Source organism: Salvelinus namaycush, unplaced genomic scaffold, assembly GCF_016432855.1.
Source record: "Salvelinus namaycush isolate Seneca unplaced genomic scaffold, SaNama_1.0 Scaffold124, whole genome shotgun sequence".
Classification (NCBI taxonomy): Eukaryota; Metazoa; Chordata; class Actinopteri; order Salmoniformes; family Salmonidae; genus Salvelinus; species Salvelinus namaycush.
This window is the reverse complement of record NW_024057942.1, coordinates 222,996-367,174: the sequence shown is the minus strand read 5'-3', so window position 1 is coordinate 367,174 and position 144,179 is coordinate 222,996. Positions and strand designations below refer to the sequence as shown.

The window sequence follows — 144,179 nt, the reverse complement described above, 5'->3', positions numbered from 1 at the left end:
TATGGAAACCACATGTTTGATTCCATTCCATCAATTCCATGACATCCATTACAATGAGCCCATCCTTCTATTGCTCCTCCGATTAGCCTCCTCTGGCATCAGGCACCACTTATATGTGGTGATATCTGGAATGATTGTGTCCTACAGGCATCGCTTCCTTGTTCGTCTCCTTTCTGGTGGGGATGTACTACAACACTATAATCGCCTGGGTGATGTGGTACTTCTTCAACTCCTTCCAGAACCCTCTGCCATGGAGTCAGTGTCCTGTAAATGCCAACCTGACAGGTATGTTCATATTCTGCATGGATTTAAAGTCACTGTTAACTACAAAATCAAATTTTCTCAAATGTTTTTAAGACCTCAAAAGGGGTCTAATGATGAAATGTTCAGGGTCCTTATCTTATGAGGCATCTAGCTGGATCTACAGAAGTCAATATCAGGCTAATGCTGCTGGACTGGCATTTGGGCTTGACAGTGTTTTTGCTGCCCCCTGTAGGTCTGGTCTCAGAATGCTGCTGGACTGGCCTTTGGGTTAAACAGTGTTTTTGCTGCCCTCTGTAGGTTTGGTCTCAGAATGCGCCCGGAGTTCCCCAGTGGATTATTTCTGGTACAGAGACACACTCAACACGTCCACATCCATTGGGGACTCTGGAGGACTGCAGTGGTGGATGGTGTTGTGTCTACTGTGTGCCTGGCTGCTGTTGTACGTCTGCTGCCTTCGTGGCATTGAGACCACTGGAAAGGTACGATACCCGGTCCCATTGAGACCACTGGAAAGGTATGATACCCGGTCCCATTGAGACTACTGGCAAGGTACAATACCCGGTCCCATTGAGACCACTGGCAAGGTACGATGCCCGGTCCCATTGAGACCACTGGAAAGGTACGTTACCCGGTCCCATTGAGACCACTGGCAAGGTACAATACCCGGTCCCATTGAGACCACTGGCAAGGTACAATACCCGGTCCCATTGAGACCACTGGCAAGGTACAATACCCGGTCCCATTGAGACCACTGGCAAGGTACGTTACCCGGTCCCATTGAGACCACTGGCAAGGTACGATACCCGGTCCCATTGAGACCACTGGCAAGGTACAATACCCGGTCCCATTGAGACCACTGGCAAGGTACGATACCCGGTCCCATTGAGACCACTGGCAAGGTACGTTACCCGGTCCCATTGAGACCACTGGCAAGGTACGATACCCGGTCCCATTGAGACCACTGGCAAGGTACAATACCCGGTCCCATTGAGACCACTGGCAAGGTACGATACCCGGTCCCATTGAGACCACTGGCAAGGTACGATACCCGGTCCCATTGAGACCACTGGCAAGGTACAATACCCGGTCCCATTGAGACCACTGGCAAGGTACGTTACCCGGTCCCATTGAGACCACTGGCAAGGTACAATACCCGGTCCCATTGAGACCACTGGCAAGGTACGTTACCCGGTCCCATTGAGACCACTGGCAAGGTACAATACCCGGTCCCATTGAGACCACTGGCAAGGTACAATACCCGGTCCCATTGAGACCACTGGCAAGGTACAATACACCATCTCTTCTGGTTCCGTTCAGACAGGATTCTAGACTTAGTTGGAAGCGTTTTCCACAAGATGGTATTTATTTTACATTTTAGTGTTATTTATTGGATAGGAAAGTAGTGCATAGTTCACCTCATCGATGACAAGGTGATTTTACCCTCTCTGTCATCACAGGCAGTGTACGTAACATCCACTCTGCCATATGTGGTCCTCACCATCTTCCTGATCAGAGGACTGACTCTCAAAGGTTCTCTGGATGGAATCAAGTTCCTCTTCACACCTGATGTACGTATTTCCTCTCAAAGTTACAGTTCAACCCCAAAATCAAAGTTTCTCAGATGTTTTCAGGTATGAGATCCCTTTGTTGTGTGGCAGTATACATTGATGATTGTCTTCTCATAGCTAAATGAGTTGATGAACCCGTCTACCTGGCTGGATGCAGGCGCCCAGGTGTTCTACTCTTTCTCCTTGGCCTTTGGAGGTCTCATCTCCTTCTCCAGCTACAACTCTGTACAGTAAGTGACCAAAGAGTTATCGACGACTTCGTTCCAAATGGGACCCTATTCCCTACTACATACAGCACTGCTTTTGGCCAGAACCCTATAAGACCTGGTCAAGAAGAGTTCACTATGTAGTAGGGAATAGGATCCCATTTGGGACGCAATCCTATATTTACACATAGTGATAGACACATCTATCTCGACTCTTCAATGGACTCCGCTCTTGTGTTTCTCCAGCAACAACTGTGAGCAGGATGCCGTGATCATCTCCTTCATCAATGGCTTCACATCAGTCTACGCTGCTACAGTCATCTACTCTATCATAGGCTTCAGGGCCACAGAGAGGTTCGACGACTGTCTGGAAGGGTACGTGTTTTCATTCAGGCTACGTTGGGGCTCTGAGCTTGCTGTTTTTAGGCCAGGACTAAGTTTTAGTCTGTGTCCGGAAAGAAACGGCACTGAATGGACGAACAGAACTGTCTCAAAACAATGATCATTTCGTTATGCTGTTTTGCTTGTCTTGATATTCTGCACTGTGCATTGCTAGCGAATTCTAGCACGTAGTGGCCTTGTGGTTTGGTGTATTATTGATTAGTGTTGTGTATTATTGTTGTTGTGTATTATTGATTATTGTTGTGTCGTGTATTATTGATTATTGTTGTGTCGTGTATTATTGATTATTGTTGTGTCGTGTATTATTGTTTGGGCAAATGGTTAAACCTGATAAACAGTTCGTACTCGACCTACCTCAATCTCAACCTTACTGTCTCTGTGTGTTGTCCCATACAGAAACATCTTGGCCCTGTTGAATACTTTCAACCTTACTGTCTCTGTGTGTTGTCCCGTACAGAAACATCTTGGCCCTGTTGAATACTTTCAACCTTACTGTCTCTGTGTGTTGTCCCATACAGAAACATCTTGGCCCTGTTGAATACTTTCAACCTTACTGTCTCTGTGTGTTGTCCCGTACAGAAACATCTTGGCCCTGTTGAATACTTTCAACCTTCCTGAGGGCAACATCACAGAAGGCAACTATGCAGAATCCCTGCAGAATCTAAATGGCACCTTCCCAGAGATCATCCAGAGTCTGGACCTCAAAACCTGCGACTTGCAAACTTTCCTCAGTCAGGTATTGAAATGTCAAACTTTCTCAGTGATGTATGGTCGGTCACCACAAATCAAAAGCCTTTCACCCCATTTCAATTGCCGACATGTTAGTCATGGCAACATGGAGAAAAGTATGCCAAACTCTTTACTGTTTATCTATGGATCTGTTTTTACTCATGTTTGCCCTGACGGTGAGTCATTGTCTTCCAATAGGGTGTGGAGGGAACTGGTCTGGCCTTTATCGTGTTCACAGAGGCCATCACCAAGATGCCTGTCTCTCCTCTCTGGTCCATCCTGTTCTTCATCATGCTCTTCTGTCTGGGACTGTCCACCATGTTTGGCAGCATAGAAGGAACGGTGGTGCCTCTTCAGGATCTCAACATCTTCCCTAAACGGTGGCCTAAGGAGGCGATCACTGGTAAATAACTTTGCTCGAATCAATTGAGACCCGGGATATCGATGGACGCATGGCGCAATATACATTTCCAATGAAGGGGTCTCCATCTCTTGTCCTGGTGAGCTTAGTGCTGGGCTGGAACAAACACCTGCACATGCAGTAGCTCTCCAGGACTAAAGATGAAGACCACTGGTCAAATGTTCCTTGAAGAAATAACTCAGCGTTTGTGTCTTCTGTTTCAGGTATTGTCTGTCTGGTGTCATTCATCATTGCCCTGATATTTGCTCAGAGTTCTGGTAACTACTGGCTGGCTCTGTTCGACAGCTTTGCCGGCTCCATCCCTCTCCTAGTCATCGCCTTCTGTGAGATGATAGCTGTGGTCTACATCTATGGCATAGACAGGTGAGTGTTCGCCTCCTCTTCCTCCCCGATCCACCACAACTTTTTGAGGCAATAGCCACCACAGAAATCAATCCAAGTAGCTGTGAATTTTGGCAACAGCTAACTAACTAATGTATGTCCATCTTAATGATGCCAAAGTTGGTAGCCTCATTAACCCAGCCTGATCTTGCAAGCTCATGTTCTGTTCCACTTCTCTTAAAACGTGAAGTGAAACAAATTGTGAGGTTCCAAGATAAGGCTGGTTTAACGAGGCTACAAAGTTGGCATGTAAATGTAGTAACCAAAGGTTAATGCTGCACCCAATTGCTTGTGTTCCTGATGAGCGTCAAACAGTGATCGGTTCAAGAGAGGTCGGAAACGGATGCGTACGTTTTGTCTCTCCTCGTCCCCCCTAAAGCCCCCCCCCAGCCTCTCCTCGTCCCCCCTAAAGCCCCCCCCCAGCCTCTCCTCGTCCCCCCTAAAGCCCCCCCCCAGCCTCTCCTCGTCCCCCCTAAAGCCCCCCCCAGCCTCTCCTCGTCCCCCCTAAAGCCCCCCCCAGCCTCTCCTCGTCCCCCCTAAAGCCCCCCCCCCAGCCTCTCCTCGTCCCCCCTAAAGCCCCCCCCCAGCCTCTCCTCGTCCCCCCTAAAGCCCCCCCAGCCTCTCCTCGTCCCCCCTAAAGCCCCCCCCCAGCCTCTCCTCGTCCCCCCTAAAGCCCCCCCCAGCCTCTCCTCGTCCCCCCTAAAGCCCCCCCAGCCTCTCCTCGTCCCCCCTAAAGCCCCCCCCCAGCCTCTCCTCGTCCCCCCTAAAGCCCCCCCCAGCCTCTCCTCGTCCCCCCCTAAAGCCCCCCCCCAGCCTCTCCTCGTCCCCCCTAAAGCCCCCCCCAGCCTCTCCTCGTCCCCCCTAAAGCCCCCCCCCCAGCCTCTCCTCGTCCCCCCTAAAGCCCCCCCCAGCATCTCCAACGTGTCTGCATTCGTCTGTATCAGAGGGGTTGAGTACAGCAGGAGACACATGTCCTTCCTCCATGAGTTAATGAAGTCTTCTTCTACAGGTTTAACAAGGACATACAGTTCATGATTGGTCACAAGCCCAACCTGTTCTGGCAGGTGACCTGGAGGTTCGTCAGCCCTTTAATCGTCTTAGTAATCTTCGTCTTCTACTTCGTCACCAAAGTCAGCTCCAACGTCACCTACATCGCCTGGAATCCAAGCTCGGTAATGTTTCTCCACTACGTTCAAATCTGTTTGCCGTATTGATACAGCGTCTCAGAGTAGGATTACTGATCTATGATCAGTTTTACCTTTTGAGATCACAACAAACACGATAACATGGACAGGAAGGAGCTGATCCTAGATCTGCACTCCAACTCTGAGACACTTAATGAATACGGACCCAAGTTCTAATCCCTCCCAGATGATAACCTATTGTGTAACTGAACACTAGGTGTTGCTAGACTACGCCACCCCCTTGGTTTGAAACAGGAGTCAAGGGGAACTAAACTTGTCACATATAGTAGTATATTTTTTCTTTCTCGATATTAATAATAATAACTGATAGCATTAATATAGTGCTTTTCCAGATGTCAAACCGCTGTAAGAGGAGAAACTCCCCTCATCCACCACCAACGTGTAGCATGCTAGAGCGTCCTTCTCACATACTTATTTCCCATCTCTGTGACCTGCAGGAGGACTTCCCCACTCTGGAGGTGCTGGAGTATCCTGCTTGGATTTACGTCATCATCTTTATCCTGGCAGGAATCCCCAGTCTGGTGGTGCCAGGCACGGCCCTATTCAAACTCATACAGAGACGTTGCTCCGACAAAAATGTCTACGGGGCAGAAGTCGACACGGTCTCTGCCAAAGTTCAGATGTATACTACGGAAATGTCGTAGAATTACCACACAGCCAACATCATATGGGACAACACTGGAGTTTAAAAAAGTAGAGTAAACATCCAAAATGATTGGTCCCCCAAAAAATGTTTGAGGTCAATTCCATTTTAATTAAGTCAATCCAGTAAATTTAAGAATTGAAAAAAAAAACTGTTTTATAAATGGGCACCTGAATTTACCGAATTGAAATGGGATCGACCGTAACCCTTTTAGGTTATGACGCAAAAGGATCCGTTTTAAGAACATCCAGGAATATACCGTGAAATTGTCTGCAATGTCTCTTGGTCATTCCACAAAGACCACACCAGTGCAATGACACTGTTAGTTGTATTTATCTATGTGATCATCTGTAATTTCACTGGTATTTCTGTAAGAGGGGTTTTGTTGTTTTGTTTTGGGTTTCGGGTGCAACGAAACACCCACATAACATCAGATAATGGTAGAATTGTCTTATTTTTGCTTTCTGGAATGACATGTTCTTATGAATTATGGTGCAGAATGTAAAAAATTAATTCATGTGAATATAGTGTTATTATAATAGATTATCAAAACATATTTAGAACAAATATTGGCACATTGTTTCTGTGTATGCTATTTTAACATATTAACCAATGATATCAGGCCACACCATGATTACAGACACCTTTGTGTGTCCTTTGACACTATATAAACTAGTCACCCTGCAGTGTTTGTCATTATACCCTGACGAAGACCACCTGTCTGCCAAAACGTTGGATATTAACTTATTAAATTATTGCATCTGAGCTCCTAGAGTGTGAGTCTCTCCTTTCATTTTGTTCAAGTGAAATGCATTGTTTGCCTATGCTTTGTTAGGTTCTAAAAATTAACCTATTAAAACTTACTTAAGCTCAAACCAAGTTTATTCCCCGAGTTGGATCGATACAGCTGCATAAGACAAAGAACATATTCACACAAGCACTGATATTTAACCCTTTCCCCTATGCTGAGCCCCTCCTTACACATCTGAACAGCCAATACACCTCTGTTGCTGTCCAGAAGATTAGTGATATATGTTCTCCCACAATTCATCTAACCTGACCTCTGTCCCAAATTCCTCACTCCTCCCCAACTCACGGCTGTCATGTTGACCCGTACCAGACTGTGTCTCTTCTCAGACTTCTTCTTCTTCAGACTGTGTCTCTTCTCCTCCCAGAGGATCCCTGATGGCTAACGATAACATATCCGGACAGAGTGTTATACATTCCCCTCTTTCCCTCAGTGACATGAAGAAGTATATTTCAAAGGATGTGTGAGAAAATCATTGAAGCAGTATGTTGCATTGGAGCAGTATATTGCATTGGAGCAGTATATTTCATTGGAGCAGTATATTGCATTGGAGCAGTATATTTCATTGGAGCATTATATTTCATTGGAGCAGTATATTTCATTGTAGCAGTATATTATATTGGAGCAGTATATTTCATTGGAGCAGTATATTTCATTGGAACAGTATATTATATTGGAACAGTATATTGCATTGGAGCAGTATATTGCATTGGAGCAGTATATTTCATTGGAGCAGTATATTTCATTGGAGCAGTATATTTCATTGTAGCAGTATATTTCATTGGAGCAGTATATTTCATTGGAGCAGTATATTATATTGGAGCAGTATATTTCATTGGAGCAGTATATTATATTGGAGCAGTATATTGCATTGGAGCAGTATATTTCATTGGAGCAGTATATTTCATTGGAGCAGTATATTGCATTGGAGCAGTATATTTCATTGGAGCATTATATTTCATTGGAGCAGTATATTATATTGGAGCAGTATATTATATTGGAGCAGTATATTTCATTGGAGCAGTATATTATATTGGATCAGTATATTATATTGGAGCAGTATATTTCATTGGAGCAGTATATTTCATTGTAGCAGTATATTTCATTGGAGCAGTATATTATATTGGAGCAGTATATTTCATTGGAGCAGTATATTTCATTGGAGCAGTATATTTCATTGTAGCAGTATATTTCATTGGAGCAGTATATTTCATTGTAGCAGTATATTGCACTGGAGCAGTATATTATATTGGAGCAGTATATTATATTGGAGCAGTATATTGCATCGGAGCAGTATATTTCATTGGAGCAGTATTTTGCATTGGAGCAGTATATTGCATTGGAGCAGTATATTTCATTGGAGCAGTATATTTCATTGGAGCAGTATATTTCATTGGAGCAGTATATTTCATTGGAGCAGTATATTTCATTGTAGCAGTATATTTCATTGTAGCAGTATATTTCATTGGAGCAGTATATTTCATTGGAGCAGTATATTTCAGTGGAGCAGTATATTTCATTGGAGCAGTATATTGCACTGGAGCAGTATATTGCACTGGAGCAGTATATTATATTGGAGCAGTATATTATATTGGAGCAGTATATTGCATCGGAGCAGTATATTTCATTGGAGCAGTATATTATATTGGAGCAGTATATTGCATGGCACACCACACAATACCAGTACATGTAATGGATACATTGTATCATCAACATATATACACTAGAACAGTGGTTCCCAACTCCAGTCCTCCAGCTACAGAACACAGGATATGTAACCAATAAAGCACGTCAGCCCTATGTTTTTCTGTTACACGTCAGCACTACGTCTTTCTGTTTATGGGAAGTGTTTAAAGTTACACATTAGCCCTACTTCTCTTGGTTTAAATCAAATCAAATCAAATTTAAATTGTCACACTTCGTAAACAACATGTGTAGACTAAAGAGCCCTTCCCAACAATACAGAAGACAATACAAAAATTACAATAATAATAAGGGGAAAAAATTGTAATACAAGGAAGAAATACATCTATGATAGCAATGAGTAATGATAGCTCGGCTATATACAGGAAGTACCAGTACTGAGTCGATGAGCAGGGGTACGAGGTAATAACATGGCTATATACAGGAAGTACCAGTACTGAGTCAATATGCAGGGGTACGAGGTATTAACATGGGTATATACAGGAAGTACCAGTACTGAGTCGATAGGCAGGGGTACGAGGTAATAACATGGCTATATACAGGAAGTACCAGTACTGAGTCGATATGCAGGGGTACGAGGTAATAACATGGCTATATACAGGAAGTACCAGTACTGAGTCGATAGGCAGGGGAACGAGGTAATTGAGGTAGATATGTACAGTGCCTTCAGAAAGTATTCATACCCCTTAACTTATTACACATGTTGCTGTGTTACAGCCTGAATTTGAAATGGATTCAAATATATTTTTCTCACCAACATTTACAGAACTATTCACACACCTGAATCAATACATGTTAGAATCACCTTTGGCAGCGATTACAGCTGTGAGTCTTTCTGGGTAAGTCTCTATTTGCATATTATTCTTTTCAAAACTCTTCAAGCTCTGTCATTGCTATTTTGTTAGCTATTGATTAGTCTTATTGCTTGGGGATAGAAGCTGTCCAAGAGCCTGTTGGTGTCAGACTTGATGCAGCACTACCGCTTGCCGTGCGGAAGCAGAGAGAATAGTCTATGGCTTGGGTGGTTGGAGTCTTTAATGATTTTCACACTGCATGATATAGAGGTTCTGAATGGCAAGGAGCTCAGTCCCAGTGATGTACTGGTCTGTCCGCACCATCCTCTGTAGCACCATGCGATCGAGGGCAGTGCTGTTGCCGTACCAAGCAGTGATGCTTGAGAGCAGTCAATATGCTCTCAATGGTACAGCTGTAGAACTTTGAGGATTTGAGGGCACCTGCCAAACTTTTTCAACCTCCTGAGAGGGAAGAGGCGCTGTCACACCTTCTTCACGACTGTGTGCGTGTGTTTGGACCCTCGGGCACCCGAGTGGCGCAGCGGTCTAAGGCACTGCATCTCAATCGTAGAGACGTCACTACAGACCTTGGTTCGATTCCAGGCTGTATCACAACCGGCCGTGATTGGGAGTCCCATAGTGCGGCGCACAATTGGCCCAGAGTCATCCGGTTTGGCCGGTGTAGGCCATCATTGTAAATAAGAATGTGTTCTTAACTGACTTGCCTGGTTAAATAAAATATATATATTTTTAAGTCTTTAGTGATTTTGACACTGAGGAACTTGATGCTCTTGACCTGCTCCACTACAGCCTCGTGAATGGGGGCGTGCCCGTTTCCTCTAGTCCACGATCAGCTCCTTGATCTTACTGACGTTGAGGGAGAGGTTGCTCTGGCACCACACTGCCCGGTTTAATGACCGCCTCCCTATAGGCTGACTCATCGTCACCGGTGATCAAGCCGTTGTGGTGTTGATGACGTGCATGGTCACACAATTGTGGGTGAATTTGGAGTACAGGAGGGGACTAAGCACACCCCCCTGTGGGGCCCCTTTGTTGAGGATCACCGTCGTGTTGGGCTGCAATTTCTGAGGCTGGTAACTCTAATGAACGTATCCTCTGCAGCAGAGGTAACTCTGGGTCTTCCTTTCCTGTGGCGGTCCTCATGAGAGCCAGTTTCATCATAGCGCTTGATAGTTTTTGCGACTGCACTTGAAGAAACTTTCAAAGTTCTTGAAATTTTCAGGATTGACTGACCTTCATGTCTTAAAGTAATGAAGGACTGTCGTTTCTCTTTGCACATTTGAGCTGTTCTTGCCATATTATGGACTTGGTCTTTTACCAAATATGGCTATCTTCTGTATACCCCCTACCTTGTCACAACACAACTGATTGGCTCAAACGCATTTAGACGGAAAGAAATTCCACAAATTAACTTTTAACAAGGCACACCTGTTAATTGAAATGCATTCCAGGTGACTACCTCATGAAGCTGGTTGAGAGAATGCCAATTGTGTGCAAAGCTGTAATCAAGACAAAAGTTACTTTGAAGTATCTCAAATATAAAATATATTTTATTTTGTTAAACACTTTTTTGGTTTCTACATGATTCCGTATGTGTTATGTCATAGTTTTTATGTCTTCACAATTATTCTACAATGTAGAAAATAGCAACAACAAAAAAACTCTTGAATGTGTCACACCCTGATCTGTTTCACCTGTCTTTGTGCTTGTCTCCACCCCCTCCAGGTGTCGCCCATCTTCCCCATTATCCCCTGTGTTCTCTGTTTGTCTGTTGCCAATTCGTTTTGTTTCGTGAAACCTACCAGCGTTTGTTCCCCTGCTCCTGTTGGTTCTTGCTCCTGTTCTCAAGTCCTCCCTGGTTTTGACCGTTCTGCCTGCACTGACCCTGAGCCTGCCTGCCGTTTTGTACCTTGCCTCACCTCACTGGATTACTGACCTCTGCCTGCCTTTGACCTGTCGTTTGCCTGCCTCTTTAGAAATAAACTTGTTTCGTCGACACTTTATGTTTTTATTATTATGTTAATTGGATCGACATACAGGTCAATAGACTCTTAAGCTTACTGGTAAGGGAGTTCCGCTAGTGGAACACTTGGCCTACAGCCAGTGAAATTGCAGGGCACCAAATTCAAACAACAGAAATCTCATAATTAAAATTCCTCAAACATAAAAGTATTAGACACCATTTTAAAGATAAACTTCTTGTTAATCCAACCACAGTGTCCAATTTCAAAAAGGCTTTACGACTAAAGCACACCATGCGATTATGTTAGGACAGCGCCTAGCCACAAAAACCATACAGCCATTTTCCAAAGAAGGAGAGGTGTCACAAAAGTCAGAAATAGCAATAAAATGTATCACTAACCTTTGATGATCTTCATCTGATGGCACTCCCAGGACTCCATGTTAGACAATAAATGTTTGTTTTGTTCGATAAAGTTCACATTCATGTCCAAATACCTCCTTTTTGTTCGCGCGTTTAGTCCAGTAATCCAAATGCACAAAGTCTAGACGAAAAGTCAAAAAAGTTCCATTTGAGTTCGTAGAAACATGTCAAACAATGTTTCTAATCAATCCTTAGGGTGTTTTTATCATAAATATTCAATAATGTTTCAACCGGACAATACTGTTTTCATTAGAAAGGAAAGGGAACGGAGCTCGCGCTCACGGCCACGCGCGTGACTAAACTCAAGGCTTTCAGCTGAGCCACTACTTTGACTGGTCTTATTCGCTCCCCTTTCACAATAGAAGCCTAAAACAACTTCTAAAGACTGTTGACATCTAGTGGAAGCATTAGGAAGTGCAATCTGACCCCACAGACACTGGATATTCGATAGGCATTCACTTGAAAACTACAAACTTCAGAATTCCCACTTCCTGGTTGGATTTTCCTCAGGTTTTCGCCTGCCATGTGAGTTTTGTTATACTCAGACATTATTTTAACAGTTTTGGAAACGTTAGAGTGTTTTCTATCCAAATCTACTAATTATATGCATATTCTAGCTTCTGCGCCTGAGTAACAGGCAGTTTCCTCTGGGCACGCTTTTCATCCAAACTTCCCAATGCTGCCCCCTATCCCTAAAAGGTTTTAAGGATTAAAGCATCAGGGGGCACTTCGTCATTTAAGATCCCAATGTCACACCTGCTTTATCAGGACAATAAAAAGCTAAAAGTCCCGTTTTAGTCTCAGAGATCATTACGCCTACAGATGTTATCTCTGGAACCAGGAAGTGTACTAGTGCACTCAGCTTTGTGTTGACCCTTAGTTAAGGCAATGTGTAGACCCTTAGGTAAGACAATGTGTAGACCCTTAGGTGAGACAATGTGTTGACCCTTAGGTAAGACAATGTGTAGACCCTTAGGTAAGACAATGTGTAGACCCTTAGGTAAGACAATGTGTAGACCCTTAGGTGAGACAATGTGTAGACCCTTAGGTAAGACAATGTGTAGACCCTTAGGTAAGACAATGTGTAGACCCTTAGGTGAGACAATGTGTAGACCCTTAGGTAAGACAATGTGTTGACCCTTAGTTAAGGCAATGTGTAGACCCTTAGGTAAGACAATGTGTTGACCCTTAGGTGAGACAATGTGTTAACCCTTAGGTGAGACAATGTGTAGACCCTTAGTTAAGGCAATGTGTTGACCCTTAGTTAAGACAATGTGTAGACCCTTAGGTGAGACAATGTGTTGACCCTTAGGTGAGACAATGTGTTGACCCTTAGGTGAGACAATGTGTTGACCCTTAGTTAAGGCAATGTGTTGACCCTTAGTTAAGACAATGTGTAGACCCTGAGGTAAGACAATGTGTAGACCCTTAGTTAAGGCAATGTGTAGACCCTTAGTTAAGACAATGTGTTGACCCTTAGTTAAGGCAATGTGTAGACCCTTAGTTAAGACAATGTGTTGACCCTTAGGTGAGACAATGTTTAGGTACTTAGGTCTTGTCCCCAAGTCAAATCTGACTTGGGGGCATGTATAATGCTGTACAGTCTTCAGATTTCTTTATTTTTATAGTGAACGTTAACTCCAAAATCTAGCCCCAGCTCAGTCATTAGGCAGACGTGTTCCATACTAGACTTGTAAGATACTAGACACGTGTTCAATACTGGACATGTGTTCCATACTAGACATGTGTACCGTACTAGACATGTGTTCCGTACTAGACATGTGTTCAATACTAGACACGTGTTCCATACTAGACATGTGTTCCATACTAGACATGTGTTCCATACTAGACACGTGTTCCATACTAGACACGTGTTCCATACTAGACATGTGTTCCATACTAGACATGTGTTCCATACTAGACATGTGTTCCATACTAGACACGTGTTCCATACTAGACACGTGTTCCATACTAGACACGTGTTCCATACTAGACATGTGTTCCTTACTAGACACGTGTTCCTTACTAGACACGTGTTCCATACTAGACACGTGTTCCATACTAGACACGTGTTCCTTACTAGACACGTGTTCCATACTAGACACGTGTTCCATACTAGACACGTGTTCCATACTAGACACGTGTTCCATACTAGACACGTGTTCCATACTAGACACGTGTTCCATACTAGACACGTGTTCCATACTAGACACGTGTTCCATACTAGACACGTGTTCCATACTAGACACGTGTTCCATACTAGACACGTGTTCCTTACTAGACACGTGTTCCTTACTAGACACGTGTTCCATACTAGACACGTGTTCCATACTAGACACGTGTTCCATACTAGACACGTGTTCCTTACTAGACACGTGTTCCATACTAGACATGTGTTCCATACTAGACACGTGTTCCATACTAGACACGTGTTCCATACTAGACACGTGTTCCATACTAGACACGTGTTCCATACTAGACACGTGTTCCATACTAGACACGTGTTCCTTACTAGACACGTGTTCCATACTAGACATGTGTTCCATACTAGACACGTGTTCCATACTAGACACGTGTTCCATACTAGACACGTGTTCCTTACTAGACACGTGTTCCTTACTAGACACGTGTTCCATACTAGACACGTGTTCCATACTAGACACGTGTTCCTTACTAGACACGTGTTCCATACTAGACACGTGTTCCATACTAGACACGTGTTCCTTACTAGACACGTGTTCCATACTAGACACGTGTTCCATACTAGACACGTGTTCCATACTAGACACGTGTTCCATACTAGACACGTGTTCCATACTAGACACGTGTTCCATACTAGACACGTGTTCCATACTAGACATGTGTTCCATACTAGACATTTGTTCCATACTAGATATGGAACAAGACCTAAGTACCTAGATATACTAGATACAATGAATGTTGTTGATATCATTGTGTGCGTCCCAAATGACGCCCTGTTCCCTTTGTAGTGCACTACTTTTGACCAGGTCAAATGGCAATCTGTTCCCTTTGTAGTGCACTACTTTTGACCAGGTCAAATGGCAACCTGTTCCCTTTGTAGTGCACTACTTTTGACCAGGTCAAATGGCACCCTGTTCCCTTTGTAGTGCACTACTTTTGACCAGGTCAAATGGCAACCTGTTCCCTTTGTAGTGCACTACTTTTGACCAGGTCAAATGGCAACCTGTTCCCGTTGTAGTGCACTACTTTTGACCAGGTCAAATGGCAACCTGTTCCCTTTGTAGTGCACTACTTTTGACCAGGTCAAATGGCACCCTGTTCCCTTTGTAGTGCACTACTTTTGACCAGGTCAAATGGCACCCTGTTCCCTTTGTAGTGCACCACTTTTGACCAGGGCCCAATAGGGATGCACACATTCACTTCTATGCATTTTCTCCTTATTCTAAGTAAAGATTACGTTCTCTTGTTGACGTTTAACCCATATGTTGCTCTAATGCGTCAACAACTCAGCTGAAAGATCTTTTTGAGGATTGCTATTGGTCTAAGTCTTCAACACTTTTTTAAAAGTGGTACCATGCGTCCAATCACAGCTGTTGTACTAAACCACTAGCAACTACATAGGTGACTAAGACGTTATTTTCCTAATTAATTATTAATCTCTCATGGACTGACTATGTAAACAGACATGGCACCGTAAATGTGTCATGATAAAACGAGATGCATGAGATATAGAGCAGTGTCGTTAGTTCCAGTGTTTGTCACTGGTTATTTGGATAAATCACGATTATGCAGGTGTTAGCATCTTTTGAATTTCAGAAGTGGGAGGGGAGATTTGGCCCATAGACGTGTCCGTAACTTGCAGAGAGAGAAGTTGGAGCTCTTCGTTCTGGTTCTCTTCTCTTTAACACAATATGGACCTAGAACTTAATTGAGCATCTGACCAATTACGCAAGACTTTAGTTCTGGTTTAACCGAGATGAATATATTATCAACAAATTAAAACACTGTTGAGGATAAACAAAATAAAGTAGAGTGAAGGTAGTTGTTTTGTTCTTGGGCCTGATTTCCTTCATCTCCCAGGTTCCACGAGGAGGTCCCTACCCTGACAGACCGTCAGTATGAATTTGTACATTAGGGAAAGAGGGGAATATCTAGTCAGTTACACAACTGAATGCATCACAACTGAAATGTTTTCTGCATTTTACCTAACCCCTCTGAATCAGCGGTCTGGGAGGATGCCTTAAATCAACATCATCGGGGGAGTTGTTGTTGGGGGTTAAGTGTCTTGCACAAGGGCAGAATGGCAGCTTTCTCTACCTTTACCAGCCTGGGGGATTTCAATGAGCAACCTTTCAGTTACTAGCCCAACACACTTAACCCCTGGGCTACTTTATTATTAAGTTATTTTATGTTGTATACAGTATGTTATTATTTTCAGTTTTGTAAGTGGTACAGAAACCTTTCTTTTAGTATATGGATTGAATGAATAGATCCAATATTTTTCAACATAGAATCTTTAGGTTTTAATGGAAAATGTTTACATATGAACAGTTTCTGTGTCTTTACGTGTATGCATTTAAATAAAACATTCAGATGTTGACGGATAGTATTTGTAACATGATCCTCCATTTTCTGTGTATTGTAATAATGTTAAAAAATAATCATATTGATCGATCACTATAATTATTTAAAATATTTATGCAAATGTTACAAAAATAACTGTGCACTAGCTCACTATTCTGTCCCTAAATTACCAGTACTTTTTGTTACATTTCTAAGCAACATGTATCTAGATTTGACTTGATGTAGCCTAGTGTATGTAGTGTTACCACACTGATAACCTTTACCTGACCATTGCACAATGATATGGGCTTTGTCCCGAAATGGCACCCTATTCCCTACATAGTGTACGACTTTTTACCAGGGCTGGTCAAAAGTAGTGCACTATAAAGGGAATAGGGTGCCACTTGGAACACTTATTTGCTATGCTACGGTAATGATTGTTAGATGCCTTACAGGTGTCAACAGCATAGCGCAACTAATTCAATAAACATATCCTGAAGAAAGGAATGGGCTTAAAACGTATTTATGAACAACTAAAATATTTCCAATTGTGATTGCATTTAGTGGATCGTGTCATTTTTTGGGGGGGGGACTTTGGATTTTTCATGCTACTACTTAAAATGTAATCCCATAGAATCAGAATGTGTAGAACAGAATGTCCTTGCAGGTCACACACAGATTTGATCAATGGAATCGGCCATTGTTACATGTTCAGAACCCTGAGAAAGGAACAGAATTCTGTGTGTTGCAGATAACTTCCAAAACGTTCCATCCAATATTCCATATGACCACTACACCACAGAGCCTTCTAAATAGCGGGCTCTGGGACATCAAATATGGCCACCGGTGTACCCAACAGGAAACACTGCATTCAAATGGAAATGGCAAATCTATTCAGTCTATTTCTACGTAAGTAAATTATATATTTACCTTCATGGTGACCTTTACAGCCACACACACACTAATGTATCCTATTCATTTACTTCCCACAGTGACAGTGAGACTGTGCAGTAGTGAGAGACAGGGCTGCAGCCTGCCCACCCATGCCACTCTCTGGGTGAGTACTACAACCAACCACCATGAGGTTCCCCAAGCTCCCCAACTCAGGTCTGGATGACCGGATCCCGTCCCACCAGGAGCTGGAGAGGATGGAGAAGGAGGAGAATAGGGACAGGCTAAATGGAACAGCAAGACCCAGTACATGCTGACCTGTATGGGGCTTCTGAACAACAAGACCCAGTACATGCTGACCTGTGTGGGGCTTCTGAACAACAAGACCCAGTACATGCTGACCTGTGTGGGGCTTCTGAACAACAAGACCCAGTACATGCTGACCTGTATGGGGCTTCTGAACAACAAGACCCAGTACATGCTGACCTGTATGGGGCTTCTGAACAACAAGACCCAGTACATGCTGACCTGTGTGGGGCTTCTGAACAACAAGACCCAGTACATGCTGACCTGTGTGGGGCTTCTGAACAACAAGACCCAGTACATGCTGACCTGTATGGGGCTTCTGAACAACAAGACCCAGTACATGCTGACCTGTGTGGGGCTTCTGAACAACAAGACCCAGTACATGCTGACCTGTGTGGGGCTTCTGAATCGGACTGGGCAATGTCTGACTGTTCCCTTACCTGTGTCAGAGCCATGGAGGAGATAGGGAGGGGAGTGGGTTCAACGGGAGGGGAATGGGGAGTGGGGAGGGGAGTGAGGAATGGGGAGTGGGTAGTGGGGAGTGGGGAGTGGGAGTGGGAGTGGGGAGTGGGGAGTGGGGAATGGGGAGTGGGGAGTGGGGAGTGGGGAGTGGGGAATGGGGAGTGGGGACAATGGAGGAGGTAGGGAGGGAGGGGAGAGTGGAGAAAATATTATAATGAGTGATTGATTTAAGATTGTATGACTGTAATTAAAAGTCCAGTGATTGGGATTGGCAAATGGATTCTGGTAGACTATATCACATGACTTCTGGTAGACTACATCACATGACTTCTGGTAGACTACATCACATGACTTCTGGTAGACTACATCACATGACTTCTGGTAGACTACATCACATGACTTCTGGTAGACTATATCACATGACTTCCGGTAGATTACATCACATGACTTCTGGTAGACTACATCACATGACTTCTGGTAGACTACATAAGACTCCTCTTAACAGCTCAATACTTCCTGAGAAGTAACCATTATTTACTATTTTACACTTGGGGTTACTGTACAAAACTTTAACCTCTACGGGATCGGAGTGCACAGGGCGGGGTCGAGACCCAGGGCCTCAAGCTTAATGATGAGCTTGGAGGGTACTATGGTGTTGAATGCTGAGCTGTAGTCAATGAAAAGCATTCTTACATACAGTTGAAGTCGGAAGTTTACATACACTTAGGTTGGAGTCATTAAAACGAATTGTTCAACCACTCCACAAATTTATTGTTAACAAACTATAGTTTTGGCAAGTCGGTTAGGACATCTACTTTGTGCATGACACAAGTCATTTTTCCAACAATTGTTTACAGACAGATTATTTCACTTATAATTCACTGTATCACAATTCCAGTGAATCAGAAGTTTACATACACTAAGTTGACTGTGCCTTTAAACAGCTTCGAAAATTCCAGAAAATGATGTCATGGCTTTAGAAGCTTCTGATAGACTAATTGACATCATTTGAGTCAATTTGAGGTTTACCTGTGGATGTATTTCAAGGCCTACCTTCAACCTAATTGCATCCTTGCTTGACATCATCGGAAAATCAAATGAAATAAGCCAAGACCTCCACAAGTCTGGTTCATCCTTGGGAGCAATTTCCAAATGCCTGAAGGTACCACATTCATCTGTAAAAACAATAGTATGCAAGTATAAACATCCTGCGACCACGCAGCTGTCATACCGCTCAGGAAGGAGACTTGTTCTGTCTCCTAGAGATGAACGTACTTTGGTGCGAAAAGTGCAATCAATCCCAGAACAACAGCAAAGGACCTTGTGAAGATGCTGGAGGAAACAGGTACAAAGTATCTATATCCACAGTAAAACAAGTCCTATATTGACATAACCTGAAAGGCCGCTCAGCAAGGAACAAATGTAAATGTAAATGTAAATGTAACAAGCCACTGCTTCAAAATCGCCATAAAAAAGCCAGACTACGGTTTGCAACTGCACATGGGGACAAAGATCGTACTTTTTGGAGAAATGTCCTCTGGTCTGATGAAACAAAAATAGAACTGTTTGGCCATAATGACCATCGTTATGTTTGGAGGAAAAAAGGGGGGGCTTGCAAGCCGAAGAACTCCATCCCAACCTTGAAGCACGGGGATGCAGCATCATGTTGTGAGGGTGCTTTGCTGCAGCAGGGACTCGTGCACTTCACAAAATAGATGGCATCATGAGGAATGAAAATTATGTGGATATATTGAAGCAACATCTCAAGACATCAATCAGGAAGTTAAAGCTTGGTCACAAATGGGTCTTCCAAATGAACAATGACCCCAAGCACACTTCCAAAGTTGTGGCAAAATGGCTTAAGGACAACAAAGTCATGGTATTGGGGTAACCATCACAAAGCCCTGACCTCAATCTTACAGAAACTGAAAACTGAAAACAGAACTGAAAAGGCGTGTGCGAGCAAGGAGGCCTACAAACCTGACTCAGTTACACCAGCTCTGTCAGGAGGAATGGGCTAAAATTCACCCAACTTTTTGTGGGAAGCTTGTGGAAGGCTACCCGAAACGTTTGACCCAAGTAAAAAATATAAAGGCAATGCTATCAAATACTAATTGAGAGTATGTAAACTTCTGACCCACTGGCAATGTGATGAAAGAAATAAAAGCTGAAATAAATCATTCTCTCTACTATTAGGACCCTGTCAGGAATTGTGAAAAACTGAGTTTAAATGTATTTGGCTAAGGTCTATGTAAACTTCCGACTTCAACTGTATTAGGCCATAACACAGTTACAGGAATAATCAGTTGTGTCCACTTCCCAGACAGGTGTATTTCTAATGGTGTCTAATTATCCAGATCACTAGTTTAATATATAATATATAGAGAGCACTAGTTTTGCTGACTATCCTGTAATGTATAATGGCCACACATGTTCTGGAAAATTCTCAATAAATGTCCTTCCTATAAGCGCGCTGAAAGTCTGTCAATTTGTTTACTGTAAGATAGCATTGTATCTGGTCAAACACAATTTTTTCCAAAACTTTACTAAGGGTTGGTAACAGGCTGATTGGTCGGCTTTTTGAGCCTTTCTAGCCCAGGGGTTCCGCTAGCGGAACACCCACAACATTCCGCTGAAAAGGCAGCACGCTAAATTCAAAAATATTTTTTTGAAATATTTAACTTTTACACATTAACAAGTCCAATACAGCAAATGAAAGACAAACATCTTGTTAATCTACCCATCGTGTCCGATTTTTAAAATGTTTTACAGCGAAAACACAACATATATTTATGTTAGATCACCACCAAATCCAAAAAACACACAGCCATTTTTCCAAGCCAAAGATAGTCACACAAAAGCAGAAATAGAGATAAAATTAATCACTAACCTTTGATAATCTTCATCAGATGACACTCATAGGACATCATGTTACACAATACATTTATGTTTTGTTCGATAATGTTCATATTTATATCCACAAATCTCGGTTTACATTGGCGCCATGTTCAGAAATGCCTCCAAAATATCCGGAGTAATTACAGAGAGCCACGTCAAATAACAGAAATACTCATCATAAACTTTGATGAAAGATACATGTTTTACATATAATTAAAGATACACTGGTTCTTAATGCAACCGCTGTGTCAGATTTTTTTTAAACTTTAGGAAAAAGCATACCATGCAATAATCTGAGACGGCGCTCAGAAATACACAACATTTCTCCGCCATGTTGGAGTCAACAGAAATACAAAATTACATCATAAATATTCCCTTACCTTTGATGATCTTTCATCAGAATGCAGTGCCAGGAATTCTATTTCCACAATAAATCGTTGTTTTGTTTGATAATGTCCATTACTAGTGTCCAATTAGCTACTTTTGCTAGCACTTTTAGTTCAAATGTCCAAACGCTGGCGCCGGTCCAGGTGAACTCGGACAAAAACTTCAAAAAGTTATATTCCAGGTCGAATAAACTGGTCAAATTAAGTAGAGAATCAATCTTCTGTCACGTTCTGACCCTAGTTATTGTGTTAATGGTTTGTTTTAGTGGGTCAGGACGTGAGTTGGGTGGGCATTCTATGTTTTGTGTCTGGTTTGTCTATTTCTGTGTTTGACCTGATATGGTTCTCAATCAGAGGCAGCTGTCAATCGTTGTCCCTGATTGAGAACCATATTAAGGTAGCCTGTTTGGTGTTGGGTTTTTGTGGGTGATTGTATTTCGTGTCAGTGTTCGTGCCTCACGGGACTGTCTTTCGGTTTGATTCTCTTTGTTATTTTGTTTTGTTAGTGTTCAGTTTATTTTGTTAATAAAACATGGACACTTTCCACTCTGCGTCTTGGTCCGATCCCTACACCTCCTCTTCAGACGAAGAGGAGGAAATCAGCCGTTACATCTTCAGGATGTTGTTATCATATATATCCAATAACGTTCCAACCGGATTATTTCTTCATGTCTGTATAAGTAATGGCACACATGGCCATTTCATGACTAGCGCGTGTGACCAGGAACTAGCATTCTGCCAGACCACTGACTCAAATAGCTGCCATCTGGCCCCACATCACACTAGAGGCTTCATTCCACGTTCTTCAGACTGTTGACATCTAGTGGAAGGCGTAGGAAGTACAAACAGATCCATATATTACAGGGAATAGAATAGGCGATGACTTTAACATCGACCCTTCTCAGAATTCTCACTTCCTGTTTGGAAGTTTGCCTGCCATATGAGTTCTGTTATACTCACAGACATAATTCAAACAGTTTTAGAAACTTCTAAAGTGTTTTCTATCCAATAGTAATAATAATATGCATATATTAGCATCTGGGACAGAGTAGGAGGCAGTTCACTATGGGAACGCGATTCATCCAAAGTAAAAATGCTGCCCTCTATCCCAAACAGGTTTTAAGGGGGCTTTACTATTGTTAGATAGAGGAATAACTGTTGCTTCCCTCCAGGCCTAAGGGCACACACTTTCTAGTAGGCTTAAATTTAAATGGCAAATAGGAGAGGCAATATCGTCCGCTATTATCCTCAGTAGTTTTCCATCCAAGTTGTTAGACCCCGGTGGCTTGTCACTGTTGATAGACAACAATTCTTTCACCTCTTCCACACTTACTTTACAGAATTCAAAATTACAATGCTTTTCTTTCATAATTTGGTCAGATGTACTTGGATGAGTAGTGTAAGTGTTTGTTTCTGGCATATCATGCCTAAGTTTGCTAATCTTGCCAATAAAAAAAGTATTAAAGTAGCTGACAATATCAGTGGGTTTTGCGGTGAATGAGCCACCTGGATCAATAAATAATGGAGCAGAGTTTGCATTTTGCATCAAATGTAATTTTTTTTAAATGACTATCATTCTTTGTCATTTATCTTTGTTTCATAGTGTAGTTTCATATTCTTTTTATTTAGTTTAGTCACATTATTTCTCTATTTGCCATCTCTTTTGCCTCATCCCTCTCAACCATACAATATTTCAATTCCTCATCAATCCACCGGAATTTAACAGGTTTTACAGTCATTTTCTTAATGGGTGCGTGCTTATTAGTAACTGGAGTAAGCAATTTCATAAACTTGTCAAGTGCAGCGTCTAGTTTCTCCTCATTACACACCATGGACCAACAAATATTCTTCACATCAACAACATAGGAATCACTACAAAACTTACTGTATGACCTCTTATACACTATGTTAGGCCCAGCCTTTGGAACTTTGTGTAATGAACACGAGGGGAAACAGAGAGCTGGTTTCAAGCGCAGGGTGCAGCAGGTGTTTATTTGTAAAGGACCACAGGAGGAGGCAGGTAGCTGGGTCCAGGGACAGGCAGAAGGTCATTCACAAGGGGTCCAAAAGGGCAACAGTACAGGCAGGGAAAAGGCTAGTAATGTAATCTGGGAGATCAGGCAATAGGTAGATAACAGGAAATCCAATAGGCTAAAGTACAGGCAGGGAATAGGCAAAAGGCGTCGTTAGTGAGGCAGACAAAAACTATCATACACGGGAGTAAATCACAGGAAAAACAAAAAAAGCTCCGAAAGACGTGTGTCACAAAACAAACAATACCTCACAGTGATGGGGTGCAAAGAACTGAACTAAACAGTGTGTGATAATGACATGCAGGTGTGTGAACAGGTGATTAGAATTCAGGTGATTGGGATCTGGAGAGTGAACTGCTAAGGGGATCTAGGTGTTTGAGAGTGTGAGCTGGAAGCAAACGTTACACTTTGGTTTTCCTAGATATGCCTACTATATTATGATCACTACATCCAATGGATTTCAAAACTGCTTTCAAACTAATTTCGGCAGCGTTAGTAGAGATATGATCAATACATGTTGATGATTTCATTCCTGTATTGTTTGTAACTACCTTGGTAGGTTGATTAATAACCTGAACCAGGTTGCAGGCACTTGTTTACGATTTGAAGTTTGTTCTTGAGTGGGCAGCTTGAAAGCCAGTCAATATTTAAATCACCCAGAAAATATACTTCTCTGATATCACATACATTATCAAGCATTTCACACATATTATCCAGATACTGACAGACAGAATACAGGGGCGGCAGGTAGCCTAGTGGTTAAAGCGTTGGACTTGTAACCGAAAGGTTGCAAGATTGAATCCCTGAGCTGACAAGGTAAAAATCTGTCGTTCTGCCCCTGAACAAGGCAGTTAACCCACTGTTCCTAGGCCGTCATTGAAAATAAGAATTTGTTCTTAACTGACTTGCCTAGTTAAAAACAGGTCAAATACAAAAGACGTCATGTGTTTGATTTATGCTGACGTGTGCATGCCCATATCTGGACATCCTGTTCCTGTTCTCACGCCTTAGAGTGAGTGTTAATTTATGCATATAGTGCATCTACTCCTTTGAAGCTGTCACGCTTTAGTAGCTGTTTATTTTAGAAGATAGTGCATCTGTATATGTTAAAGCGTGTGTATGCATTTGATCTATCCTGGGGTGTGTGTGTGTGTGTGTGTGTGTGTGTGTGTGTGTGTGTGTGTGTGTGTGTGTGTGTGTGTGTGTGTGTGTGTGTGTGTGTGTGTGTGTGTGTGTGTGTGTGTGTGTGTGTGTGTGTGCGTCTCTGCAGGGGTGTTTGAAACAATGTGTTTTTATCTAAACAATTCAACAATAGGAGGGCATATATACATAATGATGCCCAAACAACAGGGGATTTTCCTAGGTTGGGGATCAAATAAACAATAATAATAAAAAAAGGTTTATACCCCTTACACCCCAAAGGAGAGCTGCTCTCCAGGGTGGGGGCTGTCACAGTCAATCATGCCTCTTTTTGAAAGGGTAATTTGGTGGTCTTAAACAAATCTACTGTGAAACAAAAGTGTACACTTTACACACATGTTTATTGACTTTTTTTTTTTAAAGACCACAGTAACATGTCAGATATAGTAGAGATGCTACAAAATCTGCTAGTTCGTATGTATTTTCTAAAGCCTGTCTGGATGTGAACTACTTTGTGCCTGGAAAACTTACGGAGCGGGGCTTGTGTGGGATATCATGCGACCAAGAGAGCCTTGACGACGGTGAACTGGAAATGGCAGGATGTATAAACCTATAACCGGGCCCTTTATCTGTAAGAAAGGAATAGTAAAATTGTTTAATTAATTATAACATGTTTTAAGAGGTCTGTACTAAATATTTTGAATTAAATAAATGGTTTTAAAATTGTATCTCACCTTTTAACAAATGGGAATCGATCGTTTTCTTTCTCGCGGAGAAAGGCTTTTCAGGGAAAATGGGTCTGTGCATTTCAAAACAATGTATTATTTTATACGAATACAGTCCTTCCTACAACAGCCTGTTATAAACATAAATATTTAAAAGGTTATTAAAGTGTAGTACTGTGTGTGGTAATGATGTACAACTGTAGTCCAACAATGTTTATACATAAAACATTCGTGCATGTTTAAATATTGCGCAGTAAAATTGTTTAAATAATTATAACATGTTTTTAAAAAGGTTTGTACTAAAGATTTAGAATTAAATAAAGGAATTTAAAACAGTATCTCACCTTTTAACGAAAGGAATATGTCTTTTCGCGCTATCACCAAGTCCCTGAAAAAAAGGCTTTCGGGAAAGACGTACGTGTACGTGTGTACGTGTGTGCGTACGCGTGCGGGCGTGTATGTGTGCGTTTCAAAACAAAGGGATTTCGGGGGTGTGTCAGCATGGGGTGTTTGAAAACAGCTAGACACATTTTTGTGTCCTTAGCACAGAATCCTCTCAAATCAGAATGTATTTCCCCCCGAGGATGTGGGGGGCTCAAAAGTCAAACAGCCCAGACAGAATACAATATGTTGAGACAGCCCCCTAGGGTTTACAACAATGTTATTTCTAATCAGCACCGATACTAACGGTCCTCCCACCCCGGTCTGTGAATTTACATCAGACACCCCTCAAGCTGTTTTCCCCTGAGGTGCTATGAAGCATAAAGGCAATACAGCCAGACAGAATATTTCCCTCCTGTTGTTTTAAATCATTGTTTTGTTCTCTAAACAATACCGTTACTCACCCGAAAAACTTCACTCCGGGCTCTGTAAATTTACCCCACGTGACGCGTTAGGGACACGACCGCGGAACGAGGCTAGTGAAACAGACCGTATTCTAGCATTCTGTAAACCAGGCTTTAACGCAACTCCAAACCACTGCCAAAAGCCCAGAAGAGCGGAAGACCGGACAGCTAAAAAGATCATCTGTAAATCCATCCTAATGGAGCTTTTGGAAGGTGAGTTAGTGAAAATAATATAGTAATGTACAACAGATCTCATCCCATAAAATGAGGAAATAGCCATAGCCCGATCTCGCTGCTTTCTCTCCCGTACCCCCATCTAATCCATAAATTCTGTGCGTCCATGAATCCACGGAAGTCCACCGAATTGGGTACCTTTCATTGGAACATTCCGTTGCGATCGGGAGAGTGGGCCATCAGTTATTGGTTTATAGTTGTTACTGCGGAGAGCGGCTTGGAGCGCACATTTCAAATCTAACGTGTAATGTGATTGGGTCAATGATCAAGACTCTACGGATTATCACAGGCCAATTATGCCAAATGGTTAATATGTCATGTTACACATGAAGACAATTGAAAAGGGTGAAATATGAAACGGCATTGTTTGCGGAACTGAACGATTCCGACATCAAACTAATGTGTATTATAGACGGAATAACCGATCACTGTATGTATTATTCTTCTCATGATTATGGCAAATAGTTACAAGCATAAATGACTCAAGGATGATACCTATTGACTTCTTAATGAACAGGCATGTGGAATTCCCTAAGTATGTTAAACTTCTTATGGCTGGGGGCAGTATTGAGTAGCTTGGATGAATAAGGTGCCCAGAGTAAACTGCCTGCTACTCAGGCCCAGTTGCTAATATATGCATATCATTAGTAGATTTGGATAGAACATACTCTGAAGTTTCTAAAACTGTTTGAATGATGTCTGTGAGTATAACAGAACTCATATGGCAGGCAAAAACCTGAGAAAAAGATTTCCCAGGAAGTGGGAAATCTGAGGTTTGTAGATTTTAAACTCATTGCCTATCGAAGATACAGTGGGATATTGGTCATATTGCACTTCCTAAGGCTTCCACTAGATGTCAACAGTCTTTAGAACATTGTTTGATGCTTCTACTGTGAAGGAGGGGGGAATGAGGGCTCTTTGAGTCAGGGGTCTGGCAGAGTGCCATGAGCTGACAACTCGTGTTCACGTGAGAGTTAGACCTGCGTTCCATCGCATTTCTACAGACAAAGGAATTCTCCGGTTGGAACATTATTGAAGATTTATGTTAAAAACATCCGAAAGATTCATTCTATACTTCGTTTGACATGTTTCTACGAACTGTAATATGACTTTTCGTCTGAACTTTCGCATGGACTTGGCCGCGCGTCGTGAGTTTGGATTGTGTACTGAACACGCGAACAAAAAGGAGGTATTTGGACATAAATGATGGACTTTATGGAACAAATCAAACATTTATTGTGGAACTGGGATTCCTGGGAGTGCATTCTGATGAAGATCATCAATGGAAAGTGAATATTTATAATGCTATTCTGACATCTGTTGACTCCACAACATGGCGGATATCTTTATGGTTGTTTTGGGCTCTGAGCGCTGTACTCAGATTATAGCACGGTGTGCTTTTTCCGTAAAGTTTTTTTTAAATCTGACAGAGCGGTTGCATTAAGGAGAGGTTTATCTAAAGTTCCATGTATAACACTTGTATCTTTTATCAATGTTTATTATGAGTATTTTTGTAAATTGATGTGGCTCTCTGCAAAATCACCGGATGTTTGGAGGCAAAACATTACTGAACATAACGCGCAAATGTAAACTAAGATTTTTGGATATAAATATGAACTTTATCGAACAAAACATACATGTATTGTGTAACATGAAGTCCTATGAGTGTCATCGGATGAAGACCATCAAAGGTTAGTGATTCATTTTATCTCTATTTCTGCTTTTTGTGACTCCTCTCTTTGGCTGGAAAAATATCTGTGTTTTTCTGTGAATAGGTGCTGACCTAACATAATGATATGTTGTGCTTTCGTCGTAAAGCCTTTTTGAAATTGGACACTGAGGTGGGATTAACAACAAGTTTATCTTTAAAATGGTGTAAAATACTTGTATGTCTGAGGAATTTTAATTATGAGATTTCTGTTGTTTTGAATTTGGCACCCTGCACTTTCACTGGCTGTTGTCATATCGATCCCGTTAACGGGTTCCCAGCCATAAGAAGTCAATAATGATTGTTAATAATGAGTGTTATGATTTGATCTTTGTGATTATGAATTTGATAGGATACATGTTATTCTGTTTCATTTGTTAGGCCGCACAGACTATTCAGTAAATATACCACTTTATGGTTAAAGGAATTCAGGCCACACTCTCATCCATTCCTCTGGAACCTGTTCACCTTCACTGTACTACCTGTCCAGCTACCAACACAGATTCAACTAATCTTTCAATGATTTAAAACGTCTATAGGATACTCAGCTGAGACCGGGAATAATTGATTTGGAGGCATCCAACATTAACGGTTATAACTATTGAAGATGCAAAAAAGGGGTTTTCAGAAATAAATTTGGTTTGCAGATATGTATTATAATAAAAATAATATAACATTATTATCATAATCTTTATTATTATTATGTTACATTCGAGACATACCCAGAAATGTCAACGTAGACAACTTACAAGAATTGTCACGTTCGTCGTATGAATCGGACCAAGGTGCAGCATGGTATGCATACATTCTTCTTTCTTAAAGAAAGAACACTGAACAAGGCTCCGGACTGTGGACCGTCGTTGGAGGTTCCGGACTGTGGACCGTCGTTGGAGGTTCCGGACCGTGGACCGTCGTTGGAGGTTCCGGACCGTGGACCGTCGTTGGAGGTTCCGGACTGTGGACCGTCGTTGGAGGTTCCGGACCGTGGACCGTCGTTGGAGGTTCCGGATTGTGGCCCGTCGTTGGAGGTTCCGGACTGTGGCCCGTCGTTGGAGGTTCCGGACTGTGGCCTGTCGTTGGAGGTTCCGGACTGTGGCCTGTCGTTGGAGGTTCCGGACTGTGAAACGTCGCCGGAAGCTCTGGACTGGGAACTGTCGCCGGAAGCTCTGGACTGGGTACTGTCGCCGGAAGCTCTGGACTGGGTACTGTTTCCGGAAGCTCTGGACTGGGTACTGTTTCCGGAAGCTCTGGACTGGGTACTGTCGCCGGAAGCTCTGGACTGGGTACTGTCGCCGGAAGCTCTGGACTGGGTACTGTCGCCGGAAGCTCTGGACTGGGTACTGTCGCCGGAAGCTCTGGACTGTGGAAGCGCACTGGAAGCCTGATGCGTGGTGCCGGAACTGGTGGTACCGGGCTGAGGACACGCACCTCAGGGCGAGTGCGGAGAGGAGGCACAGGACGCACTGGGCTATGAATGCGTACTGGAGACCTGATGCGTGGGACAGGTGACACAGGGCTGATGACACGCACCTCAGGGCGAGTGCGGAGAGGAGGCACAGGACGCACTGGGCTATGAATGCGTACTGGAGACCTGATGCGTGGGACAGGTGACACAGGGCTGATGACACGCACCTCAGCACGCCCGCTCTGCAGCGCTCTCAATGCTAGCACCTCTCTCCGGAATCTTGCGTCGAACTCCTCATCCGACTCCCTGACCGGCTCTGGTTCGCTCCCCCTCCCCCCAAAAATGATTGGGGTTTCTGTGGCCTACCTCGTTGGTATAACTCCTCGTAATATCGCCGTTCTGCTTTCGCTGCCTCTATTTCCTCCTTCGGAAGGCGATACTTCCCAGCCTGCGTCCAGGGTCCTGCTCCATCCAAAATCTCCTCCCAGGTCCATTCCTCCTGAACATTCTGCTTGGTCCATTTTTGGTGGGTTCTTCTGTCACGTTCGTCGTATGAATCGGACCAAGGTGCAGCGTGGTATGCGTACATTCTTCTTTATTAAAGAAAGAACACTGAACAAACTAACAAAACAACAAAACTGTAACGCTCGTTTTCGGGTGAAAGGGGACCAAATCGCAGCGTGGTATGTTTCCATATTTATTGGAAACACTTCATAAACACGAACAAAACAATAAACAGAATGAAACCAACGACGCTACAGACCTGAACATGTGAACCTAGTGAAAACAAAGAACGCAATGAACAGGAACAATCACCCACAAACAAACAGTGAACACAGCCTACCTAAATATGGTTCCCTATCAGAGACAACGTAAAACACCTGCCTCTGATTGAGAACCATATCAGGCCAATCAGACACACCTAAACCAATGAGACACAAAACATAGAATATACCCACCCAGCTCACGTCCTGACCCACTAAACAAAGACTAAACAAAGGAAATAAGGTCAGGAACGTGACAAAAACAAACGAAAAGTGAAGCTATATGAAATAGTGCAGACAGGCAACTAAACTTAGAATAAGAACCCACAAACACCACAGGGGAAATGGCTACCTAAATATGATCCCCAATCAGAGACAACGATAAACAGCTGCCTCTGATTGGGAACCATATCAGGCCTCCATAAACATACAAATACCTAGACCTACAAACCCCTAGACAATACAAAAACTAGCGTAATCCACCCTAGTCACACCCTGACCTAACCAAAATATAAAGAAAACAGAGATATCTCAGGTCAGGGCGTGACAAGAGTGTGTTTACCAGGCGGTGATGAAAACATTTTAAAGGAGCTCTAATTCAAACATGCAAAGAGATATATTTGATACAATTACCCCCGTTTAAAAACGGTTGTTACAATATCACTTCTCATTGTGTACATTTCAAGCTTTCAACAACAATAAAACAACCATTTAAATAATGTTTCTCGGACTAACACACTGTTGAGTTTCCTATTTACTAAAGAACAATCACTAAGACAAAACACAACAAGTTGTAATATAATCTGTGTACATGTCATTCTATACTTAAAACAGGTACATTCTGAAAGATTAGGATGTTGATGTGATAACACATGTTTTATTCATCTCTCAATTTAGGATAATACTGTTTATTTTACTTAAATTGTATTATTTATCTTGTCTCATTCCAGGCTAATACATTACCAAGCCATGCAAACAGATGTGGAATTAACCCCGTAATAGGTGTGTGTCTTTTTGGGATCAATAATTGATCAAGAGTAACAATAGGCGTGATCAGATCCTCTTCCCTATTACGGTATCATATAATGCACAGTCATATGCAAAACCATAAAACTCAGACAATAAAACATTGAAAACCTTAGCAGGACTGCATTGTCATTATTTATGCAACCATCCATCAACGGTTGAATTGTGTTATTTTTGTTTGTACATGCACCGAGCTTCCAAGTGGCTGGAGCCAAGCAACAGGATAAATTAAAAAGACCCAAATAAAATGTATGTGAAAAGATGGGGTCAAATTACATTTTTGTTTTGTATTTGTTACAACCAACAGGTCTTCCTAACATTTGACATAACTAGTAAGCCTTACATCCTGAATGTATAGGGGCTCCCAAATAAGGACCGGGAAACACACGGGAGGGGTGGGACCACAAGCCCTTCTAAGTAATTGAGCCGAGAACACAATTGCTATATTGTAATTAAAATCATTGACCCATAAGAGAACACAGGATCACAGCAAAGCATGACCCATATAGAATTAAAACAACATTATTCTTAATGAGAAATATAATCTAATAAACAAATGTTTGCATAATGAAAGACATGAAAACTGTCTCCAACAATGTATTTAACTATGTATAAAAACGTTGATATTGTCAGTAAGATCATTGAGACTAACAATAGTTATTGTGGGAGGTTTAAGGGTTAAAACATATTGAAGGATCGTGAATGTTAGAGATTTGTTCACAGTGGAGATTCTGAAAGATGGGGGATTAGAACCCAAAGTAATAGTGGTAAGAAAAATCATAAAGATCATTTCATATTCCGGTTTTATTGTCGATGTTAACAACCGAGGGAGTTTACAGTAGGTCAAAGAGCTGTATAAAGGCAAAGAGAGCAACAAATTGACCTACGTGACCTCAAAGACGGACAACCTGCTTTATAATAGAGAATGCAGGGATGTGTACTGAACATGTACCCATTATTGAATGATCTGTTGTGTGCTATTGAGCAAGAGGCCTGACCCAGAAGCCACATTTTTTATATTTAGCTTCTTAATTAACTAACTCATAAATATGTTTTTTCAAAGTCAGCTTACCGTTTATACTAATACAACATACTAGGTACATACACTTCAATCATTAGAATAATTTTCATAACACTCGAGAAAACAACATATACTTAGTTTAACATGTATTCAATAATAATTTAAGATCAATAAAGACTTTATGCAAAATAATGAAAGCATAATGTAGTTCAGATAGAGCACGATCAGCAGGGCGGACGATAGAGTACACACCTGTATCATCGGCATGAATTTCTGACAAAATAATATTATTAATGTCTACAATATATTTGTTTCTTAGACATTTCAACATATAACACAATATTGAGATACAAAAAAAATGTATATGCAACATTTGAACAACTGTGAACACCCTCGGGTTATGATGTATGTAGACTTACAGCCTGTGATAGCTGGGCTGGGATTCAATCCATAGAGTGTTTATCTTCAGTTGGACCTTGTAGCAGTAAAGTTCTCGGCCATGTTCTTGAAAACAGCTATTTTGGGGCCTTGGTTCACAGGACTGAGTATGGTTGAATACATTCACATGTTGTTTTTCAAGCCTCCTCTGAACTGTTTCTGTCTCCGTAGGTTCAACTGGGAGTTCATGAAAGAACGTACACCTGTTCTGGAGGATCTGCTGGATGGTCATCAGCTGTCTGATGCTGTTGTTTGTGAAGGAGTTCCCACATATGCTGAGCACTTGTTGGCTGGGGTCCAACTCATCCCAAACCATCTCAATTGGGTTGAGGTCGGGGTGATTGTGGAGGCCAGGTCATCTGATTCAGCACTCATTCACTCTCCTTGGTCATTTAGCCCATACACAGCCTGGAGGTTTGTTTGGGATCATTGTCATGTTGAAAAACAAATGATAGTCCCACTAAGTGCTAACCAGATGGGATGGTGTATCGCTGCAGAATGCTGTGGTAGCCATGCTGGTTCAGTGTACCTTGAATTCTAAATAAATCACTGACAGTGTCACTTCCAAACCCCCCCCTCAACATCACACCTCCTCCTCCATGCATCACGGTGGGAACCACACATGCGGAGATCATCCGTTCACCTACTCTGCTTCTCACAAAGATATGGTGGTTGGAACCAAAAATCTCAAATTTGGACTCATCAGGACTGATTACCACCGGTCTAATGTCCATTGCTCATGTTTCTTGGCCCAAGCAAGTCTCTTCTTATTATTGGTGTCCTTTAGTAGTGGTTTCTTTGCAGCAATTCGACCATGAAGGCCTGATTCACACAGTCTCCTCTGAACAGTTGATGTTGAGATGTGTCTGTTACTTGAACTCTGTGAACCATTTATTTGGGCTGCAATCTGAGGTGCAGTTAACTCTAATGAATTTATCATCTGCAGCAGAGGTAACTCTGGGTCTTCCCTTCCTGTGGCGGTCCTCATGAGAGCCAGTTTCATCATAGCGCTTGATGGTTTTTACGACTGCACTTGAAGAAACTTTCAAAGTTCTTGAAATGTTCCATATTGACTGACCTTCATGTCTTAAAGTAATGATGGACTGTCGTTTCTCCTTGCTTATTTGAGCTGTTCTTGCCATAATATGGACTTGGTCTTTTACCAAATAGGGCTATATTTTGTATACCCCCCTACCTTGTCACAACACCACTGATTGGCTCAAACGCATTAAGTTCACTGCGCTACGGATCCCGTTAGCGGTATCATTTTCCTAAACAACCGCTGAATTGCAGAGCGCCAAATTCAAAAATATTACTACAAATATTTATAATCATGCAATCACAAGTGAAATATACCAAAACACAGCTTAGCTTGTTGTTAATCCACCTATTGTGTCAGATTTTGAAAATATGCTTTGCAGCGAAAGCAATCCAAGCTTTTGTGAGTGTATCAATCAATGCTACAACAGCTAGCCCTATATTAGCATGGTCACGAAAGTCAGAAAAGCAATAAAATTAATCGCTTACCTTTGATAATCTTTGGATGTTTGCACTCACGAGACTCCCAGTTACACAACTAATGTTCTTTTTGTTCGATAAATATTACTTTTATAACAAAAAAACGCCATTTGGTTTGTGCGTTATGTTCAGAAAACCAAAGCCTCGTTCCGTTCGACGAAAATTCCAAAAAGTATCCGTAATGTTCGTAGAAACATGTCAAAGGTTTTTTTATAATCAATCCTCAGGTTGTTTTTAACAAACGTAATCGATAATATTTCAACCGGACCGTAACCTATTCAATAAAAGAGAGAAAGAAAATGGAGAGCTACCCCTCTTGCGCGCAGGAACTAATTAGAGGACACCTGACTAGTTTTGAAAAATCGCGCTAATTTTTCTAAATAAAAGCCTGAAACTATGTCTAAAGCCTGGTCACAGCCTGAGGAAGCCATTGGAAAAGGAATCTGGTTGATACCCCTTAAATGGAAGAAAGACTGGCCAGGAAACACAGATTTAAAAATAAAAAAATCACTTACGGGTTAGATTTCCTCAGTTATACTCACAGACAATATTTTGACAGTTTTGGAAACTTTGGAGTGTTTTCTATCCTAATCTGTAAATTATATGCATATTCTACGATCTGGGCCTGAAAAAATGTCCGTTTACCTTGGGAACGTTATTTTAAGAAAATAAAAAATCTGACCCCTAGCGCTAAGAAGTTTTAAGAAGGAAAGAAATTCCACAAATGAACTTTTAAGAAGGCACACCTGGTAATTGAAATTCATTCCAGGTAACTACCTCATGAAGCTGGTTGAAAGGATGCCAAGAGTGTGTAAAGCTGTCATCAAGGCAAAGGATGGCTACATTGAAGAATATCAAATATCAAATATAGAATATCAAATATATATCAAATATAAAATATATACGGTATATATATAATATATTCCATATGTGTTATTTCATTGTTTGATGTCTTCACTATTATTTTACAATGTAGAAAGTAAAAAATAAAGAAAAACCCTTGAAGAAGTAGGTGTGTCCAAACCTTTGAGTGGTACTGTAAGTACTCAGACCCTTTGCTCTGAGACTGGAAATTGAGCTCAGGTGCATCCTGTTTCCATTGATCATCCTTGAGATGTTTCTACAACTTGATTGGAGTCCACCTGTGGTAAATTAAATTGATTGGATATGATTTGGAAAGGCACACACCTGTCTATATAAGGTCCCACAGTTGACAGTGCACGTCAGAGCAAAAACCAAACCATGAGGTCGAAGGAATTGTTCGTAGAGCTACGAGACAGGATTGTGCCGAGGCACAGATCTGGGGAAGGGTACCAAAACATTTCTGCAGCATTGAAGGTCTCCAAGAACACAGTGGCCTCCAACATTCTAAAATGGAAGAAGTGTTGACCTCCAAGACTCTTCCTAGAGCTGGCCATCTGGCCAAACTGACCAATCGGGGGAGAAGGGCCTTGGACAGGGAGGTGACCAAGAAACCCGATGGTCACTATGACAGAGCTCCAGAGTTCCATGTCTGCACCACTCCACCAATCAGACCTTTATGGTAGAGTGGCCAGAAGGAAGCCACTTCTCAGTAAAAGGCACATGACAGCCCGCTTGGAGCTTGCCGAAAGGCACCTAAAGGACTCTCAGACCATGAGAATCAAGATTCTCTGGTCTGATGAAACCAAGATTGAACTCTTTGGACTGAATGCCAAGCGTCACATCTGGAGGAAACCCGGCACCGTCCCTACGGTGAAGCATGGTGGCAGCATCATGCTGTGGGAATGTTTTTCAGCATCAGGGACTGGGAGACTAGTCAGGATCGAGGGAAAGATAAACGGAGCAAAGTACAGAGAGATCCTTGATGAAAACCTGCTCCAGAGCACTCAGGACCTCAGACTGGGGCGAAGGTTCACCTTCCAACAGGACAACGACCCTAAGCCCACAGCCAAGACAATGCAGGATTGACTTCGGGACAAGTCTTTGATTGCTCTTGAGTGGACTTGAACCCGATCGAACATCTCTGGAGAGACCTGAAAATAGCTGTGCAGTGATTCTCCCCATCCATCCTGACAAAGCTTGAGAGAATCTGCAGAGAAGAATGGGAGAAACTCCCCAAATACAGGTGTGCCAAGCTTGTTGTGTCATACCCAAGAAGACTCATGGCTGTAATCACTGCCAAAGGTGCTTCAACAAAGTACTGAGTAAAAGGTCTGAATACTTAAGTAAATGTGAAATTTCAGGGTTTAAAAAATATATAATTTTGCAAACCCTGTTTTTGCTTTGTCATTATGGGGTAGATTGATGAGGGGGGGAAACAATTTAATCAATTTTAGAATAAGGCTCTAACCTAACAAAATGTGGGAGAAGTCAAGGGGTCTAAGGGGTCTAAATACTTTCCGAAAGCGCTGTATATTTTATCTATTTAGTTTTAATGTATTTATTGAAGAAAAATACTGATTTTGTGTGATTCCGGTATTAAAAGTCTTCTGTTTGTTTATTTTTACAATTGGTGTGATGTTGAATACAATACAAAGCAACTGATGATTAGGCTACTGCAACTACTGTTGTTTTATGAGGACCAGTGAACGTTGGGTTCACCAATCTGTTAAATAAGAGCTGAGGACCAGTGGACGTTGGGTTGACCAACCTGTTACATAAGAGCTGAGGACCAGTGGACGTTGGGTTGACCAACCTGTTACATAAGAGCTGAGGACCAGTGGACGTTGGGTTGACCAACCTGTTACATAAGAGCTGAGGACCAGTGGATGTTGGGTTGACCAACCTGTTACATAAGAGCTGAGGACCAGTGGACGTTGGGTTGACCAACCTGTTACATAAGAGCTGAGGACCAGTGGATGTTGGGTTGACCAACCTGTTACATAAGAGCTGAGGACCAGTGGACGTTGGGTTGACCAACCTCTCTGTACAATAACAATGGCCTGAGTCATTACTATATCGTCATATAGTGTGACATTGCGTCTTTTATCACACAGAAAAGACATGAGAGAATATTGTCAGCTATTACTTCCTTGTTTCTTTCAGGAACTACCAGTTCTTAATGATTAACATTAATTTTACTAAGGAACTACCAGTTCTAAATGATTAACTTTATTTTACTAAGGAACTACCACTCTCACTCCTACATCATTAACATTCTCTAAGAGGCAATTGTAAGGTAAAACCTCGTCAACAGGAAAAACCCTTTTACTAACGCACAAAACATACATAAACAACGTTGTAAAAAATACTGGCATACATACTGTATTTATTCTATAGAAGCAAAGCATTTTGATGTTGTCTGTAAAACGAAAAGCTCCACTATCAATGTATTATCAATAGAATCTGAGAAAGTCTAAAACTTTAACCATCATTTTACTAACTGAATGACGTTCAGCTATTGCTTCCATAAATATTGGGGTCTAAGGGGCAACGAACCCCAAAAGTGATACAATCTCGGCCTCGTATCTCTCTTCACAATCTTTTCTGTTTTTCCACGACCTCTGAACTTTGCCTGGTTCTGTCTGTGTTCCCATCTGAAACTGATGCAAGATTCCATATAAAAAACCTAATATGGTTTGTAAATTGTTTACAGCCTGTGACCCCATGACCCCATCTCTGACAATGAAGTTGTTTTATTGACTGGTAGATAGGTTAAAGAGGTTGGGACGGTGGTTAGTTACCCTGAGGGATCGGCCTGTGCCGTGGCATCGTCACCAGGTTATCCATTAGACAGGAAGCTTTCTACAATCTGATTCTAAGCAAACAACAAAGAACGTTAAATGATGATGACAAATCACTCTCACACTCTCTTCCTCGTGCCTAGCTGGCTTTGCTCCCTCCCCCAAAAATATATACAAGTGACATCCCTGATACTGGCTCTTACATCTGAGGGGAAGCATCAGACAGACAGATAAGTCAATCCACTGAGGTGGAATCAGGGAGAAGATCATAGCACTGGATAGTGCAGGATAGGATATCATTGAAGGACCTCCACGGCAACCTGCAATGAGACAGAGAAGCGATTCAGATCACCACATTTAAAGAGCTACACTGAAGCAGCATCAAACCTGAGAGAGGATTTCAGATCAGACACTGGAGTAAAGATACCAACACCCAACCAGTGAATTTAAGTGGACAACAGAATAACTGTGCTCCCTCTACAGAATAAGCATTGGTTCAGAGTGCTAGAACTTCGGGCTAAAACACACTGGACTAAACTGAAAACCAGAGGTTGATCTACTACTGAGCTAAACTACTGTTGAGAGCTGAGCATGCCAGAGGAGGGTATGGAGGACAACAAGGGGAGAGAGGAGAGACCCAAGTGGAACAACAAGGCAGAGTACCTGCTGACCTGCATTGGCTTTGCAGTGGGGCTGGGCAACGTGTGGCGCTTCCCCTACCTCTGCCAGATTTACGGAGGGGGTATAGATGCCTTTTACATGTCTTTTCTTTTTTCCCTCCAACTTCGTTCATGTTTAAACAAGTCCTCTGGAGACCTGAGTGGTTGTATGTTTCGGTGAAATTCTATCATTTTAACTCAGTTTAACTCAGTTTAACTAAATTCCATTGTTTAACACTAATATGTTAGAAAAAAAAACGTAACACCATTATTCAAGCTAAAATTGAAACTCCATTTAACAATATCCTTATTTAACATGAACATTTTAACTCCAAATTAACAATTTAAAATTTGAACTCCATTCAACATGTTAACTTTATTTAATATTTAACAATTTTTTTGCTTTGTGTTTACTCGATTTTAACGTAATTTATATAACATTTTAACTCCATACACTTTTAGTGTATGTCCATTTTTTTTATTTTATTATTGTTCTGTTTCTATTTGAAAATATATCTGGTGTGGTTCTGTGAAGTATACATTGTAGTGGGCACTAATAGTAACTATGACACTTTGCAGACAATTTGTACAGTACTTTTCCCGACAGCAGTGATGACATCAGTATCTACGTCAGGTGCGCTCGGGCTGTTACAGTTGTATCATTTGAAAGGCGCGCATCACGATCAAAGTCATTTGTATCATTTTATCTCGCCTGTGAGGACCACAACCATTAGCACGAGCGAGTCTGGGTAGACTTAACCGTACCACAGCTTCTGCCATAGAAACAAACGGAACATGGTTTGGTGTCCGTGGTTGCACGTTTACTATGCAGAAAAACGCTCGTCTCTAGCCCAAAACCGTGAGAGAAAAAAATAAAGACATATTTTAGTCGAGCAAAAGACAATTCTTTCTAGAATGGATTCGCGGGACACTCTTAAAGTGGTACACACAAATTATCATCATGAGTAAACGACTATGAAAATAGTGCAAATAAACCCTATTTAATCTATAAAGAATGTTTGTCACAAAAAAATATATATATATATTATTTACAGCACGGATCAGATGAGACGGAGGTCATTAACCACTAAATAAATAATAGGTTCATTGTAGGTGTGCCACATAATTTTGTATCCCATTTTAATTGTGCCACAGTCCAAAAAAGGTTGGGAAGCACTGCCCTACAGTACTTCTACCTGTGACCTATTGAACTGCATATCTTACATTGTATTGGATCTGGGTCCGGTGTGTAAATCAGGGCTCCAGAATCAAACATTTCCCTGGTGACACTGGAGCTCTTAATAAAGTCTGAAATAGTAAACGTCCAATCCCAGGGATGCTACTAAAGCTCTATTTAAACTTGTGGCAGCCGGTGACCTTGTTCCGGGCCGGAGTTGTCGTATCAGGCACAAGGATACCCATGAATTACAAAATTAGGGTTAAGTTTAGGGTTAGGATTAGGGTTAAGGTTAGGGTTAGGATTAGGGTTAAGGTTAGGGTTAGGAAATGTTGTTGACAGTTAGTTGAACATTTACAAACCAAGCATATATTTAGGAAAATGTTACCATGATCACAGATCAAAGGCTCCTTTCCAAACGGTACCCTATTCCCTATGGGAAACGGTCAAAAGTAGTTTACTATATGGACACTTAAAAAAACCTAGGGGCAAAATCATTCTACTCTGACCTGATTCCACATTAATCATTGTTTGACCCGTGTCCCCTCTCTCTAGGTGCGTTTCTGATCCCCTACCTGATAGCCCTGGTGTTTCAGGGTCTGCCTCTGCTCTACTTGGAGCTGGCTATAGGACAGAGGCTCCGCATGGGCAGCATCGGAGTCTGGAGCTCCATATCACCCTACCTGGGAGGAGTAGGTAGGTGATGAAACCCTGATGAAGACAGTTTAGCTGTTGAAACGTTGGTATAAATCAATTATTTCATTGGAGTAATTAAATTGTGCAGTTTCTTCTTCTTCTCAGGAGTAGGTGGGTGGCCAAAACTAAACACCCAGACAGGGAACATCCTCTACTAGCTGCTGTTTTGGTGTTTCTGATCTACTATCCCATGTCCATCAGGTGTAGCCTCAATGGTGGTGTCCTTCTGTGTGAGTCTGTTCTACAACACTATCGTGGCCTGGGTCCTCTGGTACCTCTTCAACTCCTTCCAGGACCCCCTGCCCTGGAGCCAATGTCCCCTCAACCACAACAACACAGGTATGAAGCGCTTTGAGTACAACAGTTGGTAGAAAAGCGCTACAGTTGAAGTCCGGAAGTTTACATACACTTAGGTTGGAGTCGTGAAAACAAATTTTTCAACCACTCCACAAATTTATTGTTAACAAACTATAGTTTTGGCAAGTCGGTTAGGACATCTGCTTTGTGCGTGACACAAGTAATTTTTCCAACAATTGTTTACAGACAGATTATTTCACTTATAATTCACTGTATCACAATTCCAGTGGATCAGAAGTTAACATACACTAAGTTGACTGTGCCTTTAAACAGCTTGGAAAATTCCAGAAAATTATGTCATGGCTTTAGAAGCTTCTGATGGGCTAATTGACATCATTTGAGTCAATTGGAGGTGTACCTGTGGATATATTTCAAGGCCTACCTTCAAACTCAGTGCCTCTTTGCTTGACATCATGGGAAAATCAAATGAAATCAGCCAAGACCTCAGAAGAAAAAAAATTGGTAGACCTCCACAAATCTGGTTCATCCTTGGGAGCAATTTCCACACACCTGAAGGTACCACGTTGTCACGGCCGTCGTTGAAGGAAGACCAAAGCGCAGCGTGGTGAGCGTACATTTCTCTATAATTTAAAATGTCGCAAACAAAACAACAAACGAAAAACAACCGTAAAGCTTACAGAGCTAAGTGCCACTAACAAAGATAACTTCCCACACTGAAAGGAGGGAAAAGGGATACCTAAGTATGGTTCCCAATCAGAGACAACGATAGACAGCTGTCCCTGATTGAGAACCATACCCGGCCAAAACATAGAAATAAAGAAACATAGAAAACAAAACATAGAATGCCCACCCCAAATCACACCAGGGCGTGACACACATTCATCTGTACAAACAATAGTACGTAAGTATAAACACAATGGGACCACGCAGCCGTCATACCGCTCAGGAAGAAGACGCGTTCTGTCTCTTAGAGATGAACGTACTTTGGTGCGAAAAGTGCAAATCAATCCCAGAACAACAGCAAAGGATCTTGTGAAGATGCTGGAGAAAACTGGTACAAAAGTATCTATATCCACAGGTAAACGAGTCCTATATCGACATTACCTGAAAGGCCGCTCAGCAAGGAAGAAGCCACTGCTCCAAAACCGCCATAAAAAAGCCAGACTACAGTTTGCAACTGCACATGGGGACAAAGATCGTACTTTTTGGAGAAATGTCCTTTGGTCTGATGAAACAAAAATAGAACTGTTTAGGCATAATGACCATCGTTATCTTTGGAGGAAAAAGGGGAGGCTTGCAAGCCAAAGAACACCATCCCAACCGTGAAGCAGAGGGGTGGCAGCATCATGTTGTGGGGGTGCTTTGCTGCAGGAGGGACTGATGCACTTCACAAAATAGATGGCATCATGAGGAATGAAAATGATGTGGATATATTGAAGCAACATCTCAAGACATCAGTCAGGAAGTTAAAGCTTGGTCGCCAATGAGTCTTCCAAATGGACAATGACCCCAAGCATACTTCCAAAGTGGTGGCAAAATGGCTTAAGGACAACAAAGTCAAGGTATTGGAGTGGCCATCACAAAGCCCTGACCTCAATCCTAAAGAACTTGTGGGCAGAACTGAAAAGCGTGTGCGAGCAAGGAGGCCTACAAACCTGATTCAGTTACACCAGCTCTGTCAGGAGGAATGGGCCAAAATTCACCCAACTTTTTGTGGGAAGCTTGAGGAAGGCTACCCAAAACGTTTGACCCAAGTTAAACAATTTAAAGGCAATGCTACCAAATACTAAGTGAGTGTATGTAAACTTCTGACCCACTGGGAATGTGATGAAAGAAATAAAAGCTGAAATAAATCATTCTCTCTTCTATTATTCTGACATTATACATTCTTAAAATAAAGTGTTGATCCTAACTGACCTAAAACAGGGAATTTTTAGTAGGATTAAATGTCAGGAATTGTTGAACAGTGAGTTTAAATGTATTTGGCTAAGGTGCATGTAAACTTCCGACTTCAACTGTATATAAATCCAATCAATTCTTATTATTGTTATTGTTGTTATTATTAGTTTATTCAAGCTATTTGTTCATTTGTCAGGGACCATGTTTGTAGATTTGACCATAGTTGAAGAATGAACAGCAAGTGTACATTATGTAATTTGACCAAAGTAAGTGATCATTTGAACCAGGGTACGTGAAGGAGTGTGTAGAAAGCACGCCGGTCAACTACTTCTGGTACCGTCAGACCCTGAACATCACTCCTAACATGGAGACCAGTGGCTCTCTACAATGGTGGCTGGTGGTCAGCTTAGCTACCGCCTGGTCTATCGTTTACATCTGTTTCATCAGGGGCATCGAGACCATCGGCAAGGTGAGAGGCAGACAGTGTGCTGCATTTTACCTCTGGGGGGGGGGGGTAAAGTTAGGACTGGGGGGGAAAGTGCTACTCGGATCTGTGCCAGTATTTTAGAGGAAAAAAATGTAAATATTATTAAACGGTTGTGCTTGATAATTCATAAAGGCAATAAGATTGTTTTGGCCTTTGTTTTGGGCATTGTGCTATGGCAGACTGGCTTTAAATAAAATAAAATTACTTCGGCCAACTTTGTAATTATGATATTTCTGGGATTTTTTTTGTTGCGGCTCAAAACAACATGCCCTTTAATTTCTTGTCTTCCTACAGGCTGTGTACGTCACAGCAACGTTCCCCTACCTGGTACTAACCATCTTTCTGGTGAGAGCCCTGACCCTTCCTGGATCATCTGAAGGTCTAATCTACCTGTTCACACCTGACGTGAGTCCTCTCTCTCTCTCTCTCTCTCTCTCTCTCTCTCTCTCTCTCTCTCTCTCTCTCTCTCTCTCTCTCTGTCTGTCTGTCTGTCTGTCTGTCTGTCTGTCTGTCTGTCTGTCTGTCTGTCTGTCTGTTAGAGAGACAGAGAGAGCGAGGGAGAGACAGATGGAAAGTGACATGTCTTGACAATCCACCTCATTTGTAATGATGTAACAAATATATTCCAACCTACAATATGTGTTTCTGTCTGTGCGTCACATCAGTGGGAGATCCTGAAGAACCCCCAGGTATGGCTGGATGCTGCTACTCAGATCTTCTTCTCTCTGTCAGTGGCCTTTGGTGGACTCATCTCATTCTCCAGTTACAACAGCCAGAAGTAAGCCCAATGGTCAATCATTATGAGTAACATCAACCTTTATGGGTCCAGCATGTCATTCGTCCCCCAAGGCTTTTAATTTGCCATATCGTTCACCTCCCTTGACAAGCCTCCCTCGCTGTTCCACCATTGACCAATCATTTGCATTCACTTTGTTTCTTGTCTGTGTGTTTGGTCAGGAATAACTGTGAAAGGGATGCTGTTTTAGTGGGGGTTATAAACAGTGCTACATCTATCTATGCCTCCATCCCCATCTTTGCCATCCTGGGATTCAAGGCCCACACCAACTATGTCACCTGTCTGAATGGGTAGGTGTGATAAAATGGACGTTTATTTGGCAACATTTGCTAAATCATGAAACTAGTTTGCAGTCAAGTTGTTAAACCTTTATATTCTACCTTGTGTGTTTCATATCCTCTGGAAAAAGCAGATGCAAACTCAACCAAAACAAATGACCAATATGTTTCTCTTGTAACTTACAGTAACATCTTAGCTCTGACCAATGAGTTTGATATTAGCGACATGAACATAACGGTTGAAAACTACGAGCAGTGGTTTGACTCTTTAAATGGGACACATCCATCTAGAGTATCCGATCTCAACCTGAAGACATGCGACCTGCAAACCTTCTTGGATCAGGTACTATAGTCAGGAGTTTAACGACCTCAGGACAAACATGGGTTGAGTCAAGTTTTCTTGTTATTCAACCTACCCTCGCTGCATAACATAATCTAATTGGTTGTCTTGTTTCTCTCTCCATCCTCCCTCCAGAGTGCGTCTGGTACTGGGTTAGCGTTCATCGTGTTCACAGAAGCGGTGATATCGATGCCTGGCTCTCAGGTATGGGCTAACTCTTTGTTTTATTTTTTTATTACTTCTTTTAAAAAACTACAGTTCAAATACAGAGACTCTGTGTTTAACCCAGTTAAATACATCTGTATCTGATGTGAGTCCTGTCTGATTGACCAGGTGTGGGCTGTTGTTGATGTGATTCCTGTCTGTTTGACCAGGTGTGGGCTGTTGTTGATGTGATTCCTGTCTGTTTAACCAGGTGTGGGCTGTGCTCTTCTTCATCATGCTGTTCAGTCTGGGTCTGTCCTCCATGTTTGGTAATCTGGAGGGCGTCCTCACGCCCCTTCATGACCTCAAACTGGTGCCCAAGTGGATGCCCAATGAGCTCTTCACAGGTAAAAGCCAAAAAGGAAATGATCAGATTTTTGAATGTTTCGATATTGAATAATGTAGGTCAGACTGCAGCCCTGGCTTACCCCTTGACAATGTGTGACGAGTAACTGTTCTTTTGGGAATGATCTTAACACCATAGTTGTTTTCTCCGTCCCCTCTCTTCCCACTTTCTCTCTCTTCCCCCCCTCCCCCTCCCCCCCTCGTTTGCTCTTTCTCTCTGCAGCATTGATCTGCCTGGTATCGTTCCTGGTGGCTCTGATATTCACTATGGGATCAGGGAACTACTGGTTGGAGGTCTTTAACAGTTACGTGGGCTCTGTACCTCTCCTCATCATCGCCTTCTTTGAGATCATCGCTGTGGCATACATCTACGGAATAGGACGGTAAGAGCCTCATAATACTATAGTTGTCCTGGTTTGAACTGTAATGAGCGTCTTCCCACTGGGCACACACACTTGTTGAATGAATTTGAACCAACGTGGAATAGGCGTTGAATTGACGTCTGTGCCCAGTGTCTTGTCTTTAGAATTGGGCAGATTGCTAGGAACCTCTCAGAGGAACATGTCTGTTGTTGGTCTGTTAAACCTTTAAATATAGCAGTTGTTCACCTAATCTTTGGGTTCAGCATTTTCCACAACTTGAGCAAATGTATGATTCCCGACACAATCCACTTGTGACCGATTGGGTATTAACCCTGGATCATCTGCAAGTCCTTGATCCCGGGTCATCTGCAAGTCCTTGATCCCGGGTCACCTGCAAGCCCTTGATCCTGGGTCACCTGCAAGCCCTTGATCCCGGGTCATCTGCAAGTCCTTGATCCCAGGACACCTGCAAGTCCTTGATCCTGGGTCACCTGCAAGCCCTTGATCCCGGGACATCTGCAAGTCCTTGATCCCGGGTCACCTGCAGATGTCCTGGGATCAAGGACCTGCAGATGTCCCGGGATCAAGGACTTGCAGATGTCCCGGGATCAAGGACTTGCAGATGTCCTGGGATCAAGGACTTGCAGGTGACCCGGGATCAAGGACCTGCAGATGTCCTGGGATCAAGGACTTGCAGATGACCCTGGATCAAAATCCAATCGGTCACAAGTGGATTGTGTCGGGAATTGTAAATTTGCTAAAGTTGTGGAAAATGCTGAACCCAAAGATAAGGTGAACTGCTATATTTAAAGGTTTAATATACCAACAACAAACATATGGGGAGACAGATGCCTGTCTACTCTTTCATCTGATCCTCTTCCATCTCTTCTCCTCTCTTCTGTCTGAGCCTGTAATGACGTGTTATTTTTAAAGCCTCTTCTGACTCTACACGTTTCTGTCTCCGTAGGTTCAGTGATGACTTGGAGTTCATGACAGGACATAGACCCAACATCTTTTGGAAAGGCTGCTGGTTGGTCATCAGCCCTCTGATGCTGTTCGTGGTGTTGGTGGCGTACGTTGCCGTCCAGGCCCAGACACATCCCACCTACCCAGCATGGAATCCTGACTATGTAAGACCAATGACTGGCAGATAGCTACATCTAGGAGTGCAAAAATCCAGTAACTTTCCCACATTTCCCAAGTTTTCAAGAAATCCTGGTTGAAGTATTCCGGATTCCCTGCTTATTCCCTCTTGATTCAGGGAATCTTCCAACAGGGATTTCTGGTAAACATGGGAGTTTTGGGAATATCTATCAGGAACATGTATGCTGTATTAGTGTGGAGCATTTGAAGTATTCTGCTCAGATCAGCTAGGCTGTAGGTGTCATTTCAGAGGCTCAATAGTAGTGCGTGATAATTGTTCATACTAGTAAGCGGGACTAGGGTTTCAGTTGAGAGACAGCCACAGTCAGATGACTACATAGTACTCACCTAATAAGCAGTGCACTACAGCCTACAGGGAATAGGTGTCATTTGCGATTTTCCCTGTGAGATGTCATTTGTTGCAAGGCAATTACATTTTCTGATTCTAATTCTGTCTGTGCAGGTGAACTTCCCCGACACAGAGGTTCTGCCGTATCCAGACTGGGTGTTTGCCATCTGTGTCCTGCTGTCTTCAGTACCAGTTATCTCCATCCCCCTGGTGGCCATCTACAGACTCATCTGCTGCATGTCAGGAAGACACTCTAAAGGCAGTCTCCACAACGATCCGAATATTTATGCCAACGAAGGCTACGTTGTAGAGAGTTAGACCCTGAAGACACTCTAAAGGCAGTCTCCACAACGATCCGAATCCTTATGTCAACGAAGGCTACGTTGTAGAGAGTTAGACCCTGAAGACACTCTAAAGGCAGTCTCCACAACGATCCGAATCCTTATGCCAACGAAGGCTACGTTGTAGAGAGTTAGACCCTGAAGACACTCTAAAGGCAGTCTCCACAACGATCCGAATATTTATGTCAACGAAGGCTACGTTGTAGAGAGTTAGACCCTGAAGACACTCTAAAGGCAGTCTCCACAACGATCCGAATATTTATGTCAACGAAGGCTACGTTGTAGAGAGTTAGACCCTGAAGACACTCTAAAGGCAGTCTCCACAACGATCCGAATATTTATGTCAACGAAGGCTACGTTGTAGAGAGTTAGACCCTGAAGACACTCTAAAGGCAGTCTCCACAACGATCCGAATATTTATGTCAACGAAGGCTACGTTGTAGAGAGTTAGACCCTGAAGACACTCTATTTCGATCTAGCCTCATCTGAGCAACACTGTAAAACAACGCTGAGGTGAAATAATTGCCTCACATCAACTGACCTTGACATTCCTTACACTCATGAATCAAAAGGGTGTTTATTTGTTTTTATTTCGTAATAATGAAGGACGGACGATCGGTTGCACTCGAATTAGACAGTGATTTTTTTTTTATGTCTCCAGGAGTAGTTTTTTTGTTGTCTTTTGGGTGACACAAAGAAGATTGAAGAGCTGAGAATCGGTGAATGTTTGGGTTTACCAATTTTGACCAACTAAAAATGGATTTGTTGGTCAAATTATAGATTTTTTTGTATTTGTTTTCTCACACAGAACATAAAGATTAGAGCTAATGTAAACAGCATAGATCTTTCAGTGTGAAGATAGTGTTTATGTCATTATGTTTTCTACTGGAAATGAAATTACATCTGTGATATCAAATGTATTTCCTTATTTCTTTCATAGAACCTACCACTCCTAAACCATAAACGTTAGAGATAATACAGCAATTAGATGGAGAATTAACCTAGGCGTTGAAACCACAGTATGACAGCATGAAAATATACTTTTAGTTTTACTAAAGCACAAAACATAAATAACTTTGTATTACATATTGGTATTGTGCTATATTACTTATATAAATATATACTTTATTTCAGTCACACATCACTGACACATAGCCTAGTAGACCGATCTGTTTGCACTTTAGCTAGCTAACTCCTCTGTCCTGTCCGTTGTCATGGCACTTTAGCTAGCCAACTCCTCTGTCCTGTCCGTTGTCATGGCACTTTAGCTAGCTAACTCCTCTGTCCTGTCTGTTGTCATGGCACTTTAGCTAGCTAACTCCTCTGTCCTGTCTGTTGTCATGGCACTTTAGCTAGCTAACTCCTCTGTCCTGTCCGTTGTCATGGCACTTTAGCTAGCTAACTCCTCTGTCCTGTCTGTTGTCATGGCACTTTAGCTAGCTAACTCCTCTGTCCTGTCCGTTGTCATGGCACTTTAGCTAGCTAACTCCTCTGTCCTGTCCGTTGTCATGGCACTTTAGCTGGCTAACTCCTCTGTCCTGTCTGTTGTCATGGCACTTTAGCTAGCTAACTCCTCTGTCCTGTCTGTTGTCATGGCACTTTAGCTAGCTAACTCCTCTGTCCTGTCCGTTGTCATGGCAAATGCTAGAAAGAACGAAATATGACACACTTTGATGCGATGAATCAACAGGACAAAGTCCAAAGATAGAGATGGGAGGAGGTTTTTGTCTTGTTGACTTCACATTCAATCTTTATAGATTTTTTACATGGCATGTTAAAGAGAGACTTTTATGATCCTTATCGCTCTACTGTTTTATATCAATTTAATGATGTTTTGCTCTCTCTTTCTCTCATGATCTTGTGAAAGAGATGTGTTTTAATCAGGTTGTTTGTGCCAAGTTAAGGATCTGCCAAACCTCAGCCCGCATCATCACTGTATCCCTAGTTAGACCTGGGATGGTCAAATAAACCAACCACGACCACTCTACGAATATAAATTACACCTGGTACTATTTCCACTTGCTTTAAAAGTACATTGGTATCAAAAATAAGGTAGATATGTCAATATATAAACAGATGCAACGAGGCTCCTTCCTACCTGTGCTGTTCTTTGCAGAAACCCTAATACACTGCAGTGGTTATTGGCCGTGAAGGAGGGGGCTGAGATTCTCGACTAGGCCCGGATGGCCTTGAAGTCCTCAGGTGTTTTTGGGTGTGGCAGCCTGTCTGACTCGTGCTAGTCTGAAACCACCCAGCTAGTCTGAAACCACGCTGCTTATGAGAGCTAGAATGAACTATGGGGTTTTTGCTTTCTAATAACAAAGTCAAGTTTAACCATTAACCCCAATTTGTGTGCTAAACGAATAATAAACATTAACTTTGCTCTCACATCAATGCTGATATTGCCACTGTTGTCATTTGTAACATGCCTATTTATTGTCTACCAAGCGGGCCTCTCACCTGTAAAGACAATACTACACTGCACCACTTCGATACAGCTATGACCGGAGGTGACTTTTTGTAGCAGGTTAGGAGAGCGTTTTCGCTAACCCTAACCCTTTCCCTAACAACCTAATTCTCTTAACCAGCTATGTTAATTATCCTAACCTGCTGCATAAGTTCTCCTAACCTGCTACGAAAACAAAAAGTCACTTCCGGTCGTAGCTCTATCGAAGCGGTGGTTTTAAGTTTTCTTCATACTACACACCACGAAAGGGTCTGACAAGGAGGTTACTGGAAAACTACAGGGACATGGGAAAACACTGGAGACTTTTTAAGAGTTCCCTCACACATTGACCATTAACCCAAATTAGCTACTGTGACTTTACACTCTCGTCAGATCTGATATTTGCACTTTTGACTTGGACCCTGTGACCCTATGCAACTGTGTTGCTTCTGTCTCTCTCCTTGCCCCAAGCTGGGCTCAACCAGGGACCATATGAACACCCACGAAGCATCTTTAACCGTCACTCCACAAAAGCAGAGCAAGGGAAACGACTACTTCTAGGTCTTCTAGAACGGGTGACATCACAGATTTAACCTTACTAGTGCACTGCTAACTAGGTAGCCATTTCACATCGGCTGCACCTACCGAACACCACTTTACTGGAAAACTACAGTGGACACTGGAAAAACACAGGAGACTCGTAGAGCGCCCTTCACACATTAACCATGTGTTTCAGATCAGACACTGGAGTAAAGATACCAACACCCAACCAGTGAATTCAAGTGGACAACAGAATAACTGTGCTCCCTCTACAGAATAAGCATTGGTTCAGAGTGCTAGAACTTCGGGCTAAAACACACTGGACTAAACTGAAAACCAGAGGTTGATCTACTACTGAGCTAAACTACTGTTGAGAGCTGAGCATGCCAGAGGAGGGTATGGAGGACAACAAGGGGAGAGAGGAGAGACCCAAGTGGAACAACAAGGCAGAGTACCTGCTGACCTGCATTGGCTTCGCTGTTGGAGTGGGGAACGTGTGGCGCTTCCCCTACCTCTGCCAGATTTACGGAGGGGGTATAGATGCCTTTTACATGTCTTTTCTTTCATTTTTCCCCCTACAACTTTGTTAATGTTTCTCTCAATTTAACATTTTAACTCTGAAGATGTTTTTATAATGGTATGAGAGATAACTCCTAACATCTTGGACATTCATCTCTTAGATAAAACCTTCAAGCCTCAATCTTGTGATTTCTGTCCATGTTGTATCAATATGTAGTGCACAGACCAACTAGATCATGTTTGAGGAAACAGAGGAATGACAGTAGTTAAACATTATCTACTCGGTTTATATATCTGAATACGTAATGAACAGAAACGGCATGATTGTGGCTTAGAAGTGTTATCTAAGATATGCCATCCTACAACACCAGGCTTCTATTCTCATAGGCTCTCCTACAACACCAGGCTTCTATTCTCATAGGCTCTCCTACAACACCAGGCTTCTATTCTCATAGGCTCTCCTACAACACCAGGCTTCTATTCTCATGGGCTCTCCTACAACACCAGGCTTCTATTCTCATAGGCTCTCCTATAACACCAGGCTTCTATTCTCATAGGCTCTCCTACAACACCAGGCTTCTATTCTCATAGGCTCTCCTACAACATCAGGCTTCTATTCTCATGGGCTCTCCTACAACACCAGGCTTCTATTCTCATAGGCTCTCCTATAACACCAGGCTTCTATTCTCATAGGCTCTCCTACAACACCAGGCTTCTATTCTCATAGGCTCTCCTACAACACCAGGCGTCTATTCTCATAGGCTCTCCTATAACACCAGGCTTCTATTCTCATAGGCTCTCCTACAACATCAGGCTTCTATTCTCATAGGCTCTCCTACAACACCAGGCTTCTATTCTCATAGGCTCTCCTATAACACCAGGCTTCTATTCTCATAGGCTCTCCTATAACATCAGGCTTCTATTCTCATAGGCTCTCCACAACACCAGGCTTCTATTCTCATAGGCTCTCCTACAACACCAGGCTTCTATTCTCATAGGCTCTCCTATAACATCAGGCTTCTATTCTCATAGGCTCTCCTATAACATCAGGCTTCTAACTGGTTTGATACATTCACCTCTGAAGGTTAAATAATGTACTTACATTCAGTAATCTTGCTCTGATTTGTCATCCTGACAGTCCCAGAGATAAAATGCAGTATAATTCCCTGTCTTAGGTCAGTTAGGATTACCACTTTATTTTAAGAATGTGAAATGTCAGAATAATAGTAGAGAGAATGATTTATTTAAGTTTTTATTTCTTTCATCACATTTGGGTCAGAAGTTTACATACACTCAATTAGTGTTTGGTAGCGTTGCCTTTAAATTGTTTAACTTGGGTCAAATGTTTCAGGTAGCATTCCACAAGCTTCCCACAATAAATTGGGTGAATTTTGACCCATTCCTCCTGACAGGGCTAGTGTAACTGAGTCAGGTTTGTAGGCCTCCTTGCTCCCACACACTTTTTCAGTTCTGCCCACAAATCTTCTATAGGATTGAGGTCAAGGCTTTGTGATGGTTACTCCAATACCTTGACTTTGTTGTCCTTAAGCCATTTTGCCACAACTTTGGAAGTATGCTTGGGTCATTGTACATTTGGAAGACCCATTTGCGACCAAGCTTTAACTTCCTGACTGATGTCTTGAGATGTTACTTCAATATATCCAGGTAATTTTCCTTTCTCGTGATGCCATCTGTTTTGTGAAGTGCACGAGTCCCTCCTGCAGCAAAGTACCCCCACAACATGATGCTGCCACCCCAGTGCTTCACGGTTGGGATGTTGTTCTTCGGCTTGCAAGCCTCCCCCTTTTTCCTCCAAACATAACGTTGGTCATTATGGCCAAACAGTTGTATTTGTTTTTCATCAGACCAGAGGACATTTCTCCAAAAAGTACGATCTTTGTCCCCATGTGCAGTTGCAAACCGTAGTCTGGCTTTTTTTATGGCGGTTTTGGAGCAGTGGCTTCTTCCTTGCTGAGTGGCCTTTCAGGTTATGTCGATATAGAACTCGTTTTACTGTGGATATAGATACTTTTGTACCTGTTTCCTCCAGAATCTTCACAAGGTCCTTTGCTGTTCTGGGATTGATTTGCATCTCTAGGAGACAGAACGCGTCTCCTTCCTGAGCGGAATGATGGCTGCGTGGTCCCATGGTGTTTATACTTGCGTACTATTGTTTGTACAGATGAACGTGGTACCTTCAGGCGTTTGGAATTTGCTCCCAAGGATGAACCAAACTTTTATTTCTTTAGATTTTTCCATGATGTCAAGAAAAGAGGCACTGAGTTTGAAGGTAGGCCTTGAAATACATCCACAGGTACACCTCCAATTGACTCAAATTATGTCAATTAGCCTATCAGAAGCTTCTAAAGCCATGACATCATTTCATGGAATTTTCCAAGCTGTTTAAAGGCACAGTCAACTTCGTGTATGTAAACTTCTCACCCACTGGAATTGTGATACATTGAATTATAAGTGAAATAATCTGTCTGTAAACAATTGTTGGAAAAATGACTTGTGTCATGCACAAAGTAGATGTCCTAACCGACTTGCCAAAACTATAGTTTGTTGTCAAGAAATTTGTGGAGTGGTTGAAAAACGAGATTTAATGACTCCAACCTAAGTTAATGACTCCAACCTGACTCCAACCTAACGACTTCAACTGTAAGTGTCTTATGTCGGCTGAAAGCTTAAATTCTTGTAAATATAATTGCACTCTCCAATTTACAGTAGCTTTTACTGCTAAGAAATGCCATGCTATTGTTTGAGGAGAGCTCCTAACAACAGAACAATTTTTTCACCGCGATAGGTTTGATAAATTCCCCTCTGAAGGTGAAATGTGTACTTACATTTTGAAATCATTTTGAAGGGTCCCAGAGGTAACATGAAGTGTTGTTTTGTTAGATAAAATCCTTTTTCATATCTATAAAAAGGTCCATATAACATGCACAATCAATTTTATATTTCCACTCGTTCAATTTGCAAAGAAAGGAATCTGTGAAAATCTAACCCTAAACATTGTTTCAACCAGTCAAATTACATTCCTATTTACTCCTCAGAGATCCTAGAACGTAACTAGACTTCACTATATCATTAGGAGTGTAGTATATGTGTAGTAGGACACATATCTTATAGGACACCAAATTTGGTCAGAGAGCGACTCCTTCATGGCGCGCCGATGACACGGGCAGTCTTCACTTGATTGACTGTAACTTTGTCAAATAAGCACCAATCGGGATCAAACGAAGCTAGCTAGATAGCCAATGAGCTGGGCTTTACGGGGGTATGAAATCCCATATCTGTCACACAATTTTGCTGCTAACCTTGTGCGACAGCAAACCTTTTCCTTTTGGACAAAAATTGCAAGAATATGGAAAGTTATGAAGTTATGAAAACTGGGTGTTTTGCAAATGTTGAACTTACAATGATTTACCCAAATGTACCTGGTTGACTTCACACTAAATGTCATGTAGCTTGCTCATACTTCAAGTTATCCGTCTGAAACGTTGCATGTACACTGTTGCCCTCTTGTGAACATCATCGGAATTACAACCAGAGTGATTGCTATGTGTGGGACCTTTGTTGCATTTCAAAGATGGTGGTAGAAAGAAAATACCCCAAAAATTGGTTGTTTTTTTCTTTGTATTTTCTTTTGCCATATCTATTGTGTTATGTTCTCCTACATTCAATTCAGATTTCCACAAACTTAAAAGTGTTTCCTTTCAAAAGGTACCAAGAATATGCATATCCTTGCTGAGCTACAAACAGTTAGATTCAGGAAAATTGAAAAAAGGGGCTAATCCTTATTAATTTATTCAGACCTGATCCAAATCCATTACAATGTAAAATGCTATGGAGACCAATATATCACATAAGAAAGAAATGTGTACATTTAATTCGAATTTGTACGGTGTTCATGAGAAAAGTAAGTAACTAGCCTATAAGGTTCCAGGGTTTAAGTTTAGGGTTAATGGATAATTAGATTGTTGACAGTTAGTTGAACATCTATTGAACATCTCCTTCCCCAGGTGTGTTCCTGATCCCCTACCTGATAGCCCTGGTGTTTGACCCGTGTCCCCTCTCTCCAGGTGCGTTTCTGATCCCCTACCTGATAGCCCTGGTGTTTCAGGGTCTGCCTCTGCTCTACTTGGAGCTGGCTATAGGACAGAGGCTCCGTATGGGCAGCATCGGAGTCTGGAACTCCATATCACCCTACCTGGGAGGAGTAGGTAGGTGATGAAACCCTGATGAAGACAGCGTAGCTGTTGAAACGTTGGTTAACCTCTCTTGGATATGTGGGACGTTAGCGCCCCACCTCTTCAACAGCCAGTGATACTGCTGGGCGCCAAATTCAAATACAGAAATACTCATTATAAAAATTCAGAAAACAAAACATATTTTTACATAGGTTTAAAGATGAACGTCTTGTGAAACAAACCACGGTGTCAGATTTAAAAAATGCTTTACGGCGAAAGCATACCTTACGATTATTTGAGAACATAGCCCACTAGACAATTCATTACAAACAGTAACCAGCCAAGTAGAACAGAGTCAGAAATAGAGATAAAATGAATCCCTTACCTTTGATGATCTTCATATGGTTGACTCAGCAGACATTCATTTACTCAATAAATGTTTATTTTGTTCGATAAAGTCTCTTTATATACAAAAACCTCCGTTTTGTTCGCGCGTTTTCTTCAGTAATCCACAGGCTCAAACGCAGTCAAAACAAGAAGACAAAAAAATCCAAATTGTATCCGTAAAGTTCATGGAAACGTGTCAAACGATGTTTATAGTCAATCCTCAGGTTGTTTTTAGCCTAAATAATCGATAATATTTCAACTGGACAATAACGTAGTAAATTTTAAAGGTAAACAAGAATTGCTCTCTCTCTGTCGAGCGCATGAAAAAGCTCTGCGACACTTTATCGTCCAGTCATTCCGAATGCTCTTATTCCCTCATTTTTCAGAATACAAGCCTGAAACTATTTCTAAAGACTGTTGACATCTAGTGGAAGGCATAGAAACTGCAGTTTGAGTCCTAAGTCAATGGATACTGTTATGGCATTTAATAGAAAACTTAAAAAAATAAAAAATAAAAAAACTACTTCCTGAATGGATTTTTCTCAGGTTTTCGCCTGCCACATCAGTTCGGTTATACTCACTGACACTATTTTAACAGTTTTTGGAAACTTTAGAGTGTTTTCTGTCCAAGTGTACCAGTTATATGCATCTCATATCTTCTGGGCCCGAGAAGCAGGCAGTTTAATTTGGCCATGCATTTCATCCAAAATTCCGAATGCTGCCCCTACCCTAGTGAAGTTAAATCAATTATGTCATTGGAGTAATTAAATTGTGCAGTTTCTTCTTCTTCTCAGGAGTAGGTGGGTGGCCAAAACTAAACACCCAGACAGGGAACATCCTCTACTAGCTGCTGTTTGGTGTTTCTGATCTACTATCCCATGTCCATCAGGTGTAGCCTCAATGGTAGTGTCCTTCTGTGTGAGTCTGTTCTACAACACTATCGTGGCCTGGGTCCTCTGGTACCTCTTCAACTCCTTCCAGGACCCCCTGCCCTGGAGCCAATGTCCCCTCAACCACAACAACACAGGTATGAAGCGCTTTGAGTACAACAGTTGGTAAAAAATCGCTATTTTCTGTCAATTCAATTAATTATTATTATTATTATTAGTTCATTCTAGCTATTTGTTCATTTGTCAGGAACCATGCACAGTTTGTAGGTTGGACCATAGTTGAAGAATGAACAGCAAGTGTACATTATGTAATTTGACCAAAGTAAGTGATCATTTGAACCAGGGTACGTGAAGGAGTGTGTAGAAAGCACGCCGGTCAACTACTTCTGGTACCGTCAGACCCTGAACATCACTCCTAACATGGAGACCAGTGGCTCTCTACAATGGTGGCTGGTAGTCAGCTTAGCTACCGCCTGGTCTATCATTTACATCTGTTTCATCAGGGGGATCGAGACCATCGGCAAGGTGAGAGGCAGACAGTGTGCTGCATTTTTAAGCTCGGAACAGCCAAAAGGATTTCATGCAATTTTAGAACAAAGTTTGCTCCATCTGAACGCTCTAGTTTTAGAACGTCTCATATCGACTGCTGGAGTTACCGAGATTTAAATCTTAAGCTCTAGACTTGAGACGAGATGGATCTGTTTAGCCAGAGAACAGTGTGTTGACGTTCTGTGTTTAGCCAAGCAGACAGCTAGCTAGCTATTTTACTGCAGTTAGGTTGCCCTAGCTTGCTGATAATTCTCTGACAAATCAAACAAAAGTGTTCCCCATTTCTGATGCATGTATTTCATGATACAAGTTTGCTTCAACCAAGTGGCAACTTTGTTTCAAAGGTTCATCACATGATTGTAAAGCGGCACCGAAACCATGGAAAAGGTCTCAGCTCTAAGCCACGTCTTTTAGATCTGAATGCCCTGTCAGCTGTTCTACAACACAATATTCTAAAAGTAGCCAACATCTGCCAACTTTAGAATGTTGATCTTTGTTGGAGTTTGTTGTGGCAGTGTGCAAGCGGCTTAAAACAATATATATGCCTTTTCATCACCTGTCTTATTACAGGCTGTGTACGTCACAGCAACGTTCCCCTACCTGGTACTAACCATCTTTCTGGTGAGAGCCCTGACCCTTCCTGGATCATCTGAAGGTCTAATCTACCTGTTCACACCTGACGTGAGTCCTCTGTCTGTCTGCCTGCCTGCCTGCCTGCCTGCCTGCCTGCCTGCCTCTGTCTGTGTGTCCGTGTGTCCGTGAGGTTGGCTAAATCTCAACACTGATCACTCGGACACTCGAGTCAATCTCAAACGCTAGTTTCTCCACCGCGTCTTTTTTTTTTTGCATAGGAGGTCTTAGTCACGCGATTCTACATCATACATTAGGAATTTAGTGTATTTTTGAAGTTTGATCATGTACACAAAAAAACGTGTCCATTAGCTTGCTAAGCCTGAGCCAGCCACTTTATATGAAACAAAAGAGAAGCTTACCAGCTAGTGGAACACTAAATGACGATGTTCCTTCTATTAGCTAGCAAGCTAATGTAGTAACATTATTTCATCACAATGAACGTTAATGAAGCAGCAAACGGCCTGCTCTGCCCCGAGTCAGTACAATACAGAGTCTGCTCTGCTGTTGCGCTGCGCGTTTAGCTGACCCAACGTTACAATGTAGCGATTGTATGCTCCGCAAACATGCTGAAGTATGAAATGACTGCTTAGTCAGCAAGCTGTCATACTATCGTAAATAAGTAACAAACCACATGCTGTTTATCAGTGCCAAACATCCTTAGCTAAATTTACATTGCTTTTTTTTGTGTCAGAGAAGCTAGCTAGCTAGCAAGCAGGCTACAGCCACTGAGCCTATAAGGCTACAATAAGCTAAATCAGCTGATGAAAACACTAGGGACCGAAACACTTGCAAATATTTTGTGCAGGAGTAGAGATGTCATTTTGCTTTTACAAATGTTTCACTTTCTATCTGTGTGAGAGCCTATGTTTCATATGGAGTCATGCTACTTTCTACCTATCTGTGTCTGCCCGAGGGCCTATGTTTCATATCTAGTCAAGAAATTTCGGAATATTGACAAATAGCAGTTGGGACGTTGAGTGCGGCAACGTCTCAACTCACATTTTGCCCAAAAACACTTGCAGACTTGAGCTTACTATCAAACACATCGGCAAGTGGCCATTCAAATCTTATTTATTTTGTCACATGCTTTTGTACACAACAGGTGTAGACTAACATTAAAATGCTTACTTACAGGCTCTTCCCAACAATGTAGAGAGAAATAATAGAAAGACTATAACACAAGGAATAAATACTGTTGATTAACAATTACTTGGCTATAAACACGAGGCACCAGTACTGAGTCGATATGTACGAGTTAATTACACTATACAGTACGACTACAGTCGTGGCCAAAAGTTCTGAGAATGACACAAATATTAATTTTAACAAAGTCTGCTGCCTCAGTTTGTATGATGGCAATTTGCATAAAATCCAGAGTGTTATGAAGAGTGATCAGATGAATTGGCATGCAAATGTACTGAATCCCCCAAAAACATTTCCACTGCATTTCAGCCCTGCCACAAAAGGACCAGCTGACATTATGTCAGTGATTCTCTCGTTAACACAGGTGTGAGTGTTGACGAGGACAAGGCTGGAGATCACTCTGTCATGCTGATTGAGTTCGAATAACAGACTGGAAGCTTCAAAAGGAGGGTGGTGCTTGGAATCATTGTTCTTCCTCTGTCAACGATGGTTACCTGCAAGGAAACATGTGCCGTCATCATTGCTTTGCACAAAAAGGGCTTCACAGGCAAGGATATTGCTGCCAGAAAGATTGCACCTAAATCAACCATTTATCGGATCATCAAGAGCGGTTCAATTGTTGTGAAGAAGGCTTCAGGGTGCCGAAGAAAGTCCAGCAAGCGCCAGGACCGTCTCCTAAAGTTGATTCAGATGCGGGATCGGGGCACCACCAGTACAGAGCTTGCTCAGGAATGGCAGCAGGCAGGTGTGAGTGCATCTGCATGCACAGTAAGGCGAAGACTTTTGGAGGATGGCCTGGTGTCAAGAAGGGCAGCAAAGAAGCCCCTTCTCTCCAGGAAAACATCAGGGACAGACTGATATTCTGCAAAAAGTACAGGGATTGGACTGCTGAGGACTGGGGTAAAGTCATTTTCTCTGATGAATCCCCTTTCCGATTGTTTGGCGCATCCGGAAAAAAGCTTGTCCAGAGGAGACAAGGTGAGCGCTACCATCAGTCCTGTGTCATGCCAACAGTAAAGCATCCTGAGACCATTCATGTATGGGGTTGCTTCTCAGCCAAGGGAGTGGGCTCACTCACAATTTTGCCTTTTCACAATTTTGCCTAAGAACACAGCCATGAATAAAGAATGGTACCAACACATCCTCCGAGAGCAACTTCTCCCAACCATCCAGGAACAGTTTGGTGATGAACAATGGCTTTTCCAGCATTATGGAGCACCTTGCAATAAGGCAAAAGTGATAACTAAGTGGCTCGGGAAACAAACATTGATATTTTGAGTCAATGGCCAGGAAACTCCCCAGACCTTAATCTCATTGAGAACTTGTGGTCAATACTCAAGAGGCGGGTGGACAAACAAAACCCCACAAATTCTGACAATCTCCAAGCATTGATTATGCAAGAATGGGCTGCCATCAGTCAGGATGTGGCCCAGAAGTTAATTGACAGCATGCCAGGGCGGATTGCAGAGGTCTTGAAAAAGAAGGGTCAACACTGCAAATATTGACTCTTTGCATCAACTTCATGTAATTGTCAATAAAAGCCTTTGAAACTTATTAAATGCTTGTAATTATACTTCAGTACTCCATAGTAACATCTGACAAAAAAGTATCTAAAGACATTGAAGCAGCAAACTTTGTGGAAATTAATATTTGTGTCATTCTCCAAACTTTTGGCCACGACTGTACACTGAACCGAAATATAAATGCAATGGAACAGTTCGTATAAGGAAATTAGTCAATTGAAAAATATAATTAGGTCCTAATCTGTTATGCTGGTGAATGAGGACCCAAAAGCGACGTAATAGTAACAGAGTCTTTATTCCAGTAATAAACAAATAATGATTCTCCTGGATATTATCAATGGTCAATCCAAAACAGGAACTGAAATCCTCTCGTCAATAGAGAGGAACGACTGGAGACGCGACCACAGACTGCAGGTCGCTTCAGGAAGGCACTGGCCGTAGCTGACATAGACACCTGCTCACACGCAGCATCTGAAGAAGGCAAAGAACACGACAGGGCGGAACAAGGACACAGGAACAGCAAACATCAAACAAGAATCCGACAAGGACAGAAGCGGAAAACAGAGGGAGAAATAGGGACTCTAATCAGAGGGCAAAATAGGGGACAGGTGTGAAAGAGTAAATGAGGTCGTTAGGAGAATGAGAAACAGCTGGGAGCAGGAACGGAACGATAGAGAGAGAGAAAGAGGGAAAGAACCTAATAAGACCAGCAGAGGGAAGCACAGGGACAAGACATGATGAAAGACAAAACATGACACTAATCTATGGATTTCGCGACTGAGAATACAGATATGCATCTGTAGGTTTAAAATAAAGGTAGGGGCATGGATCAGAAAACCAGTCAGTATCTGTTGTGACCACCATTTGCCTCATGCAGCACGAGACCTTCGTTTAGAGTTGATCAGGCTGTTGATTGTGGCCTGTGGAATGTTGTCTCACTCCTCTTCAATGGCTGTGCGAAGTTGCTGGATATTGGCGGGAACTGGAACACGCTGTCATACACGTCGATCCAGAGCATCCCAAACATGCTCAATGGGTGACATGTCTGGTGAGTGTGTGGGCGATTGAAGAACTGGGACATTTTCAGCTTCCAGGAATTGTGTGCAGATCCTTGCGACATGGGGCTGTGCATTATCATGCTGAAACATGAGGTGATGACGGTGGATGAATGGCACGACAATGGGCCTCAGGATTTCATCATGGTATCTCTGTGCGTTCAAGTTGCCATCGATAAAATCCAATTGTGTTCGTTGTCTTTCACTTCTGCCTGCCCATACCATAACCCAACCCCCACCATGGGGTGCTCTGTCCACAACATTGACATCAGCAAACCGCTCGCCCACACTGCCATCAGCCCGGTACAGTTTAGCACACTTCTCCAGCATACCAGTGGCCATCGAAGGTGAGCCTTTGCCCACTGAAGTTGGTTACGATGCCGTACTGCAGTAACGTCAAGACCCTGGTCAGTACTTTGTTGAGGCACCTTTGGTAGCGATTACAGCCTCGATTCTTCTTGGGTATGACGCTACAAGCTTGGCACACATGTATTTGGGGACTTTCTCCCATTCTTCTCTGCAGATCCTCTCAAGCTTTGTCCGGTTGGATGGGGAGCATCACTGCACAGCTACAGTACCAGTCAACAGTTCGGACACACCTACTCATTCAAGGGTTTTTGTAGAATAATAGTGAAGACATCAAAAGTATTAAACAAACTTGTTGGCTGCTTTTCCTTCACTCTGCGGTCCAACTCATCCCAATCCATCTCAATTGGGTTGAGGTCAGGGGATTGTGGAGGCCAGGTCATCTGATGCAGCACTCCATCACTCTCCTTCTTGGTCAAATATCCTTTACATAGCCTGGAGGTGTGTTAGGTCATTGCCCTGTTGAAAAACAAATGATAGTCCCACTGAGCGCAGAATGCGGATGGTGTATCGCTGCAGAATGCTGTGGTAGCCATGCTGGTTAAGTGTGCTTTTAACTCTAAATAAATCACAGACAGTGTCGCCAGCAAAGCACCCCCACACCATCACACCTCCTCCTCCATGCTTCACGGTGGGACCCACACATGCAGATATCATCCGTTCACCTACTCTGCGTCTCAGAAGACACGGCGGTTGGAAGCAAAAATCTCACATTTGGACTCATCAGGACAGATTACCACCGGTCTAATGTCCATTGCTCATGTTTCTTGGCCCAAGCAAGTCTCTTCCTATTATTGGTGTCCTTTAGTAGTGGTTTCTTCGCAGTAATTCAACCATGAAGGACTGATTCACGCAGTCTCCTCTGAACAGTTGATGTTGAGATGTGTCTGTTACTTGAACTCTGTGAAGCATTTATTTGGGCTGCAATTTCTGAGGCTGGTATCTCTAATGAACTTATCCTCTGCAGCAGAGGTAACTCTTGGTCTTCCTTTCATGTGGCGGGCTTCATGAGAGCCAGTTTCATCATAGCGCTTAATTGTTTTTGCAATTGCACTTGAAGAAACTTTAAAAGTTCTTGACATTTTCAGGATTGACTGACCTTCATGTCTTAAAGTAAAGATGGACTGTTGTTTCTCTTTGCTTATTTGAGCTGTTCTTGCCAAAATATTGACTTTGTCTTTTACCAAATAGGGCTATTTTCTGTATACCAACCCTAACTTGTCACAACGCAACTGATTGGCTCAAACGCATTAAGGAAAGAAATGCCACATATTAACTTTTAACAAGGCACACCTGTTAATTGAAATTTATTGCAGGTGACAACCTAATGAAGCTGGTTGAGAGAATGCCAAGAGTGTGCAAAGCTGTCATTAAGGCAAAGGGTGGTTACTTTGAAGAATTAACACATTTTTGGTTACTACATGATTCCAAATGTGTTATTTCTTATCTTTGATGTCTTTACTATTATTGTACAATGAGGAAAATAGTAAAAATGAAGAAAACTCCAGAGATGTTCGATCAGGTTCAAGTCCAGGCTCTGGCTGGGCCACTCAAGGACATTCAGACGCTTGTCCCGAAGCCACTCCTGCATTGTCTTGGCTCTGTGCTTAGGGTCGTTGTCCTGTTGGAAGGTGAACCTTGACCCCAGTCTGAGGTCCTGAGATCCTGTCTGCTTTATCAAGGATCTCTCTGTACTTTGCTACCCTCCTCTTTCCCTCGATTCTGACTAGTCTCACAGTCCCTGCTGCTGAAAAACATCACCACAGCATGATGCTGCCACCACCACCATTGTAGATTGATGAGATTCTTTTAAATGTTTTATCCATTTTAGGATAATGCTGTAAGGTAACAAAATGTGGAAAAAGTGAAGGAGTCTGAATGCACTGTTTATTATCCAAGCATTTCGCTACACCTGCAATAACATCTGCTAAACATGTGACCAATAAAATCTGATTTGATGTCCTTGTTCAGCCACGACTCTGAAAAACATAGGATATTACAGTTCTTCAGGTCCTGTTGATAGGATAGTCTCCAACAGAGCTCATCCAGTTTATTCTCCAGTGATTAGTACGTTCACCAATAGAACGGAGGGTAGAGGCGGTTTATCACCGACGTTTTATCAAGGGTTGCAGATCGTTTGCCTCTCTTGCCCCGTCTCTTCCTCTTTCGAGTCCCGAGGTTTAGGGCCTGGTCCGGAATGAGCAGGACATCCACAGCTGCCGACTCGTTGAAGTAGAACTCTTCATCCAAATCAAGATTTTGTATTCCTCTTCTGATGTCCAAAAGTTGTTTCTGGTCAGGAAATGCTGGTGCAAATATTATGTACAAAAACCAGTTAAGATCAGCGTATAAAAGGGTGATAAAGGGCTCAGGGGCTTCAGTTTGTGTGTGAGAGAGACCGAAAGAAAAAGAGACCGAGAGAGAGACAGATGGAAAGTGACATGTCTTGACAATCCACCTCATTTGTAATAATGTAAAAATATATTCCAACCTATAATATGTGTTTCTGTCTGTGCGTCACATCAGTGGGAGATCCTGAAGAACCCCCAGGTATGGCTGGATGCTGCTACTCAGATCTTCTTCTCTCTGTCAGTGGCCTTTGGTGGACTCATCTCATTCTCCAGTTACAACAGCCAGAAGTAAGCCCAATGGTCAATCATTATGAGTAACATCAACCTTTATGGGTCCAGCATATCATTCGTCCCCCAAGACTTTTAATTTGACATATCGTTCACCTCCCTTGACAAGCCTCCTTCGCTGTTCCACCATTGACCAATCATTTGCATTCACTTTGTTTCTTGTCTGTGTGTTTGGTCAGGAATAACTGTGAAAGGGATGCTGTTTTAGTGGGGGTTATAAACAGTGCTACATCTATCTATGCCTCCATCCCCATCTTTGCCATCCTGGGATTCAAGGCCCACACCAACTATGTCACCTGTCTGAATGGGTAGGTGTGATAAAATGGATGTTTATTTGGCAACATTTGCTAAATCATGAAACTAGTTTGCAGTCAAGTTGTTAAACCTTTATATTCTACCTTGTGTGTTTGATATCCTCTGGAAAAACAGATGCAAACTCAACCAAAACAAATGACCAATATGTTTCTCTTGTAACTTACAGTAACATCTTAGCTCTGACCAATGAGTTTGATATTAGCGACATGAACATAACGGTTGAAAACTACGAGCAGTGGTTTGACTCTTTAAATGGGACACATCCATCTAGAGTATCCGATCTCAACCTGAAGACATGCGACCTGCAAACCTTCTTGGATCAGGTACTATAGTCAGGAGTTTAACTACCTCAGGGCAAACATGGGTTGAGTCAAGTTTTCTTGTTATTCAACCTACCCTCGCTGCATAACATAATCTAATTGGTTGTCTTGTTTCTCTCTCCATCCTCCCTCCAGAGTGCGTCTGGTACTGGGTTAGCGTTCATCGTGTTCACAGAAGCGGTGATATCGATGCCTGGCTCTCAGGTATGGGCTGACTCTTTCTTTTATTTTTTTATTACTTCTTTAAAAAAACTACAGTTCTAATACAGAGACTCTGTGTTGAACCCAGTTAAATACATCAGGATTTGATTAGATTCCTGTCTGATTAACCAGGTGTGGGCTTTTGTTGATGTGATTCCTGTCTGATTGACCAGGTGTGGGCTGTTGTTGATGTGAGTCCTGTCTGATTGACCAGGTGTGGGCTGTTGTTGATGTGAGTCCTGTCTGATTGACCAGGTGTGGGCTGTTGTTGATGTGATTCCTGTCTGGTTGACCAGGTGTGGGCTGTTGTTGATGTGATTCCTGTCTGATTGACCAGGTGTGGGCTGTGTTGTTGATGTGATTCCTGTCTGTTTGACCAGGTGTGGGCTGTGTTGTTGATGTGATTCCTGTCTGATTGACCAGGTGTGGGCTGTGTTGTTGATGTGATTCCTGTCTGATTGACCAGGTGTGGGCTGTGTTGTTGATGTGATTCCTGTCTGATTGACCAGGTGTGGGCTGTTGTTGATGTGATTCCTGTCTGTTTGACCAGGTGTGGGCTGTGTTGTTGATGTGAGTCCTGTCTGATTGACCAGGTGTGGGCTGTGTTGTTGATGTGAGTCCTGTCTGATTGACCAGGTGTGGGCTGTGCTGATGTGATTCCTGTCTGATTGACCAGGTGTGGGCTGTTGTTGATGTGATTCCTGTCTGTTTGACCAGGTGTGGGCTGTGCTGATGTGAGTCCTGTCTGATTGACCAGGTGTGGGCTGTGCTGATGTGATTCCTGTCTGATTGACCAGGTGTGGGCTGTTGTTGATGTGATTCCTGTCTGATTGACCAGGTGTGGGCTGTGCTGATGTGATTCCTGTCTGATTGACCAGGTGTGGGCTGTTGTTGATGTGATTCCTGTCTGATTGACCAGGTGTGGGCTGTGTTGTTGATGTGATTCCTGTCTGATTGACCAGGTGTGGGCTGTTGATGATGTGATTCCTGTCTGTTTGACCAGGTGTGGGCTGTGCTCTTCTTCATCATGCTGTTCAGTCTGGGTCTGTCCTCCATGTTTGGTAATCTGGAGGGCATCCTCACGCCCCTTCATGACCTCAAACTGGTGCCCAAGTGGATGCCCAATGAGCTCTTCACAGGTAAAAGCCAAAAAGGAAACGATCAGATTTCCGTATCTTTCAACATTGCCAATGTGTGACGAAAAACTGTTCTTTTGGGAACGATCTTAACGCCGTCTTTTGTTTTCTCTTGTCTCGCTCTCCCTCCATCACTCCCCACTTTTTTTCCCTCCAGCAATAATCTGTCTGGTATTGTTCCTGATGGCTCTGATATTCTGTCTGGGATCAGGGAACTACTGGTTGGAGATCTTTAACAGTTACGTGGGCTCCGTTCCTTTTCTCATCATCGCCTTCTTTGAGATCATCGCTGTGGCATACATCTACGGAATAGGACGGTAAGAGCCTCATAATACTATAGTTGTCCTGGTTTGAACTGTAATGAGCGTCTTCCCACTGGGCACAAACACTTGTTGAATGACTTTGAACCAACGTGGAGTAGACGTTGAATTGACGTCTGTGCCCAGTGTCTTGTCTTTAGAATTGGGCAGATTGCTAGGAACCTCTCAGAGGAACATGTCTGTCTCCCCATATGTCTGTTGTTGGTCTGTTAAACCTTTAAATATAGCAGTTGTTCACCTAATCTTTTGGTTCAGCATTTTACGATTCCCGACACAATCCACTTGTGACCGATTTAAGTTTTAATCCTGGATCATCTACATGTTACAGAACCTGCGTAGGGTTGCAAAATTCCAGTAACTTTTCCCAATTCCAAGATTAAAAAAAAAAAATCTGATTAGAGGACTCTGGATTTCCTGCTTACTCCCTTCTGAATCAGGGAACCTTACAAACGGGGTTTCTGGGAATTTAGGGAAAGTTACCTGAATTTTGCAACCCTAAACCTGAGTCATCTGCAGTTCTTAGGCATTCGTTCCGCTTTCATCTGTTCCTCTTCCATCTCTTTCTCCTTTCTTCTGTCTGAGCCTGTAATGACAGTCTCAGACAGGGCTGTAGTGGCTTGGGGGGGCTCGATGGGGCTGTAGTGGAGCAGGTTGAGAGCTTCAAGTTCCTTGGTGTCCACATCACCAACAGACTATCATGGTTCAAACACACCAAGACAGTTGTGAAGAGGGCAAGAAAGCCTATTCCCCCTCAGGAGACTGAAAAGATTTGGCATAGATCCTCAAAACAGCTGCACCATCGAGAGCATCCTGACTGTTTGCATCACTGCCTGGTATGGCAACTGCTCGGCCCCCGACACTACAGAGGGTAGTGCGTACGGCCCAGTACATCACTGGGGCCAAGCTTCCTGCCATCCAGGACCTCTATACCAGGCGGTGTCAGAGGAAGGCCTTAAAAATTCAACCACCCTAATTCAACCACTCCAACCACCCTAGTCATAGACTGTTCTCTCTGCTACTGCAGGTCAAGCGGTACCGGAGCGCCAAGTCTAGGTCCAAAAGGCTTCTAAACAGCTTCTACCCCCAAGCCATAAGATTCCTGAACATCTAATCAAATGGCTACCCAGACTATTTGCATCGTTCCCCCCCACCCCCTCTTTTACACTGCTGCTACTGTTTATTATCTATGCATAGTCACTGTAATTCAAACTACATTTACATATTACCTCAACTAACCGGGGCTTCCACACATTGACTCTGTACCGTAACACCCTGTATATAGCCTCCACATTGACTCTGTACCGTAACACCCTGTATATAGCCTCCACATTGACTCTGTACCGTAATACCCTGTATATAGCCTCCACATTGACTCTGTACCGTAACACCCTGTATATCACCTCCACATTGACTCTGTACCGTAACACCCTGTATATAGCCTCCACATTGACTCTGTACCGTAACACCCTGTATATAGCCTCCACATTGACTCTGTACCGTAACACCCTGTATATAGCCTCCACATTGACTCTGTACTCATACCCCCTGTATATAGCCTCCACATTGACTCTGTACCGGTACCCCCTGTATATAGCCTCCACATTGACTCTGTACCGGTACCCATTGTATATAGCCTCCACATTGACTCTGTACCGGTACCCCCTGTATATAGCCTCCACATTGACTCTGTACTCATACCCCCTGTATATAGCCTCCACATTGACTCTGTACTGGTACCCCCTGTATATAGCCTCCACATTGACTCTGTACCGTAACACCCTGTATATAGCCTCCACATTGACTCTGTACCGTAACACCCTGTATATAGCCTCCACATTGACTCTGTACTCATACCCCCTGTATATAGCCTCCACATTGACTCTGTACCGGTACCCCCTGTATATAGCCTCCACATTGACTCTGTACCGTAACACCCTGTATATAGCCTCCACATTGACTCTGTACCGGTACCCCCTGTATATAGCCTCCACATTGACTCTGTACCGTAACACCCTGTATATCTCCCGGGTGGCGCAGTGGTCTAGGGCACTGCATCGCAGTGCTAGCTGCGCCACCAGAGTCTCTGGGTTTACGCCCAGGCTCTGTCGCAGCCGGCCGCAACCGGGAGGTCCGTGGGGCGACGCACAATTGGCATAGCGTCGTCCGGGTTAGGGGTTAGGGAGGGATTGGCCGGTAGGGATATCCTTGTCTCAGTATGTAAAAAATGTAATAAAATGTATGCACTCTACTGTAAGTCGCTCTGGATAAGAGCGTCTGCTAAATGACTAAAATGTAAAATGTAAATGTATATAGCCTCCACATTGACTCTGTACCGTAACACCCTGTATATAGCCTCCACATTGACTCTGTACCGTAACACCCTGTATATAGCCTCCACATTGACTCTGTACCGTAACACCCTGTATATAGCCTCCACACATTGACTCTGTACCGTAACACCCTGTATATCACCTCCACATTGACTCTGTACCGTAACACCCTGTATATAGCCTCCACATTGACTCTGTACAGTAACACCCTGTATATAGCCTCCACATTGACTCTGTACCGTAACACCCTGTATATAGCCTCCACATTGACTCTGTACTCATACCCCCTGTATATAGCCTCCACATTGACTCTGTACCGGTACCCCCTGTATATAGCCTCCACATTGACTCTGTACCGTAACACCCTGTATATAGCCTCCACATTGACTCTGTACCGTAACACCCTGTATATAGCCTCCACATTGACTCTGTACCGTAACACCCTGTATATAGCCTCGCTTGTTATTTTACTGCTGTTATCTATTTTTATTTTTTACGTAACACTTATTTTTCTTAAAACTGCATTGTTAGTTAAGGGCTTGTAAGTAAGCATTTCACTGTAAGGTCTACTGTACTCAGTGCATGTGACAAATATAATTTGATTTAAAACCTCTTCCTGTCTCCATAGGTTCAGTGATGACTTGGAGTTCATGACAGGACATAGACCCAACATCTTCTGGAAGGTTTGCTGGTTGGTCATCAGCCCTCTGATGCTGTTCGTGGTGTTGGTGGCGTACGTTGCCGTCCAGGCCCAGACACATCCCACCTACGCAGCATGGAATCCTGACTATGTAAGAGCCACCACTGCTAACGCAGCCTTTTCAAACCTCTCCTCGGGGACCCCCCCAGAGTTGCACCCCCCATTTTGCCCTCAGAACAGCCTACATTCAGATCAGCTTTACCATTGCAGGTTGAAGCAACCATCAATGGAATTGGCTGCATCATTTCCAATCCCCTATACAGACATAACTCACCCCCTAGATTCAGTCTGATGTAGAAACATTTGAAATGTTTTTATTTTTTAAATTTGATAGAAGTAGAGACTCGGAGCTACAAAATGCTATTTCATACACTATATTTGAGGAACAATAGGAAAGTAATTCTGACACACACATACACAGTACCAGTCAAAAGTTTGGACACACCTACTCATTCAAATGGTTTTTCTTTATTTGTACTATTTTCTACATTGTACAAATAATAGTGAATACATCAAAACTATGAAATAACACCTATGGAATCATGAAGTAACCCCCCAAAAAAGTGTTAAAAAATAAATACAAATATGGAGATTCTTCGAAGTAGCCACCCTTTGCCTTGATGATCGCTTTGGACACTCTTGGCATTCTCTCAACCAGCTTCACGAGGAATGTACAATGTAAAATAAATCAAATAAAAACCCTGGAAAGAGTAAAAGAGTAGGTGTGTCCAAACTTTTGACAACACACACACCAAAGGGTTTCTATTTTATTAAAGTATTTTCTACATTGTAGAATAATGACCGTCTGTGGCTTAAATCTCTGGTGTAATGTTTTTAATTATTATATTTATATAGACAGGAGTAATTATATAATTTTGACAAGTTGAATTAATTCAACTTGAGGGAAAGCTTAGTCTATTGGAAACGCGCCACCTACGGTTGAAATCAGATGTGATAGATGAGATACATTGAACGGCTGGCAGTCCTCGAGGACAGGTTTGGAAGAAGAAACCCTGCGGTAGATAGAATGTTCCTGAAAAAATATTGAACTGTGTGTCGTGATACTTCCATATTTTTTCAGCAACATTTCTGTACGTAGTGCGAAGCGTTTCTCTGCTCAGATCAGCTGTAGGTGTCATTTAGGAGGTTCAATAGTCTTAGGCCAGTTGAGAACAAGTTCTCATTTACAACTGTGACCTGGACAAGATAAAGCAACGTAGCGCGACAAAAACACAGTTACACATGGGATAACACAATAGAAAAAGCTGTATACAGTGTGTGCAAATGTAGTAAGATTAGGGAGGTATGGCAATAAATAGGCCAAAGTGGCAAAATAATTACAATTTAGCATTAACTCTGGAGTGATAGATGTGCAGAAGATGATGTGCTAGTAGAGATACTGGGGTGCGAAAGAGCAAAAATAAATAACAATATGGGGATGAGGTAGTTGGGTGGGCTATTTACAGATGGGCTGTGTACAGGTGCAATGATCGGTAAGCTGCTCTGACAGTTGATGCTTAAAGTTAGAGAGGGAGATATAAGACTCCAGCTTCAGTGATTTTTGCTGTTCGTTCCAGTCATTGGCAGCAGAGAACTGGAAGGAAAGGTGGCCAAAGGAGGAGTTGGTTTTGGGGGTGACCAGTGAAATATACCTGCTGGAGCGCGTGCTATGGGTGGGTGCTGCTATGGTGACAAGTGAGCTGAGATAAGGCAAGGCTTTACCTAGCAAACACTTATAGATGACCTGGAGCCAGTGGGTTTGGTGACAAATATGAAGCGAGGGCCAGCCAACGAGAGCACACAGGTCGCAGTAGTGGGTTGTATATGGGGCTTTGGTGAGAAAACGGATGGCACTGTGATAGACTGCATCCAATTTTCTGAGTAGTGTTGGAGGCTATTTTGTAAATGACATCGCCGAAGTCAAAGATCGGTAGGATAGTCAGTTTTACGAGGGTATGTTTGGCAGCATGAGTGAAGGATGCTGTGTTGCGAAATAGGAAGCCAATTCTAGATTTAATTTTGGATTGGAGATGCTTAATGTGAGTCTAACCAGACACCTAGAACTGTCCAGAGTAGTGATGCTAGTCGGGCGGGCGGATGAGGGCAGTGATCGGTTGAAGAGCATGCATTTAGTTTTACTAGCAGTTAAGAGCATTTGGAGGCCACGGAAGGAGTGTTGTATGGCATTGAAGCTCGTCTGGAGGTCAGTTAACACAGTGTCCAAAGAAGGGCCAGAAGTATACAGAATGGTGTCGTCTGTGTAGAGGTGGATCAGAGACTCACCAGCAGCAAGAGACATCATTGATATATACAATAGTAGTGCATGATAAGTGGGACTAGGGTTTGAGAGACAACCAGTCAGATGACTACATAGTACTCACCTAATAAGCAGTGCACTACAGCCTACAGGGAATAGGGTGTCAATTGCGATTTGCCCTGTGGGATGTCATTTGTTGCAAGGCAATTACGTTTTCTGATTCTAATTCTGTCTGTGCAGGTGAACTTCCCCGACACAGAGGTTCTGCCGTATCCAGACTGGGTGTTTGCCATCTGTGTCCTGCTGTCTTCAGTACCAGTTATCTCCATCCCCCTGGTGGCCATCTACAGACTCATCTGCTGCATGTCAGGAAGACACTCTAAAGGCAGTCTCCACAACGATCCGAATCCTTATGCCAACGAAGGCTACGTTGTAGAGAGTTAGACCCTGAAGACACTCTAAAGGCAGTCTCCACAACGATCCGAATCCTTATGCCAACGAAGGCTACGTTGTAGAGAGTTAGACCCTGAAGACACTCTAAAGGCAGTCTCCACAACGATCCGAATATTTATGCCAACGAAGGCTACGTTGTAGAGAGTTAGACCCTGAAGACACTCTAAAGGCAGTCTCCACAACGATCCGAATATTTATGCCAACGAAGGCTACGTTGTAGAGAGTTAGACCCTGAAGACACTCTAAAGGCAGTCTCCACAACGATCCGAATATTTATGCCAACGAAGGCTACGTTGTAGAGAGTTAGACCCTGAAGACACTCTAAAGGCAGTCTCCACAACGATCCGAATATTTATGCCAACGAAGGCTACGTTGTAGAGAGTTAGACCCTGAAGACACTCTAAAGGCAGTCTCCACAACGATCCGAATATTTATGCCAACGAAGGCTACGTTGTAGAGAGTTAGACCCTGAAGACACTCTAAAGGCAGTCTCCACAACGATCCGAATATTTATGCCAACGAAGGCTACGTTGTAGAGAGTTAGACCCTGAAGACACTCTAAAGGCAGTCTCCACAACGATCCGAATATTTATGTCAACGAAGGCTACGTTGTAGAGAGTTAGACCCTGAAGACACTCTATTTCGATCTATCCTCATCTGAGCAACACTGTAAAACAACGCTGAGGTGAAATAATTGCCTCACATCAACTGACCTTGACATTCCTTACACTCATGAATCAAAAGGGTGTTTATTTGTTTTTATTTCGTAATAATGAAGGACGGACGATCGGTTGCACTCGAATTAGACAGTGATTTTTTTTTTATGTCTCCAGGAGTAGTTTTTTTGTTGTCTTTTGGGTGACACAAAGAAGATTGAAGAGCTGAGAATCGGTGAATGTTTGGGTTTACCAATTTTGACCAACTAAAAATGGATTTGTTGGTCAAATTATAGATTTTTTTGTATTTGTTTTCTCACACAGAACATAAAGATTAGAGCTAATGTAAACAGCATAGATCTTTCAGTGTGAAGATAGTGTTTATGTCATTATGTTTTCTACTGGAAATGAAATTACATCTGTGATATCAAATGTATTTCCTTATTTCTTTCATAGAACCTACCACTCCTAAACCATAAACGTTAGAGATAATACAGCAATTAGATGGAGAATTAACCTAGGCGTTGAAACCACAGTATGACAGCATGAAAATATACTTTTAGTTTTACTAAAGCACAAAACATAAATAACTTTGTATTACATATTGGTATTGTGCTATATTACTTATATAAATATATACTTTATTTCAGTCACACATCACTGACACATAGCCTAGTAGACCGATCTGTTTGCACTTTAGCTAGCTAACTCCTCTGTCCTGTCCGTTGTCATGGCACTTTAGCTAGCCAACTCCTCTGTCCTGTCCGTTGTCATGGCACTTTAGCTAGCTAACTCCTCTGTCCTGTCTGTTGTCATGGCACTTTAGCTAGCTAACTCCTCTGTCCTGTCTGTTGTCATGGCACTTTAGCTAGCTAACTCCTCTGTCCTGTCCGTTGTCATGGCACTTTAGCTAGCTAACTCCTCTGTCCTGTCTGTTGTCATGGCACTTTAGCTAGCTAACTCCTCTGTCCTGTCCGTTGTCATGGCACTTTAGCTAGCTAACTCCTCTGTCCTGTCCGTTGTCATGGCACTTTAGCTGGCTAACTCCTCTGTCCTGTCTGTTGTCATGGCACTTTAGCTAGCTAACTCCTCTGTCCTGTCTGTTGTCATGGCACTTTAGCTAGCTAACTCCTCTGTCCTGTCCGTTGTCATGGCAAATGCTAGAAAGAACGAAATATGACACACTTTGATGCGATGAATCAACAGGACAAAGTCCAAAGATAGAGATGGGAGGAGGTTTTTGTCTTGTTGACTTCACATTCAATCTTTATAGATTTTTTACATGGCATGTTAAAGAGAGACTTTTATGATCCTTATCGCTCTACTGTTTTATATCAATTTAATGATGTTTTGCTCTCTCTTTCTCTCATGATCTTGTGAAAGAGATGTGTTTTAATCAGGTTGTTTGTGCCAAGTTAAGGATCTGCCAAACCTCAGCCCGCATCATCACTGTATCCCTAGTTAGACCTGGGATGGTCAAATAAACCAACCACGACCACTCTACGAATATAAATTACACCTGGTACTATTTCCACTTGCTTTAAAAGTACATTGGTATCAAAAATAAGGTAGATATGTCAATATATAAACAGATGCAACGAGGCTCCTTCCTACCTGTGCTGTTCTTTGCAGAAACCCTAATACACTGCAGTGGTTATTGGCCGTGAAGGAGGGGGCTGAGATTCTCGACTAGGCCCGGATGGCCTTGAAGTCCTCAGGTGTTTTTGGGTGTGGCAGCCTGTCTGACTCGTGCTAGTCTGAAACCACCCAGCTAGTCTGAAACCACGCTGCTTATGAGAGCTAGAATGAACTATGGGGTTTTTGCTTTCTAATAACAAAGTCAAGTTTAACCATTAACCCCAATTTGTGTGCTAAACGAATAATAAACATTAACTTTGCTCTCACATCAATGCTGATATTGCCACTGTTGTCATTTGTAACATGCCTATTTATTGTCTACCAAGCGGGCCTCTCACCTGTAAAGACAATACTACACTGCACCACTTCGATACAGCTATGACCGGAGGTGACTTTTTGTAGCAGGTTAGGAGAGCGTTTTCGCTAACCCTAACCCTTTCCCTAACAACCTAATTCTCTTAACCAGCTATGTTAATTATCCTAACCTGCTGCATAAGTTCTCCTAACCTGCTACGAAAACAAAAAGTCACTTCCGGTCGTAGCTCTATCGAAGCGGTGGTTTTAAGTTTTCTTCATACTACACACCACGAAAGGGTCTGACAAGGAGGTTACTGGAAAACTACAGGGACATGGGAAAACACTGGAGACTTTTTAAGAGTTCCCTCACACATTGACCATTAACCCAAATTAGCTACTGTGACTTTACACTCTCGTCAGATCTGATATTTGCACTTTTGACTTGGACCCTGTGACCCTATGCAACTGTGTTGCTTCTGTCTCTCTCCTTGCCCCAAGCTGGGCTCAACCAGGGACCATATGAACACCCACGAAGCATCTTTAACCGTCACTCCACAAAAGCAGAGCAAGGGAAACGACTACTTCTAGGTCTTCTAGAACGGGTGACATCACAGATTTAACCTTACTAGTGCACTGCTAACTAGGTAGCCATTTCACATCGGCTGCACCTACCGAACACCACTTTACTGGAAAACTACAGTGGACACTGGAAAAACACAGGAGACTCGTAGAGCGCCCTTCACACATTAACCATGTGTTTCAGATCAGACACTGGAGTAAAGATACCAACACCCAACCAGTGAATTCAAGTGGACAACAGAATAACTGTGCTCCCTCTACAGAATAAGCATTGGTTCAGAGTGCTAGAACTTCGGGCTAAAACACACTGGACTAAACTGAAAACCAGAGGTTGATCTACTACTGAGCTAAACTACTGTTGAGAGCTGAGCATGCCAGAGGAGGGTATGGAGGACAACAAGGGGAGAGAGGAGAGACCCAAGTGGAACAACAAGGCAGAGTACCTGCTGACCTGCATTGGCTTCGCTGTTGGAGTGGGGAACGTGTGGCGCTTCCCCTACCTCTGCCAGATTTACGGAGGGGGTATAGATGCCTTTTACATGTCTTTTCTTTCATTTTTCCCCCTACAACTTTGTTAATGTTTCTCTCAATTTAACATTTTAACTCTGAAGATGTTTTTATAATGGTATGAGAGATAACTCCTAACATCTTGGACATTCATCTCTTAGATAAAACCTTCAAGCCTCAATCTTGTGATTTCTGTCCATGTTGTATCAATATGTAGTGCACAGACCAACTAGATCATGTTTGAGGAAACAGAGGAATGACAGTAGTTAAACATTATCTACTCGGTTTATATATCTGAATACGTAATGAACAGAAACGGCATGATTGTGGCTTAGAAGTGTTATCTAAGATATGCCATCCTACAACACCAGGCTTCTATTCTCATAGGCTCTCCTACAACACCAGGCTTCTATTCTCATAGGCTCTCCTACAACACCAGGCTTCTATTCTCATAGGCTCTCCTACAACACCAGGCTTCTATTCTCATAGGCTCTCCTACAACACCAGGCTTCTATTCTCATGGGCTCTCCTACAACACCAGGCTTCTATTCTCATAGGCTCTCCTATAACACCAGGCTTCTATTCTCATAGGCTCTCCTACAACACCAGGCTTCTATTCTCATAGGCTCTCCTACAACACCAGGCGTCTATTCTCATAGGCTCTCCTATAACACCAGGCTTCTATTCTCATAGGCTCTCCTACAACATCAGGCTTCTATTCTCATAGGCTCTCCTACAACACCAGGCTTCTATTCTCATAGGCTCTCCTATAACACCAGGCTTCTATTCTCATAGGCTCTCCTATAACATCAGGCTTCTATTCTCATAGGCTCTCCACAACACCAGGCTTCTATTCTCATAGGCTCTCCTACAACACCAGGCTTCTATTCTCATAGGCTCTCCTATAACATCAGGCTTCTATTCTCATAGGCTCTCCTATAACATCAGGCTTCTAACTGGTTTGATACATTCACCTCTGAAGGTTAAATAATGTACTTACATTCAGTAATCTTGCTCTGATTTGTCATCCTGACAGTCCCAGAGATAAAATGCAGTATAATTCCCTGTCTTAGGTCAGTTAGGATTACCACTTTATTTTAAGAATGTGAAATGTCAGAATAATAGTAGAGAGAATGATTTATTTAAGTTTTTATTTCTTTCATCACATTTGGGTCAGAAGTTTACATACACTCAATTAGTGTTTGGTAGCGTTGCCTTTAAATTGTTTAACTTGGGTCAAATGTTTCAGGTAGCATTCCACAAGCTTCCCACAATAAATTGGGTGAATTTTGACCCATTCCTCCTGACAGGGCTAGTGTAACTGAGTCAGGTTTGTAGGCCTCCTTGCTCCCACACACTTTTTCAGTTCTGCCCACAAATCTTCTATAGGATTGAGGTCAAGGCTTTGTGATGGTTACTCCAATACCTTGACTTTGTTGTCCTTAAGCCATTTTGCCACAACTTTGGAAGTATGCTTGGGTCATTGTACATTTGGAAGACCCATTTGCGACCAAGCTTTAACTTCCTGACTGATGTCTTGAGATGTTACTTCAATATATCCAGGTAATTTTCCTTTCTCGTGATGCCATCTGTTTTGTGAAGTGCACGAGTCCCTCCTGCAGCAAAGTACCCCCACAACATGATGCTGCCACCCCAGTGCTTCACGGTTGGGATGTTGTTCTTCGGCTTGCAAGCCTCCCCCTTTTTCCTCCAAACATAACGTTGGTCATTATGGCCAAACAGTTGTATTTGTTTTTCATCAGACCAGAGGACATTTCTCCAAAAAGTACGATCTTTGTCCCCATGTGCAGTTGCAAACCGTAGTCTGGCTTTTTTTATGGCGGTTTTGGAGCAGTGGCTTCTTCCTTGCTGAGTGGCCTTTCAGGTTATGTCGATATAGAACTCGTTTTACTGTGGATATAGATACTTTTGTACCTGTTTCCTCCAGAATCTTCACAAGGTCCTTTGCTGTTCTGGGATTGATTTGCATCTCTAGGAGACAGAACGCGTCTCCTTCCTGAGCGGAATGATGGCTGCGTGGTCCCATGGTGTTTATACTTGCGTACTATTGTTTGTACAGATGAACGTGGTACCTTCAGGCGTTTGGAATTTGCTCCCAAGGATGAACCAAACTTTTATTTCTTTAGATTTTTCCATGATGTCAAGAAAAGAGGCACTGAGTTTGAAGGTAGGCCTTGAAATACATCCACAGGTACACCTCCAATTGACTCAAATTATGTCAATTAGCCTATCAGAAGCTTCTAAAGCCATGACATCATTTCATGGAATTTTCCAAGCTGTTTAAAGGCACAGTCAACTTCGTGTATGTAAACTTCTCACCCACTGGAATTGTGATACATTGAATTATAAGTGAAATAATCTGTCTGTAAACAATTGTTGGAAAAATGACTTGTGTCATGCACAAAGTAGATGTCCTAACCGACTTGCCAAAACTATAGTTTGTTGTCAAGAAATTTGTGGAGTGGTTGAAAAACGAGATTTAATGACTCCAACCTAAGTTAATGACTCCAACCTGACTCCAACCTAACGACTTCAACTGTAAGTGTCTTATGTCGGCTGAAAGCTTAAATTCTTGTAAATATAATTGCACTCTCCAATTTACAGTAGCTTTTACTGCTAAGAAATGCCATGCTATTGTTTGAGGAGAGCTCCTAACAACAGAACAATTTTTTCACCGCGATAGGTTTGATAAATTCCCCTCTGAAGGTGAAATGTGTACTTACATTTTGAAATCATTTTGAAGGGTCCCAGAGGTAACATGAAGTGTTGTTTTGTTAGATAAAATCCTTTTTCATATCTATAAAAAGGTCCATATAACATGCACAATCAATTTTATATTTCCACTCGTTCAATTTGCAAAGAAAGGAATCTGTGAAAATCTAACCCTAAACATTGTTTCAACCAGTCAAATTACATTCCTATTTACTCCTCAGAGATCCTAGAACGTAACTAGACTTCACTATATCATTAGGAGTGTAGTATATGTGTAGTAGGACACATATCTTATAGGACACCAAATTTGGTCAGAGAGCGACTCCTTCATGGCGCGCCGATGACACGGGCAGTCTTCACTTGATTGACTGTAACTTTGTCAAATAAGCACCAATCGGGATCAAACGAAGCTAGCTAGATAGCCAATGAGCTGGGCTTTACGGGGGTATGAAATCCCATATCTGTCACACAATTTTGCTGCTAACCTTGTGCGACAGCAAACCTTTTCCTTTTGGACAAAAATTGCAAGAATATGGAAAGTTATGAAGTTATGAAAACTGGGTGTTTTGCAAATGTTGAACTTACAATGATTTACCCAAATGTACCTGGTTGACTTCACACTAAATGTCATGTAGCTTGCTCATACTTCAAGTTATCCGTCTGAAACGTTGCATGTACACTGTTGCCCTCTTGTGAACATCATCGGAATTACAACCAGAGTGATTGCTATGTGTGGGACCTTTGTTGCATTTCAAAGATGGTGGTAGAAAGAAAATACCCCAAAAATTGGTTGTTTTTTTCTTTGTATTTTCTTTTGCCATATCTATTGTGTTATGTTCTCCTACATTCAATTCAGATTTCCACAAACTTAAAAGTGTTTCCTTTCAAAAGGTACCAAGAATATGCATATCCTTGCTGAGCTACAAACAGTTAGATTCAGGAAAATTGAAAAAAGGGGCTAATCCTTATTAATTTATTCAGACCTGATCCAAATCCATTACAATGTAAAATGCTATGGAGACCAATATATCACATAAGAAAGAAATGTGTACATTTAATTCGAATTTGTACGGTGTTCATGAGAAAAGTAAGTAACTAGCCTATAAGGTTCCAGGGTTTAAGTTTAGGGTTAATGGATAATTAGATTGTTGACAGTTAGTTGAACATCTATTGAACATCTCCTTCCCCAGGTGTGTTCCTGATCCCCTACCTGATAGCCCTGGTGTTTGACCCGTGTCCCCTCTCTCCAGGTGCGTTTCTGATCCCCTACCTGATAGCCCTGGTGTTTCAGGGTCTGCCTCTGCTCTACTTGGAGCTGGCTATAGGACAGAGGCTCCGTATGGGCAGCATCGGAGTCTGGAACTCCATATCACCCTACCTGGGAGGAGTAGGTAGGTGATGAAACCCTGATGAAGACAGCGTAGCTGTTGAAACGTTGGTTAACCTCTCTTGGATATGTGGGACGTTAGCGCCCCACCTCTTCAACAGCCAGTGATACTGCTGGGCGCCAAATTCAAATACAGAAATACTCATTATAAAAATTCAGAAAACAAAACATATTTTTACATAGGTTTAAAGATGAACGTCTTGTGAAACAAACCACGGTGTCAGATTTAAAAAATGCTTTACGGCGAAAGCATACCTTACGATTATTTGAGAACATAGCCCACTAGACAATTCATTACAAACAGTAACCAGCCAAGTAGAACAGAGTCAGAAATAGAGATAAAATGAATCCCTTACCTTTGATGATCTTCATATGGTTGACTCAGCAGACATTCATTTACTCAATAAATGTTTATTTTGTTCGATAAAGTCTCTTTATATACAAAAACCTCCGTTTTGTTTGCGCGTTTTCTTCAGTAATCCACAGGCTCAAACGCAGTCAAAACAAGAAGACAAAAAAATCCAAATTGTATCCGTAAAGTTCATGGAAACGTGTCAAACGATGTTTATAGTCAATCCTCAGGTTGTTTTTAGCCTAAATAATCGATAATATTTCAACTGGACAATAACGTAGTAAATTTTAAAGGTAAACAAGAATTGCTCTCTCTCTGTCGAGCGCATGAAAAAGCTCTGCGACACTTTATCGTCCAGTCATTCCGAATGCTCTTATTCCCTCATTTTTCAGAATACAAGCCTGAAACTATTTCTAAAGACTGTTGACATCTAGTGGAAGGCATAGAAACTGCAGTTTGAGTCCTAAGTCAATGGATACTGTTATGGCATTTAATAGAAAACTTAAAAAAATAAAAAATAAAAAAACTACTTCCTGAATGGATTTTTCTCAGGTTTTCGCCTGCCACATCAGTTCGGTTATACTCACTGACACTATTTTAACAGTTTTTGGAAACTTTAGAGTGTTTTCTGTCCAAGTGTACCAGTTATATGCATCTCATATCTTCTGGGCCCGAGAAGCAGGCAGTTTAATTTGGCCATGCATTTCATCCAAAATTCCGAATGCTGCCCCTACCCTAGTGAAGTTAAATCAATTATGTCATTGGAGTAATTAAATTGTGCAGTTTCTTCTTCTTCTCAGGAGTAGGTGGGTGGCCAAAACTAAACACCCAGACAGGGAACATCCTCTACTAGCTGCTGTTTGGTGTTTCTGATCTACTATCCCATGTCCATCAGGTGTAGCCTCAATGGTAGTGTCCTTCTGTGTGAGTCTGTTCTACAACACTATCGTGGCCTGGGTCCTCTGGTACCTCTTCAACTCCTTCCAGGACCCCCTGCCCTGGAGCCAATGTCCCCTCAACCACAACAACACAGGTATGAAGCGCTTTGAGTACAACAGTTGGTAAAAAATCGCTATTTTCTGTCAATTCAATTAATTATTATTATTAGTTCATTCTAGCTATTTGTTCATTTGTCAGGAACCATGCACAGTTTGTAGGTTGGACCATAGTTGAAGAATGAACAGCAAGTGTACATTATGTAATTTGACCAAAGTAAGTGATCATTTGAACCAGGGTACGTGAAGGAGTGTGTAGAAAGCACGCCGGTCAACTACTTCTGGTACCGTCAGACCCTGAACATCACTCCTAACATGGAGACCAGTGGCTCTCTACAATGGTGGCTGGTAGTCAGCTTAGCTACCGCCTGGTCTATCATTTACATCTGTTTCATCAGGGGGATCGAGACCATCGGCAAGGTGAGAGGCAGACAGTGTGCTGCATTTTTAAGCTCGGAACAGCCAAAAGGATTTCATGCAATTTTAGAACAAAGTTTGCTCCATCTGAACGCTCTAGTTTTAGAACGTCTCATATCGACTGCTGGAGTTACCGAGATTTAAATCTTAAGCTCTAGACTTGAGACGAGATGGATCTGTTTAGCCAGAGAACAGTGTGTTGACGTTCTGTGTTTAGCCAAGCAGACAGCTAGCTAGCTATTTTACTGCAGTTAGGTTGCCCTAGCTTGCTGATAATTCTCTGACAAATCAAACAAAAGTGTTCCCCATTTCTGATGCATGTATTTCATGATACAAGTTTGCTTCAACCAAGTGGCAACTTTGTTTCAAAGGTTCATCACATGATTGTAAAGCGGCACCGAAACCATGGAAAAGGTCTCAGCTCTAAGCCACGTCTTTTAGATCTGAATGCCCTGTCAGCTGTTCTACAACACAATATTCTAAAAGTAGCCAACATCTGCCAACTTTAGAATGTTGATCTTTGTTGGAGTTTGTTGTGGCAGTGTGCAAGCGGCTTAAAACAATATATATGCCTTTTCATCACCTGTCTTATTACAGGCTGTGTACGTCACAGCAACGTTCCCCTACCTGGTACTAACCATCTTTCTGGTGAGAGCCCTGACCCTTCCTGGATCATCTGAAGGTCTAATCTACCTGTTCACACCTGACGTGAGTCCTCTGTCTGTCTGCCTGCCTGCCTGCCTGCCTGCCTGCCTGCCTGCCTGCCTGCCTGCCTGCCTGCCTGCCTGCCTCTGTCTGTGTGTCCGTGTGTCCGTGAGGTTGGCTAAATCTCAACACTGATCACTCGGACACTCGAGTCAATCTCAAACGCTAGTTTCTCCACCGCGTCTTTTTTTTTTTGCATAGGAGGTCTTAGTCACGCGATTGTACATCATACATTAGGAATTTAGTGTATTTTTGAAGTTTGATCATGTACACAAAAAAACGTGTCCATTAGCTTGCTAAGCCTGAGCCAGCCACTTTATATGAAACAAAAGAGAAGCTTACCAGCTAGTGGAACACTAAATGACGATGTTCCTTCTATTAGCTAGCAAGCTAATGTAGTAACATTATTTCATCACAATGAACGTTAATGAAGCAGCAAACGGCCTGCTCTGCCCCGAGTCAGTACAATACAGAGTCTGCTCTGCTGTTGCGCTGCGCGTTTAGCTGACCCAACGTTACAATGTAGCGATTGTATGCTCCGCAAACATGCTGAAGTATGAAATGACTGCTTAGTCAGCAAGCTGTCATACTATCGTAAATAAGTAACAAACCACATGCTGTTTATCAGTGCCAAACATCCTTAGCTAAATTTACATTGCTTTTTTTTGTGTCAGAGAAGCTAGCTAGCTAGCAAGCAGGCTACAGCCACTGAGCCTATAAGGCTACAATAAGCTAAATCAGCTGATGAAAACACTAGGGACCGAAACACTTGCAAATATTTTGTGCAGGAGTAGAGATGTCATTTTGCTTTTACAAATGTTTCACTTTCTATCTGTGTGAGAGCCTATGTTTCATATGGAGTCATGCTACTTTCTACCTATCTGTGTCTGCCCGAGGGCCTATGTTTCATATCTAGTCAAGAAATTTCGGAATATTGACAAATAGCAGTTGGGACGTTGAGTGCGGCAACGTCTCAACTCACATTTTGCCCAAAAACACTTGCAGACTTGAGCTTACTATCAAACACATCGGCAAGTGGCCATTCAAATCTTATTTATTTTGTCACATGCTTTTGTACACAACAGGTGTAGACTAACATTAAAATGCTTACTTACAGGCTCTTCCCAACAATGTAGAGAGAAATAATAGAAAGACTATAACACAAGGAATAAATACTGTTGATTAACAATTACTTGGCTATAAACACGAGGCACCAGTACTGAGTCGATATGTACGAGTTAATTACACTATACAGTACGACTACAGTCGTGGCCAAAAGTTCTGAGAATGACACAAATATTAATTTTAACAAAGTCTGCTGCCTCAGTTTGTATGATGGCAATTTGCATAAAATCCAGAGTGTTATGAAGAGTGATCAGATGAATTGGCATGCAAATGTACTGAATCCCCCAAAAACATTTCCACTGCATTTCAGCCCTGCCACAAAAGGACCAGCTGACATTATGTCAGTGATTCTCTCGTTAACACAGGTGTGAGTGTTGACGAGGACAAGGCTGGAGATCACTCTGTCATGCTGATTGAGTTCGAATAACAGACTGGAAGCTTCAAAAGGAGGGTGGTGCTTGGAATCATTGTTCTTCCTCTGTCAACGATGGTTACCTGCAAGGAAACATGTGCCGTCATCATTGCTTTGCACAAAAAGGGCTTCACAGGCAAGGATATTGCTGCCAGAAAGATTGCACCTAAATCAACCATTTATCGGATCATCAAGAGCGGTTCAATTGTTGTGAAGAAGGCTTCAGGGTGCCGAAGAAAGTCCAGCAAGCGCCAGGACCGTCTCCTAAAGTTGATTCAGATGCGGGATCGGGGCACCACCAGTACAGAGCTTGCTCAGGAATGGCAGCAGGCAGGTGTGAGTGCATCTGCATGCACAGTGAGGCGAAGACTTTTGGAGGATGGCCTGGTGTCAAGAAGGGCAGCAAAGAAGCCCCTTCTCTCCAGGAAAACATCAGGGACAGACTGATATTCTGCAAAAAGTACAGGGATTGGACTGCTGAGGACTGGGGTAAAGTCATTTTCTCTGATGAATCCCCTTTCCGATTGTTTGGCGCATCCGGAAAAAAGCTTGTCCAGAGGAGACAAGGTGAGCGCTACCATCAGTCCTGTGTCATGCCAACAGTAAAGCATCCTGAGACCATTCATGTATGGGGTTGCTTCTCAGCCAAGGGAGTGGGCTCACTCACAATTTTGCCTTTTCACAATTTTGCCTAAGAACACAGCCATGAATAAAGAATGGTACCAACACATCCTCCGAGAGCAACTTCTCCCAACCATCCAGGAACAGTTTGGTGATGAACAATGGCTTTTCCAGCATTATGGAGCACCTTGCAATAAGGCAAAAGTGATAACTAAGTGGCTCGGGAAACAAACATTGATATTTTGAGTCAATGTGTTGTGCTGCAGAATGAGGACCCAAAAGCGACGTAATAGTAACAGAGTCTTTATTCCAGAATAAAACAAATAATGATTCTCCTGGATACTATCCTCTCGTCAACAGAGAGGAACGACTGGAGACGCGACCACAGACTGCAGGTCGCTTCAGGAAGGCACTGGCCGTAGCTGACATTGACACCTGCTCACACGCAGCATCTGAAGAAGGCAAAGAACACGACAGGGCGGAACAAGGACACAGGAACAGCAAACGTCAAACAAGAATCCGACAAGGACAGAAGCGGAAAACAGAGGGAGAAATAGGGACTCTAATCAGAGGGCAAAATAGGGGACAGGTGTGAAAGAGTAAATGAGGTCGTTAGGAGAATGAGAAACAGCTGGGAGCAGGAACGGAACGATAGAGAGAGAGAAAGAGGGAAAGAACCTAATAAGACCAGCAGAGGGAAGCACAGGGACAAGACATGATGAAAGACAAAACATGACACAATGGCCAGGAAACTCCCCAGACCTTAATCTCATTGAGAACTTGTGGTCAATACTCAAGAGGCGGGTAGACAAACAAAACCCCACAAATTCTGACAATCTCCAAGCATTGATTATGCAAGAATGGGCTGCCATCAGTCAGGATGTGGCCCAGAAGTTAATTGACAGCATGCCAGGGCGGATTGCAGAGGTCTTGAAAAAGAAGGGTCAACACTGCAAATATTGACTCTTTGCATCAACTTCATGTAATTGTCAATAAAAGCCTTTGACACTTATTAAATGCTTGTAATTATACTTCAGTATTCCATAGTAACATCTGACAAAAAAGTATCTAAAGACATTGAAGCAGCAAACTTTGTGGAAATTAATATTTGTGTCATTCTCCAAACTTTTGGCCACGACTGTACACTGAACCGAAATATAAATGCAATGGAACAGTTCGTATAAGGAAATTAGTCAATTGAAAAATATAATTAGGTCCTAATCTATGGATTTCGCGACTGAGAATACAGATATGCATCTGTAGGTTTAAAATAAAGGTAGGGGCATGGATCAGAAAACCAGTCAGTATCTGTTGTGACCACCATTTGCCTCATGCAGCACGAGACCTTCGTTTAGAGTTGATCAGGCTGTTGATTGTGGCCTGTGGAATGTTGTCTCACTCCTCTTCAATGGCTGTGCGAAGTTGCTGGATATTGGCGGGAACTGGAACACGCTGTCATACACGTCGATCCAGAGCATCCCAAACATGCTCAATGGGTGACATGTCTGGTGAGTGTGTGGGCGATTGAAGAACTGGGACATTTTCAGCTTCCAGGAATTGTGTGCAGATCCTTGCGACATGGGGCTGTGCATTATCATGCTGAAACATGAGGTGATGACGGTGGATGAATGGCACGACAATGGGCCTCAGGATTTCATCATGGTATCTCTGTGCGTTCAAGTTGCCATCGATAAAATCCAATTGTGTTCGTTGTCTTTCACTTCTGCCTGCCCATACCATAACCCAACCCCCACCATGGGGTGCTCTGTCCACAACATTGACATCAGCAAACCGCTCGCCCACACTGCCATCAGCCCGGTACAGTTTAGCACACTTCTCCAGCATACCAGTGGCCATCGAAGGTGAGCCTTTGCCCACTGAAGTTGGTTACGATGCCGTACTGCAGTAACGTCAAGACCCTGGTCAGTACTTTGTTGAGGCACCTTTGGTAGCGATTACAGCCTCGATTCTTCTTGGGTATGACGCTACAAGCTTGGCACACATGTATTTGGGGACTTTCTCCCATTCTTCTCTGCAGATCCTCTCAAGCTTTGTCCGGTTGGATGGGGAGCATCACTGCACAGCTACAGTACCAGTCAACAGTTCGGACACACCTACTCATTCAAGGGTTTTTGTAGAATAATAGTGAAGACATCAAAAGTATTAAACAAACTTGTTGGCTGCTTTTCCTTCACTCTGCGGTCCAACTCATCCCAATCCATCTCAATTGGGTTGAGGTCAGGGGATTGTGGAGGCCAGGTCATCTGATGCAGCACTCCATCACTCTCCTTCTTGGTCAAATATCCTTTACATAGCCTGGAGGTGTGTTAGGTCATTGCCCTGTTGAAAAACAAATGATAGTCCCACTGAGCGCAGAATGCGGATGGTGTATCGCTGCAGAATGCTGTGGTAGCCATGCTGGTTAAGTGTGCTTTTAACTCTAAATAAATCACAGACAGTGTCGCCAGCAAAGCACCCCCACACCATCACACCTCCTCCTCCATGCTTCACGGTGGGACCCACACATGCAGATATCATCCGTTCACCTACTCTGCGTCTCAGAAGACACGGCGGTTGGAAGCAAAAATCTCACATTTGGACTCATCAGGACAGATTACCACCGGTCTAATGTCCATTGCTCATGTTTCTTGGCCCAAGCAAGTCTCTTCCTATTATTGGTGTCCTTTAGTAGTGGTTTCTTCGCAGTAATTCAACCATGAAGGACTGATTCACGCAGTCTCCTCTGAACAGTTGATGTTGAGATGTGTCTGTTACTTGAACTCTGTGAAGCATTTATTTGGGCTGCAATTTCTGAGGCTGGTATCTCTAATGAACTTATCCTCTGCAGCAGAGGTAACTCTTGGTCTTCCTTTCATGTGGCGGGCTTCATGAGAGCCAGTTTCATCATAGCGCTTAATTGTTTTTGCAATTGCACTTGAAGAAACTTTAAAAGTTCTTGACATTTTCAGGATTGACTGACCTTCATGTCTTAAAGTAAAGATGGACTGTTGTTTCTCTTTGCTTATTTGAGCTGTTCTTGCCAAAATATTGACTTTGTCTTTTACCAAATAGGGCTATTTTCTGTATACCAACCCTAACTTGTCACAACGCAACTGATTGGCTCAAACGCATTAAGGAAAGAAATGCCACATATTAACTTTTAACAAGGCACACCTGTTAATTGAAATTTATTGCAGGTGACAACCTAATGAAGCTGGTTGAGAGAATGCCAAGAGTGTGCAAAGCTGTCATTAAGGCAAAGGGTGGTTACTTTGAAGAATTAACACATTTTTGGTTACTACATGATTCCAAATGTGTTATTTCTTATCTTTGATGTCTTTACTATTATTGTACAATGAGGAAAATAGTAAAAATGAAGAAAACTCCAGAGATGTTCGATCAGGTTCAAGTCCAGGCTCTGGCTGGGCCACTCAAGGACATTCAGACGCTTGTCCCGAAGCCACTCCTGCATTGTCTTGGCTCTGTGCTTAGGGTCGTTGTCCTGTTGGAAGGTGAACCTTGACCCCAGTCTGAGGTCCTGAGATCCTGTCTGCTTTATCAAGGATCTCTCTGTACTTTGCTACCCTCCTCTTTCCCTCGATTCTGACTAGTCTCACAGTCCCTGCTGCTGAAAAACATCACCACAGCATGATGCTGCCACCACCACCATTGTAGATTGATGAGATTCTTTTAAATGTTTTATCCATTTTAGGATAATGCTGTAAGGTAACAAAATGTGGAAAAAGTGAAGGAGTCTGAATGCACTGTTTATTATCCAAGCATTTCGCTACACCTGCAATAACATCTGCTAAACATGTGACCAATAAAATCTGATTTGATGTCCTTGTTCAGCCACGACTCTGAAAAACATAGGATATTACAGTTCTTCAGGTCCTGTTGATAGGATAGTCTCCAACAGAGCTCATCCAGTTTATTCTCCAGTGATTAGTACGTTCACCAATAGAACGGAGGGTAGAGGCGGTTTATCACCGACGTTTTATCAAGGGTTGCAGATCGTTTGCCTCTCTTGCCCCGTCTCTTCCTCTTTCGAGTCCCGAGGTTTAGGGCCTGGTCCGGAATGAGCAGGACATCCACAGCTGCCGACTCGTTGAAGTAGAACTCTTCATCCAAATCAAGATTTTGTATTCCTCTTCTGATGTCCAAAAGTTGTTTCTGGTCAGGAAATGCTGGTGCAAATATTATGTACAAAAACCAGTTAAGATCAGCGTATAAAAGGGTGATAAAGGGCTCAGGGGCTTCAGTTTGTGTGTGAGAGAGACCGAAAGAAAAAGAGACCGAGAGAGAGACAGATGGAAAGTGACATGTCTTGACAATCCACCTCATTTGTAATAATGTAAAAATATATTCCAACCTATAATATGTGTTTCTGTCTGTGCGTCACATCAGTGGGAGATCCTGAAGAACCCCCAGGTATGGCTGGATGCTGCTACTCAGATCTTCTTCTCTCTGTCAGTGGCCTTTGGTGGACTCATCTCATTCTCCAGTTACAACAGCCAGAAGTAAGCCCAATGGTCAATCATTATGAGTAACATCAACCTTTATGGGTCCAGCATATCATTCGTCCCCCAAGACTTTTAATTTGACATATCGTTCACCTCCCTTGACAAGCCTCCTTCGCTGTTCCACCATTGACCAATCATTTGCATTCACTTTGTTTCTTGTCTGTGTGTTTGGTCAGGAATAACTGTGAAAGGGATGCTGTTTTAGTGGGGGTTATAAACAGTGCTACATCTATCTATGCCTCCATCCCCATCTTTGCCATCCTGGGATTCAAGGCCCACACCAACTATGTCACCTGTCTGAATGGGTAGGTGTGATAAAATGGATGTTTATTTGGCAACATTTGCTAAATCATGAAACTAGTTTGCAGTCAAGTTGTTAAACCTTTATATTCTACCTTGTGTGTTTGATATCCTCTGGAAAAACAGATGCAAACTCAACCAAAACAAATGACCAATATGTTTCTCTTGTAACTTACAGTAACATCTTAGCTCTGACCAATGAGTTTGATATTAGCGACATGAACATAACGGTTGAAAACTACGAGCAGTGGTTTGACTCTTTAAATGGGACACATCCATCTAGAGTATCCGATCTCAACCTGAAGACATGCGACCTGCAAACCTTCTTGGATCAGGTACTATAGTCAGGAGTTTAACTACCTCAGGGCAAACATGGGTTGAGTCAAGTTTTCTTGTTATTCAACCTACCCTCGCTGCATAACATAATCTAATTGGTTGTCTTGTTTCTCTCTCCATCCTCCCTCCAGAGTGCGTCTGGTACTGGGTTAGCGTTCATCGTGTTCACAGAAGCGGTGATATCGATGCCTGGCTCTCAGGTATGGGCTGACTCTTTCTTTTATTTTTTTATTACTTCTTTAAAAAAACTACAGTTCTAATACAGAGACTCTGTGTTGAACCCAGTTAAATACATCAGGATTTGATTAGATTCCTGTCTGATTAACCAGGTGTGGGCTTTTGTTGATGTGATTCCTGTCTGATTGACCAGGTGTGGGCTGTTGTTGATGTGAGTCCTGTCTGATTGACCAGGTGTGGGCTGTTGTTGATGTGAGTCCTGTCTGATTGACCAGGTGTGGGCTGTTGTTGATGTGATTCCTGTCTGGTTGACCAGGTGTGGGCTGTTGTTGATGTGATTCCTGTCTGGTTGACCAGGTGTGGGCTGTTGTTGATGTGATTCCTGTCTGATTGACCAGGTGTGGGCTGTGTTGTTGATGTGATTCCTGTCTGTTTGACCAGGTGTGGGCTGTGTTGTTGATGTGATTCCTGTCTGATTGACCAGGTGTGGGCTGTGTTGTTGATGTGATTCCTGTCTGATTGACCAGGTGTGGGCTGTGTTGTTGATGTGATTCCTGTCTGATTGACCAGGTGTGGGCTGTTGTTGATGTGATTCCTGTCTGTTTGACCAGGTGTGGGCTGTGTTGTTGATGTGAGTCCTGTCTGATTGACCAGGTGTGGGCTGTGTTGTTGATGTGAGTCCTGTCTGATTGACCAGGTGTGGGCTGTGCTGATGTGATTCCTGTCTGATTGACCAGGTGTGGGCTGTTGTTGATGTGATTCCTGTCTGTTTGACCAGGTGTGGGCTGTGCTGATGTGAGTCCTGTCTGATTGACCAGGTGTGGGCTGTGCTGATGTGATTCCTGTCTGATTGACCAGGTGTGGGCTGTTGTTGATGTGATTCCTGTCTGATTGACCAGGTGTGGGCTGTGCTGATGTGATTCCTGTCTGATTGACCAGGTGTGGGCTGTTGTTGATGTGATTCCTGTCTGATTGACCAGGTGTGGGCTGTGTTGTTGATGTGATTCCTGTCTGATTGACCAGGTGTGGGCTGTTGATGATGTGATTCCTGTCTGTTTGACCAGGTGTGGGCTGTGCTCTTCTTCATCATGCTGTTCAGTCTGGGTCTGTCCTCCATGTTTGGTAATCTGGAGGGCATCCTCACGCCCCTTCATGACCTCAAACTGGTGCCCAAGTGGATGCCCAATGAGCTCTTCACAGGTAAAAGCCAAAAAGGAAACGATCAGATTTCCGTATCTTTCAACATTGCCAATGTGTGACGAAAAACTGTTCTTTTGGGAACGATCTTAACGCCGTCTTTTGTTTTCTCTTGTCTCGCTCTCCCTCCATCACTCCCCACTTTTTTTCCCTCCAGCAATAATCTGTCTGGTATTGTTCCTGATGGCTCTGATATTCTGTCTGGGATCAGGGAACTACTGGTTGGAGATCTTTAACAGTTACGTGGGCTCCGTTCCTTTTCTCATCATCGCCTTCTTTGAGATCATCGCTGTGGCATACATCTACGGAATAGGACGGTAAGAGCCTCATAATACTATAGTTGTCCTGGTTTGAACTGTAATGAGCGTCTTCCCACTGGGCACAAACACTTGTTGAATGACTTTGAACCAACGTGGAGTAGACGTTGAATTGACGTCTGTGCCCAGTGTCTTGTCTTTAGAATTGGGCAGATTGCTAGGAACCTCTCAGAGGAACATGTCTGTCTCCCCATATGTCTGTTGTTGGTCTGTTAAACCTTTAAATATAGCAGTTGTTCACCTAATCTTTTGGTTCAGCATTTTACGATTCCCGACACAATCCACTTGTGACCGATTTAAGTTTTAATCCTGGATCATCTACATGTTACAGAACCTGCATAGGGTTGCAAAATTCCAGTAACTTTTCCCAATTCCAAGATAAAAAAAAAAAAATCTGATTAGAGGACTCTGGATTTCCTGCTTACTCCCTTCTGAATCAGGGAACCTTACAAACGGGGTTTCTGGGAATTTAGGGAAAGTTACCTGAATTTTGCAACCCTAAACCTGAGTCATCTGCAGTTCTTAGGCATTCGTTCCGCTTTCATCTGTTCCTCTTCCATCTCTTTCTCCTTTCTTCTGTCTGAGCCTGTAATGACAGTCTCAGACAGGGCTGTAGTGGCTTGGGGGGGCTCGATGGGGCTGTAGTGGAGCAGGTTGAGAGCTTCAAGTTCCTTGGTGTCCACATCACCAACAGACTATCATGGTTCAAACACACCAAGACAGTTGTGAAGAGGGCAAGAAAGCCTATTCCCCCTCAGGAGACTGAAAAGATTTGGCATAGATCCTCAAAACAGCTGCACCATCGAGAGCATCCTGACTGTTTGCATCACTGCCTGGTATGGCAACTGCTCGGCCCCCGACACTACAGAGGGTAGTGCGTACGGCCCAGTACATCACTGGGGCCAAGCTTCCTGCCATCCAGGACCTCTATACCAGGCGGTGTCAGAGGAAGGCCTTAAAAATTCAACCACCCTAATTCAACCACTCCAACCACCCTAGTCATAGACTGTTCTCTCTGCTACTGCAGGTCAAGCGGTACCGGAGCGCCAAGTCTAGGTCCAAAAGGCTTCTAAACAGCTTCTACCCCCAAGCCATAAGATTCCTGAACATCTAATCAAATGGCTACCCAGACTATTTGCATCGTTCCCCCCCACCCCCTCTTTTACACTGCTGCTACTGTTTATTATCTATGCATAGTCACTGTAATTCAAACTACATTTACATATTACCTCAACTAACCGGGGCTTCCACACATTGACTCTGTACCGTAACACCCTGTATATAGCCTCCACATTGACTCTGTACCGTAACACCCTGTATATAGCCTCCACATTGACTCTGTACCGTAATACCCTGTATATAGCCTCCACATTGACTCTGTACCGTAACACCCTGTATATCACCTCCACATTGACTCTGTACCGTAACACCCTGTATATAGCCTCCACATTGACTCTGTACCGTAACACCCTGTATATAGCCTCCACATTGACTCTGTACCGTAACACCCTGTATATAGCCTCCACATTGACTCTGTACTCATACCCCCTGTATATAGCCTCCACATTGACTCTGTACTGGTACCCCCTGTATATAGCCTCCACATTGACTCTGTACCGTAACACCCTGTATATAGCCTCCACATTGACTCTGTACCGTAACACCCTGTATATAGCCTCCACATTGACTCTGTACTCATACCCCCTGTATATAGCCTCCACATTGACTCTGTACCGGTACCCCCTGTATATAGCCTCCACATTGACTCTGTACCGTAACACCCTGTATATAGCCTCCACATTGACTCTGTACCGGTACCCCCTGTATATAGCCTCCACATTGACTCTGTACCGTAACACCCTGTATATCTCCCGGGTGGCGCAGTGGTCTAGGGCACTGCATCGCAGTGCTAGCTGCGCCACCAGAGTCTCTGGGTTCACGCCCAGGCTCTGTCGCAGCTGGCCGCAACCGGGAGGTCCGTGGGGCGACGCACAATTGGCATAGCGTCGTCTGGGTTAGGGGTTAGGGAGGGATTGGCCGGTAGGGATATCCTTGTCTCAGTATGTAAAAAATGTAATAAAATGTATGCACTCTACTGTAAGTCGCTCTGGATAAGAGCGTCTGCTAAATGACTAAAATGTAAAAGTATATAGCCTCCACATTGACTCTGTACCGTAACACCCTGTATATAGCCTCCACATTGACTCTGTACCGTAACACCCTGTATATAGCCTCCACATTGACTCTGTACCGTAACACCCTGTATATAGCCTCCACACATTGACTCTGTACCGTAACACCCTGTATATCACCTCCACATTGACTCTGTACCGTAACACCCTGTATATAGCCTCCACATTGACTCTGTACCGTAACACCCTGTATATAGCCTCCACATTGACTCTGTACCGTAACACCCTGTATATAGCCTCCACATTGACTCTGTACTCATACCCCCTGTATATAGCCTCCACATTGACTCTGTACCGGTACCCCCTGTATATAGCCTCCACATTGACTCTGTACCGTAACACCCTGTATATAGCCTCCACATTGACTCTGTACCGTAACACCCTGTATATAGCCTCGCTTGTTATTTTACTGCTGTTATCTATTTTTATTTTTTACGTAACACTTATTTTTCTTAAAACTGCATTGTTAGTTAAGGGCTTGTAAGTAAGCATTTCACTGTAAGGTCTACTGTACTCAGTGCATGTGACAAATATAATTTGATTTAAAACCTCTTCCTGTCTCCATAGGTTCAGTGATGACTTGGAGTTCATGACAGGACATAGACCCAACATCTTCTGGAAGGTTTGCTGGTTGGTCATCAGCCCTCTGATGCTGTTCGTGGTGTTGGTGGCGTACGTTGCCGTCCAGGCCCAGACACATCCCACCTACGCAGCATGGAATCCTGACTATGTAAGAGCCACCACTGCTAACGCAGCCTTTTCAAACCTCTCCTCGGGGACCCCCCCAGAGTTGCACCCCCCATTTTGCCCTCAGAACAGCCTACATTCAGATCAGCTTTACCATTGCAGGTTGAAGCAACCATCAATGGAATTGGCTGCATCATTTCCAATCCCCTATACAGACATAACTCACCCCCTAGATTCAGTCTGATGTAGAAACATTTGAAATGTTTTTATTTTTTAAATTTGATAGAAGTAGAGACTCGGAGCTACAAAATGCTATTTCATACACTATATTTGAGGAACAATAGGAAAGTAATTCTGACACACACATACACAGTACCAGTCAAAAGTTTGGACACACCTACTCATTCAAATGGTTTTTCTTTATTTGTACTATTTTCTACATTGTACAAATAATAGTGAATACATCAAAACTATGAAATAACACCTATGGAATCATGAAGTAACCCCCCAAAAAAGTGTTAAAAAATAAATACAAATATGGAGATTCTTCGAAGTAGCCACCCTTTGCCTTGATGATCGCTTTGGACACTCTTGGCATTCTCTCAGCCAGCTTCACGAGGAATGTACAATGTAAAATAAATCAAATAAAAACCCTGGAAAGAGTAAAAGAGTAGGTGTGTCCAAACTTTTGACAACACACACACCAAAGGGTTTCTATTTTATTAAAGTATTTTCTACATTGTAGAATAATGACCGTCTGTGGCTTAAATCTCTGGTGTAATGTTTTTAATTATTATATTTATATAGACAGGAGTAATTATATCATTTTGACAAGTTGAATTCAATTCAACTTGAGGGAAAGCTTAGTCTATTGGAAACGCGCCACCTACGGTTGAAATCAGATGTGATAGATGAGATACATTGAACGGCTGGCAGTCCTCGAGGACAGGTTTGGAAGAAGAAACCCTGCGGTAGATAGAATGTTCCTGAAAAAATATTGAACTGTGTGTCGTGATACTTCCATATTTTTTCAGCACCATTTCTGTACGTAGTGTGAAGCGTTTCTCTGCTCAGATCAGCTGTAGGTGTCATTTAGGAGGTTCAATAGTCTTAGGCCAGTTGAGAACAAGTTCTCATTTACAACTGTGACCTGGACAAGATAAAGCAACGTAGCGCGACAAAAACACAGTTACACATGGGATAACACAATAGAAAAAGCTGTATACAGTGTGTGCAAATGTAGTAAGATTAGGGAGGTATGGCAATAAATAGGCCAAAGTGGCAAAATAATTACAATTTAGCATTGACACTGGAGTGATAGATGTGCAGAAGATGATGTGCTAGTAGAGATACTGGGGTGCGAAAGAGCAAAAATAAATAACAATATGAGGATGAGGTAGTTGGGTGGGCTATTTACAGATGGGCTGTGTACAGGTGCAATGATCGGTAAGCTGCTCTGACAGTTGATGCTTAAAGTTAGAGAGGGAGATATAAGACTCCAGCTTCAGTGATTTTTGCAGTTCGTTCCAGTCATTGGCAGCAGAGAACTGTAAGGAAAGGCAGCCAAAGGAGGAGTTGGTTTTGGGGGTGACCAGTGAAATATACCTGCTGGAGCGCGTGCTATGGGTGGGTGTTGCTATGGTGACAAGTGAGCTGAGATAAGGCGGGGCTTTACCTAGCAAACACTTATAGATGACCTGGAGCCAGTGGGTTTGGCGACAAATATGAAGCGAGGGCCAGCCAACGAGAGCATACAGGTCGCAGTAGTGGGTTGTATATGGGGCTTTGGTGAGAAAACGGATGGCACTGTGATAGACTGCATCCAATTTTCTGAGTAGTGTTGGAGGCTATTTTGTAAATGACATCGCCGAAGTCAAAGATCGGTAGGATAGTCAGTTTTACGAGGGTATGTTTGGCAGCATGAGTGAAGGATGCTGTGTTGCGAAATAGGAAGCCGTTTCTAGATTTAATTTTGGATTGGAGATGTTTAATGTGAGTCTAACCAGACAGTCTAACCAGACAGTCTAACCAGACACCTAGAACTGTCCAGAGTAGTGATGCTAGTCGGGCGGGCGGATGAGGGCAGTGATCGGTTGAAGAGCATGCATTTAGTTTTACTAGCAGTTAAGAGCATATGGAGGCCACGGAAGGAGTGTTGTATGGCATTGAAGCTCGTCTGGAGGTCAGTTAACACAGTGTCCAAAGAAGGGCCAGAAGTATACAGAATGGTGTCGTCTGTGTAGAGGTGGATCAGAGACTCACCAGCAGCAAGAGACATCATTGATATATACAATAGTAGTGCATGATAAGTGGGACTAGGGTTTGAGAGACAACCAGTCAGATGACTACATAGTACTCACCTAATAAGCAGTGCACTACAGCCTACAGGGAATAGGGTGTCAATTGCGATTTGCCCTGTGGGATGTCATTTGTTGCAAGGCAATTACGTTTTCTGATTCTAATTCTGTCTGTGCAGGTGAACTTCCCCGACACAGAGGTTCTGCCGTATCCAGACTGGGTGTTTGCCATCTGTGTCCTGCTGTCTTCAGTACCAGTTATCTCCATCCCCCTGGTGGCCATCTACAGACTCATCTGCTGCATGTCAGGAAGACACTCTAAAGGCAGTCTCCACAACGATCCGAATCCTTATGTCAACGAAGGCTACGTTGTAGAGAGTTAGACCCTGAAGACACTCTAAAGGCAGTCTCCACAACGATCCGAATCCTTATGTCAACGAAGGCTACGTTGTAGAGAGTTAGACCCTGAAGACACTCTAAAGGCAGTCTCCACAACGATCCGAATATTTATGCCAACGAAGGCTACGTTGTAGAGAGTTAGACCCTGAAGACACTCTAAAGGCAGTCTCCACAACGATCCGAATATTTATGCCAACGAAGGCTACGTTGTAGAGAGTTAGACCCTGAAGACACTCTAAAGGCAGTCTCCACAACGATCCGAATATTTATGTCAACGAAGGCTACGTTGTAGAGAGTTAGACCCTGAAGACACTCTAAAGGCAGTCTCCACAACGATCCGAATCCTTATGTCAACGAAGGCTACGTTGTAGAGAGTTAGACCCTGAAGACACTCTAAAGGCAGTCTCCACAACGATCCGAATATTTATGTCAACGAAGGCTACGTTGTAGAGAGTTAGACCCTGAAGACACTCTATTTCGATCTATCCTCATCTGAGCAACACTGTAAAACAACGCTGAGGTGAAATAATTGCCTCACATCAACTGACCTTGACATTCCTTACACTCATGAATCAAAAGGGTGTTTATTTGTTTTTATTTCGTAATAATGAAGGACGGACGATCGGTTGCACTCGAATTAGACAGTGATTTTTTTTTTATGTCTCCAGGAGTAGTTTTTTTGTTGTCTTTTGGGTGACACAAAGAAGATTGAAGAGCTGAGAATCGGTGAATGTTTGGGTTTACCAATTTTGACCAACTAAAAATGGATTTGTTGGTCAAATTATAGATTTTTTTGTATTTGTTTTCTCACACAGAACATAAAGATTAGAGCTAATGTAAACAGCATAGATCTTTCAGTGTGAAGATAGTGTTTATGTCATTATGTTTTCTACTGGAAATGAAATTACATCTGTGATATCAAATGTATTTCCTTATTTCTTTCATAGAACCTACCACTCCTAAACCATAAACGTTAGAGATAATACAGCAATTAGATGGAGAATTAACCTAGGCGTTGAAACCACAGTATGACAGCATGAAAATATACTTTTAGTTTTACTAAAGCACAAAACATAAATAACTTTGTATTACATATTGGTATTGTGCTATATTACTTATATAAATATATACTTTATTTCAGTCACACATCACTGACACATAGCCTAGTAGACCGATCTGTTTGCACTTTAGCTAGCTAACTCCTCTGTCCTGTCCGTTGTCATGGCACTTTAGCTAGCTAACTCCTCTGTCCTGTCCGTTGTCATGGCACTTTAGCTAGCTAACTCCTCTGTCCTGTCTGTTGTCATGGCACTTTAGCTAGCTAACTCCTCTGTCCTGTCTGTTGTCATGGCACTTTAGCTAGCTAACTCCTCTGTCCTGTCCGTTGTCATGGCACTTTAGCTAGCTAACTCCTCTGTCCTGTCTGTTGTCATGGCACTTTAGCTAGCTAACTCCTCTGTCCTGTCCGTTGTCATGGCACTTTAGCTAGCTAACTCCTCTGTCCTGTCCGTTGTCATGGCACTTTAGCTGGCTAACTCCTCTGTCCTGTCTGTTGTCATGGCACTTTAGCTAGCTAACTCCTCTGTCCTGTCTGTTGTCATGGCACTTTAGCTAGCTAACTCCTCTGTCCTGTCCGTTGTCATGGCAAATGCTAGAAAGAACGAAATATGACACACTTTGATGCGATGAATCAACAGGACAAAGTCCAAAGATAGAGATGGGAGGAGGTTTTTGTCTTGTTGACTTCACATTCAATCTTTATAGATTTTTTACATGGCATGTTAAAGAGAGACTTTTATGATCCTTATCGCTCTACTGTTTTATATCAATTTAATGATGTTTTGCTCTCTCTTTCTCTCATGATCTTGTGAAAGAGATGTGTTTTAATCAGGTTGTTTGTGCCAAGTTAAGGATCTGCCAAACCTCAGCCCGCATCATCACTGTATCCCTAGTTAGACCTGGGATGGTCAAATAAACCAACCACGACCACTCTACGAATATAAATTACACCTGGTACTATTTCCACTTGCTTTAAAAGTACATTGGTATCAAAAATAAGGTAGATATGTCAATATATAAACAGATGCAACGAGGCTCCTTCCTACCTGTGCTGTTCTTTGCAGAAACCCTAATACACTGCAGTGGTTATTGGCCGTGAAGGAGGGGGCTGAGATTCTCGACTAGGCCCGGATGGCCTTGAAGTCCTCAGGTGTTTTTGGGTGTGGCAGCCTGTCTGACTCGTGCTAGTCTGAAACCACCCAGCTAGTCTGAAACCACGCTGCTTATGAGAGCTAGAATGAACTATGGGGTTTTTGCTTTCTAATAACAAAGTCAAGTTTAACCATTAACCCCAATTTGTGTGCTAAACGAATAATAAACATTAACTTTGCTCTCACATCAATGCTGATATTGCCACTGTTGTCATTTGTAACATGCCTATTTATTGTCTACCAAGCGGGCCTCTCACCTGTAAAGACAATACTACACTGCACCACTTCGATACAGCTATGACCGGAGGTGACTTTTTGTAGCAGGTTAGGAGAGCGTTTTCGCTAACCCTAACCCTTTCCCTAACAACCTAATTCTCTTAACCAGCTATGTTAATTATCCTAACCTGCTGCATAAGTTCTCCTAACCTGCTACGAAAACAAAAAGTCACTTCCGGTCGTAGCTCTATCGAAGCGGTGGTTTTAAGTTTTCTTCATACTACACACCACGAAAGGGTCTGACAAGGAGGTTACTGGAAAACTACAGGGACATGGGAAAACACTGGAGACTTTTTAAGAGTTCCCTCACACATTGACCATTAACCCAAATTAGCTACTGTGACTTTACACTCTCGTCAGATCTGATATTTGCACTTTTGACTTGGACCCTGTGACCCTATGCAACTGTGTTGCTTCTGTCTCTCTCCTTGCCCCAAGCTGGGCTCAACCAGGGACCATATGAACACCCACGAAGCATCTTTAACCGTCACTCCACAAAAGCAGAGCAAGGGAAACGACTACTTCTAGGTCTTCTAGAACGGGTGACATCACAGATTTAACCTTACTAGTGCACTGCTAACTAGGTAGCCATTTCACATCGGCTGCACCTACCGAACACCACTTTACTGGAAAACTACAGTGGACACTGGAAAAACACAGGAGACTCGTAGAGCGCCCTTCACACATTAACCATGTGTTTCAGATCAGACACTGGAGTAAAGATACCAACACCCAACCAGTGAATTCAAGTGGACAACAGAATAACTGTGCTCCCTCTACAGAATAAGCATTGGTTCAGAGTGCTAGAACTTCGGGCTAAAACACACTGGACTAAACTGAAAACCAGAGGTTGATCTACTACTGAGCTAAACTACTGTTGAGAGCTGAGCATGCCAGAGGAGGGTATGGAGGACAACAAGGGGAGAGAGGAGAGACCCAAGTGGAACAACAAGGCAGAGTACCTGCTGACCTGCATTGGCTTCGCTGTTGGAGTGGGGAACGTGTGGCGCTTCCCCTACCTCTGCCAGATTTACGGAGGGGGTATAGATGCCTTTTACATGTCTTTTCTTTCATTTTTCCCCCTACAACTTTGTTAATGTTTCTCTCAATTTAACATTTTAACTCTGAAGATGTTTTTATAATGGTATGAGAGATAACTCCTAACATCTTGGACATTCATCTCTTAGATAAAACCTTCAAGCCTCAATCTTGTGATTTCTGTCCATGTTGTATCAATATGTAGTGCACAGACCAACTAGATCATGTTTGAGGAAACAGAGGAATGACAGTAGTTAAACATTATCTACTCGGTTTATATATCTGAATACGTAATGAACAGAAACGGCATGATTGTGGCTTAGAAGTGTTATCTAAGATATGCCATCCTACAACACCAGGCTTCTATTCTCATAGGCTCTCCTACAACACCAGGCTTCTATTCTCATAGGCTCTCCTACAACACCAGGCTTCTATTCTCATAGGCTCTCCTACAACACCAGGCTTCTATTCTCATAGGCTCTCCTACAACACCAGGCTTCTATTCTCATGGGCTCTCCTACAACACCAGGCTTCTATTCTCATAGGCTCTCCTATAACACCAGGCTTCTATTCTCATAGGCTCTCCTACAACACCAGGCTTCTATTCTCATAGGCTCTCCTACAACATCAGGCTTCTATTCTCATGGGCTCTCCTACAACACCAGGCTTCTATTCTCATAGGCTCTCCTATAACACCAGGCTTCTATTCTCATAGGCTCTCCTACAACACCAGGCTTCTATTCTCATAGGCTCTCCTACAACACCAGGCGTCTATTCTCATAGGCTCTCCTATAACACCAGGCTTCTATTCTCATAGGCTCTCCTACAACATCAGGCTTCTATTCTCATAGGCTCTCCTACAACACCAGGCTTCTATTCTCATAGGCTCTCCTATAACATCAGGCTTCTATTCTCATAGGCTCTCCACAACACCAGGCTTCTATTCTCATAGGCTCTCCTACAACACCAGGCTTCTATTCTCATAGGCTCTCCTATAACATCAGGCTTCTATTCTCATAGGCTCTCCTATAACATCAGGCTTCTAACTGGTTTGATACATTCACCTCTGAAGGTTAAATAATGTACTTACATTCAGTAATCTTGCTCTGATTTGTCATCCTGACAGTCCCAGAGATAAAATGCAGTATAATTCCCTGTCTTAGGTCAGTTAGGATTACCACTTTATTTTAAGAATGTGAAATGTCAGAATAATAGTAGAGAGAATGATTTATTTAAGTTTTTATTTCTTTCATCACATTTGGGTCAGAAGTTTACATACACTCAATTAGTGTTTGGTAGCGTTGCCTTTAAATTGTTTAACTTGGGTCAAATGTTTCAGGTAGCATTCCACAAGCTTCCCACAATAAATTGGGTGAATTTTGACCCATTCCTCCTGACAGGGCTAGTGTAACTGAGTCAGGTTTGTAGGCCTCCTTGCTCCCACACACTTTTTCAGTTCTGCCCACAAATCTTCTATAGGATTGAGGTCAAGGCTTTGTGATGGTTACTCCAATACCTTGACTTTGTTGTCCTTAAGCCATTTTGCCACAACTTTGGAAGTATGCTTGGGTCATTGTACATTTGGAAGACCCATTTGCGACCAAGCTTTAACTTCCTGACTGATGTCTTGAGATGTTACTTCAATATATCCAGGTAATTTTCCTTTCTCGTGATGCCATCTATTTTGTGAAGTGCACGAGTCCCTCCTGCAGCAAAGTACCCCCACAACATGATGCTGCCACCCCAGTGCTTCACGGTTGGGATGTTGTTCTTCGGCTTGCAAGCCTCCCCCTTTTTCCTCCAAACATAACGTTGGTCATTATGGCCAAACAGTTGTATTTGTTTTTCATCAGACCAGAGGACATTTCTCCAAAAAGTACGATCTTTGTCCCCATGTGCAGTTGCAAACCGTAGTCTGGCTTTTTTTATGGCGGTTTTGGAGCAGTGGCTTCTTCCTTGCTGAGTGGCCTTTCAGGTTATGTCGATATAGAACTCGTTTTACTGTGGATATAGATACTTTTGTACCTGTTTCCTCCAGAATCTTCACAAGGTCCTTTGCTGTTCTGGGATTGATTTGCATCTCTAGGAGACAGAACGCGTCTCCTTCCTGAGCGGAATGATGGCTGCGTGGTCCCATGGTGTTTATACTTGCGTACTATTGTTTGTACAGATGAACGTGGTACCTTCAGGCGTTTGGAATTTGCTCCCAAGGATGAACCAAACTTTTATTTCTTTAGATTTTTCCATGATGTCAAGAAAAGAGGCACTGAGTTTGAAGGTAGGCCTTGAAATACATCCACAGGTACACCTCCAATTGACTCAAATTATGTCAATTAGCCTATCAGAAGCTTCTAAAGCCATGACATCATTTCATGGAATTTTCCAAGCTGTTTAAAGGCACAGTCAACTTCGTGTATGTAAACTTCTCACCCACTGGAATTGTGATACATTGAATTATAAGTGAAATAATCTGTCTGTAAACAATTGTTGGAAAAATGACTTGTGTCATGCACAAAGTAGATGTCCTAACCGACTTGCCAAAACTATAGTTTGTTGTCAAGAAATTTGTGGAGTGGTTGAAAAACGAGATTTAATGACTCCAACCTAAGTTAATGACTCCAACCTGACTCCAACCTAACGACTTCAACTGTAAGTGTCTTATGTCGGCTGAAAGCTTAAATTCTTGTAAATATAATTGCACTCTCCAATTTACAGTAGCTTTTACTGCTAAGAAATGCCATGCTATTGTTTGAGGAGAGCTCCTAACAACAAAACAATTTTTTCACCGCGATAGGTTTGATAAATTCCCCTCTGAAGGTGAAATGTGTACTTACATTTTGAAATCATTTTGAAGGGTCCCAGAGGTAACATGAAGTGTTGTTTTGTTAGATAAAATCCTTTTTCATATCTATAAAAAGGTCCATATAACATGCACAATCAATTTTATATTTCCACTCGTTCAATTTGCAAAGAAAGGAATCTGTGAAAATCTAACCCTAAACATTGTTTCAACCAGTCAAATTACATTCCTATTTACTCCTCAGAGATCCTAGAACGTAACTAGACTTCACTATATCATTAGGAGTGTAGTATATGTGTAGTAGGACACATATCTTATAGGACACCAAATTTGGTCAGAGAGCGACTCCTTCATGGCGCTCCGATGACACGGGCAGTCTTCACTTGATTGACTGTAACTTTGTCAAATAAGCACCAATCGGGATCAAACGAAGCTAGCTAGATAGCCAATGAGCTGGGCTTTACGGGGGTATGAAATCCCATATCTGTCACACAATTTTGCTGCTAACCTTGTGCGACAGCAAACCTTTTCCTTTTGGACAAAAATTGCAAGAATATGGAAAGTTATGAAGTTATGAAAACTGTGTGTTTTGCAAATGTTGAACTTACAATGATTTACCCAAATGTACCTGGTTGACTTCACACTAAATGTCATGTAGCTTGCTCATACTTCAAGTTATCCGTCTGAAACGTTGCATGTACACTGTTGCCCTCTTGTGAACATCATCGGAATTACAACCAGAGTGATTGCTATGTGTGGGACCTTTGTTGCATTTCAAAGATGGTGGTAGAAAGAAAATACCCCAAAAATTGGTTGTTTTTTTCTTTGTATTTTCTTTTGCCATATCTATTGTGTTATGTTCTCCTACATTCAATTCAGATTTCCACAAACTTAAAAGTGTTTCCTTTCAAAAGGTACCAAGAATATGCATATCCTTGCTGAGCTACAAACAGTTAGATTCAGGAAAATTGAAAAAAGGGGCTAATCCTTATTAATTTATTCAGACCTGATCCAAATCCATTACAATGTAAAATGCTATGGAGACCAATATATCACATAAGAAAGAAATGTGTACATTTAATTCGAATTTGTACGGTGTTCATGAGAAAAGTAAGTAACTAGCCTATAAGGTTCCAGGGTTTAAGTTTAGGGTTAATGGATAATTAGATTGTTGACAGTTAGTTGAACATCTATTGAACATCTCCTTCCCCAGGTGTGTTCCTGATCCCCTACCTGATAGCCCTGGTGTTTGACCCGTGTCCCCTCTCTCCAGGTGCGTTTCTGATCCCCTACCTGATAGCCCTGGTGTTTCAGGGTCTGCCTCTGCTCTACTTGGAGCTGGCTATAGGACAGAGGCTCCGTATGGGCAGCATCGGAGTCTGGAACTCCATATCACCCTACCTGGGAGGAGTAGGTAGGTGATGAAACCCTGATGAAGACAGCTTAGCTGTTGAAACGTTGGTTAACCTCTCTTGGATATGTGGGACGTTAGCGCCCCACCTCTTCAACAGCCAGTGATACTGCTGGGCGCCAAATTCAAATACAGAAATACTCATTATAAAAATTCAGAAAACAAAACATATTTTTACATAGGTTTAAAGATGAACGTCTTGTGAAACAAACCACGGTGTCAGATTTAAAAAATGCTTTACGGCGAAAGCATACCTTACGATTATTTGAGAACATAGCCCACTAGACAATTCATTACAAACAGTAACCAGCCAAGTAGAACAGAGTCAGAAATAGAGATAAAATGAATCCCTTACCTTTGATGATCTTCATATGGTTGACTCAGCAGACATTCATTTACTCAATAAATGTTTATTTTGTTCGATAAAGTCTCTTTATATACAAAAACCTCCGTTTTGTTCGCGCGTTTTCTTCAGTAATCCACAGGCTCAAACGCAGTCAAAACAAGAAGACAAAAAAATCCAAATTGTATCCGTAAAGTTCATGGAAACGTGTCAAACGATGTTTATAGTCAATCCTCAGGTTGTTTTTAGCCTAAATAATCGATAATATTTCAACTGGACAATAACGTAGTAAATTTTAAAGGTAAACAAGAATTGCTCTCTCTCTGTCGAGCGCATGAAAAAGCTCTGCGACACTTTATCGTCCAGTCATTCCGAATGCTCTTATTCCCTCATTTTTCAGAATACAAGCCTGAAACTATTTCTAAAGACTGTTGACATCTAGTGGAAGGCATAGAAACTGCAGTTTGAGTCCTAAGTCAATGGATACTGTTATGGCATTTAATAGAAAACTTAAAAAAATAAAAAACTACTTCCTGAATGGATTTTTCTCAGGTTTTCGCCTGCCACATCAGTTCGGTTATACTCACTGACACTATTTTAACAGTTTTTGGAAACTTTAGAGTGTTTTCTGTCCAAGTGTACCAGTTATATGCATATCATATCTTCTGGGCTCGAGAAGCAGGCAGTTTAATTTGGCCATGCATTTCATCCAAAATTCCGAATGCTGCCCCTACCCTAGTGAAGTTAAATCAATTATTTCATTGGAGTAATTAAATTGTGCAGTTTCTTCTTCTTCTCAGGAGTAGGTGGGTGGCCAAAACTAAACACCCAGACAGGGAACATCCTCTACTAGCTGCTGTTTGGTGTTTCTGATCTACTATCCCATGTCCATCAGGTGTAGCCTCAATGGTAGTGTCCTTCTGTGTGAGTCTGTTCTACAACACTATCGTGGCCTGGGTCCTCTGGTACCTCTTCAACTCCTTCCAGGACCCCCTGCCCTGGAGCCAATGTCCCCTCAACCACAACAACACAGGTATGAAGCGCTTTGAGTACAACAGTTGGTAAAAAAATCGCTATTTTCTGTCAATTCAATTAATTATTATTATTATTATTAGTTCATTCTAGCTATTTGTTCATTTGTCAGGAACCATGCACAGTTTGTAGGTTGGACCATAGTTGAAGAATGAACAGCAAGTGTACATTATGTAATTTGACCAAAGTAAGTGATCATTTGAACCAGGGTACGTGAAGGAGTGTGTAGAAAGCACGCCGGTCAACTACTTCTGGTACCGTCAGACCCTGAACATCACTCCTAACATGGAGACCAGTGGCTCTCTACAATGGTGGCTGGTAGTCAGCTTAGCTACCGCCTGGTCTATCATTTACATCTGTTTCATCAGGGGGATCGAGACCATCGGCAAGGTGAGAGGCAGACAGTGTGCTGCATTTTTAAGCTCGGAACAGCCAAGAGGATTTCATGCAATTTTAGAACAAAGTTTGCTCCATCTGAACGCTCTAGTTTTAGAACGTCTCATATCGACTGCTGGAGTTACCGAGATTTAAATCTTAAGCTCTAGACTTGAGACGAGATGGATCTGTTTAGCCAGAGAACAGTGTGTTGACGTTCTGTGTTTAGCCAAGCAGACAGCTAGCTAGCTATTTTACTGCAGTTAGGTTGCCCTAGCTTGCTGATAATTCTCTGACAAATCAAACAAAAGTGTTCCCCATTTCTGATGCATGTATTTCATGATACAAGTTTGCTTCAACCAAGTGGCAACTTTGTTTCAAAGGTTCATCACATGATTGTAAAGCGGCACCGAAACCATGGAAAAGGTCTCAGCTCTAAGCCACGTCTTTTAGATCTGAATGCCCTGTCAGCTGTTCTACAACACAATATTCTAAAAGTAGCCAACATCTGCCAACTTTAGAATGTTGATCTTTGTTGGAGTTTGTTGTGGCAGTGTGCAAGCGGCTTAAAACAATATATATGCCTTTTCATCACCTGTCTTATTACAGGCTGTGTACGTCACAGCAACGTTCCCCTACCTGGTACTAACCATCTTTCTGGTGAGAGCCCTGACCCTTCCTGGATCATCTGAAGGTCTAATCTACCTGTTCACACCTGACGTGAGTCCTCTGTCTGTCTGCCTGCCTGCCTGCCTGCCTGCCTGCCTCTGTCTGTGTGTCCGTGTGTCCGTGAGGTTGGCTAAATCTCAACACTGATCACTCGGACACTCGAGTCAATCTCAAACGCTAGTTTCTCCACCGCGTCTTTTTTTTTTTGCATAGGAGGTCTTAGTCACGCGATTGTACATCATACATTAGGAATTTAGTGTATTTTTGAAGTTTGATCATGTACACAAAAAAACGTGTCCATTAGCTTGCTAAGCCTGAGCCAGCCACTTTATATGAAACAAAAGAGAAGCTTACCAGCTAGTGGAACACTAAATGACGATGTTCCTTCTATTAGCTAGCAAGCTAATGTAGTAACATTATTTCATCACAATGAACGTTAATGAAGCAGCAAACGGCCTGCTCTGCCCCGAGTCAGTACAATACAGAGTCTGCTCTGCTGTTGCGCTGCGCGTTTAGCTGACCCAACGTTACAATGTAGCGATTGTATGCTCCGCAAACATGCTGAAGTATGAAATGACTGCTTAGTCAGCAAGCTGTCATACTATCGTAAATAAGTAACAAACCACATGCTGTTTATCAGTGCCAAACATCCTTAGCTAAATTTACATTGCTTTTTTTTGTGTCAGAGAAGCTAGCTAGCTAGCAAGCAGGCTACAGCCACTGAGCCTATAAGGCTACAATAAGCTAAATCAGCTGATGAAAACACTAGGGACCGAAACACTTGCAAATATTTTGTGCAGGAGTAGAGATGTCATTTTGCTTTTACAAATGTTTCACTTTCTATCTGTGTGAGAGCCTATGTTTCATATGGAGTCATGCTACTTTCTACCTATCTGTGTCTGCCCGAGGGCCTATGTTTCATATCTAGTCAAGAAATTTCGGAATATTGACAAATAGCAGTTGGGACGTTGAGTGCGGCAACGTCTCAACTCACATTTTGCCCAAAAACACTTGCAGACTTGAGCTTACTATCAAACACATCGGCAAGTGGCCATTCAAATCTTATTTATTTTGTCACATGCTTTTGTACACAACAGGTGTAGACTAACATTAAAATGCTTACTTACAGGCTCTTCCCAACAATGTAGAGAGAAATAATAGAAAGACTATAACACAAGGAATAAATACTGTTGATTAACAATTACTTGGCTATAAACACGAGGCACCAGTACTGAGTCGATATGTACGAGTTAATTACACTATACAGTACGACTACAGTCGTGGCCAAAAGTTCTGAGAATGACACAAATATTAATTTTAACAAAGTCTGCTGCCTCAGTTTGTATGATGGCAATTTGCATAAAATCCAGAGTGTTATGAAGAGTGATCAGATGAATTGGCATGCAAATGTACTGAATCCCCCAAAAACATTTCCACTGCATTTCAGCCCTGCCACAAAAGGACCAGCTGACATTATGTCAGTGATTCTCTCGTTAACACAGGTGTGAGTGTTGACGAGGACAAGGCTGGAGATCACTCTGTCATGCTGATTGAGTTCGAATAACAGACTGGAAGCTTCAAAAGGAGGGTGGTGCTTGGAATCATTGTTCTTCCTCTGTCAACGATGGTTACCTGCAAGGAAACATGTGCCGTCATCATTGCTTTGCACAAAAAGGGCTTCACAGGCAAGGATATTGCTGCCAGAAAGATTGCACCTAAATCAACCATTTATCGGATCATCAAGAGCGGTTCAATTGTTGTGAAGAAGGCTTCAGGGTGCCGAAGAAAGTCCAGCAAGCGCCAGGACCGTCTCCTAAAGTTGATTCAGATGCGGGATCGGGGCACCACCAGTACAGAGCTTGCTCAGGAATGGCAGCAGGCAGGTGTGAGTGCATCTGCATGCACAGTGAGGCGAAGACTTTTGGAGGATGGCCTGGTGTCAAGAAGGGCAGCAAAGAAGCCCCTTCTCTCCAGGAAAACATCAGGGACAGACTGATATTCTGCAAAAAGTACAGGGATTGGACTGCTGAGGACTGGGGTAAAGTCATTTTCTCTGATGAATCCCCTTTCCGATTGTTTGGCGCATCCGGAAAAAAGCTTGTCCAGAGGAGACAAGGTGAGCGCTACCATCAGTCCTGTGTCATGCCAACAGTAAAGCATCCTGAGACCATTCATGTATGGGGTTGCTTCTCAGCCAAGGGAGTGGGCTCACTCACAATTTTGCCTTTTCACAATTTTGCCTAAGAACACAGCCATGAATAAAGAATGGTACCAACACATCCTCCGAGAGCAACTTCTCCCAACCATCCAGGAACAGTTTGGTGATGAACAATGGCTTTTCCAGCATTATGGAGCACCTTGCAATAAGGCAAAAGTGATAACTAAGTGGCTCGGGAAACAAACATTGATATTTTGAGTCAATGGCCAGGAAACTCCCCAGACCTTAATCTCATTGAGAACTTGTGGTCAATACTCAAGAGGCGGGTGGACAAACAAAACCCCACAAATTCTGACAATCTCCAAGCATTGATTATGCAAGAATGGGCTGCCATCAGTCAGGATGTGGCCCAGAAGTTAATTGACAGCATGCCAGGGCGGATTGCAGAGGTCTTGAAAAAGAAGGGTCAACACTGCAAATATTGACTCTTTGCATCAACTTCATGTAATTGTCAATAAAAGCCTTTGACACTTATTAAATGCTTGTAATTATACTTCAGTATTCCATAGTAACATCTGACAAAAAAGTATCTAAAGACATTGAAGCAGCAAACTTTGTGGAAATTAATATTTGTGTCATTCTCCAAACTTTTGGCCACGACTGTACACTGAACCGAAATATAAATGCAATGGAACAGTTCGTATAAGGAAATTAGTCAATTGAAAAATATAATTAGGTCCTAATCTATGGATTTCGCGACTGAGAATACAGATATGCATCTGTAGGTTTAAAATAAAGGTAGGGGCATGGATCAGAAAACCAGTCAGTATCTGTTGTGACCACCATTTGCCTCATGCAGCACGAGACCTTCGTTTAGAGTTGATCAGGCTGTTGATTGTGGCCTGTGGAATGTTGTCTCACTCCTCTTCAATGGCTGTGCGAAGTTGCTGGATATTGGCGGGAACTGGAACACGCTGTCATACACGTCGATCCAGAGCATCCCAAACATGCTCAATGGGTGACATGTCTGGTGAGTGTGTGGGCGATTGAAGAACTGGGACATTTTCAGCTTCCAGGAATTGTGTGCAGATCCTTGCGACATGGGGCTGTGCATTATCATGCTGAAACATGAGGTGATGACGGTGGATGAATGGCACGACAATGGGCCTCAGGATTTCATCATGGTATCTCTGTGCGTTCAAGTTGCCATCGATAAAATCCAATTGTGTTCGTTGTCTTTCACTTCTGCCTGCCCATACCATAACCCAACCCCCACCATGGGGTGCTCTGTCCACAACATTGACATCAGCAAACCGCTCGCCCACACTGCCATCAGCCCGGTACAGTTTAGCACACTTCTCCAGCATACCAGTGGCCATCGAAGGTGAGCCTTTGCCCACTGAAGTTGGTTACGATGCCGTACTGCAGTAACGTCAAGACCCTGGTCAGTACTTTGTTGAGGCACCTTTGGTAGCGATTACAGCCTCGATTCTTCTTGGGTATGACGCTACAAGCTTGGCACACATGTATTTGGGGACTTTCTCCCATTCTTCTCTGCAGATCCTCTCAAGCTTTGTCCGGTTGGATGGGGAGCATCACTGCACAGCTACAGTACCAGTCAACAGTTCGGACACACCTACTCATTCAAGGGTTTTTGTAGAATAATAGTGAAGACATCAAAAGTATTAAACAAACTTGTTGGCTGCTTTTCCTTCACTCTGCGGTCCAACTCATCCCAATCCATCTCAATTGGGTTGAGGTCAGGGGATTGTGGAGGCCAGGTCATCTGATGCAGCACTCCATCACTCTCCTTCTTGGTCAAATATCCTTTACATAGCCTGGAGGTGTGTTAGGTCATTGCCCTGTTGAAAAACAAATGATAGTCCCACTGAGCGCAGAATGCGGATGGTGTATCGCTGCAGAATGCTGTGGTAGCCATGCTGGTTAAGTGTGCTTTTAACTCTAAATAAATCACAGACAGTGTCGCCAGCAAAGCACCCCCACACCATCACACCTCCTCCTCCATGCTTCACGGTGGGACCCACACATGCAGATATCATCCGTTCACCTACTCTGCGTCTCAGAAGACACGGCGGTTGGAAGCAAAAATCTCACATTTGGACTCATCAGGACAGATTACCACCGGTCTAATGTCCATTGCTCATGTTTCTTGGCCCAAGCAAGTCTCTTCCTATTATTGGTGTCCTTTAGTAGTGGTTTCTTCGCAGTAATTCAACCATGAAGGACTGATTCACGCAGTCTCCTCTGAACAGTTGATGTTGAGATGTGTCTGTTACTTGAACTCTGTGAAGCATTTATTTGGGCTGCAATTTCTGAGGCTGGTATCTCTAATGAACTTATCCTCTGCAGCAGAGGTAACTCTTGGTCTTCCTTTCATGTGGCGGGCTTCATGAGAGCCAGTTTCATCATAGCGCTTAATTGTTTTTGCAATTGCACTTGAAGAAACTTTAAAAGTTCTTGACATTTTCAGGATTGACTGACCTTCATGTCTTAAAGTAAAGATGGACTGTTGTTTCTCTTTGCTTATTTGAGCTGTTCTTGCCAAAATATTGACTTTGTCTTTTACCAAATAGGGCTATTTTCTGTATACCAACCCTAACTTGTCACAACGCAACTGATTGGCTCAAACGCATTAAGGAAAGAAATGCCACATATTAACTTTTAACAAGGCACACCTGTTAATTGAAATTTATTGCAGGTGACAACCTAATGAAGCTGGTTGAGAGAATGCCAAGAGTGTGCAAAGCTGTCATTAAGGCAAAGGGTGGTTACTTTGAAGAATTAACACATTTTTGGTTACTACATGATTCCAAATGTGTTATTTCTTATCTTTGATGTCTTTACTATTATTGTACAATGAGGAAAATAGTAAAAATGAAGAAAACTCCAGAGATGTTCGATCAGGTTCAAGTCCAGGCTCTGGCTGGGCCACTCAAGGACATTCAGACGCTTGTCCCGAAGCCACTCCTGCATTGTCTTGGCTCTGTGCTTAGGGTCGTTGTCCTGTTGGAAGGTGAACCTTGACCCCAGTCTGAGGTCCTGAGATCCTGTCTGCTTTATCAAGGATCTCTCTGTACTTTGCTACCCTCCTCTTTCCCTCGATTCTGACTAGTCTCACAGTCCCTGCTGCTGAAAAACATCACCACAGCATGATGCTGCCACCACCACCATTGTAGATTGATGAGATTCTTTTAAATGTTTTATCCATTTTAGGATAATGCTGTAAGGTAACAAAATGTGGAAAAAGTGAAGGAGTCTGAATGCACTGTTTATTATCCAAGCATTTCGCTACACCTGCAATAACATCTGCTAAACATGTGACCAATAAAATCTGATTTGATGTCCTTGTTCAGCCACGACTCTGAAAAACATAGGATATTACAGTTCTTCAGGTCCTGTTGATAGGATAGTCTCCAACAGAGCTCATCCAGTTTATTCTCCAGTGATTAGTACGTTCACCAATAGAACGGAGGGTAGAGGCGGTTTATCACCGACGTTTTATCAAGGGTTGCAGATCGTTTGCCTCTCTTGCCCCGTCTCTTCCTCTTTCGAGTCCCGAGGTTTAGGGCCTGGTCCGGAATGAGCAGGACATCCACAGCTGCCGACTCGTTGAAGTAGAACTCTTCATCCAAATCAAGATTTTGTATTCCTCTTCTGATGTCCAAAAGTTGTTTCTGGTCAGGAAATGCTGGTGCAAATATTATGTACAAAAACCAGTTAAGATCAGCGTATAAAAGGGTGATAAAGGGCTCAGGGGCTTCAGTTTGTGTGTGAGAGAGACCGAAAGAAAAAGAGACCGAGAGAGAGACAGATGGAAAGTGACATGTCTTGACAATCCACCTCATTTGTAATAATGTAAAAATATATTCCAACCTATAATATGTGTTTCTGTCTGTGCGTCACATCAGTGGGAGATCCTGAAGAACCCCCAGGTATGGCTGGATGCTGCTACTCAGATCTTCTTCTCTCTGTCAGTGGCCTTTGGTGGACTCATCTCATTCTCCAGTTACAACAGCCAGAAGTAAGCCCAATGGTCAATCATTATGAGTAACATCAACCTTTATGGGTCCAGCATATCATTCGTCCCCCAAGACTTTTAATTTGACATATCGTTCACCTCCCTTGACAAGCCTCCTTCGCTGTTCCACCATTGACCAATCATTTGCATTCACTTTGTTTCTTGTCTGTGTGTTTGGTCAGGAATAACTGTGAAAGGGATGCTGTTTTAGTGGGGGTTATAAACAGTGCTACATCTATCTATGCCTCCATCCCCATCTTTGCCATCCTGGGATTCAAGGCCCACACCAACTATGTCACCTGTCTGAATGGGTAGGTGTGATAAAATGGATGTTTATTTGGCAACATTTGCTAAATCATGAAACTAGTTTGCAGTCAAGTTGTTAAACCTTTATATTCTACCTTGTGTGTTTGATATCCTCTGGAAAAACAGATGCAAACTCAACCAAAACAAATGACCAATATGTTTCTCTTGTAACTTACAGTAACATCTTAGCTCTGACCAATGAGTTTGATATTAGCGACATGAACATAACGGTTGAAAACTACGAGCAGTGGTTTGACTCTTTAAATGGGACACATCCATCTAGAGTATCCGATCTCAACCTGAAGACATGCGACCTGCAAACCTTCTTGGATCAGGTACTATAGTCAGGAGTTTAACTACCTCAGGGCAAACATGGGTTGAGTCAAGTTTTCTTGTTATTCAACCTACCCTCGCTGCATAACATAATCTAATTGGTTGTCTTGTTTCTCTCTCCATCCTCCCTCCAGAGTGCGTCTGGTACTGGGTTAGCGTTCATCGTGTTCACAGAAGCGGTGATATCGATGCCTGGCTCTCAGGTATGGGCTGACTCTTTCTTTTATTTTTTTATTACTTCTTTAAAAAAACTACAGTTCTAATACAGAGACTCTGTGTTGAACCCAGTTAAATACATCAGGATTTGATTAGATTCCTGTCTGATTAACCAGGTGTGGGCTTTTGTTGATGTGATTCCTGTCTGATTGACCAGGTGTGGGCTGTTGTTGATGTGAGTCCTGTCTGATTGACCAGGTGTGGGCTGTTGTTGATGTGAGTCCTGTCTGATTGACCAGGTGTGGGCTGTTGTTGATGTGATTCCTGTCTGGTTGACCAGGTGTGGGCTGTTGTTGATGTGATTCCTGTCTGATTGACCAGGTGTGGGCTGTGTTGTTGATGTGATTCCTGTCTGTTTGACCAGGTGTGGGCTGTGTTGTTGATGTGATTCCTGTCTGATTGACCAGGTGTGGGCTGTGTTGTTGATGTGATTCCTGTCTGATTGACCAGGTGTGGGCTGTGTTGTTGATGTGATTCCTGTCTGATTGACCAGGTGTGGGCTGTTGTTGATGTGATTCCTGTCTGTTTGACCAGGTGTGGGCTGTGTTGTTGATGTGAGTCCTGTCTGATTGACCAGGTGTGGGCTGTGTTGTTGATGTGAGTCCTGTCTGATTGACCAGGTGTGGGCTGTGCTGATGTGATTCCTGTCTGATTGACCAGGTGTGGGCTGTTGTTGATGTGATTCCTGTCTGTTTGACCAGGTGTGGGCTGTGCTGATGTGAGTCCTGTCTGATTGACCAGGTGTGGGCTGTGCTGATGTGATTCCTGTCTGATTGACCAGGTGTGGGCTGTTTTTGATGTGATTCCTGTCTGATTGACCAGGTGTGGGCTGTGCTGATGTGATTCCTGTCTGATTGACCAGGTGTGGGCTGTTGTTGATGTGATTCCTGTCTGATTGACCAGGTGTGGGCTGTGTTGTTGATGTGATTCCTGTCTGATTGACCAGGTGTGGGCTGTTGATGATGTGATTCCTGTCTGTTTGACCAGGTGTGGGCTGTGCTCTTCTTCATCATGCTGTTCAGTCTGGGTCTGTCCTCCATGTTTGGTAATCTGGAGGGCATCCTCACGCCCCTTCATGACCTCAAACTGGTGCCCAAGTGGATGCCCAATGAGCTCTTCACAGGTAAAAGCCAAAAAGGAAACGATCAGATTTCCGTATCTTTCAACATTGCCAATGTGTGACGAAAAACTGTTCTTTTGGGAACGATCTTAACGCCGTCTTTTGTTTTCTCTTGTCTCGCTCTCCCTCCATCACTCCCCACTTTTTTTCCCTCCAGCAATAATCTGTCTGGTATTGTTCCTGATGGCTCTGATATTCTGTCTGGGATCAGGGAACTACTGGTTGGAGATCTTTAACAGTTACGTGGGCTCCGTTCCTTTTCTCATCATCGCCTTCTTTGAGATCATCGCTGTGGCATACATCTACGGAATAGGACGGTAAGAGCCTCATAATACTATAGTTGTCCTGGTTTGAACTGTAATGAGCGTCTTCCCACTGGGCACAAACACTTGTTGAATGACTTTGAACCAACGTGGAGTAGACGTTGAATTGACGTCTGTGCCCAGTGTCTTGTCTTTAGAATTGGGCAGATTGCTAGGAACCTCTCAGAGGAACATGTCTCCCCATATGTCTGTTGTTGGTCTGTTAAACCTTTAAATATAGCAGTTGTTCACCTAATCTTTTGGTTCAGCATTTTACGATTCCCGACACAATCCACTTGTGACCGATTTAAGTTTTAATCCTGGATCATCTACATGTTACAGAACCTGCATAGGGTTGCAAAATTCCAGTAACTTTTCCCAATTCCAAGATAAAAAAAAAAAAATCTGATTAGAGGACTCTGGATTTCCTGCTTACTCCCTTCTGAATCAGGGAACCTTACAAACGGGGTTTCTGGGAATTTAGGGAAAGTTACCTGAATTTTGCAACCCTAAACCTGAGTCATCTGCAGTTCTTAGGCATTCGTTCCGCTTTCATCTGTTCCTCTTCCATCTCTTTCTCCTTTCTTCTGTCTGAGCCTGTAATGACAGTCTCAGACAGGGCTGTAGTGGCTTGGGGGGGCTCGATGGGGCTGTAGTGGAGCAGGTTGAGAGCTTCAAGTTCCTTGGTGTCCACATCACCAACAGACTATCATGGTTCAAACACACCAAGACAGTTGTGAAGAGGGCAAGAAAGCCTATTCCCCCTCAGGAGACTGAAAAGATTTGGCATAGATCCTCAAAACAGCTGCACCATCGAGAGCATCCTGACTGTTTGCATCACTGCCTGGTATGGCAACTGCTCGGCCCCCGACACTACAGAGGGTAGTGCGTACGGCCCAGTACATCACTGGGGCCAAGCTTCCTGCCATCCAGGACCTCTATACCAGGCGGTGTCAGAGGAAGGCCTTAAAAATTCAACCACCCTAATTCAACCACTCCAACCACCCTAGTCATAGACTGTTCTCTCTGCTACTGCAGGTCAAGCGGTACCGGAGCGCCAAGTCTAGGTCCAAAAGGCTTCTAAACAGCTTCTACCCCCAAGCCATAAGATTCCTGAACATCTAATCAAATGGCTACCCAGACTATTTGCATCGTTCCCCCCCACCCCCTCTTTTACACTGCTGCTACTGTTTATTATCTATGCATAGTCACTGTAATTCAAACTACATTTACATATTACCTCAACTAACCGGGGCTTCCACACATTGACTCTGTACCGTAACACCCTGTATATAGCCTCCACATTGACTCTGTACCGTAACACCCTGTATATAGCCTCCACATTGACTCTGTACCGTAATACCCTGTATATAGCCTCCACATTGACTCTGTACCGTAACACCCTGTATATCACCTCCACATTGACTCTGTACCGTAACACCCTGTATATAGCCTCCACATTGACTCTGTACCGTAACACCCTGTATATAGCCTCCACATTGACTCTGTACCGTAACACCCTGTATATAGCCTCCACATTGACTCTGTACTCATACCCCCTGTATATAGCCTCCACATTGACTCTGTACCGGTACCCCCTGTATATAGCCTCCACATTGACTCTGTACCGTAACACCCTGTATATAGCCTCCACATTGACTCTGTACCGGTACCCCCTGTATATAGCCTCCACATTGACTCTGTACCGTAACACCCTGTATATCTCCCGGGTGGCGCAGTGGTCTAGGGCACTGCATCGCAGTGCTAGCTGCGCCACCAGAGTCTCTGGGTTCACGCCCAGGCTCTGTCGCAGCTGGCCGCAACCGGGAGGTCCGTGGGGCGACGCACAATTGGCATAGCGTCGTCTGGGTTAGGGGTTAGGGAGGGATTGGCCGGTAGGGATATCCTTGTCTCAGTATGTAAAAAATGTAATAAAATGTATGCACTCTACTGTAAGTCGCTCTGGATAAGAGCGTCTGCTAAATGACTAAAATGTAAAAGTATATAGCCTCCACATTGACTCTGTACCGTAACACCCTGTATATAGCCTCCACATTGACTCTGTACCGTAACACCCTGTATATAGCCTCCACATTGACTCTGTACCGTAACACCCTGTATATAGCCTCCACACATTGACTCTGTACCGTAACACCCTGTATATCACCTCCACATTGACTCTGTACCGTAACACCCTGTATATAGCCTCCACATTGACTCTGTACCGTAACACCCTGTATATAGCCTCCACATTGACTCTGTACCGTAACACCCTGTATATAGCCTCCACATTGACTCTGTACTCATACCCCCTGTATATAGCCTCCACATTGACTCTGTACCGGTACCCCCTGTATATAGCCTCCACATTGACTCTGTACCGTAACACCCTGTATATAGCCTCCACATTGACTCTGTACCGTAACACCCTGTATATAGCCTCGCTTGTTATTTTACTGCTGTTATCTATTTTTATTTTTTACGTAACACTTATTTTTCTTAAAACTGCATTGTTAGTTAAGGGCTTGTAAGTAAGCATTTCACTGTAAGGTCTACTGTACTCAGTGCATGTGACAAATATAATTTGATTTAAAACCTCTTCCTGTCTCCATAGGTTCAGTGATGACTTGGAGTTCATGACAGGACATAGACCCAACATCTTCTGGAAGGTTTGCTGGTTGGTCATCAGCCCTCTGATGCTGTTCGTGGTGTTGGTGGCGTACGTTGCCGTCCAGGCCCAGACACATCCCACCTACGCAGCATGGAATCCTGACTATGTAAGAGCCACCACTGCTAACGCAGCCTTTTCAAACCTCTCCTCGGGGACCCCCCCAGAGTTGCACCCCCCATTTTGCCCTCAGAACAGCCTACATTCAGATCAGCTTTACCATTGCAGGTTGAAGCAACCATCAATGGAATTGGCTGCATCATTTCCAATCCCCTATACAGACATAACTCACCCCCTAGATTCAGTCTGATGTAGAAACATTTGAAATGTTTTTATTTTTTAAATTTGATAGAAGTAGAGACTCGGAGCTACAAAATGCTATTTCATACACTATATTTGAGGAACAATAGGAAAGTAATTCTGACACACACATACACAGTACCAGTCAAAAGTTTGGACACACCTACTCATTCAAATGGTTTTTCTTTATTTGTACTATTTTCTACATTGTACAAATAATAGTGAATACATCAAAACTATGAAATAACACCTATGGAATCATGAAGTAACCCCCCAAAAAAGTGTTAAAAAATAAATACAAATATGGAGATTCTTCGAAGTAGCCACCCTTTGCCTTGATGATCGCTTTGGACACTCTTGGCATTCTCTCAACCAGCTTCACGAGGAATGTACAATGTAAAATAAATCAAATAAAAACCCTGGAAAGAGTAAAAGAGTAGGTGTGTCCAAACTTTTGACAACACACACACCAAAGGGTTTCTATTTTATTAAAGTATTTTCTACATTGTAGAATAATGACCGTCTGTGGCTTAAATCTCTGGTGTAATGTTTTTAATTATTATATTTATATAGACAGGAGTAATTATATCATTTTGACAAGTTGAATTCAATTCAACTTGAGGGAAAGCTTAGTCTATTGGAAACGCGCCACCTACGGTTGAAATCAGATGTGATAGATGAGATACATTGAACGGCTGGCAGTCCTCGAGGACAGGTTTGGAAGAAGAAACCCTGCGGTAGATAGAATGTTCCTGAAAAAATATTGAACTGTGTGTCGTGATACTTCCATATTTTTTCAGCACCATTTCTGTACGTAGTGTGAAGCGTTTCTCTGCTCAGATCAGCTGTAGGTGTCATTTAGGAGGTTCAATAGTCTTAGGCCAGTTGAGAACAAGTTCTCATTTACAACTGTGACCTGGACAAGATAAAGCAACGTAGCGCGACAAAAACACAGTTACACATGGGATAACACAATAGAAAAAGCTGTATACAGTGTGTGCAAATGTAGTAAGATTAGGGAGGTATGGCAATAAATAGGCCAAAGTGGCAAAATAATTACAATTTAGCATTGACACTGGAGTGATAGATGTGCAGAAGATGATGTGCTAGTAGAGATACTGGGGTGCGAAAGAGCAAAAATAAATAACAATATGAGGATGAGGTAGTTGGGTGGGCTATTTACAGATGGGCTGTGTACAGGTGCAATGATCGGTAAGCTGCTCTGACAGTTGATGCTTAAAGTTAGAGAGGGAGATATAAGACTCCAGCTTCAGTGATTTTTGCAGTTCGTTCCAGTCATTGGCAGCAGAGAACTGTAAGGAAAGGCAGCCAAAGGAGGAGTTGGTTTTGGGGGTGACCAGTGAAATATACCTGCTGGAGCGCGTGCTATGGGTGGGTGTTGCTATGGTGACAAGTGAGCTGAGATAAGGCGGGGCTTTACCTAGCAAACACTTATAGATGACCTGGAGCCAGTGGGTTTGGCGACAAATATGAAGCGAGGGCCAGCCAACGAGAGCATACAGGTCGCAGTAGTGGGTTGTATATGGGGCTTTGGTGAGAAAACGGATGGCACTGTGATAGACTGCATCCAATTTTCTGAGTAGTGTTGGAGGCTATTTTGTAAATGACATCGCCGAAGTCAAAGATCGGTAGGATAGTCAGTTTTACGAGGGTATGTTTGGCAGCATGAGTGAAGGATGCTGTGTTGCGAAATAGGAAGCCGTTTCTAGATTTAATTTTGGATTGGAGATGTTTAATGTGAGTCTAACCAGACAGTCTAACCAGACAGTCTAACCAGACACCTAGAACTGTCCAGAGTAGTGATGCTAGTCGGGCGGGCGGATGAGGGCAGTGATCGGTTGAAGAGCATGCATTTAGTTTTACTAGCAGTTAAGAGCATATGGAGGCCACGGAAGGAGTGTTGTATGGCATTGAAGCTCGTCTGGAGGTCAGTTAACACAGTGTCCAAAGAAGGGCCAGAAGTATACAGAATGGTGTCGTCTGTGTAGAGGTGGATCAGAGACTCACCAGCAGCAAGAGACATCATTGATATATACAATAGTAGTGCATGATAAGTGGGACTAGGGTTTGAGAGACAACCAGTCAGATGACTACATAGTACTCACCTAATAAGCAGTGCACTACAGCCTACAGGGAATAGGGTGTCAATTGCGATTTGCCCTGTGGGATGTCATTTGTTGCAAGGCAATTACGTTTTCTGATTCTAATTCTGTCTGTGCAGGTGAACTTCCCCGACACAGAGGTTCTGCCGTATCCAGACTGGGTGTTTGCCATCTGTGTCCTGCTGTCTTCAGTACCAGTTATCTCCATCCCCCTGGTGGCCATCTACAGACTCATCTGCTGCATGTCAGGAAGACACTCTAAAGGCAGTCTCCACAACGATCCGAATCCTTATGTCAACGAAGGCTACGTTGTAGAGAGTTAGACCCTGAAGACACTCTAAAGGCAGTCTCCACAACGATCCGAATCCTTATGTCAACGAAGGCTACGTTGTAGAGAGTTAGACCCTGAAGACACTCTAAAGGCAGTCTCCACAACGATCCGAATCCTTATGCCAACGAAGGCTACGTTGTAGAGAGTTAGACCCTGAAGACACTCTAAAGGCAGTCTCCACAACGATCCGAATCCTTATGTCAACGAAGGCTACGTTGTAGAGAGAGCTAGACCCTAAAAGACACTATTTCCTGTTTGAGCTTTTATTGTAAACAGGAATCTGAAGGATATAATTATGGTCATATTTGTTAAAGGGAGAGAGAGAGCCCTGTAATGCGTTTCTGTGGTTGGAGTAAAAGATGACCAAGAATTTTGTCGACTTCTCGGTGCACAGGTGACATGCTGGTAAAAATGAGAAAACGGATTACAGTTTGCCTGCATTAAAAATCATCGACCACGAGAAGCGCCACCTTTGGATGTGCATTTTCTTGTTTGCTTATGGCCGTATACAGCTCGTTGAGTGCGGTGTTAGTGCCAGCATCAGTTTGTGGTGTTAAATCGACAGGACTCTTGAGAAACATACAGTGAGCTCCAGAAGTATTGGGACACTGACTGTTTTACTCCATATGTACAAAAAAAAGTGCTGTAAAAATACCCTCAAATTAAAATCTGACAAGTCTGCACTTTAACCTCGGGTCGTTGTGTCATTTCAAATCCCAAAGTGCTGGAGTAGAGCCAAAAATAAAAACGTATCACTGTCCTAATAGTTTTGTAGCTCACTGTAGAATAATACAGTTGTTCAGCTCCTGATAAAACTCATCCAGTGTGTTCTCCAGTGACTGCACATTCACCAACGGAACAGAGAGGACAAAATGGCGGGTCTATTTGTTGGCCGATGTAATCTCGTTAAGAGGCCGCATCGACCTGCCTCTTTTCCACAGCCACTTCCTCTTTCCAGTCCCGGGGGATCAGGGCCGGTTCCGGAGTTAGCAGAACGTCCAGAGATGTCGACTTGAAGTAGAAATCTTCAACGAAATCGAGGTTAGTGATCTCTGTTCTGATGTCCAGAAGACGTTTTCGGTCATAGGAAATGGCGGAGACATTATGCATTAAAAAAGTTGAGCAGAATTGGTCAGGATCCCGTAAAATGGCCGCTATCCACTGGAGCGAAGCGAGTAATCGTCATTCTCACGGATGTTATGCATGCTAGCCTCTGATTGCAGCACGGTCCATTTAGAATAACCAAGTGACTTAACACTACGTTCACTAAACAAGAGAGCTACTCCAAGCAACTCCACCGTCGGCTGGCAGTAATAGCTAGTAGTAACTAGCTAACCTGGCTAGCACGCTACGCAGCGCTTGTTAGCTAGCCTTGTCTTGAAAGTCTACGTAGGACAGACTCACAGAGGTGGGACCGGACCCTTCATCGACAAGTCGAGGAAGAGAGGCAAGCGGTGCTTAGGGGGGGGGGGGGTACCCACTGAACCTGGATGGCCTCTGTCGTCGAGTAGCCTCCCGTAACCGGTGACAGAGCACACATGAGCCGGGTTGAGCGTGAGCAGCCACCGCACACACAGGTAGACATTTGCTCTGACCAAAAGAACAAAAAACAGCTGAGTCACGGGCCCCCGGGCGAGGAAGTCAGTAAGTTCCCCTAAAGAATGCTTCACGATTACGTGGACTAGTAGGGGGAACCAGCTGTCCCCTTGTTCTGGACTAGTAGAGGAACCAGCTGTCCCCTTGTTCTGGACTAGTAGGGGGAACCAGCTGTCCCCTTGTTCTGGACTAGTAGGGGGAACCAGCTGTCCCCTTGTTCTGGACTAGTAGGGGGAACCAGCTGTCCCCTTGATAACTGATTAGAACACACACATACCAGTCAACAAACATGTTTTTGTTTTTATTTGGACATGGTCGCGAACCCACACAGCTTCGCCTTCGTCGTCAACGGGAGAGAGAGCCAACACCTACAGCCGATACCGGATAGCCCAGGCCAAGACATCCGATACCGGATAGCCCAGGCCAAGACATCCGATACCGGATAGCCCAGGCCAAGACATCCGATACCGGATAGCCCAGGCCAAGACATCCGATACCGGATAGCCCAGGCCAAGACATCCGATACCGGATAGCCCAGGCCAAGACATCCGATACCGGATAGCCCAGGCCAAGACATCCGATACCGGATAGCCCAGGCCAAGACATTCAAACAATAACTCATTGTTGGTGAGCAGGAAACCAGGAGGACCATACCAACTCCAGCAGACAGCGTCCAGAGGGTGAGCACGCTATATCACTAAGGGACAGTTTAGTTTCGCAAGACCGTCTCGTGTTCCAATTTGTTTTGTTTTAGTAGTGTGAATTGTTCCTGTTCACACAGCGGTGAAGAGTGGAATAGTTGAAGGTATTAATCTGAGCCTCAACGCTCGTCACCTGTGTAACGTGGTGCTTTCAGGGAGGAACGGAGTTCATTGGCCTCGTCAGGCGTGATTTTAGGTCCCTCTGTGACTCTCCATAGTATGAAACCATGACTCTCCATAGTATGTTGTACCGAGGTCGACTGACTAAAAAAGGAACTAACTGCCTTTGTCTGTTGATTCATCGAGTGCTCAGTAGCAAAAGTCCAGAGAAAGAGATGGGTCTGTTGATCTTACATAAATCTTTATTACATGTCATTTAAAAAAAAAGACAGCCTTTTTATGATTCATCCTTATCACTCACTGACCCACACCCTCTGTCTGCTTTAAAAAGTACAACAGAATCAAAACATGAGCTAGTATACAACCAAACCAAAATATTGACACCGGGACAAATTACAAATTGTCCACACAGTATTCTGACCCAACTGTACAAGCCCCCCCCTACCTGCTGTGCTATGCAGGCCCCGTCTTGATGCACTGATAGGGTTAAGAGGGGACAAGGAACAGAGGGCGAGAGGTCACAGTTGTGGAAATTCTCCTCTACGCCCAGATGGCCTTGAAGTCTTCAGGTATTTTGGGTGTGGCAGCTTGTCTGATTCGTGCCCATCTCAAACCCTCCAGCTTTCTCTCCAGCTTCCTCTTACCTGTAGAGCCAGAGAGAAACACAGTTAAAGCTGACCCATACACACAGCCACTGACTATGGCAGGTAAATAAAACAGTTATGTTGTCCATTAAGTGGTTGAGAGAAAATATGTCCAATCCAGTGGGATGTTACAATCTTTAGAAATGAACTCACCGTGGCCTGGAGTGGTCTACCGCTCTTAGACGATGCCTCTGGAGCACATGAACCACATGGTTTCACATCTGTCCCACTGCTCTTTCAGCACCATCTCTACCTTCCACATCACTCTCCAGTCAACATACACTTTATTATATATATAATAAAGTGTAAAAGTGAACTTAATGACCACCTCCACACTTACTGACCCTCTACTATAAGGGTCGGCACCTCTGGACCTGCACTGCCTGCGGCCTGTGTTGCCCACACCCGTCCTTTCACTGTCATATCAATACTGGATCAATAACCACTAAGCTGATCATATCACTACTGGATCAGTAACCACTAACCTGATCATGTCAATACTGGATCAATAACCACTAACCTGATCATGTCAATACTGGATCAGTAACCACTAACCTGATCATGTCAATACTGGATCAGTAACCACTAACCTGATCATGTCAATACTGGATCAATAACCACTAACCTGATCATGTCAATACTGGATCAATAACTACTAACCTGATCATGTCAATACTGGATCAATAACTACTAACCTGATCATATCAATACTGGATCAATAACCACTAACCTGATCATATCAATACTGGATCAATAACCACTAACCTAATCATATCAATACTGGATCAATAACCACTAACCTGATCATGTCAATACTGGATCAATAACCACTAACCTAATCATGTCAATACTGGATCAATAACCACTAACCTGATCATGTCAATACTGGATCAATAACCACTAACCTGATCATATCAATACTGGATCAATAACCACTAACCTAATCATATCAATACTGGATCAATAACCACTAACCTGATCATGTTAATACTGGATCAATAACCACTAACCTGATCATGTCAATACTGGATCAATAACCACTAACCTGATCATGTCAATACTGGATCAATAACCACTAACCTGATCATATCAATACTGGATCAATAACCACTAACCTGATCATGTCAATACTGGATCAATAACCACTAACCTGATCATGTCAATACTGGATCAATAACCACTAACCTGATCATATCAATACTGGATCAATAACCACTAACCTGATCATATCAATACTGGATCAATAACCACTAACCTGATCATATCAATACTGGATCAATAACCACTAACCTGATCATATCAATACTGGATCAATAACCACTAACCTGATCATATCAATACTGGATCAATAACCACTAACCTGATCATGTCAATACTGGATCAATAACCACTAACCTGATCATGTCAATACTGGATCAATAACCACTAACCTGATCATATCAATACTGGATCAATAACCACCAACCTGATCATATCAATACTGGATCAATAACCACCAACCTGATCATATCAATACTGGATCAATAACCACTAACCTGATCATATCAATACTGGATCAATAACCACTAACCTGATCATATCAATACTGGATCAATAACCTGATCATATCAATACTGGATCAATAACCTGATCATGTCACTACTGGGTGGGTACGTACGTGTGCGTAGCGGAGCGAGGAGACCGTTGTAGACGGGGCGATGACGGGACAGAACCAAGAGGAAGGCCAGACAGTACATCAGTTCTACTGCCTCATACTGAAGGCTCCCTGTTATAGCCTTACAGCCTAGAGACAGACCTGGAGAGGGCGGGGGGGACCAGACAGTACATCAGTTCTACTGCCTCATACTGAAGGCTCCCTGTTATAGCCTTACAGCCTAGAGACAGACCTGGAGAGGGCAGGGGGGGGACCAGACAGTACATCAGTTCTACTGCCTCATACTGAAGGCTCCCTGTTATAGCCTTACAGCCTAGAGACAGACCTGGAGAGGGCGGGGGGGACCAGACAGTACATCAGTTCTACTGCCTCATACTGAAGGCTCCCTGTTATAGCCTTACAGCCTAGAGACAGACCTGGAGAGGGCGGGGGGGACCAGACAGTACATCAGTTCTACTGCCTCATACTGAAGGCTCCCTGTTATAGCCTTACAGCCTAGAGACAGACCTGGAGAGGGCAGGGGGGGGACCAGACAGTACATCAGTTCTACTGCCTCATACTGAAGGCTCCCTGTTATAGCCTTACAGCCTAGAGACAGACCTGGAGAGGGCAGGGGGGGGACCAGACAGTACATCAGTTCTACTGCCTCATACTGAAGGCTCCCTGTTATAGCCTTACAGCCTAGAGACAGACCTGGAGAGGGCGGGGGGGACCAGACAGTACATCAGTTCTACTGCCTCATACTGAAGGCTCCCTGTTATAGCCTTACAGCCTAGAGACAGACCTGGAGAGGGCGGGGGGGGACCAGACAGTACATCAGTTCTACTGCCTCATACTGAAGGCTCCCTGTTATAGCCTTACAGCCTAGAGACAGACCTGGAGAGGGCGGGGGGGACCAGACAGTACATCAGTTCTACTGCCTCATACTGAAGGCTCCCTGTTATAGCCTTACAGCCTAGAGACAGACCTGGAGAGGGCGGGGGGGGACCAGACAGTACATCAGTTCTACTGCCTCATACTGAAGGCTCCCTGTTATAGCCTTACAGCCTAGAGACAGACCTGGAGAGGGCGGGGGGGGGACCAGACAGTACATCAGTTCTACTGCCTCATACTGAAGGCTCCCTGTTATAGCCTTACAGCCTAGAGACAGACCTGGAGAGGGCGGGGGGGACCAGACAGTACATCAGTTCTACTGCCTCATACTGAAGGCTCCCTGTTATAGCCTTACAGCCTAGAGACAGACCTGGAGAGGGCGGGGGGGACCAGACAGTACATCAGTTCTACTGCCTCATACTGAAGGCTCCCTGTTATAGCCTTACAGCCTAGAGACAGACCTGGAGAGGGCGGGGGGGACCAGACAGTACATCAGTTCTACTGCCTCATACTGAAGGCTCCCTGTTATAGCCTTACAGCCTAGAGACAGACCTGGAGAGGGCGGGGGGGGGAGACTAATTATCAGCACACTTATCTAAATCAAGGCTACAGTGACGATGAGGGGACAGAGATGGTGAAGGTGAGAGTGAGTTGGAAGCTAAACACACAGAAAGTACAGACAGTCCTTTAATTAAGTAGTAAAAAAATCTCAGGCTTGCCTTTGTTGCAGAGTCTGACGAGCTGGTTGGTGTACTGCGCCATGTCCCAGATCACATTGAGGAAGTAAGCGTGGTTTCTGCCCACCTTCTGACCAAACGGCAAACTCTGTGCACAGGCATGGAACCTAAACGCCACAACCACAGAAAGTACCGTGCATATTCATCTGATATGGGTGACTAGAAGTTAAATAAGAGAAATTAAAATGTGTCCACTCTTGGAATAAAGGTAACCCCCCCCCCCCCAAAAAAAAAGATCAATGATTGACTCCATTACAGATAAATAAATAAAACTGATTTAATTTATAAACCCAGGGAAACATTAACCATAGAGACTTTCTGCTACTGTGTATTACTGCATCTATAAAACGGTTAGTGGTTAGCTAGTTAACCATCAATCTGCTCCAGCCAGAGACAAATCCTCTTCTAAAAAAGGAAGCCGGTGTGTATCTGGGTGTCTTCCAGACAGAGAGGCTAAAGTCCTTCTCCTCTGTTTACTCTGGCTGGAGGAGACAGGGTTCTCCTCTGTTTACTCTGGCTGGAGGAGACAGGGTTCTCCTCTGTTTACTCTGGCTGGAGGAGACAGGGTTCTCCTCTGTTTACTCTGGCTGGAGGAGACAGGGTTCTCCTGTTTACTCTGGCTGGAGGAGACAGGGTTCTCCTCTGTTTACTCTGGCTGGAGGAGACAGGGTTCTCCTCTGTTTACTCTGGCTGGAGGAGACAGGGTTCTCCTCTGTTTACTCTGGCTGGAGGAGACAGGGTTCTCCTCTGTTTACTCTGGCTGGAGGAGACAGGGTTCTCCTCTGTTTACTCTGGCTGGAGGAGACAGGGTTCTCCTCTGTTTACTCTGGCTGGAGGAGACAGGGTTCTCCTCTGTTTACTCTGGCTGGAGGAGACAGGGTTCTCCTCTGTTTACTCTGGCTGGAGGAGACAGGGTTCTCCTCTGTTTACTCTGGCTGGAGGAGACAGGGTTCTCCTCTGTTTACTCTGGCTGGAGGAGACAGGGTTCTCCTCTGTTTACTCTGGCTGGAGGAGACAGGGTTCTCCTCTGTTTACTCTGGCTGGAGGAGACAGGGTTCTCCTCTGTTTACTCTGGCTGGAGGAGACAGGGTTCTCCTCTGTTTACTCTGGCTGGAGGAGACAGGGTTCTCCTCTGTTTACTCTGGCTGGAGGAGACAGGGTTCTCCTCTGTTTACTCTGGCTGGAGGAGACAGGGTTCTCCTCTGTTTACTCTGGCTGGAGGAGACAGGGACACACATCTCACGTAGGGCTGAAAGTGAGACGTCGAACCACTGAAAAGGGTTTTCAGGTCAGACCGTAGGTTACCTTACCTGTGGGCGTGTAGCAACACGAGCTTATAGATGTTCTTATAGACAGCCTCCAGAGAGTTGGTCTGGAACACACACAACAGGGGATTGGATTAGGTGCTTCTACACCTGCATTGCTTGCTGTTTGGGGTTTTAGGCTGGGTTTCTGTACAGCACTTCGAGATATTAGCTGATGTACGAAGGGCTATATAAAATAAACTTGATTTGATAACAGTCCCACGTCAGGTGGTATAGAGAGTGGACGAGCAATTGATTTGACAGGTGGTCATTTGGCAGAGCATTACTCACTTTGAGGTCCAGGAAGAGGGCGTGGCACTTGAGTCTAAGGATGGACATGAGCTTCCTCTTCATTTGCTTCCCTGCACAGTGGGCGGAGCCTAGCGTCAGGCTGTAGCGCAGGGATAGGCCAGCGTAGCTGAGAAGAGAGAGGAGGAGGCGCTCAGGTTCTGTTGTGGCCTACTTATCAAAACGAAAACATCTAGTTTAGAGTCATCTTAGTCTACCGTTCTTACCAACTCACTTCATATTCATCCGATTAGACGGGTTGGATTGACCCATTAACACTCTGACCCCCCCCCCCCCCCCCAGTGCCACTAGGATGGGCGTCTACTGTTGCTCAGAGGGAATTTAAGAGAGCTCTATGCCAGGGTTCAAGGTAGTTTAGCACGATTTACCAGAACCCATAAAGGCAGTATCGTAAAGAGACAGGAACCAGGAACCAGACAGACATAGTAAGACTTCGGTAACAGAGAATTCATCCTCCTAAATTCCCCTCTAGTACAAAGGCTAAAGAACCATCTAAAATCTGGACCGAATTTATGTTGCATCAGGGTTAGTCAGTGTGTGTCCCTGAAAATGTTGCCTGCAACAAAGTTGCATTACTAAAGATAGAAATCATTCCTATATTATGAAAGTTAAACACCAGTGAAAAGTTTTAGAAAGCCTACTCATTCAAAAAGTTTATCTTTATTTGTACTATTTTCTACATTGTAGAATAATAGTGAAGACATCACGACTATGAAATAACACATATGGAATCATGTAATAACCAAAAAAGTGTTAAATCAAAATATATACTTTATATTTGAGATTCTGCCAAGTAGCCACCCTTTGCCTTGATGACAGCTTTGCACACATAGGCATTCTGTCAACCAGCTTCATGAGCTAGTCACCTGGAATGCATTTCAACTAACAGGTGTGCCTTGTTAAAAAGGACAATTTGTGGAATTTCTTTCCTTCTTAATGCGTTTGAGCCAATCAGTTGTGTTGTGACAAGGTAGGGGTGGTAAACAGAAGATAGCCCTATTTGGTAAAAGACCAAGTCCATTTTATGGCAAGAAAAGCTCAAATAAGCAAAGAGAAATGACAGTCCATCATTACTTTAAGACATGAATTTCAGTCAATCCGGAAAATATCAAGAACTTTGAAAGTTTCTTCAAGGGCAGTCGCAAAAACTATCAAGCGCTATGATGAAACTGGCTCTCATGAGGACCGCCACAGGAAAGGAAGTCCCAGAGTTACCTCTGCTGCAGAGGATAAGTTCATTAGAGTTACCAGCCCAAATAAATGCTTCACAGAGTTCAAGTAACATCAACTGTTCAGAGGAGACTGTGTGAATCAGGCCTTCATGGTCAAATTGCTCCATTTATTTATCCATTATTTTACCAGGTAAGTTGACTGAGAACACGTTCTCATTTGCAGCAACGACCTGGGGAATAGTTACAGGGGAGAGGAGGGGATGAATGAGCCAATTGTAAACTGGGGATTATTAGGTGACCGTGATGGTTGAGGGCCAGATTGGGAATTTAGCCAGGACACCGGGGTTAACACCCCTACTCTTACGATAAGTGCCATGGGATCTTTAATGACCTCAGAGAGTCAGGACACCCGTTTAACGTCCCATCCGAAAGACGGCACCCTACACAGAGCAGTGTCCCCAATCACTGCCCTGGGGCATTGGGATCTTTGTTTAGACCAGAGGAAAGAGTGCCTCCTACTGGCCCTCCAACACCACTTCCAGCAGCATCTGGTCTCCCATCCAGGGCCTGACCAGGACCAACCCTGCTTAGCTTCAGAAGCAAGCCAGCAGTGGTATGCAGGGTGGTATGCTGCTGGCATATGCTGCTCCATTGAAACCACTACTAAAAGGACACCAAGAAGAAGAGACTTGCTTGGGCCAAAAAACACAAGCAATGGACATTAGACTGGTGGAAATCTGTCCTTTGGTCTGATGAGTCCAAATTTGCGATTTTTAGTTCCAACCCCCATGTCATTGTGAGACACAGTAGTCGATGATTTCCGCATGTGTGTTTCCCACCAATGCCGAGCATCAGCTGGACTGGTGTAAAGCTCACCGCCATTGGACTCTGGAGTAGTGGAAACAGGTTCTCTGGCGTGATGAACCGCACTTCACCATCTGGCAGTCCGACGGACTAATCTGGGTTTGGCGGATGCCAGGAGAACGCTACCTGCCCGAATGCATAGTGCCAACTGTAAAGTTTGGTGGAGGAGGAATAATGGTCTGGGGCTGTTTTTCATGGTTCGGGCCCCTTAGTTCCAGTGAAGGGAAATCTTAACGCTACAGCATACAATAACATTCTAGACAATTCTGTGATTCCAACTTCGTGGCAACAGTTTGAGGAACATCCTTTCCTGTTTCAGCGTGACAACACCCCTGTGCACAAATCGAGGTCCATAGAGAAGCGGTTTGTTGAGATCGGTGTGGAAGAACTTGACTGGCCTGCACAGAGCCCTGACCTCAACCCCATGGAACACCTTCAGGATGAATTGGAACAACCGACTGAGCCAGGCCTAATCGCTAAAACATCAGTGCCCGACCTCACCAATACTCTTATGGCTGAATGGAAACAAGTCCCAGCAGCAATGTTCCAACATCTAGTGGAACAGCATTCTCAGAACACTGGAGGCTGTTATAGCAGAAAAGGGAGGACCAACTCCAGAGTGTGTGTATTACCTAGAGTAGTCATTATAGACGTCCAGGGTGTGTGTATTACCCAGAGTAGTCATTGTAGACGTCCAGGGTGTGTGTATTACCCAGAGTAGTCATTGTAGACGTCCAGGGTGTGTGTATTACCCAGAGTAGTCATTGTAGACGTCCAGGGTGTGTGTATTACCCAGAGTAGTCATTGTAGACGTCCAGGGTGTGTGTATTACCCAGAGTAGTCATTGTAGACGTCCAGGGTGTGTGTATTACCCAGAGTAGTCATTGTAGACGTCCAGGGTGTGTGTATTACCCAGAGTAGTCATTGTAGACGTCCAGGGTGTGTGTATTACCCAGAGTAGTCATTGTAGACGTCCAGGGTGTGTGTATTACCCAGAGTAGTCATTGTAGACGTCCAGGGTGTGTGTATTACCCAGAGTAGTCATTGTAGACGTCCAGGGTGTGTGTATTACCCAGAGTAGTCATTGTAGACGTCCAGGGTGTGTGTATTACCCAGAGTAGTCATTGTAGACGTCCAGGGTGTGTGTATTACCCAGAGTAGTCATTGTAGACGTCCAGGGTGTGTGTATTACCCAGAGTAGTCATTGTAGACGTCCAGGGTGTGTGTATTACCCAGAGTAGTCATTGTAGACGTCCAGGGTGTGTGTATTACCCAGAGTAGTCATTGTAGACGTCCAGGGTGTGTGTATTACCCAGAGTAGTCATTGTAGACGTCCAGGGTGTGTGTATTACCCAGAGTAGTCATTGTAGACGTCCAGGGTGTGTGTATTACCCAGAGTAGTCATTGTAGACGTCCAGGGTGTGTGTATTACCCAGAGTAGTCATTGTAGACGTCCAGGGTGTGTGTATTACCCAGAGTAGTCATTGTAGACGTCCAGGGTGTGTGTATTACCCAGAGTAGTCATTGTAGACGTCCAGGGTGTGTGTATTACCCAGAGTAGTCATTGTAGACGTCCAGGGTGTGTGTATTACCCAGAGTAGTCATTGTAGACGTCCAGGGTGTGTGTATTACCCAGAGTAGTCATTGTAGACGTCCAGGGTGTGTGTATTACCCAGAGTAGTCATTGTAGACGTCCAGGGTGTGTGTATTACCCAGAGTAGTCATTGTAGACGTCCAGGGTGTGTGTATTACCCAGAGTAGTCATTGTAGACGTCCAGGGTGTGTGTATTCAGCAGTAGTCCACACCAGGGGAACAGACAGTGTAAGGGCAGCAGGCGTACCCCAGCAGGACAGGACACCCCCTCCCTCAAAGGGAAGTTAACAGCCACCTTCTGGGGGTTCACCACACACCCGTACTGTGGTACCCCTGCCATCAGGGTCCTAAGAAAAAGGAGGAAATTACATCATCAACAGGAAATGGGAATATGGCTATGGAAGCAAGTAGACATTCACTAGCAAAAGCATTTAGCAAGACCCACTGGAAACACCCAAAATATAGAAACCAACGGTTGATTTTACAGACTTGCGTTACAATTTCTGCCTCCAAGAAGGACATGACCTCAACAAAATGTGAGATTTACTTTCACATTGTACAGTTGGCCCTAGCCACTGATCCACTAAGATATTTATCATCCACATATGGTAAATGGTTAGTATAGGTCAGGAAGGTTCCATATGGTAAATGGTTAGTATAGGTCAGGAAGGGTAAATGGTTAGTATAGATCAGGAAGGGTAAATGGTTAGTATAGGTCAGGAAGGGTAAATGGTTAGTATAGGTCAGGAAGGGTAAATGGTTAGTATAGGTCAGGAAGGGTAAATGGTTAGTATAGATCAGGACGGTTACATATGGTAAATGGTTAGTATAGGTCAGGAAGGTTACATATGGTAAATGGTTAGTATAGGTCAGGAAGGTTACATATGGTAAATGGTTAGTATAGATCAGGAAGGTTACATATGGTAAATGGTTAGTATAGGTCAGGAAGGTTACATATGGTAAATGGTTAGTATAGGTCAGGAAGGTTACATATGGTAAATGGTTAGTATAGATCAGGAAGGGTACATATGGTAAATGGTTAGTATAGATCAGGAAGGGTAAATGGTTAGTATAGATCAGGAAGGTTACATATGGTAAATGGTTAGTATAGGTCAGGAAGGTTACATATGGTAAATGGTTAGTATAGGTCAGGAAGGGTAAATGGTTAGTATAGGTCAGGAAGGTTACATATGGTAAATGGTTAGTATAGGTCAGGAAGGGTAAATGGTTAGTATAGATCAGGAAGGTTACATATGGTAAATGGTTAGTATAGGTCAGGAAGGTTACATATGGTAAATGGTTAGTATAGGTCAGGAAGGTTACATATGGTAAATGGTTAGTATAGGTCAGGAAGGTTACATATGGTAAATGGTTAGTATAGGTCAGGAAGATTACATATGGTAAATGGTTAGTATAGGTCAGGAAGGTTCCATATGGTAAATGGTTAGTATAGGTCAGGAAGGTTCCATATGGTAAATGGTTAGTATAGATCAGGAAGGGTAAATGGTTAGTATAGATCAGGAAGGGTAAATGGTTAGTATAGATCAGGAAGGTTCCATATGGTAAATGGTTAGTATAGGTCAGGAAGGTTACATATGGTAAATGGTTAGTATAGATCAGGAAGGGTAAATGGTTAGTATAGATCAGGAAGGGTAAATGGTTAGTATAGATCAGGAAGGGTAAATGGTTAGTATAGATCAGGAAGGGTAAATGGTTAGTATAGATCAGGAAGGGTAAATGGTTAGTATAGATCAGGAAGGGTAAATGGTTAGTATAGATCAGGAAGGGTAAATGGTTAGTATAGATCAGGAAGGTTCCATATGGTAAATGGTTAGTATAGATCAGGAAGGTTCCATATGGTAAATGGTTAGTATAGGTCAGGAAGGTTACATATGGTAAATGGTTAGTATAGATCAGGAAGGTTCCATATGGTAAATGGTTAGTATAGATCAGGAAGGTTCCATATGGTAAATGGTTAGTATAGATCAGGAAGGTTCCATATGGTAAATGGTTAGTATAGGTCAGGAAGGGTAAATGGTTAGTATAGATCAGGAAGGTTACATATGGTAAATGGTTAGTACAGGTCAGGAAGGGTAAATGGTTAGTATAGATCAGGAAGGTTACATATGGTAAATGGTTAGTATAGATCAGGAAGGTTACATATGGTAAATGGTTAGTACAGGTCAGGAAGGGTAAATGGTTAGTATAGATCAGGAAGGTTACATAGGAGAGAATTGGGACCTACTTGAGGAATGTCTGTGCCTGGCTCAGGTCAGGAGTAATGAGGAGGAAATCGTCAACCAGTCTCATCAGACACCTGACAGAGGCAGAGATAACAGGTTAGACACCTAATAGAGAGAGGCAGAAGACACCTAACAGAGAGAGGCAGAGATAACAGGTCAGACACCTGACAGAGGCAGAGATAACAGGTCAGACACCTAACCGAGAGAGGCAGAGATAACAGGTCAGACACCTAACAGAGAGAGGCAGAGATAACAGGTCAGACACCTAACAGAGAAAGGCAGAGATAACAGGTCAGACACCTAACAGAGAGAGGCAGAGATAACAGGTCAGACACCTAACAGAGAGAGGCAGAGATAACAGGTCAGACACCTAAACAGAGAGAGGCAGAGATAACAGGTCAGACACCTAAACAGAGAGAGGCAGAGATAACAGGTCAGACACCTAACAGAGAGAGGCAGAGATAACAGGTCAGACACCTAACAGAGAGAGGCAGAGATAACAGGTCAGACACCTAACAGAGAGAGGCAGAGATAACAGGTCAGACACCTAACAGAGAGAGGCAGAGATAACAGGTTAGACACCTAGCAGAGAGAGGCAGAGATAACAGGTCAGACACCTAACAGAGAGAGGCAGAGATAACAGGTCAGACACCTAACAGAGAGAGGCAGAGATAACAGGTCAGACACCTAACAGAGAGAGGCAGAGATAACAGGTCAGACACCTACACACGGTTCGTTCAAAAGGTTGCCCTCTGATGGTGAGTTGGGAGTTATTCAATAAGTTTGACTGCCAAACAAGAGGAATTTGATCCGAGGTGAATTAAATGGTTTGGGGATTAGGTTTAGGATTAAATTATCTGCACAGCAGATCAGAACACTGACGTTATTTAATATCTGAATAGAAGAGAATAGTCACTGGCCCAAAAAAATAACATCCACTATGTTCCTCCATCAGTCAGTCAAACGTTATTTATACAACCCCCTTTTTTTTTTTTTTTTACTTCCTCCTTACCCTCCTCTCTGACTGACGTTAGGGAAGAGGAGGTTCTCCATGTGACCGTAACAGAGGCAACACAGCAGAGACGACACCACAGAACCCTGAGGAATCCCCTGACGCTGACGGAACGTTCTACAACACAGCACAAAGAGAATAGAGAGTGGGAGGTCATTAGACAGACTGAAGTATGTAGAGACCAGAGAAACTCAAAGTCATTAAAGAATAAAAGGAGATCATTTGACACAAAGACATAAGTATGTAAATGTTTTTTTTATTTTTATAAAAATGTAGAGAAAGAGAAAATATAAATTGTCTCACTTCTTCCCAAACTGAACAACACAGCTAGAGAGCATCTGGGTGAAGAACTCCAAGACATCTTTACCATGAATATCTGTGGAGAAATGCTGACAGAAGATAACACTAGTTAGAATACACTAGCGTTAGAATACCCTAGCGTTAGAATACCCTAGCGTTAGAATACCCTAGCGTTAGAATACCCTAGCGTTAGAATACACTAGCGTTAGAATACCCTAGCGTTAGAATACACTAGCGTTAGAATACACTAGCGTTAGAACTTTAGAATACACTAGCGTTAGAATACCCTAGCGTTAGAACTTTAGAATACACTAGCGTTAGAATACCCTAGCGTTAGAACTTTAGAATACCCTAGCGTTAGAATACCCTAGCGTTAGAATACCCTAGCGTTAGAATACCCTAGCGTTAGAATACCCTAGCGTTAGAATACCCTAGCGTTAGAATACACTAGCGTTAGAATACCCTAGCGTTAGAACTTTAGAATACCCTAGCGTTAGAATACCCTAGCGTTAGAACTTTAGAATACCCTAGCGTTAGAACTTTAGAATACACTAGCGTTAGAATACCCTAGCGTTAGAACTTTAGAATACACTAGCATTAGAATACCCTAGCATTAGAATACCCTAGCATTAGAATACCTCAGCCAGGAAGAGTTGGGGTTTACTATTAAAATGGGTGCCGTGTTGGGACAATTCTAGAAGGAATGAAAAGGTTATTGGTATGCAGGATACCGCTGTAGCACTTCTTCAAAAATGGCTGCCGTCCATCCTCTCACCTGCTCCACCAGTATGGCATCGTGAACTTTGCCCTCTCTCTGCAGTGACATCACAAAGCCTTTCATGTTGGTGGACGTCACAGTGTCTTCCATGAAGTCTGCCTACACGTAAGACACACATAATGGACACAAGAACACAGACAAATGTAAACAAAACAAAATTGTGCGGGGGGGGGGGGGGGGGGGGGACACAAGTTTGGCGAGACAAAGGACAGGTAAGGGTGTGTACCTGTCTGACAAAGGTCTTCTTGAGGCCCTCGTGGGTGTCGGCCCACACCTTGGCGTAGCATCGCACCGAGAAGAGTTCTTCCTGCACATGTGACAGGACCTGACCAATCACCTCCAAGAGCTGAGTGTGGGGTAGACTGTCATAGGCCCCACTCACATCCACCTGAGAGAGGGGTGGTAAAGAGAGAGAGAATACATTTAGGTTTATTTATTTTCCCTTATGTACTTTAACTAGTTGCACTTCGTTACAACAGCCATGATATTACATTTTAAATGTCTCCATTCCTTTGAAACTTCTAATGTTTATTGTTCATTTATGACCATTTCACTTTTGTTTATTATCCATTTCACTTGCTTTGGCAATGTAAACATATGTTTCCCATGCCAATAAATCCCCTTTTGAATTGAGAGAAAGAGAGATGGGGGAGGTAGAGATGGATGGTAATGAGATAGATGGTAGAGAGAACAAGACAAAGAGAGCGAGCCCTCACGCCACTGGGCGAGTTATTGTTTTGGGGCAGAATAATGGGAGGTGATGGTCAGTTTCTCGGGAAATACCGCTGCTGTAGGCGGCTGCCTAATGGGCCGGCCGGGAAGCCTAATCACAGAATTACATTTAGGATCCCTGTTAATTCATTAGCATCTCTGTGGGCCTCGTCATAAAGATGTCATGTAACTTTTAAAAATGAATGACCTTTTACTGTGGCATAAACAACCATTATTGATGTGTTTTTTTTATTCATCCAACATTTTCCCAGGTTCCAAACAATGGTGAATGGGAAGAGACATCCGTTACACAAAACAACAAGAAGTGTCATGACATTTGGTGATTGCCAAAACAGGTCAGAATTATTGCCTCCGATGCTGTCCTCGCACGTCTTGGTTTTCAGCCACTCATCTCTGCCTTGGCAAAATGTCACTGTTCTGGTTGAACCACATGGCGTTTTGGAGTGTAGGCTATAGGCCTACCAACCGATTAAGTTCATCCTCTGATTTTTTATCACTCTGACATGTGGTAATGTACATTACATACTGGTACGGTAATGATTAATGGTCACTCTGACATGTGGTAATGTCCATTACATACTGGTACGGTAATGATTAATGGTCACTCTGACATGTGGTAATGTACATTACATACTGGTACGGTAATGATTAACAACGGTATAATAGCCTACAGTTTTCTTGACATTTTGTTTTCATTGTGATAGGCTCATGTTTTACCGGTAGGGCGTACCCCCACTATTTATTATGCCGGGACGCAGTACCGGACCAGCTTACTTTTACCCCTGGGAGAGAGATAGAGCAAGTGGAGAGAAAATTAGAGGGGGGGAAAGAGGAGGGATTAAGGGTAAAGAACTATGGAATGAAACGATAGACCAACCTTGACAAAGTAGAGCGGCTGTGGTTTGTCTTTCTGAGCAGGGGTGATGGAGGAGAGGACTCTGTGGATATCGGTCATCCCCCACACTGTAGAGCCCAGGAGAGAGGGAGAGGAGCGTACACAGACACCTAGCACATCTAACAGGTCCTTCACACGGGCCTGGAACAACTGGAGGGACAGAGAACACACACATTGACAGCAAGACAGATACAAACATAAACTTATGAAAACACTTATTATTAAAAAAGGGTCAAAGTTATACCCTTGTTTTGGCGTCAGCCCCTATGACCCGTGTGATGGGTCTCATGCCGTCGGTCTTGGGGATGAAGCGGAGGCGGGAGGTGACAGTGGTTTTGGGGAGCGACGTCACCTGGGCCAGGGTCAACTCTGACATCTGACCTTTAGAGAGGTGACCCCTGGGAACAAGGTCATAAAAGTTAGTAGACGCTGACCACAGAGTTAAACTGAGCTATGTGTGAGTGTGACAGACAGAGAGTGGGAGCGAGACACAGAGCGACACACAGCGAGATTTTGTTAAAGTCTGAGTGACTCAACAACTGAGGGCTGTGTATGATAGTGAGACAGATAAAATGATCCTGTTCGTACATGTGTAACTGTGTATAATACCTGAAAGCCAGCTCCTGCAGCTTGGCCCAGACCTGGTATCTGTAGAAGCGCAGTGCGTTCTTCTGTCCCATGCTCTCGGTGACGTAGAACATAGCTCTCACCAGGCCTAGCACATAGCCATCCAGCAGCCAAGCCAGGAGCTGGCCTAGCACCCGCGTCCGATACGACAGCTCACTGGGCGGGCAGCGGCCTGGGGATGAGAAGGGTTAGAATGAGTGGAATGAAGGTAAGTAACAGATATAATGGAAGCTGGATGGAGAAGGAGAGAGAAAGAGATGGGGCAAAGTTAAGAGTCTGGGAAAGTAGTGGAAGAGGAACTCACCTGTCTTGCTGATCTTCAGCCAATCACAGTCATTCACCTTCATCTTCCACATCAGCTCAGCCAATGAGATCCTCTCAAACTTGCCCATGGCCAGGAAGTTCCTGACTGCGGACAGGAATTTGAATCGGTTATGGTCCGACCCCCAGAGCTCCGGAGGGACCACCATGATGAGGCACTCTCTGACAAAGAGGTATACCCGGTGAAGTGCACTGTGCTGGGGCAGGAGGGAGGCCATATCCCCCTGTCCCACCGCTGGACAAACTCTCTGCAGTATCTTAGAATAGGGACACTTCCTGTGTCGACGTAACAACTGACAAAACAAAGGCACCAAGGTGAAAAACCTTCTGGGAAGTCTCTTAGGCTTCCTCTCTGTTCCGTTCAGATAGGCCACGCCTTCAAAGAAGACCAGTCTCACTAAGTCTCGCCCCTGCAGACGCCTGGGCCCCTCATCCCTACCTTTCCTCTTCCTGTTTAGTAGGAAGCTGCGCATGCCCCGCCCTCCGTAGAGCATGCCCAGGGTGCGGATGAAACACTGGGAGGGAGGGGGTGGTGGGAACGACCCTGTTCTCCAACTAGGACCCCCCTCTAGATGGGCGGTGGCTGATACGTGTCCAGACTGTTCTTCTACTGGTCTTTGGACTACAGCCGGTGTCGCCGCTGGCCTTCTACGTCCTGTTTTCATTGACATCTGCTCAATATTACCTGTGTCATTGGAGACCTGCTTAGAGCTCTCGGTGGGTTCTATGGTGACCATCAGAGCCTCCACTGGTCTTTCAGGTCCAGCCAGTTGCTCCATTTCTACTGACACCTGTTCCACATTGCTAGAACCATTGAAAACCTGTAGGCTCTGTGTGGGTCCCTTGGTGAGAGAAATAACCTCCACTGGTCGCTTGACCCCATTTGTTTCCAGTGTTCTGTGCTTACGATCGCTGGTTCCACTGGAGACTGTGGAAGCTTCCCTTTGAGTGCATTTCCTTTTTCCAGGCAAACACCCATCTCCTTCCACCTCCTCCCTCTTCCTCTTCCTCTTCCCACCCAAACTCACCTCTTCTCCCTTCCTTTTCCCAGTGTCTCTACCTCCATCCCTTCTTCTCCCATAAGAACCCTGAAATTCCCATCCCCCATTTCTGACCTCCTTATTTCTCCCTCTGCTGTTCCTAGTAGTACCATTCCGTTTGTATCCCAGGTGGAACCTAGAGATACCCGTTGACATGGAAACGCGGTCGTACACAGGCACGCCGCACACCTGGAACGCGGACGACGGTGGCACCATCACGAACACAGAACAAGTCTCCAGGAGGTACTTGGAGACGTCGGTGCCGAGACGCTGGCAGATCCTCTTCCATAAGTCACTGCCGTGGATGTACGCGGCACTCTGAGTGACCTCGCCATGAAACTTAAACTGGTCGGCGTCGCGGTCCTGAAACGTGGAGGGGTAACCATAACCGTGCGCCAGGACGTTTCTTTTCTTTTTCCTCTTGATGTTGTTCAACACGAACGCCAACAGCTCAGGCACGGTGCTGATCTAAGGGTGACATTTAAATCAATACATCAACATAACCGGCACAATGTTTTGTTTTCTGTGTGTCTGGCTGTCTCTGTGCATTTTAATCCATGGCTTTTGGAGTCAAACGTAGCACTGCAAAACATCTCTTAAAGTCAAATGTTAGTTCAAAACGTTGCATTTCATTGCAAATATTGAACTAAGCTAGCTAAGTAAAAACTCGGCTACTCCATGCTGTTAGCTAGCTAGCTACTTAGGCTATGCTTTAGTTATGTAGCTAGTCAACTACACATGTACCTGATTGCAGCTGGGGACGTTCTGTAAGGTTTTATCCGTGCAGACAAACACACCCCGGACAAACGATATGAAGCGGTTTGTATCTGTCGGTTCAATGAGCACCGCTCTCTGTCCCTCTCTGAAGACAGTACCGTCTGCAAACTCCTCCAGAGTCTGGACATGCGGATAGAGAGAGCGGAGTATGCCGAGCACACGTGTCATATCGCCACCGGGTATTTTGAACCGATATCCTAGTTACTTACTACCATCTCGTTGTGAAGCTGGATTGTTGTGTCCATTTAATGTCACACTCTGTGTAACTAGCTATCTTGTTTGTCTGTGTCGGAATCCGACAACTAGCGATACACCGTTCAAACTCGTTTCTGATCCCACTTTCAGGCGCTCAACGAATCGGAAGCTAGCCAACGTCCCACTATAACGTTAGTCCAAAATCAAGATTTATTGGTCGCGTATACGGTTTAGCAGATGTTATAGCGGGTGTAGCGAAATGCTTATGTTACCAGCTCCTAACAATGCAGTAAAATGTACACAATAATAAAAGTACACTATAATAATGAATTAGAAATCGAGAAATTTCGGAGAGAATTCAATTAACCCAAATTGCATTCTCAAGCCCCGGAAGCAGACGTTCAACTTGTCTTTCATCAGCTTCTCAAGTTTAATGTCAAAATACGTTCGGTACTTACCAAAGAATGGAGTTTCGCTGAGCAACTATCTTTATTATGGTCGTTATGTACTTACAAAAAAAGACCAAAATAAAAGTTACATGCAACCAAAAAAATGCCGTGTCTGGAAAAAAATCCAAGTATTGTTTTTGACCTATTCTGCACCCCCAATAAAATACATGATTACGTGATACAATGATTTCCTGCTGCTGGATCAGCCGACCTGTGCATGGCGGTAGTGACCAGTGTTGCCAACTCATTTTCAGGGTAAATTGCTAGAGGCAGGTTGGATTTGTTGCTAAATGACGTTGTGGTGTCATTACGTAGAATACACAATAACGTTACTCAAATTGACTGGCCATCTCGGCAAAAAATATGATTTGACATTTGTTCAGGTACAGACTCCCACTCTTTTCTGGCTGTACAATTTTGATTGAGACATGTTGATTGATGTTGTAAGTTCAATTCAAGATCAAACATTTGTGACCAACTATATCCATTGGGTTTGGCTCGTAGAACCCGTACTACTGCTGCTGCAGTCAGCCAACAATGATTTGCAATTTACTGAAATTGCTGCTGGCCTTCTGCCGACGTCACTCACAATACACTTTTGCAGCCAGGCACGTGTGTTGTGACAGAAAACATCGTTTTTGTGTCATTTAGAGGGAAATGCGTGCATTTTAGCGTTTGAGTCACTTTTCAAAAGTTGCTAAAAGTTCCAAATACATTTTTAAAAGTAGCTACATTTGTTGCTAGGTGCTGTTTGGAAAAAAAGTTGCTAAATCTAGCAACAAAGTTGCTAACTTGGCATCACTGGTAACGACTGATTATATTGGAGATTAAGAGTTGGATTTTGCGCATGCGCACTTGGTCATAAACGATACATTATTTTCAGACAGGGCATTTTTTCAGTTGCATGTAACTTTTTCTTTCGATTTTTTTTGTTGTAAATACATACTGGCCATAGATGCGGAAGGTAAGCACCCCCTGAAATAAAAATAATTTAAAGTTTCCCCAGCAACCCAACCGGCTGACAATGTTTTGTTGTTGCATAAACTACTTCCCACGGCTATGATACTGACCATAACGAAACAGCTGGTACATGGCAAACCATGATAGTTGTTGACTCTAGATTTTCCCTCTTTCTAAATTTCGAACGGATATTTCCATTTCTGTCCATGAAACCGCTCGCAAATGGTGTGAGCATTTTATAAATGATGTTTTCCCCACAAATTGAATTTTTGGGGAACTTGCGTGTGTATGCTTACCACTGCGGGCACATTGCTGCGCGTAGAAATAATAGTTGCTCGACATTGTGACATTGTGATCTGTTCAGCCTTTTTCATTTATATGGCGTATAACTCCGCTACACTACTTCGATACTCATCGTGAAGATTAAGTGAGTATACGCAGAATCCAGTATATAAACAAATATGCGGTGTGTATAAAACAGTGTAACTAAAATACAACGTAGAGTAGTATAAATATTATAATGAGCCGTGTCGAGAATACAGTATTTAAATACACAGTACAAAAACACCATGATAAAATGTATAGAATTACACGAAATGAGTTTCCGGACTCAAAATATATATGTATGTAAATGGTGTATATGGCCAGTATGTGACTAGAAAAGGTGTGTATTTGCAGTAGTTATACAGGATGGGCCATGACGAGTCCAATCAGAGAGCCTCATTCATGGTGGCTCTCTGGTACAGTGTGAATTGTATAGGACCAATGATAAAAAATAATTTATATGTTGAAAGATAATGATTAAATAATTCCACTCTGAAACCATATAATTGTATGAAATTGATTAGAATCATAAAACTATAATCTGATGATGTGTGTAGTTTTAGTCAGAATTAGAACAAGGACCGTTTGTTACTTTTTAGTATGTAAGTGTAACAGTTAAACTTTACTCCGTCCCCTCACCCCGACGCGAACCAGGGACCCTCTGCACACATCGACCACAGTCACCCACGAAGCATCGTTACCCATCGCTCCACAAAAGCCGCGGCCCTTGCAGAGCAAGGGGAACCACTACTTCAAGGTCTCAGAGCGAGTGACGTCACCGATTGAAATGCTATTAGCGCGCACCACCGCTAACTAGCCATTTCACATCCGTTACATAAGCAGGGTGCAAGTGGGAAACAAATGATAAGAGGAGCTATCGACAGACGAGCTGGACTACTGTGTTCCTTACAGGACATTCTGTCTCCACCCGTGGAGGGGAGAAACTGTTAGGCTGGCAGAAAATTATGAAACATGTTGCAGATTAAACAATGTATCTGTATAGTGGAAAAAACACAAGACTGTCTGAGCAAGGCGTAGCTTAAGATTTGAACTTGTATGTATGTGCGTAGGATACCTACCGTTTGTGTGTGAAGTATGTACGTACGTAAGGAGCCAGTATAAAATGGATGTTTTTGTATTTGGACGTCAGAACGTTCTCGTGAATAAACACTTTGATTTTTGTAAACTGGGACTCTTGTCTGTTTCATTCA

The 144,179-nt window shown here is 43.2% G+C and overlaps 6 protein-coding genes across 9 annotated transcripts in view; 5 read left to right on the top strand and 1 right to left on the bottom strand.

The window, feature by feature from the left end:
- Nucleotides 1–5,820, top strand: part of LOC120036207 (sodium-dependent neutral amino acid transporter B(0)AT1-like) — a 25,968-nt gene extending 20,148 nt beyond the window's left edge. The window contains exons 3-12 of the mRNA XM_038982687.1: nt 148–285; nt 562–743; nt 1,722–1,832; nt 1,950–2,062; nt 2,285–2,413; nt 3,020–3,176; nt 3,368–3,572; nt 3,794–3,953; nt 4,981–5,143; nt 5,614–5,820. Coding sequence (XP_038838615.1) covers nt 148–285; nt 562–743; nt 1,722–1,832; nt 1,950–2,062; nt 2,285–2,413; nt 3,020–3,176; nt 3,368–3,572; nt 3,794–3,953; nt 4,981–5,143; nt 5,614–5,820 — 1,565 coding nt within the window. The remainder of the gene's footprint in view (nt 1–147; nt 286–561; nt 744–1,721; nt 1,833–1,949; nt 2,063–2,284; nt 2,414–3,019; nt 3,177–3,367; nt 3,573–3,793; nt 3,954–4,980; nt 5,144–5,613) is intronic.
- A 31,944-nt stretch (nt 5,821–37,764) lies between these two features.
- Nucleotides 37,765–49,323, top strand: LOC120036209 (sodium-dependent neutral amino acid transporter B(0)AT1-like). Its single transcript, XM_038982689.1, has 13 exons — nt 37,765–38,281; nt 39,931–40,071; nt 40,273–40,410; nt 42,576–42,757; nt 43,070–43,180; nt 43,441–43,553; nt 43,733–43,861; nt 44,036–44,192; nt 44,325–44,393; nt 44,605–44,740; nt 44,962–45,121; nt 46,068–46,230; nt 46,707–49,323. Exons 1-13 carry the CDS (start codon nt 38,131–38,133, stop codon nt 46,908–46,910), a joined length of 1,854 nt encoding a protein of 617 aa, XP_038838617.1. The 5' UTR covers nt 37,765–38,130; the 3' UTR covers nt 46,911–49,323.
- An 854-nt stretch (nt 49,324–50,177) lies between these two features.
- On the top strand, nt 50,178–74,410 carry LOC120036199 (sodium-dependent neutral amino acid transporter B(0)AT1-like). Of its 2 annotated transcripts, none has more exons than XM_038982677.1 (13): nt 50,178–50,453; nt 54,524–54,664; nt 55,908–56,045; nt 56,252–56,433; nt 57,028–57,138; nt 63,704–63,816; nt 63,996–64,124; nt 64,298–64,454; nt 64,587–64,655; nt 65,656–65,791; nt 65,946–66,105; nt 69,067–69,229; nt 71,636–74,410. In XM_038982677.1, exons 1-13 carry the CDS (start codon nt 50,303–50,305, stop codon nt 71,837–71,839), a joined length of 1,854 nt encoding a protein of 617 aa, XP_038838605.1. In that variant the 5' UTR covers nt 50,178–50,302; the 3' UTR covers nt 71,840–74,410. The 2 variants fall into 2 exon arrangements, with proteins under 2 accessions (XP_038838605.1, XP_038838604.1); XM_038982676.1 differs by having other exon boundaries at nt 57,028–57,153; nt 63,719–63,816.
- An 854-nt stretch (nt 74,411–75,264) lies between these two features.
- Nucleotides 75,265–99,094, top strand: LOC120036200 (sodium-dependent neutral amino acid transporter B(0)AT1-like). 2 transcript variants are annotated; one of them, XM_038982680.1, is made up of 13 exons: nt 75,265–75,540; nt 79,509–79,649; nt 80,893–81,030; nt 81,231–81,412; nt 82,007–82,117; nt 88,680–88,792; nt 88,972–89,100; nt 89,274–89,430; nt 89,563–89,631; nt 90,673–90,808; nt 90,963–91,122; nt 93,882–94,044; nt 96,478–99,094. In XM_038982680.1, exons 1-13 carry the CDS (start codon nt 75,390–75,392, stop codon nt 96,679–96,681), a joined length of 1,854 nt encoding a protein of 617 aa, XP_038838608.1. In that variant the 5' UTR covers nt 75,265–75,389; the 3' UTR covers nt 96,682–99,094. The 2 variants fall into 2 exon arrangements, with proteins under 2 accessions (XP_038838608.1, XP_038838606.1); XM_038982678.1 differs by having other exon boundaries at nt 82,007–82,132; nt 88,695–88,792.
- An 854-nt stretch (nt 99,095–99,948) lies between these two features.
- LOC120036205 (sodium-dependent neutral amino acid transporter B(0)AT1-like) lies at nt 99,949–120,940 on the top strand. Of its 2 annotated transcripts, none has more exons than XM_038982686.1 (13): nt 99,949–100,224; nt 104,295–104,435; nt 105,671–105,808; nt 106,016–106,197; nt 106,792–106,902; nt 112,939–113,051; nt 113,231–113,359; nt 113,533–113,689; nt 113,822–113,890; nt 114,891–115,026; nt 115,181–115,340; nt 117,940–118,102; nt 120,536–120,940. In XM_038982686.1, the coding sequence occupies exons 1-13, from the start codon at nt 100,074–100,076 to the stop codon at nt 120,737–120,739; spliced, it is 1,854 nt and encodes a 617-aa protein (XP_038838614.1). In that variant the 5' UTR covers nt 99,949–100,073; the 3' UTR covers nt 120,740–120,940. The 2 variants fall into 2 exon arrangements, with proteins under 2 accessions (XP_038838614.1, XP_038838613.1); XM_038982685.1 differs by having other exon boundaries at nt 106,792–106,917; nt 112,954–113,051.
- A 5,837-nt stretch (nt 120,941–126,777) lies between these two features.
- tert (telomerase reverse transcriptase) lies at nt 126,778–141,412 on the bottom strand. The gene is made up of 15 exons (XM_038982683.1): nt 141,008–141,412; nt 139,207–140,731; nt 138,885–139,074; nt 138,520–138,673; nt 138,258–138,425; nt 136,875–137,036; nt 136,646–136,747; nt 135,874–135,959; nt 135,571–135,687; nt 134,561–134,632; nt 132,474–132,662; nt 128,668–128,794; nt 128,383–128,444; nt 127,055–127,179; nt 126,778–126,887 (listed from the first exon to the last, which is right to left on the bottom strand). Exons 1-15 carry the CDS (start codon nt 141,206–141,208, stop codon nt 126,778–126,780), a joined length of 3,390 nt encoding a protein of 1,129 aa, XP_038838611.1. The 5' UTR covers nt 141,209–141,412.
- Nucleotides 141,413–144,179: the final 2,767 nt, after the last annotated feature.

What these genes read in the sequence shown, in the direction of transcription:
- LOC120036200 (XM_038982680.1), top strand. Translation starts at nt 75,390, where the DNA reads ATGCCAGAGGAGGGTATGGAGGACAACAAGGGGAGAGAGGAGAGACCC. An exon ending in CTGCCAGATTTACGGAGGGG is followed by an intron (nt 75,541 to 79,508) that starts GTATAGATGCCT and finishes CCCTCTCTCCAG; the next exon opens with GTGCGTTTCTGATCCCCTAC. An exon ending in CCTCAACCACAACAACACAG is followed by an intron (nt 81,031 to 81,230) that starts GTATGAAGCGCT and finishes CATTTGAACCAG; the next exon opens with GGTACGTGAAGGAGTGTGTA.
- LOC120036205 (XM_038982686.1), top strand. Translation starts at nt 100,074, where the DNA reads ATGCCAGAGGAGGGTATGGAGGACAACAAGGGGAGAGAGGAGAGACCC. An exon ending in CTGCCAGATTTACGGAGGGG is followed by an intron (nt 100,225 to 104,294) that starts GTATAGATGCCT and finishes CCCTCTCTCCAG; the next exon opens with GTGCGTTTCTGATCCCCTAC. An exon ending in TATCGATGCCTGGCTCTCAG is followed by an intron (nt 113,891 to 114,890) that starts GTATGGGCTGAC and finishes CTGTTTGACCAG; the next exon opens with GTGTGGGCTGTGCTCTTCTT.
- tert (XM_038982683.1), bottom strand. Translation starts at nt 141,208, where the DNA reads ATGACACGTGTGCTCGGCATACTCCGCTCTCTCTATCCGCATGTCCAG. An exon ending in ACGTCCCCAGCTGCAATCAG is followed by an intron (nt 140,732 to 141,007) that starts GTACATGTGTAG and finishes TGTCACCCTTAG; the next exon opens with ATCAGCACCGTGCCTGAGCT. An exon ending in GCTGAAGATCAGCAAGACAG is followed by an intron (nt 139,075 to 139,206) that starts GTGAGTTCCTCT and finishes TCTCATCCCCAG; the next exon opens with GCCGCTGCCCGCCCAGTGAG.
- LOC120036199 (XM_038982677.1), top strand. Translation starts at nt 50,303, where the DNA reads ATGCCAGAGGAGGGTATGGAGGACAACAAGGGGAGAGAGGAGAGACCC. An exon ending in CCTCAACCACAACAACACAG is followed by an intron (nt 56,046 to 56,251) that starts GTATGAAGCGCT and finishes CATTTGAACCAG; the next exon opens with GGTACGTGAAGGAGTGTGTA. An exon ending in TCCAGTTACAACAGCCAGAA is followed by an intron (nt 63,817 to 63,995) that starts GTAAGCCCAATG and finishes GTGTTTGGTCAG; the next exon opens with GAATAACTGTGAAAGGGATG.
- LOC120036209 (XM_038982689.1), top strand. Translation starts at nt 38,131, where the DNA reads ATGCCAGAGGAGGGTATGGAGGACAACAAGGGGAGAGAGGAGAGACCC. An exon ending in ACCCTACCTGGGAGGAGTAG is followed by an intron (nt 40,072 to 40,272) that starts GTAGGTGATGAA and finishes CATGTCCATCAG; the next exon opens with GTGTAGCCTCAATGGTGGTG. An exon ending in GCCCAATGAGCTCTTCACAG is followed by an intron (nt 44,741 to 44,961) that starts GTAAAAGCCAAA and finishes TTCTCTCTGCAG; the next exon opens with CATTGATCTGCCTGGTATCG.